Source organism: Myxine glutinosa, chromosome 4 (genome assembly GCF_964187855.1).
Source record: "Myxine glutinosa chromosome 4, kmMyxGlut1.1, whole genome shotgun sequence".
In the NCBI taxonomy this organism is placed as follows: Eukaryota; Metazoa; Chordata; class Myxini; order Myxiniformes; family Myxinidae; genus Myxine; species Myxine glutinosa.
The window spans coordinates 96,691,916-96,836,094 of NC_136264.1; the positions used below are offsets into that span (position 1 = coordinate 96,691,916).

General features: G+C 45.6%; 1 protein-coding gene across 2 annotated transcripts; it reads left to right on the forward strand.

Moving 5' to 3' along the window:
* Positions 1-34,222: 34,222 nt before the first annotated feature.
* SPDL1 (spindle apparatus coiled-coil protein 1) lies at positions 34,223-80,499 on the forward strand. 2 transcript variants are annotated; one of them, XM_068113028.2, is made up of 13 exons: positions 34,227-34,327; positions 37,906-37,976; positions 38,135-38,351; positions 38,525-38,701; positions 54,528-54,719; positions 55,112-55,261; positions 57,604-57,702; positions 59,451-59,561; positions 71,778-71,912; positions 74,219-74,316; positions 79,047-79,234; positions 79,525-79,864; positions 80,153-80,499. In XM_068113028.2, coding segments are annotated over exons 2-13 (1,857 nt in total). In that variant the 5' UTR covers positions 34,227-34,327; positions 37,906-37,974; the 3' UTR covers positions 80,301-80,499. The 2 variants fall into 2 exon arrangements, with proteins under 2 accessions (XP_067969130.2, XP_067969129.2); XM_068113029.2 differs by lacking the exon at positions 37,906-37,976 and having other exon boundaries at positions 34,223-34,327.
* Positions 80,500-144,179: the final 63,680 nt, after the last annotated feature.

The following is a 144,179-nucleotide window of genomic DNA, read 5'->3' on the forward strand; positions in this document are numbered from 1 at the left end:
CGAGGTCCTCAGCATCATCCCATTTCGGCCCTTCAACTTCGATACGGTTAGCTAAGGTGGGCCAGCAGGGGCACATACACATTGTTACGGATTCGTCACTTCGTTGTGGTGGTTTTCATCCACTGTAAATATTTCTGATTCCATGTACTATTATTGTTTTCAAAAGGTTTATTGTTCATGAACTGTTTTCAAAAGGTAAAAAAGTTAATGTTAAAAGAAACAGGAAACCGGATCGGGAACCGGACGATGAAGAGGAAGAAGAGGGAGAAAAGAAGGCGGAGCGAGTGAGTCGGACAAGAAGGAGCCGAGCTACTTGCGGTCTGGAGCGAACGTTGGCGAGCAAGAGTCACGAGTGAACTTGTGGGTTTCCCAGGAAAGGGATTCCTGTGACAGAGTGGTTATCGCTGTGACAGATTAACCTGCGTGTCAGGTTTTGCGATCGATTCAGGAGAGAATCATCGTCGTGCCGTTGCGCCACGAGACCGGGCCGTCGGCCATTTTGACTCGCGCAGGACTTACGCTTCGCTTACGGTTTCGTCTCATTTCGACCATTTTCACCGCCTTCAGACGTCGATCTGGGGTGTGTGTGTGTGTGACGTGGCTTTTGAGTGGAAAGTCTGCGTGTCGCAGACTGTGAGCTGTGGAACGTCCATACCCGAGGGTGTGATCTCTCAGTCGCCTGGAGGGCGCCTTTGGATTTCCCAGTCGCCTTGAGGGCGCCTTTGCCCCGCTCTGGCAGCGGGACTGTTCTTGCCATCTGAGCGGGATTCTGGTCTCAATTGGACATCGTTCTGGCGATCGCTGGAGCTAAGCATCTTTGTCTTGAAGCCGGGAATAAGAGACATTGGGGATGTTCTTGTTTCACTCACTTGGAGCACAGTGAGTTATATATTACAAAACTGATCGTACCATCATAGGACATATTGATTGTACTTTTGAATACTATTATTGTTGTACTGTTATTCTTGTGTGATCTTAATACAATATTTGTTTGTGAGTAACAATTGGGGTGGCTTCTCCATTGATCTTTGACATACAGAATAACACATTTTTCTGCCGTGACTCCTCTCGGGGCTCGTAGGTACACCGTGACCAGGGGGTCGGGGAGGAGCACGTAACAGAAATTGGGGGTCGTCCGAGAAATTGGGAACTCGTCCAAAATTGGCCCAAATTGAGATTGGGGTCCTCGTCCGGGATCAAATTCCCTAACATTCGTCCGGGATAGAATTCCCTAACATTCCCAAAATTCCCAAATTTGGAATTTTCTAACACTCCCAAATTTTTCAAAAAATTGGAAAAAATTTGTGTGAAGGTTAACAGGTGTTAACTGATAGTCACCATGGTGTTTGATGCAGAAAAGTTTGCAGCATCCCCTAATGAGGCACAGTTCCTAGCGTTAAAAAGATCGGAACTCTTGATATTGGCCAAACATTGTAACTTGGAGGTCCGAGCTCATATGAAGAAAGCGGAGATGCAGACATTGGTGGTAGAATCTCTGGTGGGACAGGGAACATGGACAGAGGTAGCCTTGGATTGGTTACCCGAAGGAAAATAAAATGTGGAGCTCTGGAAAATGGAGATGCAACTGCAGAGCCAGGAAAGGTTAAAAGAGTTGGAATGGAAAGCCGAGGTGAGAAGAGCAGAGGAAAGGAGAACTGAAAGGGAACTCGAAGAAAGAAGAGAAAAGGAAAGAGCAGAGGAGAGGAGAGCCGAAAGGGAGTTAAAGGAACATGACATGGAGTATCAGAAGGAAGTTAAACTCAAGGAGCTGGAATTAATGGGAGAACGGAGAAAAGTCGTATGCATGCCGGCTAGTTCGACAACTAGTCAGAACACCTGGGATGTTGGTAGGCATGTGAGGCTGGTTCCACCCTTCAATGAAAAGGAGGTAGCCAAGTTTTTTTTACACTTTGAGAAAGTGGCTCAAATGCTAAAGTGGCCTGTGGGGTCCTGGACTATGTTAGTGCAAAGTGTTTTGGTGGGTAAAGCTCAAGATATCTATTCGGCTTTAGCGATTGACCAATGTGCAGATTATGAGATAGTGAAGAAAACCATTCTCAAAGCCTATGAATTGGTCCCTGAAGCTTACCGGCAAAAATCCGGAATGCCAGGAAGAGGGAGAGTGAGACCCATGTGGAGTTTGCCAGAATGAAGGAAACCATGTTTGATCGGTGGTGTGATTCGAAGGGGATTGGGAAGGACTTCAAACTGTTGCGACAATTGATCTTTGTGGAGGAATTCAAATAATGTGTCCACGCGGACATTAAAGTACATCTGGAGGAAAAGAAGGTACCAGAGTTGTATGAGGCAGCACCTGTGGCAGATGACTATGCCTTGACACACAGGATGGGGTTCCACAAACCTAACTTCCCACCTAGAGTTAGCCAGGGGAGTTATGGTAAATCAGGTGCGGAGAACAAATATTCATGGAGGCGGCCATAGATGACTATGAGGACAAATCTGATACCGCGACTTTTAGGGATCAGAAGACTACAGTTCCAAGACAGACTTATCTTCCGGGGGGCCCGAGGCAGACCTCGAGTTTTTCCTCTGGGCCTACTTGCACTTTTTGCAAGAAACCTGGACATTTGATGTCCCAATGTTATGCCCTGAAAAGGAAAAATCATGAGCGGAGTCAGACTAGTACAACTCCGAATGCATTGGCAAATCCCAGAAATCGTCCTTGGAGGACAGTGCCTTGTGAAGGTTCCCATGCGAAAGTTACGGCATCACAGAACGACCTTGTTCAAGAGGGTTACAAACCTTTTATTTCAGAGGGGTTTGTGTCACTGGATGGAGACTTGACTAACCAGAGACCTGTTAGGGTATTGAGGGACACAGGAGCACATCAATCTTTGATGCTTGAGGGCATTTTGCCATTGTCAGAGAAGACGGCAACTGGTGTTAGTGTTCTTTTACAGGGAGTTGGTGGCTATGTTAAAGCTCCACTTCATGTCATCCATTTAAAGTCGGATTTGGTGTCAGGACCGGGCACCGTAGCTTTACAAGCCACTCTACCTGTAGAGGGAATATCTTTTGTTATCGGGAATGACTTGGCCGGTGGTCAAGTTTCTGGTAACCCGATGTTTGTTGAAAAGCCTAGTATGGAAAATAACACTGCACAATTAGAGCAGGAGATTCCGGGTATCTTTCCATTGTCAAGGATATTTTCCTGCAGTAGTATGTCATAGATGAACCAAAAATTCAATGTCCATAAACTTGTCAGAAGAGAGTCACAAATTTTAATTCCCAAGGAGGACAACACTTTCTGTCTACAAGGAAATACACAGCAAGAAAACAATAACCTTCATTAACCAAGAAGAGCATGTTAAAATTCACAAAAGCACATTGCAAGATTCACAGAAGGTCCCAAGTGAAATCCTGGTACAGTAGAGATGTACATCAAAGGAAACATCATAGAGATACAGTAGCATGCCCAGTATACAGTCAACATACAGTGTAACCATACAGAATCATAAGGATACAGTAGCATGCACAGTATACAGTCAACATACAGTGTAACCATACAGAATCAACCAGACAAGTAAAACATCCTAAGTACAGCATTACAAACCTAGTGAAACCTAAAGTACAACATTACAACATCTTACAACTCCGGTGCTAATCCTGCTAACTGGACATCCGTTCTGATTCCTATACAATTTCAAGTGGGAGGAGCAAGTGGAGGGGGGAGGAGCGAAGAGAGGGGAGGAGAGCAGTAGGATTGGTTGGGCAAAGTTTGGGTGGGAGGGAGCAAGGATCGGGGGATACAATGTGATTGGTCGAGTGAAATCTTGAGATGGGAGTGCTCCCCGCTGGGAGCAGATCTGCATTTACAAATCCTTTAATGAGAAGAATGTGTTTGGTCGAGACTTCTCGGCACCAAGACCCTATCAATAATAACGTTGCGTTAACGTTATTCTAACTTTGCAGCAACGTTTTATAATGCCATTGCAGGGACATTTATGATTTAATATTTAGAAAATATACAAACAGGCATACAATAAGAAAGTCCATATTTAATCAAAAAGGTCACTCAGTAGCTATGACAATCACATCCTTTTCCAATCTGCAAACTCATCTTTTCCTCACAAGTAAGAGGTATGAACCCACATCAGAGAGCCAGAGAGAGCTAGCCTACATGGATTTTTTATAGTTACCCAGATGGAGTAAACCTACATGCAATTGTATGAATTACAGGTATATTATCTCTGAACCGTTGTTCAGTTTAGTTTTATTTTAAAACTCAATACTGCACGCAATTTTTTATACAGTAGTTCCATACACAATTTTTCTCAAAGCCTAGTTGCAACATTAAAATTGATGATGGATACGTGAATTACCATCCCCCGAAGTCACGTAGGCAAAAGTGGGAGGGGACACACCTTACAAATATTTACATCTAATTTATTAAAACAATGGTAGTTTTATTCACTAGTTTAGAATCACAATGGGATTTGTAAAGCAATTCAGTGGATGCCAATTATTCCAGGCAGCTGGTCAGACATTGTTGCGTCAGTTATATTATTTAATTATTTACCAAGAAAACAATATCTTTCTCCAATTTGCTTATATAACTCCATAAGACATACTCGATCTAACATTACATTATTTCCAAAAACATCCCATCTGTATTACATATTACCCTCAGTCATAAATGATTTTGCCATGACAATATGCAATCTACCATTGCCTCTACTAAGAGTTTTACTTTTCTCGAGCAAACGAACTTGGTCAGAGTGTCACTTGGTCAGAGTGTCGGAGATAATTCGCCTACTGTAGGAGATCCCAAATTCTGCATGGAAACCACAAAAAAACTTTCAGACTAGGAAAGCAGATTGTGGCTCATATAAATGACTTGCTTCATAAATTTACACTTCCACACCATCCTGTACCGCGACTCGTGCTATGGGTAGGAAGCGCTCTGAAGAAAGAGGAAGGTACGGATGTCACACTTTGCACAGACACTTCTTGTCAAGTACCCTGAAGCTAAGTGTCAGCACACACAAGTCAGGGATGGAGGCAATGTTGGCAAGCTCTTTGTAGGTGGACTGAACTTCAACACAAGGGAAGAGGTTCTGGACACTATCTTTGGCAAGTATGGACCACTCTTGGAAGTGCTGTTGATAAAAGACAGGGAGACGCAAAAGTCGAGAGGGTTTGGCTTTGTCACGTTTGAAAACACAAAGGACGCCAAAGCTGCAAAAAAGGATTTGAATGGCAAGGATTTGGATGGTCGGACCATAACAATAGCGAACGCAGGCCATGGGCGTCGAGGGGGCTACAGAGGAGGAAAACGTGGAGGTAGTTTCAGGGGTGGCTATGGCTCCCAGGGTAGGAGTAGTAGTGTTGGTGGCGGCCGCAGTCGAGATTACTATGGAGGCTCCAGGAGTTACGGCAGCTCCCGAAGGGATGATTATCAGGGTAGTGGCCGAGAAGGAGACCGTTATTCACGTGACTACGGCGACAAGCACTCCAACCGTGATTATTATGAATGTTAGGAAGAGTTTGAAGCACTGAATGCTGTGGAGCAGCCGAGCCAAGATTCCTACACGGATTAACCGTGAACTCCACGTTCCTAAAGGCGTCCATGTAGTGAATACTTCCAGGCCTCACCACCCAACCACCATGAAACCTGGCTCTCAGCTCGGCCTCCTTCAAAAAGTGCTATAGATTTGTTTTGCTTTGGATTTTTGATCACAATCCCTTTAACCTTCATTGAAAAAATGAAAAATAAAATCAGAGGTTGATGAGATGGAGTTTGGCTTTGCAGGAGTTCAACTTGGAAATTGAGCATGTAAAGGGCAGGGACAATGTCGTTGCCGATGCTTTGTCCAGAGTGAACTAACTTTGGAAAATTCTGTAGGTTGTTTGGAAGTTTTGTTGCTTTATTTTTGGGAAATATTCATTATTGTTGGTCACGTGAATTGATGATTTGGGTGTGAGTTTTACTTTTGTTTGTTAAAAGAGTTTTTGCCTGCAAAGAAAGTTTTCACTATGTTCAAACTTTCTTTCTTGAGGGGGGGAAGTGTTACGGATTCGTCACTTCTGTTGTGGTGGTTGTCATCCACTGTAAATATTTCTGATTCCATGTACTATTATTGTTTTCAAAAGGTTTATTGTTCATGAACTGTTTTCAAAAGGTAAAAAAAGTTAATGTTAAAAGAAACAGGAAACCGGATCGGGAACCGGACGACGAAGAGGAAGAAGAGGGAGAAAAGAAAGTGGAGTGAGTGAGTCGGACAAGAAGGAGCCGAGCTACTTGCGGTCTGGAGCGAACGTTGGTGAGCAAGAGTCACGAGCGAACTTTTGGGTTTCCCAGGAAAGGGATTCCTGCGACAGAGTGGTTATCGCTGTGACAGATTAACCTGCGTGTCAGGTTTTGTGACCGATTCAGGAGAGAATCATCGTCGTGCCGTTGCGCCACGAGACCGGGCCGTCGGCTATTTTGACTCACGCAGGACTTGCGCTTCGCTCACGGTTTCGTCTCGTTTTGACCATTTGCACCGCCTTCAGACGTCGATCTGGGGTGTGTGTGTGCGACGTGGCTTTTGAGTGGAAAGTCTGCGTGTCGCCGACTGTGAGCTATGGAACGTCCATACCCGAGGGTGTGATCTCTCAGTCGCCTGGAGGGCGCCTTTGGATTTCCCAGTCGCCTTGAGGGCGCCTTTGCCCCGCTCTGGCAGCGGGACTGTTCTTGCCATCCGAGCGGGATTCTGGTCTCGATTGGACATCGTTCTGGCGATCGCTGGAGCGAAACAACTTTGTCTTGAAGCCGGGAATAAGAGACATTGGGGATGTTCTTGTTTCACTCACTTGGAGCACAGTGAGTTCTATATTACAAAACTGATGGTACCATCCTAGGACATATTGATTGTACTTTTGAATGCTATTATTGTTGTACTGTTATTCTTGTGTGATCTTAATACAATATTTGTTTGTGAGTAACAATTGGGGTGGCTTCTCCATTGATCTTTGACATACAGAATAACACATTTTTCTGCCGTGACTCCTCTCGGGGCTCGGAGGTACACCGTGACCAGGGGGTCGGGGAGGAGCACGTAACAACATCCACATGCAGCAACTACACCTGGATGCATACATTCCCCCACCCCCAGCCAGTGCGGACGCAGACTACAACAACGACAACACCTCCGCATCTAGAATCCACAGCACCAAACAAACATGGTGGAACACTCAAACACCCACCTTTATACCCTTCACCACTCACCAACAAAACACACCAGATCATTCTTACACACACATACACACCCATACACACACATACACAACACCAACCAACCAACCACCTACCCTTACAACATACACCACTCAACATACAAAAGCACACACTCATGCAAAAATTAATTCATGCAAAAACACACACCCTCACCCACTCACTCATATACACAAAATAAGAAATAATAATAGTTAAAAAAAACAAAAAAAACAAAAAAAACAACACACACAACCAACCGACACCGTTTGACATGCCTCCATAAACTTCCTCCATATCCAAAATGAGCCTTTCAAGGCACCCTGGGCCACCTTGTCACACATCCTCCTTCTTTCTGTCCCACACACTGTCAGCCGAGCAAGAAATGCAGAAAAGGAATTGCCAATATACCCTCTACACCCCACCTAAAATGGCTGACATGAAACTCGCCAACCCTTCTCCCGGCACTATGCCTCCAGCTCACTGTACTTTCCTCTCTTCCTCTCGTGCACCTCCTCCATGTTCTCTTCCCAAGGTACCGTCAATTCCCCGAAGATGACCTGTTCTGTTGCACCTGACCAAATGACAATGTCAGGCCGCAACCTTGTCACACAGATCTCCTCTGGGAATACCAATTGTGGCTTTATATATATATATATATATATATATATATATATATATATATATATATATATATATACATTGTTGCGCGGACCCTTCGGTTAACACCAGGGACCGCGGAAGACCAGAACGGCTTTAATGGAGGCGACGACCGAACACGGATTTGACTATAAAATGCGGGAGGAAGAAGGAAAGTGGGAAGCTGCGGTAAAAGCGCTAAACTTGTGGGACCGACGCAGCTCTGGTCCTGTAAGGAATTAACTCAAGCGAACGACACAAGATTTTGAGTGGAAGGGAAAATGATCCAATGGTTTATTTACAAGGAATTTTTACAAGGAAAGGACAGGGAAATACGCGCCGGTAATAAAGTGTCCTAAATCGGGATCCCGCACACCAGACTTCAGAAACGTGACGATGGAAGAATTAATAAAAGAACACGTTCGTCGTGTAATTGGGAAATGTGGGGTGTGGGTGCAGCCTTATCTCGTCCGAGGTCTTGCGTGTAACACGGCCCCGTTCGGCCCCGTCCGCATGCCACCAGGCCCCGCTCCAAGCCTCTCGCCGCTCATGAGGTCCGTGCACCAAGCACCATGCATCCAACGCACCAAAAGCACCATGCGTCAAACGCAGGCCAGCGAGCTCCACACGAGGTCGATCTCCACTCACGATCGGTCTGCCAAGACGAAGAGAGCGGGCTGCGCAACACGAAGCGCCGGATGTCCAACAGCGCAAGAGAGTGAACTCGATGTGCAAGACGAATAACTGGATCTCCAAGAGGAAGCTCTGCGCAAACAAGAACCGGATGTGCTCTTCCTAAAATGTCGTTCGGCACACGCTGATATAACCTTGCCGGTGACGTCAGCCTTGGCACGCTACCAACCAGCGACTTCCACCGAACCTTCCAGCTTCGCGCCTCTCACACTCGTTGGCTGGAAGTTCGCACCTAGTGCGCTGACCAATCACAGGACCGTAGCGTGGTGATAGCTCATGCTACTCGATGTTCCTAGGCCTGCCGGAGGTGTAGTTAGCGGCAGCCATCATCGGCGGTGTCGTGGCCTGGTTTCCTTTTGCCTGTTCTCTTCCGAAGTCCTTGTCAGGGAAGGGAATTATTTAATGTTGCGCTAAGGGCCTGTCTAAATGTCTATGTTGGTGTGCATTGCCAGAAGGGACAAAGGTTTGACTGCCAGGTTTGACGCACAGGGGTTTATCGTTAATCCCTAACTATTTAACACTCGAACATCCTGGTATGTTCACAAGCAGACATCTTAACCCGCCAAACCGGACTACACAGAACTTATTACAAGGTAGATTCCCTATCACGACAGTCGGATACCTACCTACACAGATCCATCTGGCTCCAGATATTGCGATTCCTGACCGACATAACAAAGCCCACCCCCTGGAACCGTAGCTCCTGCAAGGTTCACTGCAGGCGCTACAATTCCAGTCTTAACACTTACTGTCTCACACTTAATTAACCTATGAACTAAATCAGGAGGGCTGTGGGAAGTGAGTCGGACTTCCTACCTATACTCCTTAATATGCTAATCCCCTTAACAATCATGCAATCAAATATGTACATTTCATTCGTTGTTCCTGCGGAGGGAGGAAACAAGCAACACTCAAAAACTACTTAACCACAAAACTTACCAAGCTTACAAAAATTCAAAACTCCCAAAACTCTAAACATTTGTACATACCCCGGTATACAGACCGCGTCCCCCAGTGGATGCCACAAGACACAACCTTACCTGCGGGGCCATCCCCAAAGCACCCCTAAATTTCCGCAGGCCCTGTCCAGGTGTTATAGGTGAGTGACATGGCTCGGTGGATTTCGCCCACATTCATTCAACACAAACCCTTTATCCACGCATACTTATTCCAAAACTCCTTACACACAAAATCATAACCAAGCACGTATTTCACCCCCCTGCAGGACCATGGCATTGATGTCGTATACATGTGTGCATTCCTCAACTAGGCAGCGGGGATCGGTACCGCACAAGTAAGATGGTGGGGGCGCTTCAGGCTGTGGTGCCCGCAGTCCCAAAACAAGTCAACCGACTTACAACTTCATTGCCCCCCCCCCCCTTTACCTCTTGGCCCTGTGACAGCCCAACAGCCCTTTCCGCAGTTACCCCGCCTGTGAGGGTCTCCACACACCAGGCTCCGTTGCCTCCTGCTGCCACGCAGTTCCACGGGTCGCCGGGAGTCTCCCTTACCTCAGGGCGCCCAACCAGACCCTCCACCGTCGAGCTCCAATTTCCAGATACCACTGGCTGCCAGGGGTAATTGCCGCAGAGGGGGGCCGCAAGCATCGCTCCTCAGAGCCTGATCTGTACCTGCGGACACACACACCTTCCCCACCCACAAGATCCCAAAAACACATTTACTCCCCCGCTACCATTCAATTCTCAACACCTTTCCATCGATGGTACACAAGATGTTACAAAACGTTGCCATGGCCTGCTACACGTGAAATCCCATTCACAGTTAACCAATACATTTCCAATAATCACCACTCATTCTCCATTATCTTTTCAACCTCACGACCACATGAAAACACATCACCTCTACACATAAACAAACGCCACCTGCAAGACACTGTGGCACACATTCCATCCCCTCACCGGCCATGTCATCACTCTCACCCGCCTCCCAACTCCAAATTACATGTCCCAAAATTTAAATAGCAAGTCCTGGAGCCTGGGACAGTAAACATCAAGGCCTTATCTCTACCTTGATGTACAGGTAACTATGGTTGGTCAGGTCCAAAGTGCCATCCACCCATCACAATCCCAAAATTTATCATTGGGCCCATCAAATTTCACCAAATTTTTATTTTGTCCCCACTGCACTGGCAGGTATGTGGGTCCGCATCCAACGGTGATTATCACTACACAACTACCTGTGGCCACGACAGCTCCGCACCTCTACCGTGCAAGGGTCATCGGGACAAGCCGAGCAGTCGAAACGCCAACATGGCCCATGAGCGTCCATAAGGGTGCGACCCACCATCCATCCTTCGGCCCCCCTGCGAGGAACACAGCTGCACCAGCCCCAGCTGGCCAATATGGTGAGCACCTGCTGCCACAAACACCACCGCACGCCCAACCTCGGCCCTGGGGGAGACGGTCGCAGTGCGTGGCATTCCCCTCACGTCACCTACGCCGCCCTCATCCCCCAGTCCACAGAATCGCAGCCCCCCAGTGCCCATCCACACTTGACCACACCAAGGTCCAGTCGACAGCCATGCTCCACCAGGACACCCACCCAGAAGACATGGTCCACACACCTCGGACACCCATAGCACCACGTTGACCCTCAGACCCCCAACAACATCCCCATGATCCCGCGTCCCAAATATCAGCACAGTCGCCCCCGCAACCAGTTGAAGGCTGTGTCTTGCTAACCTGTCAATTTTATCACAGCCAACAACACTTTGGTCGAAACACCTGGATCAATAATGGTGTCACAAAACAGTGTCCACCATTTCTCTTCATAAAATTCACCCTTAAATTTACATCTAACCTTCAAATTACCCATGCCAAACATTTTTCACATTCACTCATTTCATCAAAGAAAGATGCTTTGCCATACACATGCCAGCCGAGCATGGCCCATATGCTCGGCACTTTACACATTCCCAATTCAACACTCCCATGACTCTCTTCCCAAACCGAGAGTCCATAAATCATAACGGAACATCTGTGGAAGGTCACTCTCACACCATCTCATTCCACAGATGCCCCAATGGTTGTCCAGTAGGCTATAACATTCCTGTCCATTCGGTTCGACCTGCGTTCGTAGACCAGCACGGCATGGCAGGTCACCACATGCTGGCTGTCCCAGAGTCTAAGGAGGAGGGTGTCAGGCCGCATGCCCGGGTGGTCACCACATCAGGCCCAAGCTGGCCGTCCGCAGTGCCACCACAACACCTCCCCCTAGTGGTCCTCAATATCTGCCATCCCAGGCTTGAGAAACCACCTCGGACCCCCTGGAGGTCTTAACCCCCACCAGGGTCCGGTGACCCTGTCGGCCCGAGCCACCAGCTTGGGCTGCGCCCCGATGGACAAGGGACGCCACACTCCACCAGACCCCCATGGGGCCCAGGTCGTACCATGACACCCATGGCTGGACCCCATGTCCAAATCTCGCCAGCACAGCCCCCCAGCTGGCTGGCATCCCCAAATTTCGAAAGGGGCAAATTTTCCCCGAGGCCATCACCATCGACCTCTCCATGTCCAAATTCCACAGCCCGGGGACCAACTCCAACGAAGACTGCTCCACATCAAATTCCCATTTCAATATAAATTTATTTCTCCTTTTATAAATTTTCATTCCCACCTGTACCAAGCCACAGCTGCAGGTAACAACTCCCTCAGGTTGTTCTGCCCCTCCCTGCAGCTGTTCCAAATTCCCTACGGGGACCAAATCTTCAGAGGCTCTATCTCCCGATCCCTCTCTGTCCGAATCCAGCCTGGAGACAACACACTCCCCCAACTGGTTATGCAATTTCGGAGCCTCCATTGCCAAATTGCAGTGTATTGTGAGGGTCCCCTCGGGCACCACAACCTCCTCCTCGGACCGACTCACCTCATTCCCCAAACTCCTATGGGTCTGGTCAACCTTGTCCTCCATGGGACTCTCCCAGGTCCCCAGCCGCTGGGTCACATCATGTACATCATCATCCCCATTACAAACCATTTGCGGCCCCGACAGGTCTTCCCCAATAAATACCCGCTCTTGCTCTGAACCACCGCCCTGCTGCTGCAAGAATTCTAATCCATTCCCCGGTTGGGGTGTTGTGACATCCACCCGGCCCCGATAAACCTCCAGGCCACCATGTGGGAAACATTCCCTATTACCAATTTCACATTCCCCATTCACCTCTTGGCACTCCACATCTACCTGTACATTTGCAGTCTCCCCATCTACCTGTAAATTTGCAGTTTCCCGTTTCAATTCGCTTGCCATTACAATTCCCTGCTCCTGAGCCCCATGTGTATCATGCCCTCGTTCTTTCCTTATCTCATTCGTTTGCTCACATGGGGTTTTCGTTTCTTTAGTCTGCATATCCAATCCTTCACCACATCCCCTTATTATCCCCCTCATTTCTTCCATTTGCTTACTGAATCCATCCATTTTGTTATTCAATTGCTCACTCCAATCGTTTATTAATTCCTTCATAAATTTCAATATGGCCTGGTTGTCTATGGAGGCCGTCTCTTCGGCGGGGGAAGTTCCACCACTACTCTCTACCCCCACTACTTCCGACTCACTCCCAATGCTTCCCGCATCTTCCATCCCTTCTTCCATATAGCTTACCTCTTCCATCCGTGGAGAAGAGCTAGCTTCCCCGCGCGGCTTTCACAACAGGAATCAAATTAATTTTACCAACGCGCTGTTTGCGTCCCGCGCACCGATCGACGATGCCAATTTATCGCCTCCGACTAAAAAATGTTGCGTTCAAATGGCGGGCGCGATGTACGCCCGACCGTGTCGATGTCTCGCCGCGGACAAAAAAAAATTGTCCGACGGGCCCAAATCCTACTCCTGACACCAGTTGTCGCGCGGACCCTTCGATTAACACCAGGGACTGCGGAAGACCAGAATGGCTTTAATGGAGGCGACGACCGAACACGGATTTGACTATAAAACGCGGGAGGAAGAAGGAAAGTGGGAAGCTGCAGTAAAAAGTGCTTACCTTGTGGGACCGACGCAGCTCCGGTCCTGTAAGGAAATAACTCAAGCGAACGACACAAGATTTTGAGTGGAAGGGGAAATAATGCAAGGGTTTATTTACAAGGAATCACGGGACAGGGAAATACGCGCCGGTAATAAAATGTCCTAAATCGGGATCCCGCACACCAGACTTCAGAAACGAGACGAGGGAAGAATTTTAAAAAGAACACGTTCGTCGTGTAATTGGGAAATGTGGGGTGTGGGTGCAGCCTTATCTCGTCCGTAGTCTTGCATGTAACACAGCCCCGTTCGGCTCCGCGCATGTGCCACCAGGCCCCACTCCAAGCCTCTCGCCGTTCACGAGGTCCGTGCACCAAGCACCACGCGTCCAATGCACCAAAAGCACCACGCGTCCAATGCAGGCCAGCGAGCTCCACACGAGGTCGATCTCCACTCACGATCGGTCTGCCAAGACGAAGAGAGCGTGCTGCACAAGACGAAACGCCAGATGTCCAACAGCGCAAGAGAGCGAACTCGATGTGCAAGACGAAGAGCTGGATCTCCAAGAGGAAGGGCTGCGCAAACAAGAACCAGATGTGCTCTCCCTAAAATGTCATCCGGCGCGCGCTGATATAACCTTGCCGGCGACGTCAGCCTTGGCGCGCTACCAACCAGCGACTTCCACCGAACCTTCCAGCTTCGCGCCTCTCGCACTCGTTGGCTGGAGGTTCACGCCTAGCATGCTGACCAATCACAGGACCGTTGCGTGGTGATAGCTCGTGCTACTCGATGTTCCTAGGCCTGCCTAGGATGTTCCTAGGCCGCTGTAGATGGCAGCGGCCATCATCGGCAGTGTCCTGGCCTGGTTTCCTTTTGCCTGTTCTCTTCTGAAGTCCTTGTCAGGGAAGGGAATTATTTAATGTTGCGCTAAGGGCCTGTCTAAATGTCTATGTTGGTGTGCATTGACAGAAGGGACAAAGGTTTGACTACCAGGTTTGACGCACAGGGGTTTATCTTTAATCCCTAACTATTTAACACTCAAACATCCAGGTATTTTCACAAGCAGACATCTTAACCCACCAAACCGGACTACACAGAACTTATTACAAGGTAGATTCCCTATCACGACAGTCGGATACCTACCTACACAGATCTATCTGGCTCTACATATTGCGCTACCCTACCGACATAACAATATATATGTATATATTGTTACATATCTATGTGAATGTATGTGAATTACTATTCAGGTCTTTGCTTATCAATGTGGACTCGATTAAAGGTTGTTGTGATTAAAGGGTCAGGAGCCCTTCTGGGAAAAAGGAGACCGGAAACGGAAGAAGAAAAGACACGAGGTCCTGGAGAAGCGATGATTCTTCTTCTTCCTCGCCGAGCTCAGACGTGAGCGGTATCGATTGAGCAACGTAACAGAATCGGCGTTTAAAAGCCCGTCTGGCGAGAGGAGTTACCGGGACGTGTAACTACCCTTTGACACGTCAAGTTGCCGTGGGTTCGTGCACGGAACCAAGCAGCTGGCACAGTTCGCCTCACCATCTACAAGGCCGCGTACGGGTCGCACCTTGGGCCGCGCGCGCTGGGCAAGCCGCGTGTTGCTTTGCCTGCTTTGCTGTACCCGCTTTGCTTGGCCAGGAGGTGCGCGCTGCAGCCGTTGTTCCCGGTACGGGACGTGCCCGGTGAAAGAACGTCAGGAAGGGTCCGTTCAACCGCCCACGTGCGGAGATCGAACTACCGGAGTACGGAGACATTGAGAGAGACATTGACCATGGAGGGAGTCGGGAGTGGGGCTCACGTGAGGAATGTATCAGATGGTCATCTTAGAGTTATTATAGATGAGTTTACATCTTTGTACTATTGATTGCTGATTGTGGATGGTTGTTGATTGCTCGGGGAATATATCATTGATTATTCCGGATCCTTGGTGTGGGGTTTCTTATTGGTTGGAATTCAGATTTATGCGTTACGAAAGAGCATAAATAATAGATCTTTCTGGCGGAGTTCCTCTCACGGTCCGGGGGTCACCGAGACCAGGTAGTCACCGGGAGGACCACGTAACAGAATTGGGGGCTCGTCCGGGATCTAAAATTGTATAAAATAATAAAATAATATTTTTATTAATTAAAATTTATTAATTAAGTATTAATTGGTAAATTTTTGGGGAAATTGGGGTAAAGTCTTGGGTGAAGGTTAACAGGTGTTAACGATAGGCACCATGGCATTTGTGGCACAGAACTTTGCGGTAACCCCGAGTGAGGCACAGTTCCGAGCGTTACTAAAGTCGGACCTCTTGAAATTGGCCAAACATTTTAACTTGGAGGTCCGAACTAATTTGAGGAAGGCAGAGTTGCAGACCACGGTGATACAGTCTATGGTGGGATTAGGAACATGGGACGAGTTAGCCTGGCAGTGGCTACCCGAAGAACCAGAAGACGTTGAGCTCCGGAAACTGGAGTTGCAATTACGGAGCCAGGAACGGATCAAAGAAGAAGAAAGGAAAGCAGAAAAGGAAAGAGCAGAAGAAGAAAGGAAAGCAGAAGAGAGGAGAGAAGAGAAACAAGCAGAGGAAAGGAGAGTGGAACGAGAACTCCAGGAAAGGTTAAAAGAAGAGGAAAGGAAAGCAGAAGAGAGGAGAGAAGAGAAACAAGCAGAGGAAAGGAGAGTGGAACGAGAACTCCAGGAAAGGTTAGCAGAAGAAGAAAGGAAAGCAGAAAAGGAAAGAGCAGAAGAAGAAAGGAAAGCAGAAAAGGAAAGAGCAGAAGAAGAAAGGAAAGCAGAAGAGAGGAGAGAAGAGAAACAAGCAGAGGAAAGGAGAGTGGAACGAGAACTCCAGGAAAGGTTAGAAGGAAGAAAAGCAGAGGAGAGGAGAGCTGCAAGGGACCTCGAAGCAGAGGAGAGAAAAGCGGAAAGGGAATTAAAGGAACGTGACATGGAGCTTCAGCAAGAAATTAAATTCAAGGAGCTGGAGTTAATGAGAGAACGGGGAGAGGGACCACCCTTGCTGACGGGGTCGACACCTAGCCAGAACACCTGGGATGTGGGCAGACATGTGAGGCTGGTTCCACCCTTCAGTGAAAAGGAAGTCGCGAAATTTTTTCCACACTTTGAGAAAGTGGCTCGACAGTTAAACTGGCCGGAGGAGGCCTGGACCATACTAGTGCAAAGTGTGCTGGTGGGAAAAGCTCAAGAGATTTATTCGGCGCTACCAATGGACCAATGTGCAGATTATGAGGTATTGAAGAAGCACATCCTGAAAGCCTATGAGTTGGTTCCGGAAGCTTACCGGCAAAAATTCAGGAATGCCAGGAAGAGGGAGAGTGAGACCCATGTGGAGTTTGCCAGAGTGAAAGAAAATATGTTTGATCGGTGGTGTGAGTCAAAAGGAGTCGGGAACGACTTCGAAGCATTTTTTGACCTGATGCTGGTGGAGGAATTTCAACAGTGTGTCCACGAGGACATCAAAGTGTACCTGCAGGAAAAGAAAGTACCGAAGTTGTGGGACGCAGCCACCCTGGCAGATGATTATGCCTTAACACACCGGATAGGGGTCCACGAACCTAACTCCTCGCCTAGATCTCCGCAGGGGAGGTGGGGAACAGCAGGTGCGGAGAACGACAATACATGGCGGGGGCCTCGAGAGGATTATGGGGACAACACGGATTCCCCCCCTGTTCGAAATCAGAGGGCTGCGGGCCCAAGACAAACTTATTTTTCGGGGGGCCGGAGGCAGACCACGAGTTTTTCCTCCGGGCCTACTTGCGCTTTTTGCAAGAAACCTGGACACTTGATGTCCAGTTGTTACCTCATGAAAAGGGAAGACCCAGAGCGGAGTCCGACTAGTACAACTCCGAATGCGATGGCAAACGTAAGAAATCGCCCACAGAAGAGTTACCAACCATTTATTTATGAGGGGTTGGTCTCACTCAAGGGAGACTTGACTAACCCAAGACCGGTTAGGGTTTTGAGGGACACAGGAGCCCATCAATCCTTAATGCTTGAAGGCATTTTACCATTGTCAAAGAGTACCGCAACTGGTGATAGTGTTCGGTTACAAGGGATCTGTGGCTGTGTTAGTGCCCCACTTCATGTCATCCATTTGGAATCCAATTTGGTGTCAGGACCGGTCACCGTCGGTTTACAAGCCACGCTTCCTGTAGAGGGAGTATCTGTGATTATCGGAAATGATTTGGCCGGGGGGCAAATTAATGGTAAGCCGAGGGTTGGTAAAGAGCACAGCAGGGAAAATAACACCCCACCAGCTCGGGATGGCGACAAAAGTTCCAAGTTATTTGTAGGGGGACTCAACTTCAACACAGAGGAAGAAGTTCTGACCTCTGTCTTCAACAGATATGGGCCGCTGGTGGAAGTGCGGGTGGTAAAAGACTGGGAAACGCAACGGTCAAGAGGGTTCGGGTTTGTCACGTTTGCAAGCACAAGAGACGCCAGAGAGGCAGAGAAGAATTGGAATGGTAAGGATTTGGAGGGTCGGACCATAACAGTAGGGAAGGCATTTCGTAGGCGTCGACAGGTCTACAGAAGAGGACCACTTGGCAGGAGTTTTGGGGTTGGCAGCAGCCGATATTACTATGGAGGCTCCCAGAGTTACGGCACCTCCCGAAAGAATGAATGTCAGAGCACTGGCCGAGAAGGAGACCGCCAGTCAGGTAACGGCTGGGACAAGGGGTCCCACCGTAACTGTTAGGAGTCTGGAGAAGTTGAAGCACTATATACGGGGGAGCCGCCGAGCCGAGGCTCCTACACGGATTAACCGTGAACGCCACGTTTTTAAAGGCGTCCAGGTAGTGAACTTTCCTGCACGGACTAACCGTGAACTCCACGTTCTTAAAGGCGTCCATGTAATGAACTTTCCTCCCCGGACTAACCGTGAACTCCACATTCCTTAAGGCGTCCATGTAGGAATACTCCGCTGGGCCTCCTGAAAAAGTGCTATAGAGAGGTTTAAATTTGGGGGCTTTGGGTCACCACCTCTTAACCGTCATTCAAGAGAAACTAGAAGTGGTTGACGCTTGGTCCAGAGGGAATTAATCTAGGGGATTGTGTGAAATTTTGTTGCTTTATTTTTAAGTGATGACTGTGCCCGGGGGGAACTGATGAGTTGGGGGGGGGGGGGTGAGTTAGCTGGTTTGTTTATCCAAGTTGGCCGGCAAAGAAAGTTTTCGCTGGGTTCAAACTTTCTTTCTTGAAGGGGGGGAGTGTTACATATTTATGTGAATGTATGTGAATTACTATTCAGGTCTTTGCTTATCAATGTGGACTCGATTAAAGGTTGTTGTGATTAAAGGGTCAGGAGCCCTTCTGGGAAAAAGGAGACCGGAAACGGAAGAAGAAAAGACACGAGGTCCTGGAGAAGCGACGGTTCTTCTTCTTCCTCGCCGAGCTCGGATGCGAGTGGTATCGATTGAGCAACGTAACAGAATCAGCGTTTAAAAGCCCGTCTGGCGAGAGGAGTTACCGGGACGTGTAACTACCCTTTGACACGTCAAGTCGCCGTGGGTTCGTGCACGGAACCAAGCAGCTGGCACAGTTCGCCTCACCGTCTACAAGGCCGCATACGGGTCGCACCTTGGGCCGCGCGTGCTGGGCAAGCCGCGTGTTGCTTTGCCTGCTTTGCTGTACCCGCTTTGCTTGGCCAGGAGGTGCGTGCTGCAGCCGTTGTTCCCGGTACGGGACGTGCCCGGTGAAAGAACGTCAGGAAGGGTCCATTCAACCGCCCACGTGCGGAGATCGAACTACCGGAGTACGGAGACATTGAGAGAGACATTGACCATGTAGGGAGTCGGGAGTGGGGCTCACGTGAGGAATGTATAAGATGGCCATCTTAGAGTTATTATAGATGAGTTTACATCTTTGTACTATTGATTGCTGATTGTGGATGGTTGTTGATTGCTCGGGGATATATCATTGATTATTCCGGATCCTTGGTGTGGGGTTTCTTATTGGTTGGAATTCAGATTTATGCGTTACGAAAGAGCATAAATAATAGATCTTTCTGGCGGAGTTCCTCTCACGGTCCGGGGGTCACCGAGACCAGGTAGTCACCGGGAGGACCACGTAACAATATATACATATATATATATATATATATATATATATATATATATATATATATATATATATTGTTGCGGATATGAGGACTGTATTTTTTTTTGATTGTGTGCTTTATTATTATTCTTATTGTTATTCTGCGCCCCCTGCCTCCGGAGCTGTGTAAAGGTCAAAGGGCGTCCCATAATTAGTCCACAAGCATATACGTCAGCCAATCATAGAATACCCCTGCTCGATAGTTATATCTTATTCTGTGTTTTAGGGTAAGGCTGTGTCTCCCATTAATAGAAGTACTCCATTGCACCAAGTGAAAGAGATAGATTCCCTTCATTCCCATTCCCAAAACCTCCATTCCTCCTTTTCGTCAATTGCCAACTGCATTTTGGGCGGTTTTCCCTTCATCCGCCATTGACCACGAGGCAGGGTTGGGGAAGAAAGGCGGGTCCCCACCTCGTCATAGAGGGGAGGAGTGAACCAGCCCTTGCCGACCAACCCAGAACGAGGGGTTGGCTTTAGAGGGCGGAGAGAGAACGTTTTGGGGAGGTTCGCAAAGGGTCAAGGGTGGGGCTTATATAACCCGAGGCAGAGGCCCCCGGAGAGAGTCGAGGAGGGAGGAGATCAGAAGACAGAAAGGCCTTGAGTTGGACTAAGCAAGAGAGGAAGTTGTTGGACTGGGTGGGACTAAGAAAGAGAGAGAAAGAGTCCTGAAGCTTGTGAGGGAAGGGGAGAGAACCCGTCACACCAACCCCCCACCAGCCGTGTTGGCTCCACCAAGCGTTCACCTCCACCAAGGCTCCACCAAGCTCCGCGTTGGCTCCACCAAGCATTCACCTCCACCAAGGCTCCACCAAGCTCCGCGTTGGCTCCACCAAGCATTCACCTCCACCAAGCGTTCACCTCCACCAAAGCTCCACCAAGCTCCGCGTTGGCTCCATCAAGCGTTCACCTCCAGCCATCCACCTCCTGCGATTCCTGTCATTATTCCCCGCGTGAGTCTGTCTTTTGTTTGTTCTGTCCTGGGTTAATTAAGACTGTAGGTAAGCTAGTATTTTCACTGTGTCACCTGCGTCTTATGTGCTGTAAATAAACGTGACTGCTTTCTTTTTGCTTATGTGTGTAAATAGTAAATAAATTTAGTAGTATTTCCAAACCTTTCTTTGCCTTCGTCTTCCTCTTTGCATTCGTCGTTTTAGTCTTTTCCCTCATTGAGCAGCCGCGGTGCGATCCGGCCAACGTTTGGGTGGAATCGGGTTCTAATCGGGGAATAACTGTTCGGTCGCGGCAATACCAACCGCTCGGTAAAATAACATCTTTAACCGCGTCCGCAACAATTGGTGCCGGGGAGTGGGATACGAGGCCCGAAGCGCGCTTGACGCGCTCAAAATTACAAAGTGCTGGAAATTTGTGTTGTTGTAAAGGAAAACCCGAATTTTGAAATCGCGCCATGGCTGGTCAAGGCGATCGGATGCCGGTGGGTGAGCTAGAGGAGGGGTTAGGAGTAACCCAGGATCAAATGGAAGGGAGCAATGAGGAGGCGGTTAAGGGAGTATCAGACGCACAAAATGGCGTCCTCACGCACGTGGTTGTAGCGGCACCAAATTTTGCCGCGCCCGTGACCGTAGCAGCATCAAATTGCGCTGCGCACGTGGTCGCGGCAGCCGAGCCAGAGATGCCAGAGTACATGCGAGTCTTTATGATTCAAATGATGGCAAAAATGGATGCTCAGGGTGAGCGAATGGGACAAATGGGGAACCGGATGGATGCTCAGAGTGAGAAAATGAGGGCTCAGAGTGAGCAATTGGGGGTAATGGGGGGGGCGAAATGGGGGGCAAAATGGGAGAAATGGGGGGCAAAATGGGAGAAATGGGGGAACGGCTAGAATCTAAATTTGAGGGGTTAGACAACGGGATAAAAGAGGTAAAGAATGGGTTAACGGGGGTGGAAAATAGAATGGCTGCCCAGGAGAATCAGTTAGAGGGGGTGAAAAATGGGTTAATGGGGTTAGAAAATAGGATGGAAGACAAATTGCGGGAAATAGGGGAGCAATCCGCCCGGGAAATCGAACAGATGGGGAACCAGATAGAGGAGGTGAAAATCGGGTTAGAAAGTAAATTGGATGCTCAGAGGGATGAATTGGGACAGATGAGGGTAGCATCTACAAAAGAGAGGGAGGAGATGAAAGAGGAGATACGACGAGGTGTAAGTGAGGAGGTCTCGGGGGTACGCGAGGAGGTAAAGTGAGGTGAAAAGCGTATAGAGAAAGAGGTGAGGAATAATACGGCTAGGTTACAAGGGGGAATAGAAGATCTGACTGAGGAGGTGGAACAGCTGACAGAGGGACAAACGGAGTTAGTGGAGCAGGTTCAAAGGAACACTGCGGTACTAGGAGGGTTAAAGGCGACACAAAAAGAAATTAAAAATGACTTAATAGCGACACAGAAGCATGTCAGATGGTACGTGAGGGACTGACAATGAGGTTGAATGAGGTGACAGAGGTAATGGAGACAAAGGACCGGCAGGTGAGGATGCACATAGAGACGGTCACGGTAGCCTTAGAGGACGAACTTGAGGAGACGCACCAGGAAATAAAAGAGGTAAAGCAAAAGTTAAAGGAGGTGTTAGAGGGGGTGAGCGAAATTAAGAAGAGACGGACAGAAACTAAAAGAGAAATCCAGGAGGAGGTGATGGAATTGGTACAAGGTCGGTGCTCAACTCATGATGTGCTGCTCACTAACCAAATAAAGAGTGTGCAGGTGGCAGAAGAGGTGCGATGAAGAGGTGCCAAGGTGAGTGGCGATATAATCGGAAATGTACATGATGTGAGGGGAGCTTCAGTCGGCTTGGGGGTTGTTGTGGACCCGGGTGTTCGTGAGAGGCCGTTGGTGAAGTGTGCGACAGGTCTGGTGTGCGAAAAAAGAGGTGTGCGAGAATGTCCGACCATGGGGTGTATGAGGAAAAAGTGCACGCCGAGGAGTGAGTGTGCTGTCGAGAGTGAGTCGGTCGTAGCGCGTGTGCGAGGGAGCACATGGAAGCGCGTAGTGAGGAGTGTTACAGAGGATGTAACAGAAGCATGCACGCATGTGGTGAGTGTTACGGGGGAAGTAACGGGAGAGTGTGCGCAAGAGTGTGCGCGAGAAAGGTGTGTAACGGACAGGTGCATGAGGAAAGAGTGCGCTGTCGAGAGTAAGGGGGAGTGCGCTGTCAAGAGTGGTGGTGAAAGTAGTGAGAGTGACACGGAGCGTGAGTTGGTTGTGACAGGTGAGCGAGGATGTACACCTGGAATGGAAGGATGCACACCTGGAATGGTAGAGCGTGTGTGGGAATGCACACTTGAGTTGGTCGTGAGGCACGTGGTTGGGTGTGCGAGTGAGAGCACACCTGTGATTGTCACAGAGGAAGTGACCAAGAAAGGGGCGCGAAGAGGTGTGTTGGTGAGGTGTGCGAACAACGAATGTGTGCCAAGGTGTGAGGTGGTCAGGTGTGTGACCAAGTCTGTGAGTGGAATGAGTGTACCTGGGTGTGTAAGAGAAGGTGCAATGACCAAGAGCAGGGAAACGGCTGGATGTATGAGCAAGAAAGGGGTAGCGTATGCGTGTAAGCATGCAGGTGAGGCATCGACGGTAACCGGGTTAGTGGTTAGAGCGACTTATAGCCGAATCGGGCCCTCGGTGCGCGTCGGGCAGCTTCGCATGCCGCGAGAACCAGCAGGGATCCGAGCCAGGGCGGGTTCGAAAGGACCGCCGTACGTGATCCACGCTGGGCCGCGTTTCGAACGGCCGCGTCCGTGCTCCGCTAGGCGGAACGGGCAGCCCGATAGGAAGGGTCGTCATGGCGACCACTTTTTGTTGAGACGTGCCGGCAGGTCGAGATCGGGACATTGGATGGCTCCACGCCGAGGTGGTGCGTGGGATCTCGGCCCGGGTAAGCCCCCGTCCCTGCCCCGAATGCGGGATGTATCCAGCCGCTGGCACAAAATAACCCGCATTCATTGCTCGGTTTTACGAAGCCGGGCTTTGGAAGGGAATTGGCGCACCGAGAGGATCTAATAAGTAGACGGGTGATGAGGTTAGTGTTTTGGACCCAAAATTAGAAAAAGGCAAAATTTGATGATTGGTAATGGTACAGTGATTGGCAAATTTTTGATTTGTTGGATTTGGTGTGCAAAATTGATAGTGGGAACGTCCCCCATGTGGAGGGATGGCAACTCTGTCATCCCTCACAACGGGGGGCAAAGGAGCACTAGATTTATGGGGTTGATGGCAGTGAAAACTAGCCCGGGTGGGTTAGGATATTGTGTGTAGGGCCCTAGAAGTTGACATTAGGTAACGTTAAGATTAGTTAGTGACTGATACCTGTAGTGGGGACGCAGGTAGTTTAGTGTGGATGATAATGACGTGGGAGCGCAATAGTTTAAAGGGGCGACTGGGAAGCACAAGTTTCAGAGGGGAGTAGTTAGCTGAGATGATGCCGTGTGTGTGAGGATTGAACAGGTGTGATTGAACAGGTGTGATTGCACAGGTGTGCAACTGAACAGGTGTGTGGAGCAGTGTTTGAGTGATGGTGATGGTGATGTGTATTGTGATGACCAAATGGTCCAGGAAGAGGAGGAGGGTGCAGGTGGCACCAGGTGTGATTGCACAGGCGTGCAACAACAGGTGAATGGAGAATGGTTGTGTGGAATAAATGGTAGTGTGGAATATCTGGAGTATTGGAATGGATGGTCGTGGAGTGAGTATGGTGGAAACAATGGAGTGGAGTGGATGGTGCGAAGGGGTGAATGGGGGAAGAGTGGACCCCCATCACGGATACCCGGGGCGGGTAGTGTAAGTGTTAGGTAGAGGGTATAGGTAAATTGTGATTGGATATTGGCATCTGTGGTGCGAGTGGAAGAATGATGTTTGGATGGGTGCATTAGTGTGGTGGAAATGGCTGGGCATGTAGCCTGTTAGTGTGTGTAGTTGGTTTGGGCACTCCACCACTGTGAGGATGTCGGCCAGGTGAGGCCGCAGGTGGGCTCTGGGAGCCGGTAGTTGTGGATGGGGCCCGAGGATCTGGAGGACGGACCCGGGTAGCCCAGTGCCAGAGGGCACCAAGGGGTGACAGAGGCAGGAGGGGCCTTCCCCAGTTAGATAGGTTAGGGTGAGGAGCAGGTAAGCTCGGGAGGCAACTGCAGTGGTGGAGGTGTGCAGGTGGGTAGACCTGCTGGGAGAGCTACACGTCACAGCCCAGAAATTGTGCAAGGGCACCGGGAGATGAATCGGGGGAGTGAGACCCCAAATTGAGAAGCACCACAGTTTGGTCAATGGGAATTTGGTTTTTAGAACCCATAGTGTAAGTTGGCCAATGGATTGGCAAGGAGAGACCCCGGGTAGTGTAAAGTGTGTTAATGTAATTTAGAGGATAGTTAGGATTAGGAAGTCTCCTCGCACCATCTGCATCCACTCACCTGAGGTGACAGGTACTCCACACCATGCCATGTTTTGATTATTTTTTACTGTGCAAATGTTTGGAATGTGAGACGCATCATGACGTGGGTGTGACATTGTGCTTGATGTTCCATCTCTTCCTCCTTATGAGGATTGATGATGAATTGGGTGATGGCAAATTTTGAAGTAGAGGGATTGGAGACGAATTTGGTGTAGAAGGGAAAGATGGGGAAGACAAGACGTAGTGACGAATTTGTAAAGGTGTAAATTGTTGTAAATATAGGGTAAGGGCAAGGGTAGTGTAGGTGACGGGGGGGGGGGGGTGACGTACGGTAGGGACGAGTTTTTCTCACTTCGCTCTCCTTACGCACTTCACCCTGCATTGCCTTTATTGACGTGTACCCTTGTGACCTTACCCCTCGCTCATTTGTCTTCCCCCCTTTTGTCTCCACCTTGAGGACCTGTGCGCCATTGGGCGCCGAGGGGAGCGTGCGTGAGTCCTCCATTGTGTGCCCGGAATTCCCAGAACCAGCTGTCTGCATCGATCCACCACATTATGGACCACATGTCGGTGGCCGAGCACCACTTATGGACCCCATGGGTTGGGGCATGGCCCCTCTGCTGGAACCGGCCATGAGGGCCCGAAATCTTGCTGGCGGACCTGGGCCACAGGGCACCGATGCCCCACAGGTGAACCACACGTAGTCGGCCCTGTGGGCCATAAATAAAATAAAATAAAAAGGACACATTGGGTGCAAGTTTTAATACAAATAGGCCGCCAGTAAGAAAATGAAAGAATGACAACAACTGGAAGACAATAATAATAACCAGCAGAGGGAGCCGAAGAGCAAGAGATCACCTGCAGGGTTAGGGGTTGTTGGTTTTATTTTCTTGAACAATGGTGACTGCACCAATTGGTGCTTGGGTGTGTATTGGTGCGTTTTTGGGTGCTTTAATGGTGCATTGATGCAGAGCAGACTGTCTCCCCCCCAGAAAGAACAATTACAGGTCCTGGGTTAGTCTTGTAAATAAAGGCAGAGTCATTGTAAATAATGCTCCCCACCGTCAATGTATAGTTTGAAGACCAATTCCGCAATTCGGTTAACTGTGGGCGTAAGTCTGTTAGGCAGGGTGCAATGGAGCAGCGGGACACATTTATTTATGTTTTAAAAACTGTCGCACTCAGGGTCAGGTTAAAAGTAGAGGGAACTACACCTACGTGTCACACTAAATAAAAGTTGAAGGCCCGGGACGTGCCTAAGAGGAGGAGGGTGCAGTGTTGCGGATTTGAGGACTGTATTTTTTTTTGATTGTGTGCTTTATTATTATTCTTATTGTTATTCTGCGCCCCCTGCCTCCGGAGCTGTGTAAAGGTCAAAGGGCGTCCCATAATTAGTCTACAAGCATACACGTCAGCCAATCATAGAATACCCCTGCTCGATAGTTATATCTTATTCTGTGTTTTAGGGTAAGGCTGTGTCTCCCATTAATAGAAGTACTCCATTGCACCAAGTGAAAGAGATAGATTCCCTTCATTCCCATTCCCAAAACCTCCATTCCCCCTTTTCGTCAATTGCCAACTGCATTTTGGGTGGTTTTCCCTTCATCCGCCATTGACCACGAGGCAGGGTTGGGGAAGAAAGGCGGGTCCCCACCTCGTCATAGAGGGGAGGAGTGAACCAGCCCTTGCCGACCAACCCAGAACGAGGGGTTGGCTTTAGAGGGCGGAGAGAGAACGTTTTGGGGAGGTTCGCAAAGGGTCAAGGGTGGGGCTTATATAACCCGAGGCAGAGGCCCCCGGAGAGAGTCGAGGAGGGAGGAGATCAGAAGACAGAAAGGCCTTGAGTTGGACTAAGCAAGAGAGGAAGTTGTTGGACTGGGTGGGACTAAGAAAGAGAGAGAAAGAGTCCTGAAGCTTGTGAGGGAAGGGGAGAGAACCCGTCACACCAACCCCCCACCAGCCGCGTTGGCTCCACCAAGCGTTCACCTCCACCAAGGCTCCACCAAGCTCCGTGTTGGCTCCACCAAGCGTTCACCTCCACCAAGGCTCCACCAAGCTCCGCGTTGGCTCCACCAAGCGTTCACCTCCACCAAGCGTTCACCTCCACCAAAGCTCCACCAAGCTCCGCGTTGGCTCCACCAAGCGTTCACCTCCAGCCATCCACCTCCTGCGATTCCTGTCATCATTCCCCGCGTGAGTCTGTCTTTTGTTTGTTCTGTCCTGGGTTAATTAAGACTGTAGGTAAGCTAGTATTTTCACTGTGTCACCTGCGTCTTATGTGCTGTAAATAAACGTGACTGCTTTCTTTTTGCTTATGTGTGTAAATAGTAAATAAATTTAGTAGTATTTCCAAACCTTTCTTTGCCTTCGTCTTCCTCTTTGCATTCGTCGTTTTAGTCTTTTCCCTCATTGAGCAGCCGCGGTGCGATCCGGCCAACGTTTGGGTGGAATCGGGTTCTAATCGGGGAATAACTGTTCGGTCGCGGCAATACCAACCGCTCGGTAAAATAACATCTTTAACCGCGTCCGCAACAATATATATATATATATATATATATATATATATTACTGAAGGAACAAACAAAACAATAGGTGTTGCTTGTCCATAAAAACGCACAATAAAAGTCACAGCCAAGAGATTGATACCTCACGAAATGTAAGTGAACCTGCTGCAGACTGTAGATTATGGAACTCCGTGTCCTCCCGTTGTGCTGCTGCCAGTGCATTACAATTGATGGCCAGTGTGCTGTTGAAGACAAAACTCCAATAGCTCGATGCATGACAAAGAATCGGCCGCATAGTTCAGGATTCCTTTGATGTGCCGGATGTTGGTGGTGAATTGCGAGATATAACTGAGGTGGCGAAGTGTGCGAGGAGAGCGAGCGTCTGAACGGGTGGACAGAGCGAAAGTTAAATGTTTGTGGTCAGTCAGGCCAGAGAATTGTCTGGCTTCTAAGAAGTGACAGAAATGCTTGATGGAGAGATATAAGATCGAGTAATTCCTTGGTCAAAGGCAAACTTGTGCTCTAGTGGCTTCAAAGTTTTCGATAAAAAGGCGAATGGACGCCAGTCAGCATCAATGAACTGAACTTGTTTAAGGGTCACGCTCACTGCAACCTCAGACACGTCTACCACCATCGGGCATTTTAGTACTTCTGCCTTTGGATGAATCAAGAGTGAGGCATTGGCCAATGCATCTGATGGTGTGAAAGGCTATCAAGTTGGGCTCCGATCATCGGAGCACTTCAGGGTGCTTGCCAGCGATCACTCCTTCAGCGGCTGCAATGTTGTGGCTGCATTTGGAATAAATCGGTGGTAAAAGTTGATGAGGCCCAAAAACTCTCACAGTTTGTAATCCATGGAGCACCTGATCAATAAAGCATTGAAATGTTTGTGCGGCATTGTGTAGTCGAATGGCGTCCGAAGGAAGTCAAACAGGCCGAAAGGCATGGTGATTGCTGTCTTTGGGATATCTTCTGGATCCATGGGAATCTGATGGGACACACAAACGAGAATGTCCTTGGAGAATATTGTCGCCCCATGGAGTGTAGCGGTAAAATTCTGAATATGTGGAATGGGGTAACGGTCTTGAACAGTCGCAGTGTATGCATATCCACAAGGATGTGAAAACCGGCTATAATTATGATCCACGAGGAAAAGAAGGTGACTGACGTAGTGACGTATGCCCCAGGTGAACTCGTTGCCATTAGTTTTGGACCTCGTCGTTTCCCTGTAGCTGGTACGAGCACGGTGCTGTCGTCTACACTAACGAGCATTAGCATCGAAGGTCACGTGGAACCAACACCAAGCTGTTTTGTTCACAGAAGGTGATGGCAAACAGGAGCTTGAGGTACGGTATTTCTCACTTCTCCCACCAGGGACACCCGAAGATGCACCCGACTGGTGCTGCACAGCATGGAGCTCCAGGCCGAGCTTCTTAATGTCTGCCATTTCTGATTGTAGCTGTGTGACGTGCTGCGGTTGTGGTGCCACATTAGGTTGGGGTGTCATCGCTGCGGGTAGTGCCAACTCTGCGTTAGCTGCGAGTATCATGTGGATGTGGGGTGGTAAAACAACTCATGAAGGAACGACTAGTCGAAGGTGATGCAGTAGTTACCGGTACGTGTGGGTCTTCAATCTCCTAAATCCTCGATCGCGGCCTTCAAAATCGTGTACAGGTTGTTCGTCGGAGGTTGCATCGAAATGTCCATCATCTCCGTCACATTATCTGGTGACAAGGATCCAACAATGTAATTGAACGCGTCAACTCGGTAGTAATGCTCCAGGTGCTGAATTGGGCTTCGACCTGTGTTAACCACAGGTACAGGTCGTCAGGCCAAAATGGCGGCAGTTTCAACAAACCTGGCATGGATGAAGCTGGTAGAGCGACCGGGAAAAGCGTGGTTGCCTGGCTGTTCTCAGCGAATGTTTGGTCATTTGTACCTCTTTGTCCATCCATTGTATCACGTCGGGGTCGCCAAATGGAAATTTACCATACAAGGAAAAGATGTTTAATATCTTAGAAATCCGTGACAACCCATTTATTCAACAGTCAACACACTGTGAACTGAACTTAAATAAAAGGTAAAACTGAGGTAAAAAAAAAAAAAAAAAGGAAATTGTAATACCCTCTAACCTCAGTGTTGCCCAGGTAAAAAATGAAATTGTAATACCCTCTAACTTCAGTGTTGCACAGGTAAAAAAGAAAATTATAATACCCTCTAACCTCAGTGTTGCCCAGGTAAAAAAGGAAATTGTAATACCCTCTAACTTCAGTGTTGCACAGGTAAAAAAGGAAATTGTAATACCCTCTAACCTCAGTGTTGCCCAGGTAAAAAAGGAAATTGTAATACCCTCTAACCTCAATGCTGCCCAGGTAAAAAAAAAGGATATTGTAATACCCTCTGCCACCATCGCCAGGTGGCGCTACACGGTACACATTTACAAAGAGAATTTACGCCCCTCTCCCGGTCCCCCACATCCTTGAATGAGGCCGCGGCCACATAGCCTATGTTACCCCCCAGACAAAGTTGTATTTGTATTTGTACCCCGAGTAAAGTACATAAGCATTTATAGCTGGAGTACCCGGCATTGCTCAAGAGAAAAAGAAACATAAACACATTTGAAATGATGGCAAATATAATGTAAAAGCAATTCCATCCAAATCAGAATCCATCTCAAATGTCAAATCATCATTTCACCTTTTTGTTGAATATATGCTGGTGAATGGCCGTTCATCACGTTTCTGAGTTAATTAAGATGACGTTCAGGAAGAAGAAGAAGCCGTCCAACGAACTTCATACTCTTCCGGGATTGTTTGATTTACTTGTGTTCAACTGTTTGTGAATTGTTTTGTATTTATTTATGGGAATGTGTACTTGTATATAATTATAACTGTCATTAATCAAAAAGCCTAAGGCATGAAAAAGCGATAAAAAAACCCACCTTTTTTCTCAAAAAAAAAAAAAATTGTGCCTAAAACACTCCCAGGCACTCAATAATGAAGCTCTGAAAGTTTGACGAAGATCCGTTAAGCCATCTCTGAGAAAAATTAACAGATAGACAGACAGACCAACGGCTCTCTTATAAAGTAGTTTTATACAGTAGATGCTTAGCCTCATCCTGGTGGCGGGGTTGCTATCTTTATCAAAAACTCTCTTCCTCACTCTCCTTGCACTGCCCTCTCTCCACCTCACCCCCAGGATTACCTCTGGCTACGGCTTCCTCTCCGCTACCACCTTTTGTTCATATGTGTTCTGTACCGTCCTCCAAACAGTGATGACTCCATTTACATCTCCCTGTCTGACAACATGGACCAACTTCTATCCACTCATCCCAACTCTCCCTTCCTCATATGGGGTGAATTCAACTGTCATCATGCCAGCTGGCTGGGTGTGGTTTCCTCTCTCACCAGCCATGGCACCTCAGCAAAGGACTTCTGCAACTCACTGGGACTGCACACAATCTGTCGATTTCCCGACCCAGATCTCAGTCAATGGAGTATCTTCTCTTCTAGACTTGTTTATGACTAACTTCCCTGCAAATGTCTGCTGCTCTTCTTCTGCTCCAATCGGTTCTTCTGATCATTTCCTTGTTAAAGTGGACATCTCTCTGGCCATTCTCAGAGAGCCTCCTCAGCGCCGACGAGTCTGGCATTTCACTCAGGCTGACTGGCACGGTCTTCAAGCTGCCATCAATCATCTGGACTGGTCTCCCATCTCTACAGCCTCTCACATCAACTCTTCCTGGGAATTTTTCCAAAGTAAACTTCTCTCTCATGCACAGATTTATCCCATGTCGTCTTCAGTTGTCGTACCCTTCCTCCCCCTCCCCCCCCCCCCCATGGTACACTGAAGCTTGTGGTGAGGCAGTTGCCATGAAGCAATTTGCCTTCACCTCATGGAAGGCTAATCCAACTGAAGGTAATCTCAGTTCCTTTCACAAAGCTCGGAACAAGTGTGTGTCTACCATAAGGAGAGCCAGGAAACAATATCTCTCTGCCCTCAAGACTGAACCCTCAAACCTCTCACCCTCCTCCAAATCCTGGTGGCGTCTGGTCAAATCTGTTTCTGGTGTGTGTTCCCCTTCCATCCCCTGAATTACCTCAAACGGCTACACAGCTGACACCGCACCTGAAAAAGCCGAATGTCTCAACTCTGTTTGCCTCAAAATATTGTGTCCCGAACCCATCTCTCTCTGTACCCACCTTTCCCAGTCGAATCCAGCTGCTCCTAGACTCTGTGTCTTTCTCTCCTGACAAGGTGGAGAAGTTTTTGTCAAACCTCGACTCTGATTCTGCAACTGCACCAGACGGCATCAGCCCACGTGTCCGAAAATCCTGCTCTGCCGCTCTATCTCACCCTCTCTCAAATCTCTTCACCCTCTCTTTTGCTCAAGGTCATCTGCCATCAGCTTGGAAATCAGCCAACATTACAGCTTTACACAAAAAGGTGCAAAAAAAGATCCTTGCAACTACAGACCAATCAGCTTACTCCCAATAATCAGCAAGGTCATTGAATCAATCATCGCTTCTGACATCAAATCCTTCCTCTTCTCCAATGGCTTGATCTTGGATCATCAATTTGGATTCAGACTAGGTCATTCTACTCTGGACATGCTGCTTCTGCTGTCTCAACAATGGATGGAGGTCTTTAATGCCAAACAGGAAATCAGAGCTGTCTCTCTTGACATATCACATGCCTTCGATACGGTCTGGCTCTGCTCACCAAACTCTCCTCCTATGGTATCAATGGAAATATCCATGCATGGCTTGCGGACTTCCTCTCTGGTCGTAGTCAACGTGTGGCCCTGAATGGGTTTCTCTCATCTCCCCTTCTGTTCAGGCTGGAGATCCCCAAGGCAGCAGTGTTCTGGGCCCTGTGCTATTTCTGGTCTTCATCAATGATCTCTCTGACTCTCTGGAAAATCCTCTCTATCTCTTTGCTGATGACTCCACTCTCTGCCGCTCCATACCTCATCCCTCAGATCGGCAGTCTGCAGCCTCCTCATTCCCTGCAGACCTGGACAAAATCACAGACTGGTCAAACAAGAGAAACATGTCTTTCAATCATGACAAATCTCACACTCTCACTTTGTCTCTTCGAAAAAACCGTCTAGAAAACCCTCCCATCTACTTTCTGAACAATCCTCCCGAAGAAGTTCTGTCACTCAAGCTTTTGGGTCTCACTATCTGCCATGATCTTTCTTGGGAAAACCACATTTCAAATCTGGCCTCCAAAGCCAGTCGCCGAGTGGGCATCCTCTGTCGTGCAAAGTTTTTCCTTGGCACACCTGAGCTCCTCACCACATACAAGGCTTTCATCCGCAGCTCAATAGAATACTGTTCTCCCCTCTGGGCCGGTGCTTCTGCCTCACACCTAGTTCGCTGTTGAAACCAAAGCTTTCAGAATCATTGGAATCTCCTGCAATGAAGCTAACTCCGAGGGCCTTTCACTCACTCACCGCAGGCAGGTTGGTGGTCTTTCTGTCTTTTACCGACTCCTCTGTGGCCTAGCTCCCCCAGCTCTGTCTGTGCTCTGTCCCCCAAATATTCCTCTTGTCCAACTTCTTCGAGTTCTGTCTGCAACCCTCTTATGGTTAAACTGCCAAAATCAAGACTCTTTATTCACCTTCACTCTTTCATTCATCTTTTCTCCCGCCTCTGAAACAAACTCCCTCACTCTCTTCAATCCCACTCCTCCCTCCAGGTCTTTAAAACAGCTGTTCACCACCATCTCTTATCTTCCCCCATCCAAAACGTTATTTCCTACCCCCGTTAATTCATCACAGATCCACTTTTTTGAAATACCGACTTCTTTCCTGGAAGTCCTAGCAGTGTCCACGTGTTTTTTTTTTGTTTTTTTTTTTACCTCTTCCACTTCCCCCCCACTCCCCCCCCCCCCCCCCCCTTCCCATGCCTCCTCCCCCCAAGCCCTCTCCCAAGCCCTATCCCTCCCACAGATCTCCCGATGTCCATGCTCTCCATCTTGTCTCCCACTCCCTTTATGATATGTTTTATGTGTCAGTTTGTCTTTTTGTGATCAAATGTTAGCTCTTACACGAGCCTCGATCTTGAATTAAAAAAAAATACTCACTAAAGGCAAAATTATGCCGCTACATCTATACATTTCACAAGTTGTGACGTAACATTGGGGAAGAGTCTGGGGGCTGTCACATGCGCATGGACTATGGAGCTGTTACCTCTCGCTGAGAGTCTTATACGCAAGTTATGACCTGTATGCTTTGTACTGTACGGTAATAAAACAGTTAAACCTTCGCTGTTGTTGAATCCTTTAAAACACCCAACACGACGGGTAGGACTCAGACGGGCATTCAGAGCAGACGATCTAATCATTAGCATTACGCCATCGAGTCACAGAGTGTGCTGTAATTTGAAAAAAAAAGACGACTTGAGTTGGCACAATGCTTAGCCTCTCCCCCTGAAGATGCACACTTTGGGGAAGATGTCCCTCTCCATCAGAATTTGGACATAGAGGACTGAACAGACCTGCGTCCAGAAGGATAGCTTCCAAATAATCAATCAAGGCGGTGTAATCGGCGGCAAAAGGAAAAGAAATTATTTTAAACTGATCAAATCAAGATTTGGAATAACTATTAAGTGTAACTGGAGAAACAGAATTAAACATGTCATAGTTAAAAAAAAGAAGAAAGAACATGAAGATAAATCCCCCCAAACATAGAGGAAGAAAACGGAAGTGGAAACACAGCGGTTTCTTTTGATTGGCTTCGAGTACGTTGATGCTGTTTGAATTTTGTGAGGATTTCTTCACTGCTTCAGTGAGTGATTTAAAAAAAATGTTTATCATTAATTTATTTACATTTCGCTTTTTAGTTTTGAGGATGCCTCTTTCTATTCAGTTTTGTGTTGTTTCCAAGAGTTATTCGTCTTCGTCGTTGGCGTGCGTACGTCTCTGTTCGAGTGTCCCAAATCAGTTAGTACTGTTTATCTCAAATATAATGCGATTGCATCATACTATATACCGTATTATATATATATATATATATAATATAATTCGAGGCTAGGAAAATGGCCTAGATCTGTGGAGGTTCGAATATAAACTCCCATCCTGGTCTTAGGGTCGCGCCGTTTAAATAACACCAGGTCTCTCAGGTGGGCTGAGTCGACTTGTCATCCTTCCGAGGTCGGCAAAATGAGTACCAACTGACAGGTAACAGGGGACACTGCATCAGCGGCACTGCATCAGCGGCACTGCTGCGCCTCCAGAAAATGATGCAGACAGCAGCCACAGGCTGCACACGAAGCAACGACACCTATTATTATTAAATCATAATGGCCTGCAGAGAACCCTGGGTGAATCCTTGTGCTGCTGTTGCCTAAATTCTAATTTGGTTTTGAGATTGCGATGTTGAGCCGCATTTGGGCACAAATTACCATAAGAGCAATACAGTAGTTTGCTGGTTTGGATCTTTGTTGAACAGCAAGCTCACAATGGGATGCCTGCCATTTTTGTGAATCTTCTTCTTTTTGCGTTAAGGATCATAGAGTAGGGCAGTGGGGGACTCTGACACGAAGCAATGTTATGAATGACGAAAACCACATCCTGCATTGGAGTCATCAGAAGGAACCAAATAAAAAATAAAAGTACAGAGCAAATATGGAGTCATCAGGAGGAACCTGAACCTAAAACCGACTGGGCAAACAAGTGGAACATGTCTTTCAATCCTGACAAATCTCACACTCTTACGATGTCTCTCCGAAAAGACCGACTGGACAACCCTCCCATCCAATTTCTGAATAATCCTCTCCAAGAAGTTCTGTCACTCAAGCTTTTGGGTCTCACTATCTGCCATGATCTTTCCTGGAAAAACCACATTTCAAATCTGGCCTCCAAAGCCAGTCGCCGACTGGGCATCCTCCGTCGTGCGAAGTCCTTCCTTGGCACACCTGAGCTCCTCACCACATACAAGGCTTTCATCCGCAGCTCAATGGAATACTGCTCTCCCCTCTGGGCTGGTGCTCCTGCCTCACACCTAGCTCGTCTTCACGCTGTTGAAACCAAAGCATTCAGAATCATTGGAATCTCCCGCGATGAAGCTAACTCCAAGGGCCTCTCACTCACTCACCGCAGGCAGGTTGGTGGTCTTTCCGTCTTCTACCGACTCCTCTCTGGCCTTGCCCCCCCCCCAGCTCTCTCTGGGTTCTGTCCCCCAAATATTCCTACAGGTCGCACAAGATCTGCCTGCAACCCTCTTTTGGTTAAACTGCCAAAATCAAGACTCTCTGCTCACCTTCACTCCTTCATTCCTCTTTTCTCCCACCTCTGGAACAAACTCCCTCACTCTCTTCAATCCCACTCCACCCTCCAAGTCTTTAAAACAGCTGTTCACCACCATCTCTTATCTTCCCCCATCCAAAACCTTGATCTTTTCTACCCCCGCTAATTTCACCCCAATTCCACTTTTTGAAATACCAACTTTTGTCCTGGAAGTCCTTGGTGTCCTTGTGCTTTATACTTCTCCCTCCCCCCCCCCCTTCCCACGCCTCCTCCGCCCGGGCCCTCTCCCTTCCACACATCTCCCTGCTCTCGGATGTGTGTGTGTGTGTGCTTCCCCTTTTCTCCCCATCTTGTCTACCGCTCCCTCTTTTTGTGTATTTTGTTTGTCTGGTCGATTTGTTTGTGAAGTAAATGTTAGCTCTTTCACGAGCCTCGATTCAGTATTAGTGGGGCGGCTTAGCCCAAATATTCAAAAGAATTGTGCATTTTGTGAAACAAGCACCAAATTTGGCACAAATGTACATTAATATGTTGCGAACATTTTCAGATATTGGGCCACTTGAAATTCCGTAATTTGTTTTTTCAAATTTTTTCAAATTTCGTAATTTCAAATTTTTCGGGTGACACCGTCACAATTTCGGTCTTCGAGGCCGGCCGATAGGCAAAGTGTGACCGGAAGGGATGAGGTTCTCCTGACCACGTGGCCCTCGATCTGGGAAGCGAGAGGCGTTCCATTAGTGGACGCGCCCCTCACGCCCGACTTTTGGGCGGCCCCGGCAGGCCGTTTGTTTTGATGTTCCGTGACAGGCCCCGCACCCCCACCTCTGGGCCGACCGGAAGCTTGTGCTGAGTACATCATACCTGAACAACTCAGTGAGGCAGAACACAGCAGTGCACACCAGGGTGACCCCTTCAGTGCATAAACCAATTAACCTGTCCACTGCAGGGCATATAGAAATGAAGTTATTTTCTGCATATAATAATAATATAAGTTCAGTTCTATATAACAATTTCTGTTATCACCACTACCACTACAACTACCACTACTACAAGCTTTGTCTGGAATTTTGTGGACTAACAGACAAACAGACATACAGACAAGCTGGGATCAAAACATTACCTCCTTCCACCATTGAGTGTAGAGGTAAACATCATGGAAATTATATCATGCCCTAGATTTAATTCATGCTTACCCGTGTATTTGCTTCACTGGTTCACAAGGTCTTTTGCATACATGTAATTCAGACTCTCGTCTTCATTGCTGACCACACAATGTTCGCAACATATTAATGTACATTTGTGCCAAATTTGGTGCTTGTATCACAAAATGCACAATTCTTTTGAATATTTGGGCTAAGCCGCCCCACTATATCGGCCGGCCTCGAAGACCGAAATTGTGACGGTGTCACCCGAAAAATTTGAAATTACGAAATTTGAAAAAATTTGAAAAAAAAAATTACGGAATTTCAAGTGGCCCAATATCTGAAAATGTTCGCAACATATTAATGTACATTTGTGCCAAATTTGGTGCTTGTATCACAAAATGCACAACAGGTTTGCTATGCTGCTACACTAACAGAGGATGGGAAGGGGGAGAGTTGGGGGTATGAAATGGCTTACCATTTGCTTGAAGTCCTGGATGGAAGAGTTGGATAGTTAGTTCAACATTTGCAAGAAGTGAGAAACAAAAGAATTGTGAGCACTCAGCTTGGATTTTCGACGTTTTAACTGAAGGAGGTGGATGATGTTAAATGCTGCCTTGATAAATTCCAAGTTCTGTAGATATTTTTTTGACTTTGACACTGAACCTTTAATTAACTCCTCCACTCGGGAAATAATTTGTGGGTTGGTCACATGTGCAGACTCTCCTGACTTGTGGATGTCTCTAATGGACTTCCGTCCAATCTAAAGTCAGCCACCCATTTGACTACTGTAAAATGAGGGCGCACCTTTAAGCCATGTGCGGCCACTGTTTGTTGATGGATTTCTTAAAACCGTCACTTAATTGTGCAAAAATTTGATGACACCTCGATGCTCAATTACAGTGAGATCAATAATTGTGATGAACTTATGGATATTTGTGATCATCAACATAACGGCACTCATTTTCAACCCCAGGTTCAATCTAGAGATGGGGTTCATGGTGGATCCGGATGCATTGCCGCCCAGCCAAGAGACGTTTAAGCCATGTGCGGCCACTGTTTGTTGATGGATTTCTTAAAACCGTCACTTAATTGTGCAAAAATTTGATGGCACCTCGATGCTCAATTACAGTGAGATCAATAATTTTGATGAACTTATGGATATTTGTGATCATCAACATAACAGCACTCATTTTCAACCCCAGGTTCAATCGAGAGATGGGGTCCATGGTGGATCCGGATGCATTGCCGCCCAGCCAAGAGACATGTCATGCTGAGCTACAAAGGCTGAAAGACGAGCTCTCTCATTCTGAGACCGAGCGACGTCAGGCAGCAGAGTATGGCCTTAAACTGCTTGAGATCCAAAACGAAATGCAACATACATTTTATAAGGAACAGCAGGAAATTGCCAACAAGCTTGAGGTTTGGGTTGTTTGCTATTCACTCCAATTTTGCATATGTGAGGAGGAAAAGGAGGTCGCTTCATGTGGGCTTCTTTAAATGGCAAATCATTTACCTTCCCCCATATTGTGATGCACTTGTGTGTTTAGAGTACCGAGTTCTTAAGTCATGTGGATCCTGCCCTCTGCTTCCAGGTGTTGGAGCAGAAGCGTTTTGCAGCTTCACAAGAAGCCACTTTAAAGTCCAGCTTGCTCGCCAGTCTCACGGCTGAATATGAGGCATGCAAAACTGAGAACAACAATAAGATGCAGGATCTTGAAGCCAGACTTGAACGTAGTGCTGCCAAGCGCATCCAGCAACTCCAGGCTGCAGTACGGTTACGCTCTTGCATGCACATGTGTCCCTGCAATGTTGTACACCATGGCTCTTGTTGCTCCTTTTGAGACAGTATTAAGTAATTTTTGAATATACACCAATAAACAGTAGAAAGATAAATTAATCTTTATCTCTGGTATTTTTACAAGATTGTAAAAAAATTCTGGACAATTTTGATCATCTCGTCTCGATTCTCGAAGAGATTAACTTATAAAATGGGTCATATATATATATACTGTATATATATATATATATATATATATATATATATATATATATATATATATATATATCTATCTATATATACTATATATACTATATATATACTATATATACTATATATACTATATATATACTATATATATATACTATATATATACTATATATATACTATATATATACTATATATATACTATATATATACTATATATACTATATATACTATATATATACTATATATACTATATATATACTATATATACTATATATATACTATATATATACTATATACAGTGGGGAGAACACGTATTTGATACACTGCCGATTTTGCAGGTTTTCCCACTTACAAAGCACGTAAAGGTCTGTAATTTTTATCATAGGTACACTTCAACTGTGGAAGACGGAATCTAAAACAAAAATCCTGAAAATCACATTGTATGATTTTAAAGTAATTAATTTGCATTTTATTGCATGAAATAAGTATTTGATCACCTACCAACCAGTAAGAATTCCGGCTCTCACAGACCTGTTAGTTTTTTCTTTAAGAAGCCCTCCCATTCTCCACTCATTACCTGTATTAACTGCACCTGTTTGAACTCGTTATCTGCATAAAAGACGTCTCCAGACCGTCTCCGACCACAAAGACCGCAAAGACAGACCGCAAAGCCGTCTCCAGACCTGTCCACACTCAATCAGACTCCAACCTCTCCACAATGGGCAAGACCAGAGAGCTGTCTAAGGACATCAGGGACAAATTTGTAGACTTGCACAAGGCTGGGATGGGCTACAGGACAATAGGCAAGCAGCTTGGTGAGAAGGCAACAACTGTTGGCGCAATTATTAGAAAATGGAAGAAGTTCAAGATGACAGTCAATCTCCCTCGGTCTGGGGCTCCATGCAAGATCTCACCTCGTGGAGCCTCAATGATCATGAGAAAGGTGAGGGATCAGCCCAGAACTACACGGCAGGACCTGGTCAATGACCTGAAGAGAGCTGGGACCACAGTATCAAAGAAAACCATAAGTAACACACTACGCCGTCATGGATTAAAATCCTGCAGCGCACGCAAGGTCCCTCTGCTCAAGCCAGCGCATGTCCAGGCCCGTCTGAAGTTTGCCAATGACCATCTGGATGATCCAGAGGAGGAATGGGAGAAGGTCATGTGGTCTGATGAGACCAAAATAGAGCTTTTTGGTTTAAACTCCACTCGCCGTGTTTGGAGGAAGAAGAAGGATGAGTACAACCCCAAGAACACCATCCCAACCGTGAAGCATGGAGGTGGAAACATCATTCTTTGGGGATGCTTTTCTGCAAAGGGGACAGGACGACTGCACCGTATTGAGGGGAGGATGGATGGGGCCATGTATCGCGAGATCTTGGCCAACAATCTCCTTCCCTCAATAAGAGCATTGAAGATGGGGCGTGGCTGGGTCTTCCAGCATGACAACGACCCGAAACACACAGCCAGGGCAACTAAGGAGTGGCTCCGTACGAAGCATCTCAAGGTCCTGGAGTGGCCTAGCCAGTCTCCAGACCTGAACCCAATAGAAAATCTTTGGAGGGAGCTGAAAGTCTGTGTTGCGCAGCGACAGCCCCGAAACCTGAAGGATCTGGTGAAGATCTGTATGGAGGAGTGGGCCAAAATCCCTGCTGCAGTGTGTGCAAACCTGGTTAAGAACTACAGGAAACGTCTGATCTCTGTAATTGCAAACAAAGGTTTCTGTACCAAATATTAAGTTCTGTTTTTCTGATGTATCAAATACTTATTTCATGCAATAAAATGCAAATTAATTACTTAAAAATCATACAATGTGATTTTCAGGATTTTTGTTTTAGATTCCGTCTTCCACAGTTGAAGTGTACCTATGATAAAAATTACAGACCTTGTCGTGCTTTGTAAGTGGGAAAACCTGCAAAATCGGCAGTGTATCAAATACTTGTTCTCCCCACTGTATATACTATATATATATATATATATATATATATATATATATATATATATATATATATATATATATATATATTTTTTTATTGTTACGGTTCTCCGCCGCCCTTCTTCCACTTACCAAGGGGGGATTAATCCCCTTGTCCTTTCTGGGCTTGATGGAACTGAGAGACTTGAAACGCCTCTTCCGGGCAAAACACAAGGTAGGGTTTCGGGACCAAGTCTCGCCCGTACCTAAATCCCTGCGCCGCCACGGAAGCGAGGAAGCAAGCCTCGCACGAGCCACGTGTGATTTGGGTACGCCGAGCGGATTGAGTACCACGTGGTCCGTGCAGTCTTTGTAGTGGAACCCGATTCGAGCGGTTTTATTCGTACCACGCTTAGTCAATGAGGAAATCACGAGGACGATCGAATGGAAAAGAAGAACTTGGGTTTAATTATTATTCCCACACGTATGTACAATGATCGGGACACAGAGACACAGAGCAGCACTTAGTCAGTCTTATCTTACCCCCCAGACTCGGGCCCGTCACACTCACACAGGGAATTGCAGATGGGTTGATGTTCCAGCCAAACGCGTCGACGTGGTTGTCCAGGAACGGCCCCGTCCGGCTCTCCACGGTCCCAGCACGTCCCGCGAAGATGGCAAACAGGCGGTGGAAGGAACCTCGTAGCGTGTCTCCCGAACAAAGGCAGCCGATGAGGTGGAACGGAAAATGCACGTCTCTCAGCCCGGCTGGCGATTCCACAGCCGTTATCACTCGCGTGACTTAATGCACTGTACGCAGCTCAGCCTCCAGCTCAACTGAGCGTCACTTTATAATCGCGCGTAATCCGGTTCATGCGCGTCTTTCTTCACCCGCGTATCTCTCAATTTCTTTGACGCTCTCAACTCCTGCTCGTCAACGATTCCTCCTGGTTGGTCAGTGCACGCGAGTCCTCCTGGGGCAGTCCTCTCGGGGGCTTTGTGCGACGCTTATATAGATACGCCCCGAACCTTCTTGAACCCTCTCGAACCTTCCAGCCATGCCCTGTGACGCAGTGCTGCTGCCACAACCTCTGAGCCCTGATTCGCGGCTCGTGCTTACCGTCAGCTCCTCTGCCGCCCTCATTCGGCTCCGCCCCGACCCTCCTAGGCCTGCCTCGTATTAATTCGCCCAAAATGAACCAAAGTCAGCGCAAAGGGGCATGAGGCGAGGGAGGCTGGATAGTCAATGGAAGTAGGATCTATTCTCCTTACTCTACTCAACGCAGAACTAACATAGGAAAAGGACTAAGCTCACAAATACTAAGAGATAACTACACTATCACGAGGCTACATGTTGCTTGTGTGACTAACTATGAGGGGGAAATTTTAACCTTTATTATACTGACTCTACAAAACTCAAAACCGCAACTATATATATATATATATATATATATATATATATATATATATATATATCTATCTATCTATCTATCTATCTATCTATCTATCTATCTATCTATCTATATATATATATATATATATATATATATATATATATATACACACACACACACACACACACACACACACACACACACACACACACACACACACACACACACACACACACACACACACACATACATACATATCAGTCACTTTTCGATTTCATACCATCAGTGGTGAACCGCCATTAAGGTATCCCATCCAGCAATGCTGTACCTTAATGGGAGCGATAAGTGCCATCTGCCACATGGCACATTACCTCTGGTATCCACTCATTATATGGAATCCCCTGGATGCAGCCGGGAGCAAACCAATCCAAATATATGTGCAGTTCTCCAGCTTTCAATGAGCGCAAGTAATGACGTCACTGTCATGTACATACACTCTGCCTGTCAAGCTCTCAAGAGAACCCTCTGACAGAGCAGAATTTTGATCTTAGTTCAGATATATATATTGTTACGTGGTCCTCCCGGTGACTACCTGGTCTCGGTGACCCCCGGACCGTGAGAGGAACTCCGCCAGAAAGATCTATGATTTATACGCTTTCGTAACGCAATCAATATGAATTCCAGTCAATAAGAAACCCCACACCAAGGATCCGGAGTAATCAATAATATATTCCCCAAGCAATCAACAACCATCAACAATCAATCACCAATATTACTAAGATGGCCATCTTATATAGTGTTGTGGATATGAGAATGTTTTTTAAATTTTTATTGTATAGTAAATTGTTGTAAATATCACCCTCTGTAAAATGTAATGATTCCTTGTAAATAACTCCGTAGTGTAAAGGTCAAAGGGCGTCTCGGTAGTTATTCCATAAACACCACATTGCAGGACCCGATAAAACCCTTGTTCAGTAGCTTATATCTTATTATGTGTTTTAGGGTAAGGCTGTGTCTCCCATTAATTTAAATACTCCATTGCACCAAGTGAAATAAGAATAGGTCCCCTTTCATTTCATTTCAATGGCCAACTGCATTTTGGGCGGTTTTCTTCAACCACCATTGGCCACGAGGCAGGGTTGGGGAAGAAAGGCATGTCTCCACCTCGTCATAGAGGGGAGGAGTGAGCCAGCCCCGAACAACCAACCGAGCACGAGGGGTTTGGTTTGAGAGGGCGGAGGAAGAGCGTTTGGGGGAGGTTCGCAAAGGTTGAGGGGCGGGGCCTATATAACCCGCCGCGGGGGCGTTCCCCGGGGAGATGAGCTTTTACAGAGGAGAGACGAGTACAAAGGAAAGAGCTGGGTCGTCGGAGCAAGAGCGCGTAGAGAGGTCCATGACAAGAGCTGAGTTGGTCGTCAGGGGTGGTCGGTGGTTGCGTTGAGTGGTTGCGTTGGATGCGTTGAGTTGTCGGTGGAGAAAGAGTGGTTGGACCAAGAAAGAGAGAGGAGAGAACCCGTCACGCCAGACCCCCCACCAGCGCGTCGGCTCCGACCGTGATCCGACCCGTGATCCGACCCGTGATCCGACCCGTGATCCCGCGCACACGACAGGATCGGTGGCACCAGCGGCCGTCGAGGTCCAGCCCGACGTCCCGTGCGGGATCAAGCTCCAGCCAGCTCCGTGCCGTCCTCCCCCCCCAGCCACACACCTCCTTCCAGCCAATCCACTCTGCAATTCCCCGTGTGAGTCGTCTTTGTTTGTTCTGTCCTGGGTAGTAACTAAGTCTGTATAAGCTAGTATTTTCCCTGTGTCTCTAAAAGCTTCTGTATATTATTTTATTATCTTTCCTTCTCCTTGGTTACTTTGAGCCTGTAAATAGTAATAAATAGTAATTGTATTTCAAACCTTTCTTTGCCTTCGTCTTCCTTTTCTTCACATCCGTGTCGTCTTAGTCTTTTCCCGATTGAATAGCGGTGGCGCGATACGGCCAACGTTTGGGTAAATCGGGTTTTAGCCAGGGAACAACTGTTCGGCCGCGGAACACCACCGCTCGGTAAAAATAACATCTAATCCGCGGACCGTAACAATATGTGCCCCCCTTTCCCCACTCACGACCCCTTTTGGTCACTGTCCCTCACAATGTCTCTGGGCCCCTCCAGACCAAGGTGAAGGTCGGCTTCTCCGCACACGGGCGGTTGAACGAACCCCTGGCTGATGTGCTCCCAAACGTGCACGTCACGTACCGGGAACAACGGCTGCAGCGCACACCTCCTTGCCAAGCAAAGCGGGCAAAGCAACGCGCGAGGCCCAAGGTGCGACCCGTACGCGTCCTTGTAGACGGTGAGGCGAACTGTGCCGGATGCTTGGTTCCGTGCACGAACCCACGGCAACTTGACGTGTAAATGGGTAATTACCCCGCGCAGGTAACTCCTTTCGCCAGACGGGCTTTCAAATGCAGCGTCCCCCACGCTGCTCAATATCGATACCGCTCGCGTCAGAGCTCGGCGAGGAAGAGGAAGATCGCCGCCTCTCCCGGACTTCGTGTCTTTTCTCCTTCCGTTTCCGGTCTCCTTTTCCCCAGAAGGGCTCCGGACCCTTTAATCACAACAACCTTTAATCGACTACACATTAATAAGCAAAGACCTGAATAGTAATTCACATAAATCCGTAACACTCCCCCCCTTCAAGAAAGAAAGTTTGAACCCAGCGAAAACTTTCTTTGCCGGCCAACTTGGATAAACAAATCAGATAACTCACACCCCCAAATCATCAGTTCCCCCCGGGCACAGTTATCACTTAAAAATAAAGCAACAAAATTTCACACAATCCCCTAGATTAATTCCCTCTGGACCAAGCGTCAACCACTTCTAGTTTCTCTTGAATGACGGTTAAGAGGTGGTGACCAAAGCCCCCAAATTTAAACCTCTCGATAGCACTTTTTCGGGAGGCCCAGCTGAGTATTCCCTACATGGACGCCTTAAGGAATGTGGAGTTGACGGTTAGTCCGGGGAGGAAAGTTCATTACATGGACGCCTTTAAGAACGTGGAGTTCACGGTTAGTCCGTGCAGGAAAGTTCACTACCTGGACGCCTTTAAGAACATGGCGTTCACGGTTAGTCCGTGTAGGAGCCCCGGCTCGGCGGCTCCCCCGTATATAGTGCTTCAACTTATCCAGACTCCTAACAGTTACGGTGGGACCCCTTGTCCCAGCCGTTACCTGACTGGTGGTCTCCTTCTCGGCCAGTGCTCTGACATTCATTCTTTTGGGAGGTGCCGTAACTCTGGGAGCCTCCATAGTAATATCGGCTGCTGCCAACCCCAAAACTACTGCCAAGTGGTCCTCTTCTGTAGACCCCTCGACGCCTACGAAATGCCTTCCCTACTGTTATGGTCCGACCCTCCAAATCCTTACCATTCCAATTCTTCTCTGCCTCTCTGGCGTCTCTTGTGCTTGCTGTTACGTGGTCCCCTCGGTGACTACCTGGTCTCGGTGACCCCCGGACCGTGAGAGGAACTTCGCCAGAAAGTGGTATTATATATGCGCTTTCGCAACGCAATCCCTATGAATTCCACCCAAGAGAAAACTGATTTTCAATGATATATTTCAAGGGTAATGATACCATACAATTTCAATGATACAATCAAGGATATATTCCCCGAGCAATCCACCATCCACAATTCACACTCAACAATCAATCCCCTAGATGATTAAGATGGCCATCTTACATACGTGTGTCCCCTTTTGTACTCACGACCCCCTTTGGTCTCTGTCCCTCACAATGTCTCTGGGCCCCTCCTGACCAAGATGCTGGTCGGCTTCGCCGCACTCGGGCGGTTGAACGAACCCCGGGTGGACGTTTTTCCACCGGGCAGGTATCGTACCGGGCACCACGGCTGCAGCCCCCTCCTGGCCACGCGAAGCGGGTACTGTAAAGCCGGCAAAAGCCACACGCCGCTTGCAACGCGTGTTAGGCCCCAACGTGCGACCCGTACGCGTCTTTGTAGACGGTGCCGCGAACGGTGCCAGACGCTGGGTCGGTGCACGGCCCCACGGCAGCTTGACGTGTCCACCGGGTAGGTACCCGTCCCGGTAACTCCTCTCGCCAGACGGGCTTGGGAACGCCGCTTTTCCACACGGCTCAATATCGATCCCACCTCTCGTCGGAGCGGGGCGAGGAAGAAGAATCCTCGTCGCTTCTCTCGACCTCGTGTCTTTCTACTTCCGTTTCCGGTCTCTTTTTCCAGAAGGGCTCCTGACCCTCCAACCACAACAACCCTTAATCGACTACACATTGATAAGCAAAGACCTGAATAGTAATTCACATACATTCCCATAAATATGTAACACTTGCAAACGTGACAAAGCCGAACCCTCTTGACCGTTGCGTTTCCCTGTCTTTTACCACCCGCACTTCCACCAGCGGCCCATATCTGTTGAAGACAGAGGTCAGAACTTCTTCCTCTGTGTTGAAGTTCAGTCCCCCTACAAATAACTTGGAACTTTTGTCGCCATTCCGAGCGGGGGTGGTGTTATTTCCCCTGCGGGGCTCTTTACCCACCCTCGGGTTACCATAAATTTGCCCCCCGGCCAAATCATTCCCGATAATCACAGATTCTCCCTCTACAGGAAGCGTGGCTTGTAAACCGACGGTGACCGGTCCTGACACCAAATCGGATTCCAAATGGATGACATGAAGTGGGGCACTAACACAGCCACCGATCCCTTGTAACCGAACACTATCACCAGTTGCGGTACTCTTTGACAATGGCAAAATGCCTTCAAGCATTAAGGATTGATGGGCTCCTGTGTCCCTCAAAACCCTAACCGGTCTTGGGTTAGTCAAGTCTCCCTTGAGTGAGACCAACCCCTCATAAATAAATGGTTGGTAACTCTTCTGTGGGCGATTTCTTACGCTTGCCATCGCATGCGGAGTGGTAATAGTCGGACTCCGCTCTGGGTTTTCCCTTTTCATGAGGTAACAACTGGACATCAAGTGTCCAGGTTTCTTGCAAAAAGCGCAAGTAGGCCCGGAGGAAAAACTCGTGGTCTGCCTCGGGCCCCCCGAAAAATAAGTTTGTCTTGGGCCCGTAGCCCTCTGATTTCGAACAGGTGGGGTATCCGCGTTGTCCCCATAATCCTCTCGAGGCCGCCGCCATGTATTGTTGTTCTCCGCACCGGGTGTTCCATAACTCCCCTGCTGAAGTCTAGGCGAGGAGCTAGGTGTGTGGACCCCTATCCGGTGTGTTAAGGCATAATCATCTGCCATGGTGGCTGCGTCCCACAACTTTGGTACTTTCTTTTCCTGCAGGTACACTTTGATGTCCTCGTGGACACACTGTTGAAATTCCTCCACCAGGATCAAGTCGCGCAATGTTTCGAAGTCTTTCCCGACTCCTTTTGACTCACACCACCGATCAAACATGTTTTCTTTCACTCTGGCAAACTCCACATGGGTTTCACTCTCCCTCTTCCTGGCATTCCTGAATTTTTGCCGGTAAGCTTCCGGAACCAACTCATAGGCTATGAGGATGTGCTTCTTCAATACCTCATAATCTGCACATTGGTCCATTGGTAACGCCGAATAAATCTCTTGAGCTTTACCCACCAGCACACTTTGCACTAGTATGGTCCAGGCCTCCTTCGGCCAGTTTAACTGTCGAGCCACTTTCTCAAAGTGTGGAAAAAATTTAGCGACTTCCTTTTCACTGAAGGGTGGAACCAGCCTCACATGTCTGCCCACATCCCAGGTGTTCTGGCTAGGTGTCGACCCCGTCAGCAAGGGTGGTACCTCTCCCCGTTCTCTCATTAAATCCAGCTCCTTGAATTTAATCTCTTGCTGAAGCGCCAGATCACGTTCCTTCAACTCCCTTTCGGCTTTTCTCTCCTCTGCTTCGAGTTCCCTGGCAGCTCTCCTCTCCTCTGCTTTTCTCCCTTCTAACCTTTCCTGGAGTTCTCGTTCCACTCTCCTTTCCTCTGCTGGTTTCTCTTCTCTCCTCTCTTCTGCTTTCCTTTCTTCTTCTGCTCTTTCCTTTTCTGCTTTCCTTTCTTCTTCTGCTAACCTTTCCTGGAGTTCTCGTTCCACTCTCCTTTCCTCTGCTTGTTTCTCTTCTCTCCTCTCTTCTGCTTTCCTTTCTTCTTCTTTTAACCTTTCCTGGAGTTCTCGTTCCACTCTCCTTTCCTCTGCTTGTTTCTCTTCTCTCCTCTCTTCTGCTTTCCTTTCCTCTTCTTTGATCCGTTCCTGGCTCCGTAATTGCAACTCCAGTTTCCGGAGCTCAACGTCTTCTGGTTCTTCGGGTAGCCACTGCCAGGCTAACTCGTCCCATGTTCCTAATCCCACCATAGATTGTATCACCGTGGTCTGCAACTCTGCCTTCCTCAAATTAGTTCGGACCTCCAAGTTAAAATGTTTGGCCAATTTCAAGAGGTCCGCTTTTAGTAACGCTCGGAACTGTGCCTCACTAGGGGTTACCGCAAAGTTCTGTGCCACAAACGCCATGGTGCATGGTGACTTCTGGTAACACCTGTTAACCTTCACCCCAGAAATTTCCAACAAAGAAAAGCAACAGTATTACTATTATTGCTATTGTTGTTCTCTTTTTTTTTTTCTTTTTTTTTTTGTTTTGTCGATAGAGCAAAACAATTTTAGGAACGTTGGAAAAGTTCCCACTCTTGGGAATTCTTTCCCGGACTAAAATTTAGAAAATTTTATAGATCCCGGACGTAGACCCAATTGCGAATCCGGAAATTGTAATCCCGGACGAGCCCCCAATTTCTGTTATGTGGTCCTCCCGGTGACTACCTGGTCTCGGTGACCCCCGGACCGTGAGAGGAACTCCTCCAGAAAGATCTATGATTTATACGCTTTCGTAACGCAATCAATATGAATTCCAGTCAATAAGAAACCCCACATCAAGGATCCGGAGTAATCAATAATATATTCCCCAAGCAATCAACAACCATCAACAATCAATCACCAATATTACTAAGATAGCCATCTTATATATGTTCCCCCCTTTCTCCACTCACGACCCCTTTTGGTCACTGTCCCTCACAATGTCTCTGGGCCCCTCCAGACCAAGGTGAAGGTTGGCTTCTCCGCACACGGGCGGTTGAACGAACCCCTGGCTGACGTGCTCCCAAACGTGCACGTCACGTACCGGGAACAACGGCTGCAGCGCACACCTCCTTGCCAAGCAAAGCGGGCAAAGCAACGCGCGGCTTGCCCAGCGCGCGAGGCCCAAGGTGCGACCCGTACGCGTCCTTGTAGACGGTGAGGCGAACTGTACCGGACGCTTGGTCCGTGCACGAACCCACGGCAACTTGACGTGTAAATGGGTAATTACCCCGTGCAGGTAACTCCTTTCGCCAGACGGGCTTTCAAACGCACCGTCCCCCACGCTGCTCAATATCGATACCGCTCGCGTCGGAGCTCGGCGAGGAAGAGGAAGATCGCCGCCTCTCCCGGACCTCGTGTCTTTTCTCCTTCCGTTTCCGGTCTCCTTTTCCCCAGAAGGGCTCCGGACCCTTTAATCACAACAACCTTTAATCAACTACACATTAATAAGCAAAGACCTGAATAGTAATTCACATAAATTCACATAAATCCGTAACAATATATATTGTTGCGGAAATGAGGATTATGTTTTTTTGATTGTGTAATATTGCTTGAATATGGCCCCTCCTGCCTCCAGTGTTGTGTAAAGGTCAAAAGGGCGTCCCGGTAGTTAATTCCATCAAGCATACATTGAAGGACACTATAATATCCCTGTTCAGTAGCTTATATCTTTATTATGTGTTTTAGGGTAAGGCCTTGTCTTCCATTAAAATGACACTCCATTGCACCAAGTGAAATAGATAGATTCCCTTCATTCCCATTCCCAAAAACCTCCATTTCCCCTTTTGTCATGGCCAAGCCTCAATTTGGCAATTACATCCCCTCCAAAGCCGCCATTGAACATGTGCTCGGGTTGGGGAAGATAGGCGTGCCCGCCCGTCGTCATCAAGGGCGGAGCCAGAGGGTCGCGCGACCAACCATGGCCGAGGTGAGCACACCGATGGGCGTGTCCTGAAGGCCGGCGGCTTAATCGCCGGAGGCGTTATAAAAGCGCGGGCGCAAGAGTGATATAGGGGAGTCGTCAGAGCAAAGCTGAGTGGAGAGGTCGATGACACGGAGGTCCATGAAAAGAGCTGAGTCGTCAGAGCTGAGTTGTGTGGTTTTGGTCAGAGTTGGTCGTCAGTGGTGGTCAGTGGTTGCGTTGAGTGGTTGCGTTGGTTGCGTTGAGTTGTCGGTGGTGAAGAGTGGTTGGACCAAGAAGGAGAGAGGAGAGAACCCGTCACGCCAAACCCCCCACCAGCGCGTCGGCTCCACCAAGCAGCTCCGACCCGTGATCCGCGCACACGACAGGATCGGTGGCATCAGCGGCCGTCGAGGTCCAGCCCGACGTCCCGTGCGGGATCAAGCTCCAGCCACACACCTCCTTCCAGCCAACCCTGCCTGCAATTTCCCCATTCGTGTACGTGAGTTTGTTCTGTTTGTTTTGTCCCTGGGAATAAATTAAGACTGCATAGGATAAGGATAAGCTAGTAATTTTCACTGTGTCTCTAATACCTTCTGTATATTATTTTCTTATCTTTCCTTCTCCTTGGTTATTTTGAGCCTGTAAATAGTAATAAATAGTAATCGTATTTCAAACCTGTTTTTGCCTTCGTCCTCCTTCTTCACATCCGTGTCGTCTTTGTCTTTTCCCTCATTGAATAGCTGTGGCGCGATCTGGCCAACGTTTGGGAATCGGGTTTAGTCGGGGAAAAACTGTTCGGCCGCGGTGCCTCCGCTCGGTAAACAACATCTTATCCGCGGACCGTAACAATATATATATATATATATATATATATATATATATATATATATATATATATATATATATATATTGTTGTGGATATGAGGCCTGTATTTTTTTTGATTGTGTTGTATTGTGGTAAATTGGTGATGATTATTGTTTATTCTGCGCCCCCCTGCCTCCGGAGCTGTGTAAAGGTGAAAGGGCATCCCATAATTAGTCCACAAGCATACACGTCAGCCAAATAATAGAATACCCCTGTTTGATAGTTATATCTTATTCTGTGTTTTAGAGTAAGGCTGTGTCTCCCATTAATTGAAGTACTCCATTGCACCAGTGAAAGAGAATAGATCCCCTTTCATTCCCATCCCCAAAATCCCCATTTCCTTCACATCCCCTTTCGTCATTGCCGAGCCTCGATTGCCAATTACCTCCCCTCCAAAACCACCATTGGCCACGAGGCTCGGGTCGGGGAAGAAAGGCGTGCCCGCCCATCGTCATCAAGGGCGGAGCTAGAGGGCCGTGCCGACCAATCAGGGCCGAGGTGAGCACACCGATGGGCGTGTCCTGAAGGCCGGCGGCTTGATCGCTGGAGGCGCTATAAAGGCGCGCGTGCAAGAAGCGTTAAAAGAGAGAGAGAGTGAGTCGTGAGTTGGTCGTCAGAGGAGGGTCAGGGGTTGCGTTGGTTGCGGTGGTGAGAAGTGGTGGCGTCGAGTGGTCAGTGGTTGCGTTGGTTGACGTTGAGTTGTCGATGGTGAGGAGACACCAGGGCCAAGAGAGAGAAGGTTCCAGGTCAATTACCAGCAGTTGCGCCAGAGACGGCAGACGCGCCCTGAGGTGAGCCAGAGAAGCAGCTTTGGCGCCACAAGCAGCGTTGACTCCACCAGGCAGCTTCAACCCGTTACCCCGCGGGGACCAGATAGCGGTGGCATCGGTGGCCGTCGAGGTCCAGCCGACGTCCCGTGCGGGATCAAGCCCGAACCATCTGCCCCAGCTGAACCTTCCCATTCCTCCTTCCAGCATTCATTCCTTTCCTCCACCCTTCTTGTGTACGTGAGTTTGTTCTGTGTGTCTTGTCCCTGGGTATTAATTAAGCTTGTATAAGTTAATAATTGCACTGTGTCTCTGATTCTTCTGTATATTATTTTATTATCTTTCCTTCTCCTTGGTTACTTTGAGCATGTAAATAGTAGGAATAAATTTAGTAGTATTTCCAACCTTTTTGTCTTCTTCTTCTTCTTCTTCACATCCGTGTCGCCTTTGTCTTTTCCCTATTGAATAGCTGCGGTGCGATCCGGCCAACGTTTGGGTGGAATCGGGTTCTAATCGGGGAATAACTGTTCGGTCGCGGAGCCTTCGCTCGGGAAAGTAACATCTAAACCGCGATCAGTAACAATATATATATATATATATATATATATATATATATATATATATATATATATATATATATATATATATATATATATATATATATATATATAATAAAAATAATACATTGTGTTTCAAAAAAGTGGACTATTTGAGCAGCCTGTTAGTCTGTTGTTTCTCATGCTATACCTTTCTCTCTTGCAGGATATGGTGGTGGTGGTATGCCATTTCTAACAAGTAGTCATTAGGATGCTTTGTCAATTATGGTATTCACAGTGGAACAAAAAGTGAAAATCGTTACTTTGTGGTTTTAGACAAAATCTTACGTGCAGGTGCGCCGGTGATACTGTTAGTATAACAATGTTGACACCTGTAATGGACCTTCCAATGGGAGCATTCAGCGGTTTGTGGAGCACTTCCAAGCACATGGGAGCATTAAAAGTCAAAATAAAGGCAACAATGGCCGCCCACCAAGTGTTACCTTGAGGGAACATTGATCTTGTGAGAGATTCTGCTATGGGAAGTCCTAAAATCCCATCGTCGCTGTTCCCGAGAACTGGCGATCTCATCCTCATCTGTGTGGTGCATTCCCACTTCTGAACTCAAGCTCTACCCCTATATCATATATGTAAGGCATAATCTAACTCTGGCATGGAAAGATGAATAACAATGTGTTCAGTGTTTGGTTCAGTGACCGAATGGAAAGGTACCCAAATTGGATCAATTCCTTGTGGTTCAGTGAAGAACTGAACACTTCCACACTTTGAATGGGGCTATCAACAATCACAACAACATCTTCTGGGGTGCCGAGCCTCCTGAGGAGGTGTCTGAGATGTCTCTTAAGGGTTCCAATCCACTAAACTGTTTTCGTTATTTTGAGCATATGGAAGAAGACAAAGATGTCTGAATACAAATGGACGCAGAGGGCTTTTCATTTTCAGATGCTTTCTAGTTTTGTTTTGGAGTGCTGCCAAAGGTCAAGTTTACACCAACAAACCTCGAACCCTGGCTGTCCTGAAGCAGGAGGTGGAGGACTACCATCAGGCTACCACTCCAGCCACTTGCAGATGAGTTGTGAAGAATTCAGGATCAAAGCCTGTTTGAACAGAGGCAGATCACCCATTGAAAATGTCAATTACAAGCAATATAACGGGTAATTTGAAAAATGGCATGGTGTATGCTCTCCATCAATGCATCACGAATCAAAAAAAAATAAAAACTTGCACTGAACACTTTGGACACACTTTGTACATTTTGTACACTGAACTAGCTTTCTTTTGTAATTTTTCTACAATTAAACGTTCAAATAGTCGACTTTTTTTTGAAACACCCTGTATATGTACACACATCTTCAATAAGTTATACTTTCTATAATTATAAACCTCCAAACACAAATCGATTCTTTATTGTAATTTAAGTGCTGTGAATTTTAAATTTTTGTTGGCCGAGACCTTTTAAAAATATATATTTTACTTTTCATGAAAAATCAACTGGAAGAGTGTTCACCTGTGAGCTGTCCTGAATTTTTTCTTGATGGTCTGTTTCTGCAGAAACTGATGTATAATGTAGCACACCTTCAAACAACTTGAAAGCACCAAATAGTTTGCTGTTGTGGTGTGAGAAAGTCGGACTGACAAAATAAAGTCAACGATGTGAACAAATTCTTGTAAAATGGTTAAAGCTTTTTGTATTGGAAAATTCACATCATAAGATGGAAATGCCATTTGCCGAGTCAAACGAGGGATAATCTTTCTTGACCTCACTGCTTGAGTGTTGAGTGGGTGATCATCAGCTTCCAAGTCCAACTTTGCAGTTAGAAAATAGAAGCAGTTGTGAAATAAATAAATATATTGGTACCATATCTTGCATATATCCACTGCGGTCCGATTAGTAATTACCAAGATACAATTTAAAGTAAAAATGATGTAAAGCCAATTGATCGACGATCGTTCGACAACTTTCTAAGCATTGTGCTCCAAAACCTCTCGAGCATCATTGATTTTGTAGCTAATTGAAGAAGATGAGTACATCTTGGCACAGTTCACACAAGTCTACAATTCTGGTGATTCTTATGTGCTGTCTTACAGTTGGTGCGACAACAGAGTGAAACCGAGGAGGTGCAGCTTGCATTTCGTCAGTGCCAGGAAAGGGTGGGCCAAATGGGGACTGAACTAGCAACATACAAAGGCAACATGCAGGCCTGGGCCAAGGTAGAAAATAAGGGGGCAACTGAGGATGAGTATTATGCTGCAACCATTGCCAGTCTGCAACAAGAGAAGGTACCAACTGTTGAGATTTTCATTTTGGCTTTTGACCTAGTCAGGATATCGATTTTGATATTTTGTTTATGACTTTAAAGACTGTTTATGACTGGAATGTGTTTTTGAACCGAATTTCACCAACTTCATTGCATGATGATCTCCTTTTGGATTGCAAGGTGTGAATTCGGGCAATGTTATTGGAAGTATAATGTGGTGGAATGCGTTTACATTTTTATACGGTAATTTTATTTGTGAATGATGAAGTAGGGCATTGAATCGTACGTTCCTGTTCGTAAATTTTTGGACTGTGACTTTGTGGAGAATATCACAATTCCTCGTTTTTTGAAGTTTTTTTTATTTTTTATTATTATTTTCATTCAAAGGCCTTTTGTACATGCATGTTGTGCCAGGTGTTGTTGACCGAAAAGTGCGAACACCTGCAGTTGCGAGTGGAACAGGCCGATACAACTGCGGCCATGTTGTGCCACCAACTCGAGAGGCTGCAATGTGAGCATGAAGAAGTCTCAGCTGAGGCTGTCTCTTACTTCAATGCTCTGGAGGTGCTTTCTACATTGTTACTGACGATTTTTTTTTTTAAAACACAAACTTTTTTTTTCATTTTAAAGGATTTATAACTATTACTGGATTCATGTGGGGGAAAAAAAAGTTCTCAATTACCACTATTTTCACTCGAATAACATGCCGGCTATACATTAAGTTGGTTTTAAAAATTCCAACTGCAGGGTATACTCGTGTGCGGTTTATACGGTATTTCATCATACAGCACATGACATAACCACAGACGGGGCCGAGTAAAATTATCAAGGAGATACTGACAATGCCAGACAAATTGTGGCAAGGGGTTGAAGACATTGTAAAAGAAGATGCCAAAAACAACATCCCAAAAGCAAGCTGAAAGAAGGCTTCATATATAAAACAGGAAATATCTCGCAGAAGGAACACAGGTGAAAAAGATGGAAGGCCGATACTGAAACTCTATACAAACTGGATAGCAATATGATGGCAAACTTTGAAGAAAGAGAATATGAGCAAGAACCAATTGTGATAGAATGTGAGGTATGTGTCGAGCCTTGAAAGCTGGAAAATGGAAAAGCATGAGGTGCCAATGAAATCCCAATCAAACTCTTCAAGGTAGATGGGGAGGAGGCAATTAAAATTTTAACAGCTTTAAAAATGTTTTAAACAATTTTAACACAGATCTGAAGCAAGATTATATTGCTCAAAATGTGGAAGCAGCCATTCTGCATGCCATTGTCAATGGAAGGTGATGCAAGAGAATGTTCAAACAGTCGAACCATTGCATTGATGTCACATGCCAACGAGATGTTAGTAAAGATCATTCAACACAGAATAGAAGAATTCCTTAAGCGAGATATGCCAGTTGACCAAGCAGTTTTCAAAAGAGGAAGAGGTACTTGAGATCAAATTGCAAACCTACAGTGGATCATGCAAAATGCAAGGGGATATCAACAGGAGGTGTATCCTCTGGTTTATAGATTACAAGTTGGGTCACCCAATCAAGATCTGATTATATAGACTTTAGTGAACCATCAACGTTATTGTTTAAAAGCTGTAGCAAAAATTAACCTGGGAGTGCACCATGGCAATGATGGGACAACTGCCCTCATTTCCTTGTTTGAGACCATTGTCTTGATTTTTGAGACATACAAACGCATACATACAGAGAATTGCTTTTGGTTGCTGGGAAGGTCGGGTGCCCATGACCTCACCCTGGGTACCCCCAGCACATACGCAAGATTTGGATATTTGTATAGAAATCGATGAACAGGCCACATATACACTCATACACACATAAACGCATGCACACACATTTATTAGCTAATTAGTTATTCCTTCCAGTCGTAGGTGAGAGATGTGATTGGGTCATGTTTTTCATGTGTGTTGACTGCTTTTGGCATTTGCATGTGGTACGTGCTTGGGAACTTCGATGGTGCGCGTTTCTGTCTGCGCTGTTGCTGATTATTTGCTAATAAGCAATGAAACTGATCCTGTGGCTGAGGGGCTGTGTACTCTGTAGGATTGGGATTCTCATGTATGTACTACTTGTGAATGTCTTTCCAACTGTGGAGGAATTCTGGGAAGGGTTCGAAACGGCAAAGGGCTAACCTTGTGTAGCTTTTCATGGTTGTTTTGTGCATCTTTATTTGGCTAGAAAGGTATGGTAGGAGGCCATGTATGGGAAATCCTTTGATTATGTTGATCATGCATCAATGTGGACTGCATTCTTTTCCAACATGCATTGATTTCCATTTGTTGAAGAACTCCAGATTCTTCTTTATTTTGCAAATAAGTTTTAATTATGCCAGCTAAGTGTTTTGGATCATTATCTTGCTGTGAGATGAACTTTGGACTTGGGAGCAGTAAGTCTTGCACCACTGGGGATAGCATGGAGGATTCACTGGGAGACTCGACTTGGGTTGATCAACCTGATCAACTTTATAACGGGTATGGTATCAAACTGCATTCGGAGTCATGAGGCAGTACAAACCACTCTGCATTCACTTTGTTAATTTGGTCATTTACTAAGTTCCTGCTTGGACAGTTGCAACACCACACCTGACTGCGGCAATGAGTTGTTGTGGCATGGGATCATTAAACGTGACTACATATAGACTTTTGTCGAAGCCCCTGCCCACTATATGTTCTGTGTATGAATTACAGTCTATGCATTGTTCTAACCTATGTCCCCATTTTTTTCAACAGAATTTGCATTTTTATATGATCATTCTAACCCTTGACTGCTATCACATTTTCAGATTTCATATATCTGTAAAGGACATGTTTTTCATCTTGCACACAAAGATAAACCTTTACCATTTTTCAAACATTTATCAAATGGTCTTTATCTCTTTTGTTCCAGAAAGCCAGAGAGTCCCAACAGGAGCTCCAGGTCCAGCTAGATCAAGCCAGGCAGCAAGCTCAGGATCCAAACAGCAGGGGTAACTCATTGTTTGCTGAGGTTTGTATGATTCCTTCCATGCTATGCCTTCGGTTTATCATTGGAATTTAACTGTCTGTTACGTTAGCTGTTTGCTTAAAGAAAACTGTTAGGGTTGTGAGTATGCAATAATTTTAGCTGAAGGCAATCTCGGGTCATTCCACAGAGCACACGAGTGTGTCCACTCGGAAGAGCCAGAAAACATCTGTCCAACTTCAAGATTGAACTTTCAAACTTGTCTCCCTCCTCTAAAACCTGATGGTACCTTGTTAAGTCTGTCTGGTGTATTTTCCCCTCCATCCTTTCCCTCTCTTCAAATGGTATCATAATCGCCTTTGCTCATGAGAAGACTGAATGCCTCCATTCGGTTTGCTTCCAAACTTTGTGTCTCGAACCCCTCACTCTCTATACTCACTCTACCCAGTCTTACTCAACTGCTCCTGGACTCTGTATTCTGCACTTGAAAAGGTGGAGAATATTCTGGCAAACCTCAACTCTGGTTCTGTAACTGGACCAGTCGGCATCAGCACACATGTCCTCAAAACCTGGTCTGCTGCTCTTGCACATCCTCTTCCTGTGCTTTTCACCCTATCATTTGCTGTAGGTCTTCTTCCATCTGCTTGTGAATCCACCAACATCACTGCATTGCATAAAAAGTTGCAAAAACGGATTCCCTTAACTACAGACCTATCAGCTTACTTCCAATCATCAGCAATGTCATTGAATTCATCATCACATTTGACATTAATCCTTCCTTTTCTCCAACAGCCTCATCTCGGATCACAAATTCAGATTCAGACAAGGTCTTGATGACCTCAACCTATCTTGGACATGCTGATTTTACTTTCCCAACAATGGATGGAGGCCTTCAGACATGAGATTGGTCACTATCGAAAGCTCAAGATATATCTAGAAGACAGTTTGGCATCTCACTTCTCTCCAAACTTTTTGCTTATGGCATCCAAAGCCAACTCCATACATGGCTTTACTTCCTCTACTCTCGGAGCCAATGTCAATTTTCTCGGAGCCAATTTTTTTTTGTGGCTCTCGATGGAATTATTTCGTCTCCTCTCGTTGTTTAGGCTGGAGTTCCCCAAGGCAGTGTTTTGGGCCCAATCTTATTCCTAATTTTCATCAACAGTCTCTCTGACTCTGGAAATCTCCTTTATCTATTTGCTGGTGACTCCACCCTCTGCCATGACATCCCTCATCCTTCATAAAGGCAGGCAGCCACCTGTGTATTTCAATGGGCAGATGTCTTTCAATCCTGACAAATCTCGCTCCCACTCTTTCTCCGAAATGACCGTATGGCAAATCTTCTCATCTACTTTCTTAACCCCCTGTTAATGAGTTGGGGTTTTGGACAAGATTAGTAACAAGGAAAATGGGTTTGAGATACCTCACCACACTAACGGAGGGTTAATGATCCTCTCGGGGAAATTCTGTCATTTAAACTCCTAAGTGCCACTATCAGCCTTGATCTTTCTTGTGCAATCCACATTTCTAAGTTGGCCTCCAAAGATAAATCACTGATTGGGCATCTTCTGTCATACAAAGTCCTACCTTGGCACACCTGAACTCGTATCCATCTACATGGCCTTCATCTGCAGCTGCCCACCTTATCTCATGTTCCTTTTGTTGTAGTTTCTATGTTCAGCTCTTCCATGAGCCTCGACCTAGTGGACGAAAAAAAAAACCTGTAGATATCTGTTATGCTGATTTAAGTGGTTAGTGCTGCATACCTAAGCTTGTGTGGTGTTACCAACCAGGTGGAAGATCGTCGTGCAAAGACAGAGCGAGAGCTGGTGGGTCTGCGTATGCGTCACACAACGCTGAAAGATCAGTATAAATTTACCAAGGAAATGCTGCACAGAACAAAGGTGAGACTACGAGGTGATACGCATTGCACACTTGGCCATTTCCAGCAATGTGGATGGTGTATACGGGGAAATTATGCATGATTAAAACGTGTTCTGAATGCTTATAATAACCAGGGTACCTGATACAGTGGTGCAACTGTACATGTAAACATCATGCAATCCTTTAAAATACGTATTGGCATCGATTCTATTGGCCTGAGGAAGCCTGCCATGAAGTGGGTGAAACGTTGCCTGAGACCGGGTCTGCTCTTGCTTATGTGCTCAAATTTGCGGAGTTGATCTAGTTTTTTTCCTTTCTGGTTGGAAGCACCTTTTCTTTAAAAAAAAAAAAAAAAAAATTGTGTGTGTGTGTGTGTGTGTGTGGGTGTGTGTGTGTGTGTGTGTGTGTGTGTGTGGGTGTGTGTGTGGGTGTGTGGGTGGTGTGTGTGGGTGGTGTGTGTGGGTGGTGTGTGTGGTGTGTGTTTATATCGATACTTTTGTGAAATTCGTTGTCTTGTCGGCCGTGGCTGCAAGCTTCGGCAAACTGTGGAGTCGTGTCTGGCACTCATATGGCATTAATTTGCAAACATAATTATCTATCGTGTCGCTTTATCTACTCTTACCTATGAACTTGAAACTTTCCCCCTGTATACCAACCAAATTAAATGACTCGATGCACTTCAGCAACATCACTTGGTCAAATTCTGATCATAAATTGATCTGACTGCATGTTACCGAGAAGTTGAGCGCATTTCGCATTTCAAACCGATGTTCGCACATCTGGCCAGAGCAAGACTGTGTTGGTTCGGCCATGTCATATGGATGACAACCGATTGCCAAAATATATTTTATTTTCTGAAATTGATGCTGGCCAGTGTGATCGTGGTGGTCAATACCTATGATACAAAGACGATCCCAAAATAATTTTGAAAAAATGTGAAGCTTACGCTTCCATGTGGGAGTAATTATATCATCGCCATAACAATTGGAAAGAGTTGTGTGAAAATGGCATTGCGAAAATGATTGTCAAGCAACATTATATTCTCGATCAATGCAGTCGTGATAGAAATTGCTTTTATAACCCTAATCCAGTGATTCCCAAACTTTTTTGGCCACAACTCAAAATTCGAAATCATGTGAACCAAATGGTACTGGTACTTACTTGTGGTACCAGTACCTACGATATAAAAATTCTCAGAGAAAACGCTTTTGACATGAATCTTAACCCCCCCCCCCCCCCCCCCCGGCTGTACCCGGAATAGGGTTTTTTTCAATTTCGGGCCGTGACCCTGGATTTGAGAACCCCTGTCCTCATCAATAATTGGTTACTTATTCTGCTTAATTCCATCTACTCTTTGGAACTATTTGTTGTAACTTAACGATTTTATGAACTGACCTTATCCTGTCATAGTATGGTGAATGATTATATTGAAGCGCGGTGCGACGCGCGCGACTTGCTACCAAGGAGGAAGCGGACAACGCGGTTAAAACAAAAGTGTCTTTATTGACAAGAGGTCACTGTAGCACTGGCGCGCTCCGGGCTGCGCGCCCGGTGTATATCCTGAGGCCACGTCTACCCCTTGGGCGTGGCCGCCGCCCACTTGGTGCGTGGAATGATGTCACCACGCCAGTGGGCTTTCGTGTCCGCCACACGCGCCCCCCCCCCCCAGAATTCCCGCGCACCTGGAGGGCCAGTTTGCGGGGCAAACGGATGACCCGGCCGAAGCGCCCTCTGGCGACCGGCGGCGTCCGGGGTGCAGGTATGCCAGCTGGGATGCCCCCGGCTGTACCCGGGATGGGTGCCGGACCGGGGAGCGGTGTGCCGGCGGTGTGCCGGCGGTGCTGGGCGGTGCCGGGGGTCTGCCCGCCGGGGGGCGGCCCCGACGCGGGGGCCGAGCCACCGGCGGTGGGTGGTCCACGTCGAGGTGGGCCGGCTTGAGTCGATCCACCGAGACGCGGTCGGGAGTACCGCCGATGTCCAAGGTGAAGTATTTCACCCCGGTCTCCAGCACACGGAAAGGCCCCGTCGTACGGGGGCCGCAGTGGTGTCCGGTGGGCGTCGTGCCGGACGAAGACATACTCCGCGGTGCGAAGCTCCGGGGCGACGTGGGTGGGTGCCCGACTGCCCGTGGTGCGCCGTGGGCGAAGGGCGAACCTCCGGGCGGTCTCCTGCAGCGCGGAGCGCTCCTGCGCCACGGACCAAGGTGCCGTGGGGTCGGGGAGGAACTCGCCCGGCACCCGCAGCGGTTGTCCAAAGACCAACTCCGCCGCGGATGCGCGCAGGTCCTCCTTGGGCGCCGTCCGGAGGCCCAGCAGGACCCAGGGGAGCCTGTCGACCCAGCCGCCGTCGCGGAGGGTGGCCCGGAGCGCGGCCTTCAACGAGCGGTGGAACCGCTTGCACAGGCCGTTGGCCTGGGGGTGGTAGGCCGTGGTTCGGTGCAGCTGGACCCCGAGCCCCCGTGCGACCGCGGCCCAGAGCTCCGAGGTGAACTGGGGGCCGCGGTCGGACGAGATGTCCGAGGGGGTGCCGAACCGGGCGACCCAGGTGGCGATGAACGCCTGCGCGACGTATGCCACCGCCGCCAAAGGCACGGCCTCCGGCCACCGGGTGGTGCGGTCCACCATGGTAAGGACATGGGTGAAACCCCGCGAGGGGGGCAGAGGTCCCACCAGGTCCACGTGCACGTGGTCGAACCTACGTGCCGGCACCGTAAACGGGGCCAATGGGGCCTGGGTATGCCGGTGCACCTTCGCGCGCTGGCACGCGAGGCACGTCCTGGTCCAGCCGCGGACGGCCTTCCGGAGGCCATGCCAGACAAACTTGTCGGCGACCAACCTCTGGGAGGCTTTCGTGCCCGGGTGGGACAGGCCGTGGATGGCGTCAAAAACCTGGCGCTGCCAGCCCACGGGCACGATGGGGCCGAGGCCTCCCGAGGGAGACGTCACACAAGAGGGCCGTGCCCGCGCCGTCGAACGGCACCCCGGTGACGTGGAGGCCCGTGACGGCGGTCCGCAAGGCCTGGGGTCGGTGGCCTGGTCCGCCGCCATCCGGGCATAGTCGATGCCAAGGTGGACCGCGTGGGCGACGGACCGGGAAAGGCAATCCTCCACCGGGTTGTCCTTTCCCGCGACGTGCCGGATGTCCGTCGTGTATTCGGACACGGCCGAGAGGTGACGCTGCTGCCGGGCCGACCACGGCTCGGCGACCTTGCCCATCGCGGAGACCAGCGGCTTGTGGTCGACGAAGGCCGTGAACACACGGCCCTCGAGCAGATGGCGGAAGTGCCTGACTGCCAGGTGAAGCCTGAGCAACTCGCGTTCGAAGGTACTATAGCGGCGTTCGGGCGGGCGAAGCTGCCGGCTGAAGAACGCCAGCGGTTGCCAAGCACCACACACCCATTGCTCGTGCACCGCGCCCACCGCGTAGTCCGAGGCGTCGGTGGTGAGGGCGATCGGTGCATCGGGCACCGGGTGCGCGAGCATGGTGGCGTTAGCCAAGGCGAGCTTCGCGCCCGCGAACGCCGTGTCCATCTGCTCGGTCCAGGTAACGTCACCTTTGCCCGGCTTCCCTCGGAGGGCCTCGTGGAGGGGCCGCAGGAGCTGAGCAATGCGGGGCAGGAACCGATGGTAAAAGTTCACCATGCCCAGGAACTCCTGGAGCCCCTTAATCGTGCGGGGGCGCGGAAACCCCCTCACCGCCTCCACCTTGGCCGGTAGGGGGACAGCCCCGTGCCTCGTGACACGGTGCCCCAAAAGGTCGATGTCAGCGATGCCGAACCGGCACTTAGCGGGGTTCACCATGAGGCCATGCTGGCCCAGACGTTCGAAGAGCGTGCGGAGATGGTGAAGGTGCTCTTCGCGGGACGCGCTGGCGACGAGGATGTTGTCCAGGTAGACGTATATAAAATCCAAGTCGCGCAAGATGCTGTCCATAAGTCGCTGGAACGCCTGAGCCCCATTTTTCAACCCGAAGGGCATCCGAAGAAATTCGAACAGTCCGAATGGCGTGATGACCGCCGTCTTTGGGATGTCCTCCGGCCTGACGGGGACCTGATGGTAGCCGCGTATGAGGTCCACCTTTGAAAAGAAGGACATGCCCGCCAACCGGGCGGAGAAGTCCTGTATGTGGGGGACGGGGTAGCGGTCGGGGGTGGTGGCGTCGTTGAGGCGTCTGTAGTCCCCGCACGGTCGCCATCCCCCGCCGGGCTTGGGCACGATGTGGAGCGGCGACGCCCAGGCACTCTCGGAGCGCCGCACGATGCCGAGTCGCTCCAGCGTAGCGAACTCAGCTTTAGCTACGGCGAGCTTCGTCGGCTCGAGGCGGCGTGCCCGGGCATAGACCGGTGGCCCGGAGGTGGGGATGTGGTGTTCCACCCCGTGTTTAACGGCCCCCGCCGAGAAGGTGGGCCGCGTGAGGGCCGGGAAACCGGCGAGGAGGCAGGTGAATTCGTCCGCTGCCGGAAGCGTACAGATGAACCTGGCCGGAACGGAACCGCTCAGCAAGCCGCTCGGCGAGCCGCTCAATGAGCCGCTCTGTGAGCTGCTCAACGAGCGGGGCAGCGCGCAAGCGAGCGAGCTGAACGTCTCCGCCAGGACAAGCCTTCTGTGCTTGACGTCGACCAATAGTCCATGAGCACATAAGAAGTCCGTGCCGAGTAATGCCATGGGCACGTCGGCTGTGACGAACGACCACCGGAAAACCTGCCCTGCGAACCGCAGAGAGAGACAGCGTTTTCCGTACGTGCGTATAGACGTACCGTTGGCAGCAAGCAGCGCGGGGCCACGGCCCGCGGTTTGCTTGCCGGACGTACCGGCAGGAACGACACTCACCTGCGCTCCCGTGTCGCACAGGTAACAGCGCCCGGACAAGGTGTCCGTTATATACAGTAGGCTGTTGGAACCGCCGACGCTCAAAGCCGCCACCGAGCGTCGGCTTGCCCGTTTCCCGACCTGCCGAATGAGCACGGCGGGCGACACTGCCGAGCCTTGTGGCCGAACTTGGCGTGGAAGAAACACCAGGTGGGCGGCTGCGGCGGCGGAGGCCGCGGGTTTCTTCGCGGCGGCGGTGGTGGTGGGCAGGACGTGGCGGCGGACACGAGGTGTGGTGCATCAGCAGCAGCCCCGAGAGCCGCGACGGCCGCGGCAAGACTCGCTTGCGTGTCCAAAGCTGCGAAGAACCTGTCGGCCTCGGCAGCGAGGGCCCGGGGTTCCGTTGTCGTAGAACCTGCCAACGCGAGGCGGACTCGTGCCGGCAGCTGGCGATGAAATAACGCCCGGAACAGAGCGGTCGGGGTTTCGTCGCCCATCAGCGACAACATATTGTCCATGCGGACCGATGGTCGCGTGTCACCGAGCTCGGGGAGGTCTAAGAGGCGGTCGGCTCGTGCGTCCACCGTGAGGCCGAACGTGGCGAGGAGGAGGCGCTTGATCGCCTCGTACCTGCCGTCGGCCGGTGGATTCCTCAGGACCGACACGACGCGGGCGGCCGCGCCGGGCCCGAGGGAGGCGACCACGTGGCAGTACATGGTCTCGTCGACCGTGATGCCTCGAAGTTGGAACTGGGCTTCTGCCTGCAGGAACCAAACTTCAGCTTGTGCCTCCCAGAACTCGGGGAGCTTGACGAGACCGCGTTGGTTGCCATGGCTGTGGCGGGTTCGGGTGGTCAGCGGCGGCTGACCAGAATGTCGAAGGTCACCAATGAAGTGCGGTGCTACGCGCGCGACTTGCTACCAAGGAGGAAGCGGACAACGCGGTTAAAACAAAAGTGTCTTTATTGACAAGAGGTCACTGTAGCACTGGCGCGCTCCGGGCTGCGCGCCCGGTGTATATCCTGAGGCCACGTCTACCCCTCGGGCGTGGCCGTCGCCCACTTGGTGCGCGGAATGATGTCACCACGTGGGCTTTCGTGTCCGCCACAATATATATATTACTGAAGTGGTGTAATCCCACTCTGCCCTCTGGGGATTCATGATGGTAGTTACACCATCATGTCATGTCATCCTCCATCTCTACCTGTGATTTCATTTTTCTACTGACATTAACCCTATCTTAGGCCGAGATCGATTTTGACCCTGCGCGTGAACAATTTTTTTTTATTTATTTCCAACGGTACCGACAACAGCGTGCGCCGTCTATATTTAAATATAGAGCACATCATAAATTATAGAGCACATTAAACATAAACAATGCCGCGCCGCCTGAAGTATTCGCGTATACTTGAGGCGTCGCCGAGACGAGATAATTGCAATTAAGTGAGCCGTGACGTCACGTTCTCGCCGAAAACGCGATTTCGAGCGTGAGGAGCCATACAATGTATGCTTGTTGCCGGGCCGGCGCGTTATCTCGGGAAATACGTGTCTGAGGGTCGCCATTGGTATGGACGTTCGCGCACGGTTCTCCCCTACGAAACTACGTTTAGTTTGTCCAAATCCAACCAGCCGTTCCAAAGAGAAAAGTAGTTTTGTGTGCCGTGCCATCATGAATCCAATCGGCTGGATATTGTCATTTATTGAAACGAAGACGTTCTTTGTCGGGTTTGTGTAAAGCAACCAGAAGGCCTAGAGTGCTGCGGGCTACACGATGACGTTTATAGCGTCAAAATCGATTCAGCGGTTCGGCAGATAAATGAATACATGTGAGCCGCTTACGCCTTGACGTCACCACGTGATTCTGAAATATGTGTCCTGCGTAAATACGAATCCATTTTTTTGAAAATAAACATCGTCTCGCGGTTCGTCCAGGATATCCCTACAACCACAAGGCCCACAAAGTCAGGGGTGGTCTTAAAATTTGTGCATTTATTCACACTACACGAAGACCTTCACGGCGTCAAAATCCGACTGGTGGTTCGGGAGATAAATTAAGAAATGTGATCTGTTTACGTTATGACGTCACCACGTGCATGCATCGTGTTATCCCGTGCACGAACAGCTTTCCAGCGGGTGTAGTCATTTGCGCATGCGCGGTTTTTTCAGCGTATAAATCATTCAGACCACTTGCGCATGCGCAGTGTTGACGCGATCGACGCATTAGAATGTTTGACGGTACGGCGAGGCGATCTCGAGAACGAAATGGCAGTCTATAATATGCTTGAAGAACTTAATGATTTTTAGAATAAATACATTTTAAAATAACTTAAGCTTGTGTTCATTATTTACAAAAAGGCCTACCTGTCCCATTGGCTGTCTTTAATTTCTCTCTGGATGGTGCCACGGCATATGAGGAGGACCGCAAAGCATGAGGACACAAAAAACAACACCTTTATATGTGCAATCGATGCTTTTCAAAAAATAACAAGAAAAAAAAAAACCGCATCGCCGCATCAATTCTGGAACTTTGGTCTGACCAGAGACCAGCAATATTTTTTTTTTGTCCCCCGTCGCACAGCGGAGCGAAAGGGGGACTATGGTTTTCCCCTCTGTCCGTGTGTCCATCCGTCCGTCCGTGTGTGCGTGTTTGCGTGCGGGCGTTCGTGCGTGCGGGCGTGCGTGCATGCGTAAGCGAAGGACCGCATTCGAATTTGGTGTGTGGGTGCAACCCACGTCAAAATCCAAGATGGCCGCCGCCATGTATGTCTGATGCCATGTATGTCTGAACCTTGTGAGATGAATATCTTGAAAAATAAGCGAAGTACCAACTTCTAATTTGGTGTGTGGGTGTATCTCGGCATAAGGAAGAACGCTATTGAAAATTGGGGCGCCACGTCAAAATCCAAGATGGCCGCCATCATATATATGTCTGAACCTTGTGAGCGAAATATCTTGAAAAATAAGCGAAGTACCAACTTCTAATCTGGTGTGTGGGTTAGGGTGCATCAAACGCCCAACTATTTTTAAAAAGATGTTGGATTGATCTGTCCCAAATTTTATTTTGTTGCAATCATAAAATAAAGTTGCTATGCAAAATTTGGTAAGGTTTGGACATCATCTTCTGGGTCCACCTCACCATTTCATATTTTGAGTCGGTGATATCAGAGTTGGAAATTTGACACGCAGCTGTTTTGAGGCCCATAAATAAAAATGAAAGGATTGACTGATTGCTACATATAATAACTCTTTGTAAAGGTATTATTGTGCTCTGTAGCAATATATCATCATCATAGGGATAGGGATACAATTCATTTATATACAAATAGTCAAAATAATGATTTTTTTCAAAATATGGATATAAAGCTAAATGAAGAGTATTTTTAAAATATAATATATAAATTAAAGAATATCCTGAATGTTGTAGTCATCTTGTCTTTACAGAGATCTTTTAACTAGACAAGATGATTAAAACAATTATTAGGCTATACTCTAATAACATTGGATAATTGATTTATTTGTTGTACATAATTATGAAATGACATTATTGTTACTAATACTACCTTTTTCTTTCAGATAAAACAATGGATGGCACAGTAAAGAAAGCATCTGTTGCAACAAGAGAGTCCACCAAGGTGTTTGGTCTTGGAAGTGCCATAACTGAACAAGATTCCCAGATCAATGGCACCAGACTTCCAACTTACGGAAGATGGCAAACTTGAACGACGCTCTCGGTGGGAATCAGCAAAGCTTGTACTGCAGAAAGTGACACCATTTTATGGCAAGGCTAATATTCCTATCATCTCTGAACGCAAGGCTATTGAGAAAATTATCAAACTTGCAGATGATAATTCCAAGCTTAGATCAATCCCTATCAACCGAAGAACAACTCCAGCAAGCATCACAAAGGTGAATCAAATGGAGATGAAATTTATGGAGACATTTCCCTTGTGGCCCAATGATGCTAGTTCTCACATCAAGAATCCTGAAGACTTAGCATTCCTGGAATCTATGAAGACAGATCGCTGTGCAACATTTGGCTGCCAAGATAAACTGTTGGCAGATAAGATGCAGCGTAAAGTGAACCGCGAGGAAAAGGAATCAGAGAGGTGAGCAAGTATGGAGCTGGAGTTCAACATAAATACTACAACCACTGTGTATAATATTAGTGACAGTGATGAAGAAGTAACTCTTGGACCTTCAACAAGCACACCAACAACCTCAAGAAGTCATCATCGTTTAGATAGACCTGACACATCAGTTTTCATTCCACATGACATCCTGAAGAGGCCCAGTCTTGTTTCACTGGCAACAAGGATGAAGATGACACCAACCCAACAGGCTGCTTTCACAGAAGCTCTTATTGAAGAAACAGGAGGGGATGTAGCGAAGGTGTCAACATCATATGCTACAGCAGATAAATCAAGACGCAAAATTGGACAGCATATTGCTACTACCTGTAAGGACAAATGGATACCTCTGAAGCTTGCTACGTTGCACTGGGACTCAAAGCTGCTTCCATGCTTAACTAACCAAAACACTTTTGAAGAACGCCTGGCTGTGCTTTTGGGTTCTCAAACTGATATGAAGCTGCTGGGTGTTCCATCCTACAAGCCTGGAACAGACCGTAAATCTGGAGATATAATTGCTCAGCTGACTAATAACCTACTTGAATCATGGAACTGCCAAGAGAATGTTGTCAACTTGACATTTGACACAACTGCATCTAACACCGGCCACATCAGTGCAGCTTGTGTAACAATTCAACAACGGCTTAACAAAGCTCTTCTGTGGTCAGGCTGCAGACACCACATTGGTGAAGTCATTCTTACGCACATTTTTACTGATCTTAAAGTTGAAGCATCTAAGTCACCAGATATCTTCCTCTTCTCAAGGTTTCACAAGAACTTTGAAATGTTTCCACACACATTCAATGAACCACTTTCACGATTTGATCCATCTCAACTAAATGAAGCAGCAACAAGTTTGACAAGTGACTGGCAAAATAATGTTCTCAGACTCTGTCACACCGAGCAATCTCTAAGACGTGATGATTATTTGGAATTTGTTGATCTGTGTACTGTATTCCTTGATGGTGAAGTAGCTGAACATCAAATAACCTTCAAGCGTCCTGGTGCACTGCATAAAGCCAGATGGATGGCGAAGCTCCTCTACTCAATCAAATTATGTCTCTTCGAAAAACAAATCGCTGATCTTCCAGCAGGTACAATTACCACAGAAAAACAAGTGCCAAAGATCAGAGAATTTGTCACGTTTGTCACTCTAGTATACAGCTCCTGGTGGATGACATGTACCTCTGTCACCGATGCCCCATGGAATGACCTGCAGCTCATCTCCAAACTGAAACAGTATGAAGCTGTCAATGCTGGAATCTCAAGAAGTGCCCTGAAAGCCTTCAAACGACATCTCTGGTACCTCACAGAAGAGATGGTTCCACTTGCCCTCTTCAGCTCAGTTGTTCCTCATGACCATCGCCGTGCTCTGGCAGACAGACTTCTGGAGGTTCAGCCAGATTTTCCAGTAACCAACCCACAAGGACGGTTTGGTACTGGGTTTGGAAAGCCCAGATTTCCTGATGACTTGACTGAGAAGACCACTCTGGCTGATTTTGTTGGACCAGATTCATGGTACCTATTTCATCATCTGAAGCTTAACTGGGCATTTCTAGTTACCGATGTTCAAGAATGGACTAACTCTGCAGCCTACCAGACATCATGGACTAATGTTGAAGCCTTGAATGTGGTGAATGACTCTGCAGAAAGGGGAGTTAAGCTTAGCTCTGACTTCCTTTCAGCAGCCAGAAGTGAAGACCACTACCAAAATGTGCTACAAGTTGTTGAGCACAACCGCAAGGAGAAACCGAATCTTCGAAAGCGAGCAGCTCAAGACTAAACTGTCAGAAATATCCATGAAAACTACAGTATCTTTGTTTTGTTTCTATTTTCATGTTCATCCATAGTCAGATGTACTCGTATTAAGATGATAAATGCTAAGATTGTGTATATATGATTCTACTGTAATAAAAATTATATCATTCTGGTATCTATAATACATATGATTATACCAATAAAATCATGATTTGACTATTTCTGTATAAGTGAATTATATCCCTATCCCTATGATGATTATATATTGCTACAGAGCACAATAATACCTTTCCAAAGAGCTATTGTATGTAGCAATCGGTCAATCCTTTCATTTTTATTTATGGGCCTCAAAACAGCTGCGTGTCAAATTTCTGACTGATACTACCGACTCAAAATCTAATTTGCTGAGGTGGACCCAGAAGATGATATCAAAACCTTACCAAATTTTGCATAGGAACTTTATTTTATGACTGGAACAAAATAAAATTGGGGACAGATTGTTTTCCTTGACATAGGGGCGTTTGATGCACCCTAGTGTGGGTGTATCGAGGCACAAGCAAGAACGCTATTGAAAATTGGGTCGCCACGTCAAAATCCAAGATGGCCGCCGCCATGTATGTCTGAACCTTGTGAGCGGAATATCTTGAAAAATAAGCGAAGTACCAACTTCTAATCTGGTGTTTGGGTGTATCTAGGCACAAGGAAGAACGCTATTGAAAATTGGGTCGCCACGTCAAAATCCAAGATGGCCGCCGCCATGTATGTCTGAACCTTGTGAGCGGAATATCTTGAAAAATAAGCGAAGTACCAACTTCTAATCTGGTGTTTGGGTGTATCTAGGCACAAGGAAGAACGCTATTGAAAATTGGGTCGCCACGTCAAAATCCAAGATGGCCGCCTCCATGTATGTCTGAACCTTGTGAGCGAAATACCATATCATAGCATGTTTTCTGCGTCTTCCACTTTGTCAACTCACATCACTTCACCGACGGGGGACCTAGGCGTAACGCTTGTTGGCCTTATCTAAGCTCTTAGCTTTTCCATTTTTCTCTCCTTTCTTCATCCAATCGTACATCCATTCCCTTGCTTTGTTACATTCACATGGTGTCCCACTGTCTGCACATAGCCCATCTTCGCTTCATCACAATAACTTGCTCTTCCATGAGCCTAAACTTTATACACAACAAAATTGATTCAGAAATTGTGATGCAAATGTGTTTGAGCATGATGTTGCTGTGATGCAATTGCACAAAATACCAGTCGTGCTTTCCATTTCATAAGGCATGTGTCATATTGGTGATATTTTTCAGGTTAATATTTTAAGGAATTTGTTTTTCTTTCAAAAAAGTAGTGAAAGCTCACATCAAACTTCCAGTAATATAATTCCAAAGAATACAAATGATCTGATCGTTTTTGTTTTTCCTTGCATTCTTTCTGTTTCTTTTTGATGAAATGTGCTGGATGAAGAAATGAGACACTGATGTCATTGGGTCTTCAGGGTCTCTTTTGCGAGTCTCCATAGCGATGTATTTTGCCATTTGCAGATGCAGTTTGGCACATTGCTTCAGATGCGTAGTGATCAAGAGAGCAGCGTGATGCAACGGATACGCTCAGAGTATTTGTCCTGCAATCGTGAATTGGCAGAAATTATCCAGAACAATCAGCAATTGCAAGAACAGGTGAAATGAGGCTGCAAAAGCAAGTGGAGCCCTCAACCTTGTAGAAACCACTACTTTAATCATTTTGATCAAAAGTTGTTTATTTGTGTGGTTCTTAGAATATGCAGTCTCCACATCAAGTATTTTAACCTAAGTCGTCTTGATGGTGGTGTTGGGGAACCTTAAAAATGATTTGGTGAACCTGGATTTATTGGCGTACAAGTTCATACTTTCTTTTTTCCTGGAAGTCCGGGCCTCGACTTGTACTCAATCAACTTGTCTATTGTTTAAGACATTGAATTCCATAAATTAAAAAAATATATGCAAAGTGTGGTAATTGGGCCACAGCCTTTCATTTGCTCTTATCTGATAATGCTGGTAACATATTGCTACGGGTCTGGGTTTCGGTGTCAATCACAAAGGGGACTTCTCGGGCTCCTCCCAACTACCGGTCCTGAGGCCACCGGTCGTGGATAACTCCGCAGTCCGGTAGGTTGCTAATTATCAACCACAGACGCCAATCAGCCGACCAAATCTCCCAGGGTACTCCATCTGACACCGTTTACCTGGGGGTGATGTGGCCAACCTAACTGGGGATCGTTCCCCCGGTTTGTACTCGCCTTATCTTGTATAATTGGAGGTAGCCGAGCGAACTGCTGATTACGGTGCCAATTGATTGGGAAAGAACGTCTTGAACTAACACTATTGCACCTCAGCCGAATCAATGGAAAATAGGTGAAATGGACAGGTTGGAAACTGCTGTTTTTAACCAAAGAAACCAGATGTATTTACAAGTAATTACCAAAAACAAGACATTTACAATGGTCAAAAAGAAAGCATTTACAAGCACAAGTCACAATAAAATAAATCAGTCAATAATCACAACCCGAAAAGCTTAATCGCACTTAATGCTTGTCGCATCTCTAGTCTTACTTGATTATCTACACAGATAACATGAGCCCAGCAGAATCACGTTCCGAGGGAAAGTAGAGAGGAAGAAATCGAGGAGGCGGAGAATGAGTTCAGGGATTAGGGTTGGCCCTTGTCTTATTTGGGCGTAGACGGACAGGTCCAGATCCTGATACAGGTAGGATTGTGGGGTTGGCCAGTATGATAGTGTGGTGCTGTGTAGTGTAGTGTAGTACAACCTTGTCCTCCACCAGAGATCTCTGTTTGGCCTGCCTGACTTTAAACATTTGCAAAGTGCTTCCTGCCTAGCGCAGACGTGTCGCTCTCCTCGGGGCAACGAGTTCCCCTCGGGACAATGGAACATGAAAATGGATGCCACTCAATTGCTGCTGTGGAATGGGCTCCGACACGATAAAGAATAAAGTTACAAAATTTAAGAGTCAGTTCAGTCAATTCTTACCCCCAAAGTAATGGAACTTGCAGAACTACCTCTGCCTGCTCCAGTTGTAAATGCATAGTTGTTGTATGGAGCTCGAACAAGTCTACAGAATCGCATGAGTAAAAGGACCTGGTCCATTTGCATGTTGTTTATCAACAGGCCAGGACTGAGACTGTTGTGGAAATATAAAATCTGTTTTTTGTACTCTTATGTGATGTTTATTGCCTCACACATGGGAAGCGAAAAGCGTGATTAAGCAATTGGTTCATGTCTGTCTGTCCGTCTCTAACCTTTAGTACATGATTGAGGACCAATTTGATTTTCCTTGAATGTTGTATTTTGAACACGAATCTCAACATTAATTGGAAAACGAACCTGTAGATTAACAGCACTTTGGCTTTGAATTCATCCCGACCGCACATGCACAGAGAGGAATGGGATAATTTCTTCACCTGGCAGTCAAACAAAATTGAAAATTATTCCAAACAGGAAACTCACTGTTTTTAAGGAAGTCAAAAAGGACACAAACAACATGCAATAATAACTAATATAATGTTAGTTAGGTTGGTGTAATCGATGCTGCACCAAAGGTGGTAAATTCTGGAATTTATTTAGTTATGCAACATTTACAATCTTTATTTTATTTAAATTGAATTGTATATTGTACTTGAACACCTTATTGTCACTTCCAAAACCTATTAAATGGGGTGGTGTATAAGCAATTGGTTTTTCCTCTGCACAAGACAATAAGGTGGGTATATATATATATATATATATATATATATATATATATATATATCTGGTATATATTTATGGCATATATGACTACTACAATAGCGCTAAACTTCTAGATGTTGTTTTTTTAAAACTATCTTTAAAATTATTATTTTATTCAAATTTAAGTATACACTTGAAGACTGTGCAAGGTAACATGCTCTATGAACCCTCTAGTTTCAGATCTGTGTTTGACTTTCAACAGCTAAACAAAGCTGACAAGCATGAAACCCCCATCAGAGGTGATGCTGGTGATGGAAAGTACTACGTGAAACTGCTGAAGCTGAAGGTGAATGAGGTCAAGTAAGTAAAAAAAATTTTTTTCCCCTATGTACATTTTCACACCTTTTTATTACTTCTGCCACCAAAGGTGGATGGAGGTTATGTTTTCACCCATCTGTGTCTGTCTGTTTGTCTGTCCGTTTGTGAACAAAATATCTCAAGAAGTTGTTGATGGATTGAGACGAAATTTGGCGGAGATGTAGCATGTATGTGACAAGGACGAAATGATTGGATTTTCGTGAAGATCCGGATTTGGATCCGGCTACTAGAATTTTTTACGTGATTCTTCACCATTGGGAGATAGGGACAAAAACGATACATAGCAGGATATCTCAAAAAGTTATGGATGGATTTGGACGAAACTTGTTGGACAGGTTGTGTGTGTGACGAGGAAGAATCTATTCAATTTTGATGAAGATCCCAGATCCAGCTAGTATAATTTTAAAAGTGATTCTTCACCATTGAGTGATATGGCCAACCAGGTGGAGGTGTGTTTTCTACTGAGTGCTGTTCTAGTTTGGAGATAAAAACACTTCCACAGCAACATTGTTTGGTTTTGTGCACAGTTTCAATGTTTTAAGGGTAAAGAAAATGAAAAATGCTTGGTTGAATGTCAAAACAAGATGTTTGTTATTCTAAACACATGTATAACTCGATGGTATTCATGGAATACTTACCCTGCAGTCAACTTGGTACAAGCCGCCAACTCTTCTGTTTATGAAAGATTTTTTTTTGCTGATCCATTATGGCTGCCAGACCACGTGAACAATGACATCATAACTTTATATTCTCTAATATAATTGTTGCGTAGATCACGCTCAATAAATTTCAAACTGATCAGACTAAGTGTTGTCCCTGTCAAATTATGACATCATAATTATGGCACCAATGACGTCATCGTTAACGGCACATTCCCCTTGTGGAGTTCTTTTAGGCTATGAGCCAAGGGGGTTGGTCGGTACCATACAGATGGAGTAAGGCTCATTGTGATTTTTAGCAAGATATATGTCCCTAGATATGAAAAAAAAGTGATAGCAGTGTATAACTCTCGGCCATCTCTGTGTTATCACCCGAAATATTATTATACGCCTGCTTCGCTTCGCCAAAAAATGTGATATTTGCTAAAATTGGAATAAATATGTTTTTAAGGACCACAGAGTGCCAATAATTTGCATACTGGATGCCAACTAATATAGTAATAGAAATATAGAACATTTGTGGGGGTTATTTATCAAAATATTGATATAATGACAAAAAATATGTTAAATTTAGTGAAAAAGTGGTCGAAATCGCTTCGAGTTCAGAATTCACATTGTACATTTTTGTCAATATTTCAAAAATGAAAACTCCCAGAGTAACATTTGACCCCTCAAAATCTTCGCAAGGAACCACTGCATTGGAATATATCATTACTTTGTAATATGGTGGTTGTTTGGGGCACATATTTTAGCAAAGTTCAAAATATGTTCAACCATACCCCCTAATTTTGATATTTTGGAACGAAACATAGCTTTTGAACATTTTAGGTTTATTCGTCTTCTACTTTTGGTATCTCAGTGTAATTTTTGGTATTAGCTGGTATCCTAAAGTAGGTTTGTAACATCAGCTACATTATATTTCACAATGCATGCAAACTTGCTCCACACTCTTGGTTTATCATGATCTCTCGAACAAATACGCCTTGTTATTATACAGTATTATTACCAATCAATTTTTAACACAATTGACACAGATTACAGGCATTTAAAACACATACTAAATAATGCTTATAAATTGAACCTATCCTTTTATGCATCGGGCTACTTTAAATTACAATGAACGTCATACATATTATATGAATAGCGAAGATTTTGAGGGGTCAAATGTTACTCTGGGAGTTTTCATTTTTGAAATATTGACAAAAATGTACAATGTGAATTCTGAACTCGACGCGATTTCGACCACTTTTTCACTAAATTTAACATATTTTTTGTCATTATATCAAAAATTTGATAAATAACCCCCACAAATGTTCTATTTTTCTATTACTATATTAGTTGGCATCCAGTATGCAAATTATTGGCACTCTGTGGTCCTTAAAAACATATTTATTCCAATTTTAGCAAATATCACATTTTTTGGCGAAGCGAAGCGGGCGTATAATAATATTTCGGGTGATAACACAGAGATGGCCGAGAGTTATACACTGCTATCACTTTTTTTCCATATCTAGGGACATATATCTTGCTAAAAATCACAATGAGCCTTACTCCATCTGTATGGTACCGACTGGTCAATTTGGGGGGTCTGGCTCATAGCCTATTTACAATGAGCCACGTTTCCATTTTTTCCATGGAGCGGTTTCGGAGATATAGAGGTGCAACGTTTCTCAGTTTTGCCAAGATGCCACCTGCACCATGTGACATATGACGTCATAATTATCATTAAATATTCTACAGGAGGGACGTGCTCCTATGGTGAACATTTTGTGTCCATCAGACCAACAGTTGCAGAGGAAAAAAGGGGATGAAGCATTATACTTGTCTAATTATGACGTCATAATGAAGGCACCAATGACATCCTTATATATAACCACCTTTAGAGGCCATTTTTCCCCGCAAAGCAGGGGTTGGCAATTTTCGGGAACCATGGTTGTTGTTGTTTTTTGGTCTCCTTTTTGAAGCAATGTTTTACGGCTGGATGCCCTTCCTGACGCCAACCCTTTTTGCCGCCTTTAACGACAAACAGGGAATTACCAGTGAACTGGTACTCAATTAGCCGACCTCGGAAGGATGACAGGCTGAGTCAACCCCCCTGGCGTTAATTCAGCGATTGACCGGGATTCGAACCCAGGATCCTAGGATCCTAAGCCGGCACCCTAGCCGCTAGCCCAACATCATTAACATATCTTATTCCACATGGGGAGTAATTACAATGAGCCATGTTTCAATTTTCTCCATTCAGTGTTTTTGGAGATATGGAGTTTTTTTTTTTTTTTTTTTTTTTTTTTTGGTGGACAAGATCGAGGCTCGTGTAAGAGCTAACATTAATCACAAAAAGACAAACTGACACATAAAACATAAGTTAAAGGGAGCGGGAGACAAAAAAAGATCAAGGTTCTGGATGGGGGGAAGACGAGAGATGGTGGTGAACAGCTGTTTTAAAGACCTGGAGGGAGGAGTGGGATTGAATAGAGTGAGGGAGTTTGTTCCAGAGGCGGGAGAAAAGAGGAATGAAAGAGTGAAGGTGAATAGAGAGTCTTGATTTTGGCAGTTTAACCATAAGAGGGTTGCAGGCAGATCTTGTGCGAAGACTGTCTGTCTTTGTCTGTCTGACTGGCTTTCCCTCGCGGTCCCCCTGTACTGTCTTTCCCTCGCGGTCCCCCTGTGCTGTCTTTCCCTCGCGGTTCCCCTGTACTGTCTTTCCCTCGCGGTCCCCCTGTACTGTCTTTCCCTCGCGGTCCCCCTGTACTGTGTTCCTGGATGTTCTTTTGTTGAATGTGTTTTAATGAATGTCTCCCCCTGTACTGTCTTTCCCTCGCGGCCCCCCTGTACTGTCTTTCCCTCGCGGTCCCCCATGTGCTGTGTTCCTGGATGTTCTTTTGTTGAATGTGTTTGTTTTAATGAATGTTTCCCCCTGTACTGTCTTTCCCTCGCGGCCCCCCTGTACTGTCTTTCCCTCGCGGTCCCCCTGTACTGTCTTTCCCTCGCGGTTCCCCTGTACTGTCTTTCCCTCGCGGTCCCCCTGTACTGTGTTCCTGGATGTCTTTTTGTTGAATGTTTTAATGAATGTTTCCCCCCTGTGCTGTGTTCCTGGATGTCTTTTTGTTGAATGTGTTTTAATGAATGTTTCCCCCTGTGCTGTCTTTCCCTCGTGGTCCCCCTGTACTGTCTTTCCCTCGCGGTCCCCCTGTACTGTCTTTCCCTCGTGGTCCCCCTGTACTGTCTTTCCCTCGTGGTCCCCCTGTACTGTCTTTCCCTCACGGTCCCCCTGTACTGTCTTTCCCTCGTGGTCCCCCTGTACTGTGTTCCTGGATGTCTTTTTGTTGAATGTGTTTTAATGAATGTTTCCCCCTGTACTGTCTTTCCCTCGTGGTCCCCCTGTGCTGTCTTTCCCTCGTGGTTGTCAGCTCTTTCACGAGCCTCGATTCAGTATTTAAAAATAAAAAATAAAAATAAAAAGTAACATCTAGCATTGTTACACAATTACACATCCTGATAAAAGAAGTGGCCCCACAAACAAAAGTCATGGGACACCTTTTTATCTTCAAATTTTGACCATTTAAAAAACATTACAATGGACGCTATAGGATTGTATGATTTCGGGAACCATTATTTATTTATATACACTTCATCATCTCTACTACCAACACACAACATTGGATTATTGGGATTTATTTATTTATATGCACTTTACCATCACTGAGACCAACATACCACCTTGAATTAATTATTAATTTATACACTTTTTGCCATTCTACTACTGATAATACTGTACAACCTTGAAATGATTTTTCTGCCTTTTACCATTCCACTCAACATTCCACCTTTAATTTATTTATTTTTATACACTTTACCATCTCCACTTTCTACATATTCATCTAAATATTTTTTGCTGAATGTAAAATCTACATGTTCTATTTTAAGGTGTGGTTGGGGCTGGGTTTCGATGAGGACTTGCATCCATGTTTTTGTTAACCATCCACTCACCCACATCCCACAGTATTGCCGTTTATGCATATTATTTCATCTTCGCTTGTGGTCTTCTACCAGGCAAGAAGCAGCCGACCTGAGGGATGAGGTGAGCGTACATCGGTTAAAAGCACTTTCAGAGTCTCACCGCAGTGTCGAGCTGGAACGACGTTGTTTGTTGGCTGAACGAAGCCAGCAGTCTGCACAAGGCCATAACTTTGCACTACAGCAGCAAATCCACCAGCTCAGACAAAAATATGAGCCTCAAGGTAACTTTGTTTATTTATTTATTTATTTATTTATTGGAAGACGGGTAAACGCTGAGTGCATGGTCCTTAGCTGAAGTAATTAAGTAACATCTCATACACCCGATATACTTTATGGTTCCCCGAACACCACTGTTTCTTGGGGTTTCTGTGCATGTGCACTTGGGTGGATTACATAATTTTGAAAGTCGTGCATTATCAGTAAATTCTTAAACCTTGTATTAAAAAAAGATTAAATAAAAGAAGAAAATATTTTTTTCTGCTGACCAACTACCCTTTGTTTTTATTTTCAGAATTGGATAAAGCCATGGTCAGAGGAAGTCGCAAAGAGTGCTTGCCATTTCAACCGGAAGGAAATTCTGCTACTGATAACTTGCAGGCCTCTGCTCCCACACTGCCCCAAACTGGAGTTTTAAAAGACAATATATATCTTGCAGCTGTCAATGCCAATAGTGTGCTGAGGCATCCTCAGACAACCGAGTCGAAGTGGAGCAAAATTGGGGCCGTCGCTGTTGCAGAAGAAGAGCTCAACACCAAAGACCGGTCACAAAACCTGAACCAAAACATTGAAAAGGTGGATGAGAAATTGTGCTCTTACTCAGAGTCCACCACAACTCCAGCCAAGCGACTCAGGTTGATGCAAATCTCCATCTACAGTAGTACTGTAAAGTTGTGGGAGGGGTGGGTAGATGGGGGTGGTTATGCAATGGTGAGAACCTTTTCCAATTGTTGGTTCTTATGGTCATTTCAGCTTCTCAAGTACCAAATAATGTAGTTTTGCATATGCAGGTCCTTAGGTAGAGACCGATTTCATTATCCAAATCACCAGTTGGTCATGAGTGTTGTGATTGATAGTGATTTCATTTATGTATAAACGTGCTCTGCATAACACAGCCATGTCAATGTGTGTTTATTTTGCAGGAAATTTGAGGAAAAGCCAGAACAACCTGCAAACCTTTTGGCAGCTGGCAAGAGGCCATCGGCTAAGAAGCCCAAGGATAAGGCGCACAATGTTATCCGTGTGGGTTCTCAGCCAACTGTAGCAGATCGGCAATGTACACAGCAGTGAGGGCTGTGAGCAAACCTTGGCCTTGTGCACAGATTACATTTTGTGGTTCCAGTATAACAAACTGAGCCAAGCGAGCCAAAATTTGTTTTTAAAATATGGATCGTTGAGTTTAGTACTTCAAGGATGCTTTAAACCTGCAATGTGTTGTTCTTCATTGGTAAACTACTCGTATAAATAAACCTAACACTAGTTGACTGTTCGTTGTCTTACAATTTCTTTTTTATTCATACATGCAAATCGTCATTGTCCACAAATATTCTTACGCATTTCCTTGAGCCTTTTTTATCGTCTGTCTTTGGAGTTTTATTAAAGATTTACGTTTATTGCAAAGTTTTTCTATTCGACACCTCTCTCTCCACACTCTGCATCTCCAACTTGGATGTAGCCTTTTAGGACTTTTGAAATGAGGGTATTTCCCATTTTCTATTTCATAGTGGGGTTTGGAATTGAAGAATTTGCCTGGAATTGAAGAAGCCATCTCATAAGGTTGTTACTGGTGTACAGTTTTCCACTTCTAAATCTCAGGCTTTAATAGTATTAATGATGATCATTTGCTACGATAATTCATATAATAGTTCACTTATATCGTTATACGTACATTGCTGCAATAATCACCAACCTGATTGGAATTGCCTGTTCAAGCATCCTTCTGGCTCACCTCTGTTCCCCCCTCACCCTCTACCCCTGACCTACCTCTTTAATGTCAAAGGTTTTCCCTCAATCTGGAGTAACTGTCAGAGTTTTGGGTGAAATATAAATCCTAGGATTGCAAAGCACATAGCGAAAGAGAGGTGTGACGTGATGGGGGTGAGTTGCTTGAAGGATGAAGTGGGACAAATCGTTGTCGACCCAGATGGAATTAAAGGAAGATGGAAAAGATATATGGAAATGCTGTTGAATACAGAGAATGAATGGGATGGCAACATAGAGAGTAACCCAGTTTTAGGACCGGCAGAGAAGATAACTGAGAAGGAAGTTGAGGAAGCGATAACAGCAATGAAGAGTGGAAAAGCGGGAGGGCCGACGGGAGTTGTGGGAGATATGTTGAAGGCAGCAGGAAGTTGGGGTGTGAAGAGAATGACAGAGATCTGTAATCTGGTGGTGAAAGAAGGCCGCATTCCAGTGGATTGGGAACTGAGTACCCTCGTTCCTCTATACAAGGGGAAAGGTGACCCTCTGGAGTGTGGCTCGTACCGAGCGATAAAGTTATTGGAGCATGGAATGAAGGTATTGGAAAGGGTGTTGGAGAGGAGGATAAGGAAGAAAGTGAAGATCGACGAAATGCAGTTTGGATTTATGCCAGGAAGAGGAACGACAGATGCGCTTTTCATTGTGAGGCAGTTGCAGGAGAAGTACATGGAGAAGAGGAAGAAGTTGTTTTTTGGGTTTGTTGATCTGGAGAAAGCATTCGATAGGGTTCCACGCAAAGTATTGACATGGGCATTGAGGAAGTTAGGAGTGGAGGAATGGTTGATCAGAGTAGTGATGGCAATGTACAAAAGAGCGCGCACAGCTGTAAGGACGAAGGACGGGAACAGTGGTGAGTTTGAGGTGAAGGTGGGAGTGCATCAGGGGTCGGTACTAAGTCCACTACTATTTGTAGCTGTGATGGAGGTGCTGGCTCAGAACGTAAAGGAGGGTTTACCGTGGGAGTTGTTGTATGCAGATGATCTGGTGTTGATTGCGGAAAGTATGGATGGACTGAAGGAAAAGATGAACAAGTGGAAGGAATGTATGGAGACAAAAGGTCTGAAGGTGAATATCGGAAAGACGAAGGTGATGGCAAGTGGTAAAGCATGTGGTGAGGTGGAAAGAACTGGGAAGTGGCCGTGTGCTGTGTGCAGGAAGGGTGTCGGAGTGAACTCCATTCAATGTACAATGTGCGCTGAGTGGGTTCATCAAAAATGTAGTGGTCTGAGAGGGTCATTTACCAGTGTGGCAGCTACATTCAAATGTAAGGTGTGCACAGAGGGAGCTGCAGATGGAGGAAATGTTGAGTTGGATCTTGGAGACGGCGTGAAGCTGGAAGGTGTGAAAACATTTTGCTACCTCGGAGACATGCTGAATGGAGAAGGTGGATCAGACTCGGCAACGGTTGCTCGAGTGAGATGTGCATGGAAGAAGTTTCGGGAACTGAGTGGCGTGCTGATGAGGAGGAGAGTGTCGCTGAAGCTGAAGGGAAAGGTGTATGCTGCATGTGTGAGAAGTGTTATGATTTATGGGAGCGAGACATGGGTAATGAACGTAGAGCAGCAACGAAGGCTGGAAAGGGTGGAAATGCGAATGGTTCGATGGATGTGCGGAGTATCGTTGAGAGAGAGGAAGACAAATGATGAATTGCGAAAGATGATGGGAATATTGCCTGTGATTGATGCTGTGAAGAGGAACAGGCTGAGATGGTTTGGTCATGTGTTGAGGAAGGATGAAAGTGACTGGTTGAGAAGAGTGATGGAAATTGATGTAGAAGGAAGTAGAGGACGGGGAAGACCGAGAAAGACTTGGCTAAAGATGGTGGAAGAAGAAATGCGGGCAAGGGGGTTAACAAGGAGAGATGCAGAAAATAGGGCAAAATGGAGAAGATTGTCATGGGGACCGCAAGGCTAACCCCCGCTCTAGCAGGGAAAATGGCCTTAAAATGCATGTTGTTGTTGTTGTATAGTGGGGTAGCACCCAGGAATAGGTTTTTTTTTTTTTTTCCCTTTTTTCTTTCGATAAGACAATGTTAACCTGCTAACAAATGCGTGATTTGGAAAATGTGGGGACAAATCTGGTGTTTTTAATTTTCAAAATAGTTGAGCTAAAAACGACTATCCAATGACATGAGGAAACCTGGTTTGGAAAGTGACACTGGCTGGAAGATGCATAGAAAATAAATAACAAATGTGCAAAGTTTCATTTAATGGGGAGGGGAGGTTTTTGTCCTTACCTCTTGATGTAGTGAGAAATAAACAATGTTGATGGGAATCTTGATTGTGAGTCGTAATGGGATATGGTGTTGATAGACCAGATGAAAGCAGGGTTGGCCAAACATGGAAGGGGTTGTACGGGACTTTAAAAATGATGTAATCTGCTCCAGATTGCTCGGTGCGCCTGCGAAGATACCCCAAGTAACGAGGTCAATTGGGGTGGCCTGGACGTGTATCATACATCACTGTTGGTTTTCAACATCATTGCTGGACATCATTGACATCAGAGATTGGAGGGAGGTTCTCAAGGCATATATTGCAAACAACAAAATTGTGGCGAAACGTTTACGAGACATTAAGCACATAGGCAATAAGTCTCCGTTCCAAAACATTCAATTTAAAAAAGAAAAGGTTAGATGGCCAATATTGACCACGATATGTATCGCACATAAAGTTCACATGCATAAGTGTTCATGTCTGTTGGCAGACACTTGGGTACAGATGTAGATGGTGCAACATGACTTCACCACATTGTCTATTGCCAGGATGGATAACAAAAAAACACAATTCCGTGTAGTGATACTTTTTTATCTTCAATGTTCCTCTGTAGTGTGTATCAACACTTGTTATGAATCGCAGTGCATGATTGTTGTGAAATCAAGTTGAGACATCGTTTCCCAGATATGAGGCTTCATTGAAATCTATCTCCACATACCCTATACGGCATACGCACAGAACAAAGAATAATGTTATGTCGGTGGGGTAAAGGAATATCTAGAGTCAGGTAGATTTGTATAGGTAGGTATTCGACTGTCGCGATAGGGAATCTACCCTGTAATAAATTATATGTGTAGTCCGGTTTGTCGGGATAAGCTGTATTGATGTCCCCGCTACGAGGGAGCAGGGCATGCTAAATAGTCCAGGGATTATGGATAAGATTCCTTTGTTCGTCGTCCCCCCTGTCGCCAAACCATTGTTCCTTATGGCAACACCCTCCTATAAACACTTAGATAGGCCCTTTAGTGCACACAGTAATTAAATTCCCTTCCTTTACAAAGACTGTGGAAGACAAACAGGCAGAAAGCCAGGACGGGGCGCCGCCGATAGGGCCGCAGCCAGCCGCACCATCGGCTGGCCTGGCGGCCGGCCTCGTGGCAGGGCTGGGGGCCACGCCCAGGAGGACTGTTGACTGGGCAGGGAGAGGGATGAGCAATACCACCAGTGGGAGGGACTCGGCCAATGGGGGGGGGGGGGGGGGCGCCGAGACCGACGTCACAGGCCAGGCCATAAAAGGGCGCGCTGCATGACATTTCAGAGCTCCCCTTGCTAGCAGCTCTGGGTTCTTCGCTGGTCTCTTGCGCTGCACGTCTCTCTTGCTCTCTCTCCCTTTTTGCCGTTCTTCTTCGCTGGTCTCTTGACGCTACACGACATCTGTTGGTCTCTGCGCTTCTCTGCTTCGTGCTGACGGTTCACTCGTGGTGCTTGGAGCGGTGCTCGGTGCTTCTGGAGCTTGGAGTGGCGCACGGACCTCGTGGGCGGTCGATGAGGAGCCTGGAGTGGGGCGCTGGCTTGGGCCTAGCGAAGCGGACGAAGGGTTTCTCCGCGCCGGAGTTTGGAGCCGCGTTGAACGGACACTGCACTACGGACAGATAAGACGCACCACCTCACCATTACACAACGATTTCCTTTATTTATTCATTCCTGTGTGCGTATTCAAAGTGAGGTGTGTGGGATCCCAATATAGAACCATAATTTGATTACCGTCGCGTTTCATTGTTTCGGGTTCCATTGAATAAACCTGTTCTTTTTGTACATTTTACCCTGCATTTTCGTTCCTAAGTTAATTCCCTACATGATCGGAGCTGCCATCGGTTCGCTCAAGGTAAGCGCTTTTGCCGCATCTTCCTCTTCCCTTCTTCTTCCCTCGTTTTATAGCCGAATCCGAGTTGGTCGTCGCCTCCGTTAAATCCGTTTGGTCCATCCGCGGTCCCTGGTATTAACTGGAGGGATTCGCATGACAATAATATCAGAACTGCAGCAAAGATTATACTAGCATTTCATTGTCCATAAGCAAGGAAATAATTCCTTTCCTGTCATACCTTTCTCGAGCGTCCGCTCACAAAAGACAGATACGAAACCAAATCTCATCCTTTCTTATACAACCCGTTATATTCCCTTCTCAAGGCTATTCCATTCAAATCCTCTTCTTCATATTTCATCACATTCACCTTCCGTTAAAATACAAGCTAGCGAACAAACAAATAAGCAACACAACAGAAGCAAAGCTCTACCAACCAAAACGAGTTGGCAGTTGGCACAATCTTCCAGTATGAGTTTGATAAATCCCTTCAATTCCAGGGTCCCTGGATTCACAAAGAGAATCTTCCTCATCAGTCTGCTCCTTTTGAGATCTCCCTGACTCCAACGGGATCTCTGTTACCTTGACATTATCAAGCATTACTTTATCCCTGGCCGATCCCTGCTGCAGGTCCGCTTTGACGGGGGAACCCGAGATTCTGTTTCCCGAGTCAGCAACGTGCTCGTTTCCCTCGCCGCCAGGCGCGAGATGGCGAACAGATACAGTAGTCTCACGTCCATTCTGCAGTCTAACATGAGCATACTCTGGATTTGCCTCTAGAATTTATATGCGATCCGCCAACGTCTCATATTTACGTTGTTGCACCGCTCTTCTCAAAAGAGGGCAACGGCCAACCAAGAGGGCAATGCCCGCCCGCTAGCACTGTCGCTGAAAGTGAAACATTCTTTCGTGTGGAGTTTCATTAGTAGCGGTACACAATAATGACCGGATTGCGTGCAGTGCGTCAGGCAGCACACGTTCCCACTGCTGCGAAGGTAAACTGCACGACTTCAAGCTCAGACACGGCTCTCCAGATAATCACGTTATAACGTCCCACCAAGCCATTGCCTTGAGGATTGTACGCCGTGGTATGGCTAGTAGCGACACCTCAATCCTGGAGAAACTGTTTAATCTTTTGAGACAGAAAAGCCGTACCCCCTGTCGGAGTGAAAGAACGCAGGATATCCGAACATTAAGAGCAATTGCCGCAAACAGAACAATCACCGTTGCAGAAGACATGTCAGCGCACGGAAAAGCAAACGGAAATCTGGAGTACTCGGCGACAACAGTAAGAATGTATCGGCACCCCACGGCTGCTGGCAATGGACCCTTGAAATCAATGTTCAAACACTCCCACAGCCGGCCGGCATGAATCAGTGTCCCCATAGACGGTTTATAAAAACTCGGTTTTACTTCGGCGCACACGGAACATGTCTTGCAAAGACGACTGACGTCATCTATAGAAAAAGGCAAATTTCTGCTTCGCATGAAATGAGCCAATCGAGTCACCCCGGGGTGACATAGCGAATCATGAATATCCCGTAAATCGCCGGTGGTCATTGCCGAGCAGACAGGTCGAGACAGAGCGTCGGCTGCCAGATTATCTCGTCCCGGCCTGTAAATGATGTCGAAAATGAAGTCGGCTAATTCTACGTGCCAGTGAGCGATTTTCTCATTTTTAATCTTCTGCGTATGGCTTCTGTCATACATGAACACGACGGACTGCTAGTCTGTGATTAACTGGAAATGTTTCCCTATAAGGAAATGGCGCCACCATCTGACGGCTTCCACGATCACGTAAGCTTCCTTCTCGATAGCGGAATGACGTTTTTCACTATCGGAGTGTGCGAGAGAAAAAGGTGACTGGCCTTCCCGCTTGATTGAGGGTAGCGTCTGTCTCGATCATAAAAGGAATAGTCTCGTCGATCGAGGTCACAACAGCATTAGCTATGTCTGTTTTCAATAGCTGAAAAGCGGCCTTCACGGCTATGTTCATTGGAAATATTTGGCATTCCACCAAAGGCCTTATTTTCTCTGAGAACCCGGGTATCCACTTGGAATAATGCGCTAACACTCCCAGTACTCTGCGCAAGGCTCCACGGTCGGTGGGAGGGGACATTTCGAGAAAACGGTTGTAGCCGAGTGGCGTCAGGTCGTATCTCCCCTCCGGTTACAGTGTACCCCAAAAAATCCACTGTTTGGACAGAGTAATTGCACTTCTCTTCTTTGAAGGTCAGTCTGTATTTCTTCGTGACATCCAAAAACCGCCGTAAATTTGAGTCATGTTCTACCCGATTGCGGCCACATACGGTGACATTATCGACGTACACAAAAACATCTCTCAGTTGTTCCCTGGTTAAAATGTCATCCATTACCTGTTGGAAATGCCCGACCCCGTTCGTGACTCAGAAAGGAATTCTACGAAACTGATACATCCTTTGACCAGATTCGAAAGCGGTGTAAGGTCGATCATTCTCCCTGATAGGTATCTGATGGTACGCGCTTCGGTTGTCCAAGGTGCTGAATACCCGATAGGTAGATACCTTTCTGACCATGTCATCCATCTTGGGTAGTGGGTAGGAATCAAGTTGGGTAAAGCGAATGATCGTCTGAGAATAGTCAATGACCATACGCTTCCGGTGATTAGGGTTATTGACAACGAGCACTTGAGCCCTCCAGGGCGAGCTACTAGGCTCGATTATACCCTAGTTTAGAAGCCGCTTGGTCTCGTGTGCGATAAATTGTGCATATGGACGCAAATATCGCCAAGACTTCACAGTTATAGGGTGACAATTAGGGGTTAGGCATGGGAACAGTGGGGGTGGTTCAATTGATATCTCCGTTAAGCTACATAAAGAGAAGACTTTAAAGGGTTGTGCACTATCGAAGTGCATCTCCAAACGCCCGTGCCTATTCAAAAAATCATGTCCCAGGAGAACGTCAGAGCACAGATTCGGCAATAGCATCATTTTAACATCTGAGTACAGTATCTCGTTAGCTACCAAGTTCACCACACAGAATCCTTTGGAGCTTTGTCATAGGGCCGCTGATGCCATGTACACGCGCTGAGTGGCTGGTACAGTGGACCAGCTGTGTCTGCGAAGAAGATCCTGGCTGACATAACTTTCACTGCTCCCAGTGTCGATCAAAGCGTCTGCAGCTTCGCCGTTAATCACCACAGGAATCATAGCCCTCGTCAGGCCACGAGGCGCAACCCCCAGAGCTGTCCTCGAGGTACGCGCGCCCGCGAGTGTCGTTCGTCTGGTCTTAGCTGATCAACAAACTTTGGAAAAATGTCATTTATTCCCACAACTATTACACAGCGCCTCTCTAGCAGGACATAAGCTCCTAGGATGTCTGCGATTCCCACAAAAGAAACATTTGCCTGTCATCACAGCAGGGGTAGTGGCCGCCGTGGTAACCAAACCGCTCTCCTCGGCATCTATAATCTCGGTGAGAATATCCAGGCAAGCGGCATGCGACGGACAACTTGACCCTGCAGCTGACACTGGGTCCGAGCGTTTCTCGGCGGTAGCCGTGTTCGCTGTCAGATAAGGTCGTCCGTAGGTCTCCGATCAAGTCTGGGCCAGCTGCAAAACTCGGACCCGTGAGTATGCATCCTGAAAGGTCATTGTATCAGTCTCGAGCAACCGCTGACGGATGGCTGGAGAAGGGAGACCAGTAATGAAAGCATCTCACATTAAATCATCGAGGGCCGTCTGATCCAGCACTCCACAGTCCTTGCCGAGTTGTCGTAATTCCTGCGAATACTGATCCAAAGTCTCAGTAGCCTCTTGCCTGCGTGTAGCGAGCAAATGTCGAGCGTAGACAGTAAATAGTGCTTCGTGGTTTTACATAAAGAGCTCACAGGGCCGCTACAGAATCTGCATGGGTTTCACAGTGGGAGAACTAGTCATAGACCTCGCTGGACACGTTGCAGGTGAAAACCTCTATCTTCTGTTGGTCCGCGGCTTCGGGCAAGGCTCGCATGTAGAGCTCCAGTGATCTGAGCCAGTGGGTCTAGCATCGTCCAGCATTGCTGGCATTGGCATTGCCGTCGAACCTCTCGGGTTTGAGAAACTTGTCCATGGCACTCGAGAGGTGAGATGGATTTCAATAAATTGTTATGAAATCAAGTCGAGACGTCGTTTCCCAGATATGAGGCTTTATTGAAATCTATCTCCACATATCCAATACGCACAGAACAAAGAATAATAGCAGAACTACAGCAAAGATTATACTAGCATTTATTTCATTGTCCATAAGCAAGCAAATAATTAATTCCCTGTCATACCTTTATTGAGCGTCCACTCACAAAAGACAGATACGAAACCAAAACTCCGCCTTTCATCGTACAACCCGTTATATTCCCTTATCAAGGCTATTCCATTCGAATCCTCTTCTTATTTCATCACAATGTTACACGTATCAAGAGGCCTATTCTTATAACTGCAATCAGAATGCAATATGTATGTTTTGATAGTGAATAAAACTCACCGGTAAAGGTGGTCTTTCATGATTTGTGTGTGATTAGTTCCTGTCTGTCGTACCACAAGTCATCTGCTCTATATAATCTGTCACGCCACAAGTGCTGCAAGTGCAACCTGCCACGCCACAAGTGCTGCCCTGCTCTATGATACACCTCATAAGTGATATTTTCAGGGCACTCCTCCCACACACCAAAACGATCTGTCCTTTCCCTTCTACTCCTCCCTCTTCTATGGCAGCGTTCATCCTCCATCAAACCCAATTACTCCAGCCAATTGTAACAGCATTGGGGGAACACTCCTCTCAGGTCCTTATCTCAATACACACCAGTGTTGTGGGGGATGAGTACGGTAAGGGTTTGTATCATCCCACCCCTGACACCTATTGTTATGGGTGATGGGGATGTGGACCATTGTCCCAAACGTCACTCCTGACTGCACATGTTACAGGGTGATTGGCAGTGACCATAGGTCCTATTCCCAACCTGCAGCACGAAGGTCCGCAAGCTGGCCAAGCGATTTTTTAAAGCTTGAACTTATGGTTGAGCGCAAAGAAGAGAGGCTCTAGACTGCCACGCTGGCAACTCAGGGGGCTTGCAACTCGGGGCCTTCACCCAAACCTGATTGATCTCTCCATGCAGGTTGCTTCTGACGGACCAGACATAATCTGCTTAACAGAAACTTTCCTCCTTCAAGATGTCTTTGATTCCTCAATACCTCTTCCTGGTTACTCCCTCCTCCGTTATGATAGACCTGAGCCTCGTCCTGGTGGTGGGGTTGCTATCTTTATCAAAAACTCTCTTCCTCAATCTCCTTGCGCTTCCCTCTCTCCATCCCACCGCCAGGAGTTCCTCTGGCTATGGATTCCTCTCCACTCCCACCTTTTGTTCATATGTGTTTTGTACCATCCTCCAAACAGTGATGACTCCATCTACATCTCGCTGTCTGACAACATGGACTAACCTCTATCCACTCATCCCAACTCTCTCTTCCTCATATGTAGTGACTTCAACTGTCATCATGCCAGCTGACTGGATGTGGGTAACTCTCTCACCAGCCATGGCACCTTAGCAAAGGACATCTGCGACTCATTGGGACTGACACAATCTGTCAATTTCCTGACCCGCTTCTCAGTCAACGGAGTATCTTCTCTTCTAGACTTGGTTAAGACAAACTTCCCTCCAAATGTCTGCTGCTCTTCTTCTGCTCAAATCCTTCAAACTTCTGATCATGTGCTTGTTAAAGTGGATATCTCTCTGGCCATTCTCAGAGAGCCTCCTCAGTGTCGACGAGTCTGGCGTTTCATTCAGGGTCTTCAAGCAGCCATCAATCATCTGGACTGGTCTCCCACATCTACTGCCTCTGACATCAACTCTTCCTGGGAATTGTTCCAAAGTAAACTGCTCTCTCTCATGCACAGACTTATCCCATCTCGTCTTCAGTTGTCATACCCTTCCTCCTGTCCATGGCACACTGAATCTTGTGGTGAGGCAGTTGCCCTGAAACAACTTGCCTTTGCCTCTTTGAAGGCAAATCCAACTGAAGGCAATCTCAGTTCCTTCCACCAAGCTCGGAACAAGTGTGTGTCTACCCTCAGGAGTGCCAGGAAGCACTATCTCTCCACACTCAAGAATGAACTCAAACCTGTCTCCTTCCTCCAAATCCTGGTGGCGTCTGGTCAAATCTGTTTCTGGTATTTGTTCCCCCTCCATCCCCTCCCTTACCTCAAATGGCTACACAGTTGACACCGCACGTGACAAAGCTGAATGCCTCAATTCTGTGTTTGCCTCAGAATCTTGTGTCCCAAACCCATCTCTCTCTGTACCCACCTTACCCAGTCGAACCCAGTTGCTCTTGGACTCTGTGTCCTTTCTCCTGACAAGGTGGAGAAGTTTCTCTCAAACCTCGACTCTGATTCTGCAACTGAACAAGACGGCATCAGCCCATGGGTCCTACAATCCTGCTCTGCCGCTCTTTCACACCCTCTCTCTATTCTCTTCACGCTCTCTTTTGCTCAAGGTCAACTGCCATCAGTTTGGAAATCAGCAAACGTTACCGCTTTCCACAAAAAATGTGCAAAAACAGGTCCTTGCAACTGCAGACCAATCAGCCTGCTCCCAATTATCAGCAAAGTCATGGAATCCATCATTGCTTCGGATATCAAATCCTTCCTCTTCTCCAATGGCTTGATCTCTGATCATCAATTTGGTTTCAGACCAGGTCAATCTACTCTGGACATGCTGCTTCTGCTGTCTCAACAATGGATGGAGGTCCTCAATGCCAAACAGGAAACCAGAGCTGTCTCCCTTGACATATCACATGCCTTCGATACGGTCTGGCACCCCGCTCTACTCACCAAACTCTCCTCCTATGGTATCCATGGAAATCTCCACGCATGGGTTGTGGACTTCCTCTTAGTACAGCGGATAAGCTCTCATATTTTAACAAATTGTGCATTTTTTGAGAAAAGCATGAAATTTCTAGCATAGTTAGTATATACCATAAGGTTTATTTTCAGATGTGGAGGGAAGTCAGAATTGACTTCTGAGGACCGTGAGAGGTCAAATCCAAAATGGCCGCCAGTCCACCGGGTCTAATGTTCAAACGCGCTTATAGGTGTCATTTCCAACTAAATTGGGGGTGCCCATTCATTTGGTGATACTTTTGAGATCGCCAGAACTCAAGGACATGCATGTAGGTCACGGTCAAGGTCAAATTACCTTAAATATCTATTTTTATGATACTGCAGTTGGAACTGCTATTGGAAAAAGTTCATTTGAACTTTTAAAACTTTATTTTTGCAGGTACAGGGATAGGTACAGAACACCCAAAGACCAGAAATGATGAAAAAAAGTGTTTACACTGCAAGGAATGATGCAATAACCTCTGAAAAAATAACTGTTGTTAACCAAGTATGTCCACCAAAGCTTTCATTAAATCAAGTGCAATGATGAAAATTGGTAATGATCTAAATCTAACAGTCTCCAGAACAGAAGCACAGTGCAGTGCACTTGAATTCAGCTTTGGCACACTTGCAGCGTCCAGTGCACCCTTTCTTGCAGCCACAGTCGATCAATTCATGGCACGATTTTGATGCTTCAGGAAGAGTTGTCCAAAGAGGCTGCCACCCAGTTTGCTCCAGTCAGGTGGGTCTGGCATGTCTGGATCCATGACCAATGCCTGTGCCTGGTTACAACAGTTGGCCTGGTAGCAAGTGTGCTTGATGTGCTGCTTGAGTGTTGCCTGGGTTGGAGGAATGCTCTCTAGAGTTCTACACTTCTGTGTGAAGAGCTGTTTCCTGGCATCATTCACTTCCGTGCTCTCACTGGTTCTATCATACATCAGCACCACAAATCGCTCGAGCAGTAACATTGAGCCTTCACTGACCTCACTTGGCATGCCGAGGAGTTCATTGAAAGCATCATTCACCTCTGGGCATCCCCAATTTAGTTGGAAATAACACCTATAATGTTTTTCTACACTATTTGGTTCCAAAATTAAGCGCGTTTGTACATTGGACTCGGTGGATTGGCGGCCATTTTGGATTTGACCTCTCACGGTTCTCAGAGGTCAAATCTGACTTCCCTCCACATCTGAAAATAAACCTTATGGTATGCACTAACGATGTTAAAAATTTCATGCTTTTCTCATAAAATGCACAATTTTTGTGTTTATCTGCTGCACTATCTCTGGTCGTAATCAACGTGTGGCCCTGAATGGATTTCTCTCATCTCCCCTTCCTGTTCAGGCTGGAGTTCCCCAAGGCAGTGTTCTGGTCCCTGTGCTTTTTTGGTCGTCATCAATGATCTCTCTGACTCTCTGGTAAATCCTCTCTATCTCTTTGCTGATGACTCCACTCTCTGTGGAGGTCCGCAAGAATGTATCTCTGCCACTCCATTTCCTCATCCCTCAGATCGGCAGTCTGCAGCCTCCTCACTCTCTCTGCAGACTCTCTGCAGAAAATCAGACTAGTCAAACAAGTGGAACATGTCTTTCAATCCTGACAAATCTCATGTGGGCAACTATGTCTCTCCAAAAAGACCGACTGGACAACCCTCAAATCTACATTCTCAACAATACTCTCCGAGAAGTTCTGTCACTCAAGCTTTTGGGTCTCACTATCTGCCATGATCTTTCCTGGGAAAACCACATTTCCAAGCTGGCCTCCAAAGCCAGTCGCCGACTGGGCATCCTCTGTCGTGCGAAATCCTTCCTTGGCACACCTAAGCTCCTCAACACATACAAGGCTTTCATCCGCAGCTCAATGGAATACTGCTCTCCCCCTCTGGGCTGGTGCTCCTGCCTAACACCTCGCTCGGCTTCACGCTGTTGAAACCAAAGCTTTCAGAATCATTGGAATCTCCAGTGAGGAAGCTACCTCCGAGGGCCTTTCACTTACTCACCGCAGGCAGGTTGGTGGTCTTTCTGTCTTCTACCGACTCCTCTCCGGCCTTGCTCCTCCAGCTCTCTCTGGGCTCTGTCCCCCAAATATTCCTACAGGTTGCACAAGATCTGCCTGCAACCCTCTTATGGTTAAACTGCCAAAATCAAGAGCCTCTGCTCACCTTCACTCTTTCATTCCTCTTTACTCCCGCCTCTGGAACAATCTCCCTCGCTCTCTTCAATCCCACTCCCCCCTCCAGGTCTTGAAAAACAGCTGTTCACCACCATCTCTTATCATCCCCCATCCAAAACCTTGATCTTTTCTACCCCCGTTAATTCACCCAGATCCAACCAACTTTTTTATGGATGTCCTCGAAGTGTCCATGTGTTTTATACCCCTCCCACCCCCTCCCCCTTCCCATGCATACTCCCCCTCCCCCTTCCCATGCATACTCCCCCCAAGCCCTCTCCCTCTGACAGATCTCCCGATATCCCTGTTCTCAACTGTTGTACTTGTGTGCTTCCCTCTCTCTCCCCATCTTGTCTGCCGCTCCCTTTATTGTATGTTTTGTGTGTCCATTTTTTTGTGATAAATGTTAGCTCTTCCACGAGCCTCGATCTTGTATCCAAAAAAAAAAAGAAAAAAAGAATTTTGATCTGAAATATGTCAACGTCTGTTGAAATGAAATACAATAAATTTAGTTCACAGACGGCAAAACAAAAGAATAAGCAAATCGTATCGGTATGACAGAATCAATTAATTAAATAATGACAGGCACAATTAATAAATAACACAGGCTACATAGAACCGATACGAAAGGCTGACAACCTCACACACACGGACCCTCTATCTAACCCAGGGTAAGGAAAGGGAAGCAAAGCAAAAAAAACAACATTTACAGGGAATTGAAATAAAATGGGAGACAAGGATGGGAATGGGGTTTAGGCTAGTTTGAATGGCAGTTTCATCGTCGTCAGAGCAGGGCTTGACGGGAACAAGCGTGAACGGACCAGTCATCATGCTCTGCAATTCCTTTCTCCTTTGATCCTTTTCCTTTCCTCCACCACCTTCATGCAACACAACAAATCCTTCATGAAGTTCATAGAGGAGGTTCATTCCTTCATATAACACACACCAAAACCGTTCCCAGCTGAAAGCACAGATCGTCCCCACAGAGACCCAAAGGAGTGCCTTTTTCCTCAGAACATGTTCTTTTCCTTTTCTCCACCTCCTTCCTGCACATTGAGTCCCTGTCATGTAGTTCACATGATTGACTCCCTCACACCAACACGCTGAAACTGCCTACGCAATGAGCATGGATAATCTTTTTTACCACCAAGCCAAAAGACGCTCTTCCTCTTCTTCTTCTTCTTCTTTATCATTTCCACCCTCTCTTGCTTGAAAGAAAAAGGGTTGAATCCTTTCCAAAGCTGTTTTTGTGCTCCACTACCATCAGTAAAAATCCTGTGAAGTGTAAAGGGAGTGAATATGGGGTAAACTTTAAGAAAAAGGAAAAATAAATACGAAAAGGTCATCTATCTATAATTCCAGTAATCTCTGTGTGTATGTTTGTATGTTTGTATGTATGTATGTATGTTTGTCTGTGACCGCTGTTTCTCGACAACTACCGGTCCGATATACTTTAAACTTGCCAGGTATATTGCTGGGGACCCGAGGATGTGCCTTTTCAAGGTTTCATATTAATCGGAGAAGTAGTTACTGAGCTATGTCCAAAAAACGATTCAACCAATCAGAGAGCAGCGAGCTATCACGTGTGCCGAACGTGGCGAACAGACTCTGCCTCGGACGGCACATTTGAGAGCGTATTCATTTATTTCACGTTGGAAAACTATGTTGCCGTTAAACTATGTTTTAAAACGAATTAAAACTAATTTGCGATTCATCGTAACTGCGATTTGCGACCTTCCGGACAGTGAAGACTTCACTTCCGGCAGCCAATCACAGAACGCTTTGTTGCGTAGGCGTGGCCGATGTGAGAGCGAGCCGAGCCGAGCGCGTGCGCCATTACGGTTCGTAATTCGATTTCTTCCGGAGAAAATAATAATTTCTCGATTTCTTATGCGCATTATTTCTCCCAATTCAGTCAGAGCGAAGGGCGGAAGCGAAGAGCGTTGTTTTTTTTGTTTACGGGCGTACAGGCGTACGGGCGGGGTAGAGCGTACGGGTAGCGTTTTTTTTTTTTTTTGGCAAGGAACGGGCACCCACGTACGGGCATGCCCTAGTATTTCTAATTCCACAACTGACCCGGCATTTCTTTCGGAACACATCTTCAACAACATGAATCGTCATGCGTGATTTGTAAACACTTGACACCTCCACATACTCTACAACTGTAACAATATACAGACTTGGCATTTAATATGGAATATATTTTTTTTCTTGACTTGGGTTTACTTTCTTAACTCAGTATATCAATCTGGTGAGTTTCTTTTACACTTTGGTGATTTATTTGTTAAAAGAACCATGTCACTGATTGTCTGTCACAGCAAGAAGTCAACAACAGGATTATATCACAGTTGGCGTGGCAAAATGTATGGACAGGTGCATTTGATGATTGGCTTCACAGTCGGGTATACAAGGGTTGTTGCGTTCTGTATTAGTGGAAAACAACTGCTGCACGTCTCCAAAAGTTATTGCCGCTTCCTCTGGAGATGGTCCGTCAACTCGACAATGCTGTTTGTCATGGAGTGGTGGCTTTACGAAATTACGGCATGAAACAGCGTGCTATTGCTCGGCAGTATGGCATCACTCAAGGTCAGGTGTCAAAGATCCTGAAACGAAATGCTCAGAGGGGTGTCCCTACTCCAATTCCGAGGCCAGGACGTCCACGCAGAACCACAAGGAGGGATGATCGCCAGCTGCACCGGTTAGTCCGCAATGGCCGTACCAAGTCAGCTAATCGGCTTAGGGCTGAGTGGCAGCAACTGACAAATGTGCCTGTATCCAGAAAGCTAGTCAACCAACGACTGGGTCAAGCAGGCTATCGTGTCGGGCGTCCCCTGAGAAAGCCACGCCTGACCAGACAACACCGCCAGCGCCAATTGCAGTGGGCCAGAGAGCACCGTCAATGGCATCCAGGACACTGGAATCACGTGATCTTCAGTGACGAGTCTAGATTTCTGGTCTATCGTCAAGATGGCCATGTCCGAGTGCGCAGACAAGTGCATGAAGCCTACAACAAAGATTGTATAGTGCCAAGAGTCCAAGCTGGAGGTGGTGGGGTAACCGTTTGGGCTGCTTTTCATGCAGGGGGCAAAACTGACCTGGTTGTTCTGAATGGAAACCTGAACCAGTTCAAGTACAGGGCCATTCTGGAAGAAACATTGCTTCCATTTGCTCGTGCAGCCTTTCAAGGAAACTTTGTCTTCCAAGATGACAATGCACAGCCTCATCGTGCTCGCATGATCCACCACTTTCTTGCTGACCGTGGTGTAGAGCATATGGAGTGGCCTGCCATGTCCCCGGATATGAATCAGATAGAGAACTTGTGGGCAGAATTAACGCGTCAAATCGACCACTTGGACCAGCAGCCGACCTCTGTGCGTGAATTGCAGCAGGCTATTGTCACTGCATGGCAAGCGATTCCTGTCCAAACCTTGGCAAATCTCGTGAACAGCATGCCTTAACGTGTACGTGCTCTCCTGAATGCTCGTGGGGGTTACACGAAGTACTGAACTGTAATTTTACTGTCCGTAATCCCAGTCGTAATTTAACTTTTGTTTTTGTTTAAAATTTTTTTGGCTAATGTGCAAAATAAAGAGATACTTCTGGAAAACGTACAGAAGTTTAACACAGTACTGTCCATGAATTGAGTTCGATATCAGTTTACATCACTTTCAAGGATCAATTTATTTGTTTCGAAATGTCAAATGTGGTTTTTGTTTCTTTTAAAGGTCACATGAACAAAATCTCGAATAATTTCAACATAATTCCAATGAACTTTTGGTTCTAAGACATCTTGAAAAGTAAGTTCACCCCCACAAAAAAAATATTTCATATTAAATGCCAAGTCTGTATATACAGTGCATTCAGAAAGTATTCAGACCCCTTCACTTTTTCACATTTTGTTATGTTGCAGCCTTATGCTGAAATCGTTCAAATTCATTTTTTCCCTCATCAATCTACACTCAATACCCCATAATGACAAAGAGAAAACAGGATTTTAGAAAGTTTTGCAAATTTATTAAAAAGAAAAAATTGAAATATCACATTGATATAAGTATTCAGACCCTTTGTTATGACACTTGAAATTTAGCTCAGGTACCTCCCATTTCTCTTGATCATCTTTGAGATGTTTCTACACCTTGATTGGAGTCCACCTGTGGTAAATTCAATTGATTGGACATGATTTGGAAAGGCACACACCTGTCTATACAAGGTCTCACAGCTGACAATGCATATCAGAGCAAAAACCAATCCATGAGGTCGAGGAACTGCCTGCAGAGCTCAGAGACAGGATTGTGTCGAGGCACAGATTTGGGGAAGCCTACAAAAAGTTCTGCTGCATTGAAGGTTCCCAAGAGCACAGTGGCCTCCATAATTCTTAAATGGAAGAAGTTTGGAACAACCAGGACTCTTCCTAGAGCTGGCCGCCCGGCCAAACTGAGCAATCAGGGGAGAAGGGCCTTGGTAAGAGAGGTGACCAAGACCCGATGGTCACTCTGGCTGAGCTCCAGAGATCCTGTGTGGAGATGGGAGAAACTTCCAGAAGGACAACCATCACTGCAACACTCCACCGATCTGGGCTTTATGGCAGAGTGGCCAGACGGAAGCTTCCCCTCAGTGAGACACATGAAAGCCCACAGAATCTTGTTTCCCACAGTCTGAGAGTCGTTTCGGTGCTTTTTTTGCAAACTCCACGCGGGCTTTCGTGTGTCTTTCACTGAGGAGAGGCTTCCGTCTTGCCACCCCTGCATGGTCTCCATGCAGGGGTGGCGTTAATCTACCCCTGCATGGTCTCCCACCTGGCTAAATCCCTGGGCAAACACCCATTCCACCACCCCTTAATCCATCATTGCTACAGACAGCTTAGTTATTTATTTTCCAAATAAAGGGAGTGTTATCAAAAGGTTGCTCCGTGCCAGAGGCAGTATAGAAGAAAGATAAGGTACTGGAGGCAAAGAGTGACAAGAAAAAGATCGTGTGTGTGTGGTTCGAATCCCACTTGAGTCATACCGCAGCTCGTCAGTTGGACTTCAAAAATGGTACGTGCTGCTTCCTTGCTTGTACACTCAGCATCAGAAAGGCTGGAGCATGGATGGACAACCATAGGTAGGTAATAATAACGGAGGCCTTTAATGGGTCTAATAGTGGTGGGCATTGACAGACTCAACAATACTGGACCTTCCCATGCAAAAATGATAACATGTGTGCACTGTGAATAACTTTTTGTTAACTAAATGTAATCAGTTTCAATATCAGTAATTGAAAGCAGTGTGTACTCACCATTGTGGGACCGTCGTTGTAGATGTGGGACCCTTTATTTATCAACTTTTTTGCTGAACGGCTGGCTCGGAGAGGTGTTTGCAAAGCGGTTCATCCTGGTTTCGAAAGCTGGGTGGGGGCTCACACAAAAAACCGTTCATATTGAGATACAAGCATGAAAGTTGGCAGTGATGTTCTCACCTGGATAGGGGCGCCTACTCTGTACATTTTTAGATGTTTTAGATATAGACGTTCGTTAAAATTTAATTTTCAATTTATCTTAATTAGGCAAATTGAAAATTGTAACTATTTCTTATAGATCATATGTAGTTCTGTGATTTTGTATTGATACTTGTACATCCTAAATTCAAAACTGTATAAAAAGGTTTATGGCACATTTTAGCAATTTTGGCGGCCATTTTGATATTTTTAAATGGCCGCCATGTTGCATTTTCTAAGTTGGCTAATCGACTTTCTTTAACGAGTACCTATCAAAGAGCATAAATGCCAAATTCCATGCCGGTATCACAATGTGAACGATTGATCCTAATAATGGGTGTTCGCTGCCTAGCTTCATGATGCTACCTGGTGTTGGCCTAATGGTTAGCGTGGCGGGATTGGGATCTTAAGGTCCTGAGTTCGAATCCTGTTGTAATTAACGCCAGGTGGGGTTGACTCAGCCTGTCATCCCTCCGAGGTGGCAAAATGAGTACCAGATAACTGGTTATAGAGAGGCATTGCATCAGCGGCAGACAAGCCCACCGAAAATGATGCAACCAGCACCTTATTGCAATTTGCACTTCGGTCTTGGGTCCTATTCGAACCAGTGCTAGAATATATCAAACACGAGTGTGTATACATCTAAGTTATCCTGCTAGTATCCTAATGGGATCCCTGTGTGATCCTAACAGGATCCCTGCGAGTATCCTAATGGGATCCCTGTGTGATCCTAACAGGATCCCTGCGAGTATCCTAATGGGATCCCTGTGTGATCCTAACAGGATCCCTGCGAGTATCCTAATGGGATCCCTGTGTGATCCTAACAGGATCCCTGCGAGTATCCTAATGGGATCCCTGTGTGATCCTAACAGAATCCCTGCTAGTATCCTAATGGGATCCCTGTGTGATCCTAACAGGATCCCTGCTAGTATCCTAATGGGATCCCTGTGTGATCCTAACAGGATCCCTGCTAGTATCCTAATGGGATCCCTGTGTGATCCTAACAGGATCCCTGCTAGTATCCTAATGGGATCCCTGTGTGATCCTAACAGGATCCCTGCTAGTATCCTAATGGGATCCCTGTGTGATCCTAACAGGATCCCTGCTAGTATCCTAATGGGATCCCTGTGTGATCCTAACAGGATCCCTGCGAGTATCCTAATGGGATCCCTGTGTGATCCTAACAGGATCCTTGCGAGTATCCTAATGGGATCCCTATGTGATCCTAACAGGATCCCTGCTAGTATCCTAATGGGATCCCTGTGTGATCCTAACATGATCCCTGCGAGTAGCCTAATGGGATCCCTGTGTGATCCTAACAGGATCCCTGCGAGTATCCTAATGGGATCCCTGTGTGATCCTAACAGGATCCCTGCGAGTAGCCTAATGGGATCCCTGTGTGATCCTAACAGGATCCCTGCGAGTAGCCTAATGGGATCCCTGTGTGATCCTAACAGGATCCCTGCTAGTATCCTAATGGGATCCCTGTGTGATCCTAACAGGATCCCTGCGAGTATCCTAATGGGATCCCTGTGTGATCCTAACAGGATCCCTGCGAGTATCCTAATGGGATCCCTGTGTGATCCTAACAGGATCCCTGCGAGTATCCTAATGGGATCCCTGTGTGATCCTAACATGATCCCTGCGAGTAGCCTAATGGGATCCCTGTGTGATCCTAACAGGATCCCTGCGAGTATCCTAATGGGATCCCTGTGTGATCCTAACAGGATCCCTGCGAGTATCCTAATGGGATCCCTATGTGATCCTAACAGGATCCCTGCTAGTATCCTAATGGGATCCCTGTGTGATCCTAACATGATCCCTGCGAGTAGCCTAATGGGATCCCTGTGTGATCCTAACAGGATCCCTGCGAGTATCCTAATGGGATCCCTGTGTGATCCTAACAGGGTCCCTGCGAGTATCCTAATGGGATCCCTGTGTGATCCTAACAGGATCCCTGCGAGTATCCTAATGGGATCCCTGTGTGATCCTAACAGGATCCCTGCGAGTATCCTAATGGGATCCCTGTGTGATCCTAACAGGATCCCTGCTAGTATCCTAATGGGATCCCTGTGTGATCCTAACAGGATCCCTGCGAGTATCCTAATGGGATCCCTGTGTGATCCTAACAGGATCCCTGCTAGTATCCTAATGGGATCCCTGTGTGATCCTAACAGGATCCCTGCGAGTATCCCTGTGCGATTAATTGTTGGAAAACCAAGTTTTTCTTGAGGAAAGGAAAAATGAAGTTTTGAATCGTCTTCAATGCAGGTGGGGGTCTCTTCTCCCACCTTTAACTGCTCCCATTTTATTTTGATTCCTATAGGATATAAAGAAGCATGTTGCTCAAGGCACTGGTTTGTGTTTTGATGAGAAAATGGAGCTTCCCTTTTGCGTATGGGATCGTACGTACGTTTATTTATTTATTTACGCAGGAATGTTCAGATGTATTGGTCAATGAAGTTGTATTTGAGTCATCGTTACTAATTAACATCGACAAGTAATTGATATAATGCAGCTGCACAATTCAACTCTATGAACAAATGTTTGTGGACATTTTCTTTCACTATGTAGAAAGGCCAAATAACTGCATGAGGCTCATTTGATGTTATTTTGTAGTTTGTTGTAACAATTAAGATATTGCATGTGATTGTTTGCAACAATCCAGCAGGAGTTTGAAAAAGTAGCGATCATCTGTTTTGTTGTTTGCTACACAAACTTTCTGCAATGGAAAGGTGCTGACGTCAGCTGTTTAGTTGATGTGGCATTTGGCGAATTGATGTCACCGACATAATATCTGATGGACCAGCTCATGCCAAACTATCGTCACGATTGCTAAGCAGTTATGCCTCCTTAACAACATCAACCACCAAAATTAGTTGACCATGGTTTACACGGGTAAAGCAATCAGATTTTTCAACGTTTTTAAATATTGTGCTATATATATCGTTTTTGGCCCCATCACTTGATGGTGAAGAATCGCTTCAAAAATTATAGGATCGAGAAGTTCACCAAAATCTAATCAGTTCGGTCTTTTCACACAACCAACCCGTCCACCAAGTTTCACCCGAATCTGCCCATAACTTTTTGAGATTTCCTGCTCACAAACAAACAAAGAAGAAAGGACATCAGGCAATAGATAGCCTGACAGATATGACGAAAATAAAGACAATCAATAATTGATTCATTAATTGTGTAATTAAAATAAATAAATGAATGAATGAATGAATGAATGATCGTTTTAAGGCCATTTTCCCCACTAGAGTGGGGGTTAGCCCTGCGGGCCCCATGACAATCATGGTTCCCTTTTTGAGGCAATGTTTTTATGGCCGGATGCCCTTCCTGACGCCAACCCTTAGTCGCCTCTTACGATGCGCAGAGAAACGGTGTACCAATTCTAAACCGGGGTACACACCGGGATAATAATTAAAATAAATTAAAATAAATAATATATTATTATAATTACAATTATTAAATTAAATTATATTAATTAAATAATAATATTTATAAAATAAATAATAATAAATAATTAAAATAAATAAATAATAACCGTAAAATAATTAATTTCTTAATCAATTGACTAATGGCATACCTAAACCACCACTTTCATCTGAAGCTGTAACCTTTTGAAAATTACGTAGTTAATTGAAAATTAAACAATTAATCGATTAATTGATCAATTGACTAATCAATAAATCAAACATACCCTTTACAGCCAAATCACTTGGTCACTGTGTGTCCAAGTATCAGCTTCCTAACTCAAAAGGTGCCTGAGATATTGCCTAGATGAGAGAAAATAAATAAGTACTTAATAAATGGATAATAATTAAGTAATTAAACAATTAATTGATTAATCAAAACATAAAATACCGTTTTTGCCAAAGCACGTGCTCACTATTGTGTCCAAATTTCAACTTCCAAACCCAAAAGGTGCCTGAGATATTGCCTAGACGAGAGAGAAAATAAATAAATACTTAATAAATGAATAATAATGAAATAATTAAACAATTAATTGATTAATCAAAACATAAAATACCGTTTTTGCCCAAGCACGTGCTCATTATTGTGTCCAAATTTCAACTTCCTAGCTCAAAAGGTGCCTGAGATATTGCCTAGATGAGAGAGAACATAAATAAGTACTTAATAAATAAATAATAATTAAGTAATTAAACAATTAATTGATTAATCAAAACATAAAATACCGTTTTTGCCCAAGCACGTGCTCACTATTGTGCCCAAATTTCAACTTCCTAGCTCAAAGGATGGTTGAGACATCGCCCAGACAAATGAGAGAACCTTGACCTTTGACCTATATAGTCAAACAACATTCGCAGCCTCACTTTTCTCCTTTGGAATCAACTGGTAAACTGGTTTGACGATGACAGCTGAAAGCGTTCTCAAGTTATTGTGCTCACAGACAAACAAACAAGTAAGAAGTCGTCATGCAGAGCACTGTACAAACAATCCACCCCTCCGCAAAATAAATCGTTTCCATGGATACATCAAATTGTCCATTTCATTAAGATTAAAATTGACGATCTTAATCAAAGCTTGGGTCAATCGGATTAAAATTGATGATTTTTCAGATGAAAATCGATGATTTTATAAGTTTGAACTCGAGTTGACCTTTGACATTTTGATTTTAAAATAGTTGGTTTCCCAATTCAGTGAGGCACTGTGCAATTGCTGTTTAATTTTCAATTCAATCAGATGAAAATAGATATTTCAGATGAAAATGGATGATTTTGAAGTTTGACCTTAAGTTGACCTTTGACCTTTTGACCTCAAAAATAGTTGTTTTCCCAATTTTGTGACTCAATATACAAATGCTGTTCAATTTTCAAGTCCATCAGATGAAAAATGACGATTCTAGAAATCTGACCTCAAGGTGACCTTTGACCTCAATCTTCTTCCTTATGACCAACTCTACCATCTGGTGATGTTTCGTGAAGATCGGTTTGAAATTGTGACCTGTAGGCGATTGACAGACAGACAAAGACAGACGGACAGACAAACAAACAGACAGAATAACACACAAGACCAACCAATATACTTGTAAAATCTTCGATTTTTCAAGTAAGCTTTGTAACTTGGGCCGATTATAAGAAAATAATGGCCTACTCTTTTGAGAGGTACTGTGGGATGTTCAAGGTCGCATCCTAAATGTAAATGCGCCAAGCAGCGTCACTCATCTCAAGGTGTTCTTACATGTGAGGTACTGAACTTTCTTCCAGTATTTAATATCGGTAAATCAGAATGGTGGTTCGTATTCAAATTCGAGTCTGTTGAGGATTGCCGTCACTAACGTCACTTCCCGGGATACTCTGGGTACTGTAGTGGAAGTGGTGGGGTGAGACTCAAGACGCCAATGGTCGGAAACAGGTTTTACAAAAGGTCTGGTTTATTAACTGGTTATTCACTTCATTCCATTACCAAATAATACTGTTTAACTCAATGGACCAGGTTAACTCTATTCGCATGGTCCTTCTCGTTCGGCTGCAGCGCCGAACTCGTGGTACGCGTTCATTCCGTCGTGCAGGGCTTCTGAGGATGAGTGCTCTCTCTCAGCGCTGTTCACAGGGTTCCGTTCCGTTCCGTAGGTCAGAGCTTCTGGTGACAAGTCTCCTGACTCATAGTTTGCTCTGGTTTTTATGGGCCTTGTCGTGCTAATCCCTTCTCCGCTAATGCCCCGAGGTCATGCATGCACCGAGTCCTGGCACCAGCTCGCTCCCCTCCTGCTGCGAGTTCCCTTTACCAAACGATAGGGGGGTGCTCCAGCCTGGGGCTGTGACCAGGTGGACAAGAGATTACCATGTTCGTGCACATTCTTGGCATTCATTTACGAAATCATCTATCTGCTTCGTTACCAGTCTTAATCAATGAGTTACCAGTGCCAATCAATAAGTTACACTGAGTTACACTTCCACAATTCCCTCATCTTTTTGTTTTTGTTTATATTAACCATTAATCTAAACATCAATATAAGTAAACAATCAATCACTACAAGTAAACATCATTACAAGTATAAGTAAATAATCATAACTTTGGTAATCAAATTCCCTTAGGCATACACCGTCATCCTGCAAGAATCACAAAACATTTCGTTGGTCATTGACTCCTTCCATATTGTTCAATCTATTGCATTTGCATCACAAATATATTTTCAAAACAACACTTCACCATCACCAAGATACAACAATTTCACTTCATTTTCAAGTTTTGTAAAGCATCTGCACCATCTGGCAAAAACGTTTGCCTCCACACAAATGTTGACTTTGTTTGAAAGGAAGGGCTGATCACTTGTGTTTGAATCCAGGTATGAAACATTTTCTCCTAATGTCTTCATAGCTCCTGCACTACTTCGTGTAGGATTTCGCTGTTGTGGTAACATTGCGGAGTCATAGACTGACCCTGCTCTCCTTGTAGCATTCTTGCCACTTTTTGCTGTAAACCATAGTAATTCCTGAACAAGGCCTTCACCCAGTTGTAGTCGACTTGCCTCCTCCCTCATTGTGAGTGGGCAGCAAGTATTGGTGTGACGTTGATTGGCCAGCAAGATGTGGAACAGGGATGCCGGATGCATCCACAATGATGTTGGGACCATGGTGTTCAGGTCATCCATGGTCCATACCAGGAGTGGCCCGCAGAATCGCGCACAGCTGTTGTGAAAAGGCACAGCCATTGGTTTGCAGCTCCATGCTGGCTCCCCGGAAGTTGGTGAAGTAATAACATATGTCCCCGCATTTCACAGAGGTTGCAGGTAAAATGTCGTTGTCCTGCAACTTCTGATGTGATGAATGTTCGAAGCCTTCGAACAAGAGTAAGTGATCGCCTTTCTTTCATATGTTGCAGTGTGATCCAGGCAAATGGTCACATAAATTTCCTTGGTGAAGGTAAGCATCCATCTCCAAGTTACACGGGAGAATGTCTTCATCATTCTTTTAGAAAGAGGGTGTATGCCACGTTTAACTTCATTTTTTAGCCACAAATTTTCTTTCTCGAACTTCTTCCCAATTCCGTTAGCACCCCTTTCAAATGTGATCTCGTCTTATCCTTATGCTCAGTCACATCTGAATCTGCTTTCCACACACACTGAATCAGATAGGGTACATCTTACCATGAAATCAGCATAATCATGTATATCTTCCGACAGTTTCACATTCAACAATTTGTTGTTTTCCCTTACAACATTCAAAAAGTTATATTCATTTATATGCGTCACACAAATAATATTCAATCAGGTATGTATTTTATTACTAAACTAAGAATAGCATCCACAATTGCTTTCAGGTTAATATAGTTCAAAAATTAACTTGTGCAGGTATTTTAGCACTACTCTAAGAAAATAAATTGTATATGATTACAATCACAAACGGGAATACCTAATTCCCAACAACAATTTTCCAAACCAACAAATTAAGCATAATGTATTATTACCATAATTCCTCTCCACTTTTTCTTTTCCCTCTTTTTTTTTCTTTTTCTAACAGTGTGTCACTCGTGGTGATATGAGTTCACTGATATTGTAATTGACCAACTCATAACATTGTCGTTATGCCATTATCTTAATTCTACTGTATTCATTTGCAACATCACTTGATTTAATCTTTTAATCTCAGTAATTATGTCGCCATAAAAGTCTTCCTTTTCTGGTTCCACATTTCTTTCCTCATTTGTCACTTCATGCGTTATCATCGTGTTGTTGGTTACCTTATTCAAACACACCGTCACTAAGGCTTTCAACCAAGCCACCACTAAAACAATTGCCAATATAACTACTAAACCAACAAACAAGTCTGCTACTCCTTGTATATATTCATACCTATGACATAATTATATGTTGATGACATTCAACATTATATACCAAACTAACAAGCTTCCTAAAAGGTAAATAAAGAAAATCCCTTAATATGTAACATAAATCAGATTATTTGTCTTACCCTGATCCCCCTATCTCCCGGGGTTGAACTCAATCCCCTGATCATGAGTGTAGTTGTGATACATTTTTCACTCATGTTGTATTAATATCAGCAGGTAATTGTATGTCATGTAGGCAAATAAATGTCACTATCCCAAGTAGGAATATCACATGTTGAAAATGTAATGTTTATCAATGCAAGGGGTGTTAAAATGTAATTCAAATGACTGTAAATCACGACTATCATTTATCTGCCACTGAATGTTCTGCTGGGCTGCTAGGTGCAGCCTCATTTTCTGTGGGATCGTCCACCTTAGCCCCATGTGCTTGTTTGCAATGAGGGGCATGAATCCAACTTTCTATTTTGGGTCCATATTTTTTCCTATTCTTATCAATCTCCTATGGTTTGTCATTTCGTTCCAAGATACTGCAACCAAAGGTTTTAACCAAAGCTCTACCAAACTATTTCCAATTTGAACAAAAAAAAAAAAATAGTTGGTGAATTGTTGGTGAACAATGTGAACATTGAGTTGGTGAGTGAGTGAGTTGGTGAAGTTGGTGAACACAACTTGGTGAGTTGGTGAACACACAAAAAAAAAATTTTTTTTTTTTTTTTTTTTTTTTTTATACCGCAACCAAAGGTTTTAACCAAAGCTCTACCAAACTATTTCCAATTTGAACAAAAAATGCCAGTGAAACAATGATTCGAAGAATTAACTTCAAGGGGTCAATAAATTTATTCTATAGCCAGATCTAATTTCTAATTCTATAGCCTTATAGCTTCGGCACCATAACGGTCGTACATATGATGTGTACAAGTACCTTTTTGTGGAATCCCTGGTTGTCCTTGTGTATTCTTGCAGGCTCCATTTCCCATTCTGCCTTTTATCAAAGTAGCGTTGGATGTGTTGTAGTTTGTTCCTCTAAAGCTTCACTCGTACCTCCAGGAAGGATCTCTCCACCTGTTCAAACGGTGATTTCCAGAGAATCTCCCTCACCTGTGGCTTTTGCACAATCCAATCTCACAGATCAGTATTTGCAGATGAGCCAGAGGGTCAGTATGAAATGGGTGAATCCTCAGGTGTCCGCTCTGTTGACGGGGAAATCACACAATGGTAACCGCACATATATATCTGTATATAAACTCACCACCTTGCTCAATTTTCCAAGGTTGTCTTCACATTGATAATATCTCACAAAGATATCAAAGCTTCTTTCTTGAGACCGCATTTTCATCAATCAAACAATCAATATATTCAATTCAATTTATTCAGTTCAATTTATTCAGTTAAATTTATTCAATTAAATTCAATCAATTAGATTCAATCAATCAACAATTCAATCAATTATTCAATTTCAATTAATTCATCAATATTCATCAATAAATCAAATTAATCATTTTGGATGATTCCTTGCATAAGCCCTTTCCCCAATGATGTCAGGACAGGTCCATCCATTGACTGAGATCGAATCTCATCGGTCGTCACCTCTGGTTCGTACCTCATGTCAATTGATGAATCACCGTCCTGTCCTAGGGTCATATCTGACATATTTCCCCATTTTGCCTGGTCTCCACAAATTTTCTTTGCAACCACTAAAGGCAACTCATCCTTCATTCGTGAGACAGCCAAAATGGATGGCAGATATTAAAGTTCATTGGGAAAAATATCTCATCATTTTTTTCTTTTAATAGTACCCAAAATCTCTTGGCAATATAAATTTCGTAAAACTCCTGAAATAAGACTGTAAAATTCCTTCAATCATGCTAAATTTTGAAACTCCATCACTTGTAACACCCAATTTATCCCATAGGGCTTGAAAGTTCTTTCCCAAGTTCATGCAATCATTCTGCATTTGAACCCTATGATATCATTCATAATAATCATCATGATTTTATAGTCATGGTCATATCATAATCATCTATTTAAAACGAACATTTCCTTTATCACCACAGCTATGTGGTATAATCAACAATAGAATAAAACTGTACATAGCAACAGGCTACCTCATGGCCACTTAGTATACCTATTGACAATAAGTCATAACAATATCGAATAATCATTGAACAATTCAAAAATCGCTTCCACTGCTCCAGCCGCAGCATTCGTCATTTTGTCTGCTCATCCGCGTGACCAAAACGAAATAAATGGAGCTCAACCATTACACAGCGCTTTTAATGGCGCATGCCATAGGAACTCAACGCAATTTCGACTCGGCCAGAAAAACGAGCAAATTTTGCAGGATGTTAACTGGAATTAGTCGTGAAAATATATACAAAATACACAAAAATACACACCCACAAAAATAAACAACAAAACCCAAACAAACCCAAGGTCGACCCTCTTACACAGTAAATTACATCATTTCAGCATCGTATTGATTGCTGAAATATTCCAGGGTTTATACACACCTTAAAAGAGGTATGCGTGGTGTTGCCCCCTCCCACGTTTATTCCAGGGTTTATACACACCTTAAAAGAGGTATGCGTGGTGTTGCCCCCTCCCACTTTTAATTCCTCATTTAATTCCTCATTAAATTACTCATTAAATTACTCATTAAATTACTCATTAAATTACTCATTAAATTACTCATTAAATTACTCATTAAATTACTCATTAAATTACTCATTAAATTACTCATTAAATTACTTATTAAATTACTCATTAAGTTACTCATTAAATTACTCATTAAATTACTTATTAAATTACTCATTAAATTACTCATTAAGTTACTCATTAAATTACTCATTAACTTAACTTACATAGTTTCAGCATTGTATTGATTGCTGAAATATTCCAGGGTTTATACACACCTTAAAAGAGGTATGCGTGGTGTTGCCCCCTCCCACGTTTATTCCAGGGTTTATACACACCTTAAAAGAGGTATGCATGGTGTTGCCCCCTCCCACTTTTAATTACTCATTACATCGTTTCAATTAAAAACATCGCTTCTACTGCTCCAGCCGCAGCATTCGTCACTTTGTCTGCTCATCCGCATGACCAAAACGAAATAAAGGGAGCTCAACCATTACACAGCGCTTTTAATGGCGCATGCCATAGGAACTCAACGCAATTCCGACTCGGCCAGAAAACGAGCAAATTTTGCAGGATGTTAACTGGAATTAGTCGTGAAAATATATCCAAAATACACAAAAAATACACACCCACACAAATAAACAACATTTATTCCGTTCAACAGAACAAACATTTCCTATATCATGACATGCATGTCTTCAAAATTATATGACCAAGAGAAAAAGTAAAACTAATTAAAACTGCGGGCAGTGATGATCCGGGGACCATACCGCTCCATCCTGATTGGACGGGTGCGTGCTAGAGTCGTTAATAACGACAGTCCAGATCCGATTGTTCAAAATTTCAACTCAATCGATCGAAAAATGAACGCAGGGATGCATTTTAAAGGTGCAGTGGCACTAACTGAGTTGCCACGAATATGGCCACGAAATTGCCAATATGGCCATCACAAAATATTTTCCTTAATCAATTGGCTCATAGCATAACCAATCTGCAAGTATCTCATCCGAAGATGTATCTCTGAGGAATTTTAATTAAATAAGTCATTTATAAATCAACGAGTTAATTTATTAAATGATTAATCAATAAATCAGAATTTTCCTTGACAGCCACATCACTTGGTCAGTATCATGTCCAAATATCAGCTTCCTTACTCAAAAGGTGCCTGAGTTAATGTAATGTAATTACTGTAATAAGATTACTGCAATTACTGTAATGATTACTGTAATTACTGTAATTACCGGAACTGTAATTACTGTAATTACCTCAGGTAATTACTGTAATGTAATTACTGTAATTTAATAAGAAATGTAATTAATTAAATAAGTACTTCCTTAATCGCTAATAATTAAATAACTCGTGAATTCTTATCCGATTTACTTAACATTTGAGTGTCCCCAAAACGTTGGAGCAAAACGTTGCAACAACGAAAGTGAAACGTTGTAGCGACGTTGTGGAAACGTCAGCAAAACCCAACATTTGGATGTTCCCAAAACGTTGGAGCAAAACGTTGCAACAACGAAAGTGAAACGTTGTAGCGACGTTGTGGAAACGTTAGCAAAACCCAACATTTGAATGTTCCCAAAACGTTGGAGCAAAACGTTGCAACAACGAAAGTGAAACGTTGTAGCGACGTTGTGGAAATGTCAGCAAAACCCAACATTTGGATGTTCCCAAAACGTTGGAGCAAAACGTTGCAACAACGAAAGTGAAACGTTGTGGCGACGTTGTGGAAACGTTAGCAAAACCCAACATTTGAATGTTCCCAAAACGTTGGAGCAAAACGTTGCAACAACGAAAGTGAAACATTGTAGCGACGTTGTGGAAACGTTAGCAAAACCCAACATTTGAATGTTCCCAAAACGTTGGAGCAAAACGTTGCAACAACGAAAGTGAAACGTTGTGGCGACGTTGTGGAAACGTTAGCAAAACCCAACTTTGAATGTTCTCAAAACGTTCCAACAACAAATGATCACAAGTAATTATCACATTGCAATGACCTCTAAACATTCCTAAACCAATAAGCTAGTCTGGCGATGCCAAATACCTCACACGTCTGTCATCTTAGAAGTCGCTGTTTGCTTTAGACAAATACTTATCAAAGCCTTCAGACAAACTATTAGCAATATTATTCCTAGGATTAAAATTATTAGGATTATTATCAAATATTTATCAAAATATTAGGATTATCATCAAACCAATGAATGACTCAATTTTTTAATGACTACATCCAAACCTAGATATTTTGAGTTCCGTAACTTTAATACTTCAAATTTTCCATTCCTTCCCTTCCTGATCCTTAGATGTAGGGATGGGTTCTTTTTAGGATCATGTTGCATCGAGCATTATTTTCCAAAACAGTGTGAACATTAAACTACACCATTACCTCTGACATCCCACAATTAACATTAGCTTTCCCATGATGTCGCGATATGACCTTATAATCCCATAAAACTCTTCGTTGCTTTAACATCCAATATGAAAATTCTCATTTAATAGCAATTCTAATAATTCCGACCATAATTGAAATAAACAACGTCAGAACATCAACAAAGATATGCAACATCTTGGTTGGTCAACGTCTTTATACTCATTTTGCTTGTCTGTCTACTTTTGTTTCCTGGTAACACCTGAATACTTTTGTTTCCTAGTAACACCTAGTTTCCTTGTTACCTCTACCTATGATTTAATAACACTTTCCACAGTTAGACCCATCAAAATGTTTCTAATAATCCTAAATTATTCACCTTCATCCGTTTTTCAACAAAACTACATGTGAAAAATGGAGATTTCATCAGTACTTGAAGGTGTAAAAATTTGACTTTGAAATTTTAAATCAACAAGCATTCTGATATGTGCCTAAACTATCAACAACTATTCTGTCATATTTTGCCTAAATTATGTCCGTAAGTCTTCAGATATATTTTCCTAGGTAATTAGTATCACACCAACACCGAAAATATAATTTCATCTCATAGCAATTTTATATTAAAATAAATAGTATGTCATTTCTCTTGAAACAATCCAGCCATAAATATTATTTGGAAGTCTTCTGCTGTCAGAACACAATTTCTCTGCCGTCAAAGGTTAAAGTTTGGCCTCGGTGACTCCTCAGCTAATTGTCACTTTTTTTTTTACAAAACAAATATCTTTTATATTTATCCCATTAAAATCCCATTACAATCCCATATCTTGTCACCCTTTGCATTGTTGAAAGCAATTAATTCCATAACTCAATTTTACCTTACATCCTTACATTACATTACACCCTTACATCCTTACACCCACTTTTGTCCAAAATTTGTTTGTTTTTTTTGTTTTTTTTAGAAGTGAAACAAAATTTGTCTGTACTTTGTCTCATAGAATTCACAGTACCAGCATCGCAACCTCCCATCTGTCTACACCTTGTCACAACTCCAATTCATTCCTCAAGGCACAACCCAGAGTGATTTGAGAACTATACCCAGAGTTCTATACACTACCCAGTTTCAGAGAGTAAACAATTATATACTTTTTCATTATTTTTCCATTTAACTTGTTCAAAGAACGTTCATTTCGCAAAATCGAACCAACCACAACCTTCGCCATTAATATCTATTGTAAGCGTGCCGAATCAATAAGTATCACTTTTCCTATGAGCCTCGACCAGAGGGTGGTTGTTACTCACAAACACTCGTCGCTAGCTGTTCCATTGTCTGTTGATTTTCATTCTGCTGCCTATTTCCATTGAGCCATCAGAGTGGAATTTGGAATTTTTATTTCTCTGAGCTCATGAAAGTGGTGACATTGGGTGGTCTGCCATTGCTTTCCCACAAAAGCACTTAATTATTGTCTTTCATTCAACCGTGAAGCATGTCTCAAAGGCTTAGTGATGGACCTGGACAAAATTTGATGCAATTTTCATCCAATCGCCATCTTTCATAATAATTCTGGACCGGTATGAGATGGGGTTGTCTGTCATGAATTTATTTGTTGATCGAACGAGTTTTAGATATGGTGGGAAAACTGAAAAAAAATTATTTATTTAAAACGGGTGTACACGATTGTACACGTGTACGGACCTTACCGAACCTTACCGAACCGGCAAACAAATCGCCTCATGGTGCACTTCATGAGCCGATTTGCCTGCAGACCAGAGTAAGGCTTTTAATACCCAGCGTATAATGTACATATCCTCGCAAGCTCACGAATAATAGAATCATTTAAAATGTTCCATCCTTGGATTACCTATGGACAATCACAAGTCCCACACACCAAATCCTCCATGTATATACACATAACTATTCCCAAGTTCGTAAATCATACTGGACAACAACAAGACACACTCACCTTTAAAGGTCTTGTATGTGTCCAATTGATCTCAGCGGTGCCTCCATATTGTAGTGGAAGTGGTGGGGTGAGACTCAAGACGCCAATGGTCGGAAACAGGTTTTATAAAAGGTCTGGTTTATTAACTGGTTATTCACTTCATTCCATTACCAAATAATACCATTTAACTCAATGGACCAGGTTAACTCTATTCGCATGGTCCTTCTCGTTCGGCTGCAGCGCCGAACTCGTGGTACGCGTTCATTCCGTCGTGCAGGGCTTCTGAGGATGAGTGCTCTCTCTCAGCGCTGTTCACAGGGTTCCGTTCCGTTCCGTAGGTCAGAGCTTCTGGTGACAAGTCTCCTGACTCATAGTTTGCTCTGGTTTTTATGGGCCTTGTCGCGCTAATCCCTTCTCCGCTAATGCCCCGAGGTCATGCATGCACCGAGTCCTGGCACCAGCTCGCTCCCCTCCTGCTGCGAGTTCCCTTTACCAAACGATAGGGGGGTGCTCCAGCCTGGGGCTGTGACCAGGTGGACAAGAGATTACCATGTTCGTGCACATTCTTGGCATTCATTTACGAAATCATCTATCTGCTTCGTTACCAGTCTTAATCAATGAGTTACCAGTGCCAATCAATAAGTTACACTGAGTTACACTTCCACAGTACCAACGACGTCATAACAATGGCACCGCTTTTCTCACCGTACTCAGCGGGGCATTTCCTCAAGAGGAATATCTTCTTCCCCACAGATGCCAACTGATGGGGGATTGTATGTGCTCTACATTTTCAAGCACGGAAGCAGCATGTACCATTTTAAAAGTCTTTGGTATTATCTTCTCCTCACTGGATGGCCGTTGGCTCCCTCCCACCCTTTGCCAGGTGTTGTACTGGTATGGTGTCACAGTCACCCTTCCCACTAGTAAAGCCAGTGAGGGGTGTCGGTTTATTACCGACAATCCGAACATGCGGCATGTAGTATTGGGTTACATGTTACCAGTGGCAGTCCAAAAAAAACTGACCTGACCAAAACAAACCTGACCTGACCAAAAAAAACCTGACCTGACCAAAAAAAAAACCTGACCTGACCAAAAAAAAACCTGACCTGACCAAAACAAACCTGACCTGACCAAAACAAACCTGACCTGACCAAAACAAACCTGACCTGACCAAAAAAAACCTGACTTGACCAAAAAAAACCTGACCTGACCAAAAAAACCCTGACCTGACCAAAAAAACCCTGACATGACCAAAAAATACCTGACCTGATCAAAAAAACCTGACCTGACCAAAAAAACCTGACCTGACCAAAAAATACCTGACCTGATCAAAAAAACCTGACCTGACCAAAAAAACGACCTGACCAAGAAAACCCTGACCTGACCAAAAAAAACCTGACCTGACCAAAAAAACCTGACCTGACCAAAAAAACCTGACCTGACCAAGAAAACCCTGACCTGACCAAAAAAAACCTGACCTGACCAAAAAAACCTGACGACCAAAAAAAACCTGACCTGACCAAAAAAAACCTGACCTGACCAAAAAAACCTGACCTGACCAAAAAATACCTGACCTGATCAAAAAAAACTGACTTGACCAAAAAAACCTGACCTGACCAAGAAAACCCTGACCTGACCAAGAAAAACCTGACCTGACCAAGAAAACCCTGACCTGACAAAGAAAACCCTGACCTGACCAAAAAAAACCTGACCTGACCAAAAAAACCTGACCTGACCAAAAAAAACCTGACCTGACCAAAATAAACCCTGACCTGACCAAAAAAACACCTGACCTGACCAAAAGAAACCTGACTTGACCAAAAAAAACCTGACCTGACCAAAAAAAAAACCTGACCTGACCAAAAGTCCTAAAAAAAACAACGTTCCCTTTCATTTTAAACTATTGCTTCCAGTTGATCATTTCCCGGTGTGTAACCCGGTTTAGAATAGGTACACCGTATCCCTGCGCATCGTAAGAGGCGACTAAGGGTTGGCGCCAGGAAGGGCATCCGGCCATAAAAACATTGCCTCAAACAGGGAACCATGATTGTCATGGGGCCCGCAAGGCTAACCCCCGCTCTAGTGGGGAAAACGGCCTTAAAACGATCATTCATTCATATATTCTTCCAATTGATCATTATTGGGTTTCATTACATGGAAGGTACATCACCCATCGCCCATTGATCTTCATTTGCTTTCAAACAAGTTCAGTTACGGTAAATATCTGTGCCCGAAACCTGTGGCAAATGTCTCCTGATTCAATTAACAGGTGAAGCTTGTTGTAATTGGCCAGGTTATTGTTTCCATAATGCTTCTGGCATGTTATTACAGTGCATAGCCACCATGCTGATTGCATGTCCAGACCAAGAGTGGATTCTCTAGGGCACTTGTATTACTGAGAAATCAACTATAATCATGACTGGTGTGTATTCTCACTACCCCAGGTATGCTGAAAGCCCAATAAGGTTAATATTACCTCTTTGAGCTTTAAGGAATGAAGGATTACTTGAACGTTGCACTTTTGTGCAGGTAAATTGTGTTTTTGAATGTCGAGCATAACAAGAATGGTTTATGTCTAAGAGTTAGTGTTTGAGATATTAATTTTTGTGTTCTATCTCCAGCCCACTGCAGCAAAAGAAAAGGACCTGTTGCTTTGTCACAGGTATGCATTTCTACCTTTCCTCTTCTTTTTTTGTCTCCGATTTGCCAGAAATATGAAGTTACATAGAAAAGGTTACACAGAAACAAACTGATTTCCAGTCTACACAGACAGCAAAGAGCAAATACTTCTTGGAAAAAAAAAAAAGGATTGCCATTAAAAGGAGTACTCGAACCAAGTCTTCACTTAAATTTTAATTTGTCATCAGTCATCACTTCACTTGCCACATTCCTTTGTCATCTCATACCTTTAATTATGTTTTCCACTAGAATCATTCGAGGAAATTCCTGTGAGATTTGATATTCCTTTCACTTCAATGCAATGGTTGACTTGTTGATGTACCTGCTGACTTAGCCCCGAGTACATCGAGCTGGTGAAACGAACAGAGACCCAAACTAATGAAGAGTTAAAGAATCTTTTGAATACATATTCTTCATTCCGCTTTGATTTGTTTGCTCTTATACCTGCCTGATTTGCCTTTTTACAAAAACTTTTATCTTGTACAATATAAGGTAGTTGCTTAACTTCCTATGTACGGATGGCACTGACACTCCGTAGGTTTAACACCAATCCTCAAACAAATCCACCAATACACAAACTTATCAACCTATCAAGCACCTACAGTCGTCTGTGGAGGATTTCCAATAACACTCATTAAACCATAGAAACAACATGGCTGAACTACAAAACCGACTGACCCAAAATAGCCCGACTGTAATTCTTATTCTTCTTCTTTTCAGACCGCCTAAGTCAAAAATGGTTTAAGCTCAGGACTTGGTTTAAACAGGAATCTGCTGCGGTTTATTGTGGAAGCTCCATGACTACTCAAATTTTTCATCACTTGAAAGGATTCCATGAAAAGGAAGCAAAACTGCATACCTACACATCAAAATATGCTGGGAAATGAGGGGTGGGCAGGACCACACCTGTCAATCAGCCTGGTGGGGGCAGAGATGTGTGACACCATTGCTCAAGGGCCAATCACACCTAAATGGGTGTGGTTAACTGTGTAAGATGACACACAGCAGGTGGACATAGAGCTCGACAATAGCGACAACAGAAAACTACTTTTAAAAGCAGGTGTGGTTTATGGTGGAATACGATGTGCAGTCCGACAAACATTGTTGCCAAACATGCTGTCATGTGACTGCTCTCAGTTAAGATCGAGAGTGAGCCACGGATGGAAAACAGCGTTGATGGAGGCGTTCAACTCAAATTGATGGCGGATGAGATGTGAGGAGGAAGAAGAGTACCGACTTACCTGGGCGGCCTCGCTGATGTCTTCACCCTGCGAAAATAACTCGCATGAAAACCCGGGTTTAAAATGTACAGGGAAAAATAATGAAAGGATTTATTTACGGAACCCGATAACAAGGAAAAGCGCGCCGATAAACTAAAACCTAAATGGAGCGCTCCCTCACCAGACGTATAACACAGACACAGGGGAATATAAATGAAAATAAAGGTATGTGGTGTGTCACTTAGCTCCTACTCGATTGGTCGTCCTGCCAGGAACCCCCAAAGACCGTCCAAGGCCTGGGCGTCGTTGCGCAGGAAACGCGCTCGTTGGCACGAAGCAGGCCTCACCGGGTGACTCGCTCACGCCTGGCTCATCACGCTCCAGCGGCAAGCCGTGCTTGTATGCTCGTCGCTCGCATGGAGAACCTAGCTCTACGTCCACGCTCTTCCTCCTTACGTTCAAATGAACAGGGGAACGAAAAGACAATGCCGGCACACAATCGCTTGCACCGATGTCCAGAACGTCAAACAGGCACACGAGCGAGAAGGAGGATCAGAAGACCAGCACGCCAGCGCAAAATATCCGCCAGACTCCCTTTTACATCCTGTGGCCTGACGTCATCGGTCCTCCCCTCCAATGCCCACAGGCCATGCAGCCCAGGTTCAGCTCTCTCCCAATCAGTGAGTCGCACACCTTCATGACGCAATCTGCCTTTCTCTACCAATGCCCGCAGGCCACCAGCACTTGGCCCAGTTCTCCACCAATGGCCGCGTCACTTCTCCCTCATGCCATCGGTCGGTGGCCAATCAGTGCATCACTTCCTTCTCAGTAGCGAGTCCTTCTGGGCGTGGCTCCTGGCCTGCCTGTGCTATGTGTGTTCAACCAGGCGGGGTAATTAGTGGTAGTGCTTGATCTGGGTTTCCGGTTGGGTTTTATTATTATTTGTTAATTAGTGTACTAATGGGCCTGACTCGTGTCTATGTGCAGTGCCATACGTGACAATGGATAAATCACAGAGGTTTGACTAACAAGGTAGTAGTTAACATAATCCCTATAACTAGTTAACATGCCCCATTCCTCGTAATGGGGACGAAGATACACCTTAATCCGAACACACGGTCTACACAGGTCCCTGACTTATGTACATCAAAGTGGTTCTTTCTACCCACGATCATCGGAGCACCTACCTATGCAGTTCTACCTGAATCTATATATCACTCTACCCCACCGACATAACAATACGATAATTATATACTATATATATATATATATATATATATATATATATATATGTGTATATATATGTATATATTGTTACGGACACGACTTTGATGTTATGGTGGGCCGAGCGGAATGGCCGCCGTGTTCGCACAAGTTACCCGATTACACTCAAACGTTGGCCGAATCGCGCTACGCTAGATCAATGAAGGAAAGGACACAACGGCTGGGTTGAATGACACGACACCAGGGGTACAGTTCTCAAGACCTCCGGAGGAGGATATAATATTTGTATGCAGAACGTTTTAGATTACACCGACAAGAGGTACAGCACAGAAAGGTAGGCACTTATACACGGTCTTATCTTATTCCCGACAGACCACAGACAAACGGGACAAGACTGACTCACACAGGGATTGATGGCTGGGAAGGACAGGCAGTCGGTAGCTCAAGGTGCACCTTGGCTCAGGGGCAGAATCGACCCGGTCCGGTCCAAAGAGGCGGGAGGTATCCAGCGCTTGGAGGTGGCGACTTCTCTTTCCAAGCTGGGGGCGCATCTCACGTCACCTCCGGTAAGTGGCTGCGTATATCCAGCGGGGAGTGACACGCCCTCGGCTTGGTAGCTCCGCCCCAGATGGAATCGGTCCGCCGCTTCTTATTGGGTGCGGGGGGGTTACCGAGCTCCGCCCTTGACGAGGAGCTGACAGTCAGCCCCTGTGTGGTAACCCCGTCGGAGCACACGGGCAATGGCGGCTAACCAAGCCGGAGTGAGGACGCACACTCCCCGCGCCGCCCCCCTCGGTTGTTGTAGTTGTTGTTGTTGTTGTAGTTCCATGAGGAAGAGATGCGGGGAGGTATTGGGAGGTCCTAAACTCACTACTGGTGCCATACAATCACATTCTGGTGCAACGAAGAGTCAGAATTAATGGAAACGAGTCCTTAACTGACATAGACTAAGAATAACTAGCAAGATGTCCTATAGTTGTCTACGTGAGATGCGGTGAACCTGGGCACGACATTTAATGGGGGAAAAAGGGGGAAGGTCGGGGCTACAGAGTGTTGTTTACAGACAATGGGACTAGGGAATGGGGGATTGGGGATAGTTGGGGAGTATTGGGGAAATAGGGGAATATTTACAAGCGGATATGGATGGAGGCCAAATCCCATATCCGCAACAATATATATATATATATATATATATATATATATATATATATATATATATATATATATATATATATACTGTATATATATATATATATATATATACTGTATATATAATACAGTGCCTATAGAAAGTTTACAACCCCTTTTAAAATTTTCACCTTTTGTTGCCTTGTAGCCTGGAATTAAATTGCATTAAATCAGACTTTTTCCACCTTTATTTACACATCGTAATCCACAACTTCCAAGTGAAAAACAAATTCTATAAATTTGAGAAAATTAATTAAAAATACAAAACTAGTTTATTAAAGCGCGATGCTGCGCACGCTAATGCTTACGCAAAGAGCAAGCGGACAACGCGGTTCATAAAAGAGTCTTTATTCAAAGTACTCAAACTGCAGCACTAAGCTGCTCAGGGCTGCGCGCTCCGCGTATATCGTGAGGCCACGCCTCTCTCCCTGGCGTGGCCCATCCCCACTTGGTGTGCGGGGTGATGTCACCGCGTCAGTGCTTTCGTGTCCGCCACACGCGCCCCCCCAGAATCCCCGCGCACCTGAAGGGTCAGTTTGCGGGGCAAACGGATGACCCGGCCGAAGCGCCCCCTGGCGACTGGCGGCGTCTGGGATGCAGGGATGCCATCTGGGATGCCTCCGGCAGCAGGACCGGGGGGCGGCGTGGCGGCGGGGCTGGGCGGTGCCGGGGGTCCGCCCGCAGGGGGGCGGCCCCGACGCGGGGGTCGGGCCACTGGCGGTGGACGGGCCACGTCGAGGTGGGCCGGCTTGAGGCGGTCTACAGAAACGCGGTCAGGAGTACCGCCGATGTCCAGGGTGAAGTGCTTCGCCCCGGTCTCCAGCACGCGGAAAGGCCCGTCGTACGGGGGCCGCAGTGGTGTCCGGTGGGCATCGTGGCGGACAAAGACGTACTCCGCCGTGCGAAGCTCCGGGGCGACGTGCGTCGGTGGGTGCCCGTGGCATGCCGTTGGCACCGGGGCGAACCTCTGGGCGGTCTCTTGCAGAGCGGAGCGCTGCTGTGCCGCGGACCATGGTGCCGTGGAGTCGGGGAGGAACTCGCCCGGCACCCGCAGCGGTTGCCCGAAGACCAACTCCGCCGCGGATGCGCGCAGGTCCTCCTTGGGCGCCGACCGGAGGCCCAGCAGGACCCAGGGGAGCCTGTCGACCCAGCCACCGTCACGGAGGGTGGCCCGGAGCGCGGCCTTCAATGAGCGGTGAAATCGCTCACACAGGCCGTTAGCCTGGGGGTGGTATGCCGTGGTTCGGTGCAGCCGGACCCCGAGCCCCTGCGCGACCGCTCCCCAGAGCTCCGAGGTGAACTGGGGGCCGCGGTCGGACGAGATGTCTGAGGGGGCGCCGAACCGGGCGACCCAGGTGGCGATGAAAGCCTGCGCGACATCCGCCGCCGTCGTCAACGCCAAGGGCACGGCCTCCGGCCACCGGGTGGTGCGGTCCACCATGGTGAGGACGTGGGTGAAACCCCGCGAGGGGGGCAGAGGTCCCACCAGATCCACGTGGACGTGGTCAAACCGGCGTTCCGGCACCGTGAACGGGGCCAACAGGGCCTGGGTGTGCCGGTGCACCTTGGCGCGCTGGCACGCGAGGCACGTCCTGGCCCAGCCGCGGACGGCCTTCCGGAGGCCATGCCAGACGAACTTGTCGGCGATCAACCTTTGGGAGGCCCTCGCGCCCGGGTGGGACAGGCCGTGGATGGCGTCAAACACCTGGCGCTGCCAGCCCGCGGGCACGATGGGGCGAGGACGCCCGAGGGAGACGTCGCACAAGAGGGCCGCGCCTGCGCCATCGAACGGCACCTCGGTGACACGGAGGCCCGTGACGGCGGTCCGCAAGGCCTGGACGTCGGGGTCAGCGGCCTGGTCCGCTGCCATCCGGGCATAGTCGATGCCGAGGTGGACTGCGTGGGCGACGGCCCGGGAAAGGCAATCCGCCACCGGGTTGTCCTTCCCCGCGACGTGCCGGATGTCCGTCGTGTACTCGGACACGGCCGAGAGGTGACGCTGCTGCCGGGCCGACCACGGCTCGGTGACCTTGCCCATCGCGAAGATCAGCGGCTTGTGGTCGACGAAGGCCATGAACGCACGGCCCTCGAGCAGATGGCGGAAGTGCCTGACCACCAAGTGAAGCCCGAGCAACTCGCGGTCGAAGGTACTGTAACGGCGTTCGGGCGGGCGAAGCTGCCGGCTAAAGAACGCCAGCGGTTGCCAAGCTCCACGCACCCATTTCTCGTGCACCGCGCCCACCGCGTAGTCCGAGGCGTCGGTGGTGAGGGCGATCGGTGCATCGGGCGCCGGGTGCGCGAGCATGGTGGCGTTAGCCAAGGCGAGCTTCACGCCCGTGAACGCCGTGTCCATCTGCTCGGTCCAGGTAACGTCGCCTTTGCCCGGCTTACCTCGGAGAGCTTTGTGCAGGGGGCGCAGGAGCTGGGCGATACGGGGCAGGAACCGATGGTAAAAGTTCACCATGCCCAGGAACTCCTGCAGCCCTCTGATCGTGCGGGGGCGTGGAAACCCCTTCACCGCCTCCACCTTGGCCGGCAGGGGGACGGCTCCGTGCCTGGTGACACGGTGCCCCAGAAAATCGATTATGGCGGCGCCGAACCGGCACTTTGCGGGGTTCACAATCAGGCCATGCTGGCCCAGGTGTTCGAAGAGCGTGCGTAGGTGGCGTAGGTGCTCTTCGCGGGACGCGCTGGCGACGAGGATATCGTCCAGGTAGACGTAGACAAAATCCAAGTCGCGCAGGATGCTGTCCATCAGTCGCTGGAACGCCTGAGCCGCATTCTTCAGACCGAAGGGCATCCGCAGGAACTCGAAGAGTCCGAATGGCGTGATGACCGCCATCTTCGGGACGTCCTCCGGCCTGACGGGGACCTGATGGTAGCCGCGTATGAGGTCCACCTTCGAGAAGAAGGACATGCCCGCCAAACGGGCGGAAAAGTCCTGAATGTGGGGGACGGGGTAGCGGTCGGGGGTGGTGGCGTCATTGAGACGGCGATAGTCCCCGCACGGTCGCCATCCCCCGCCGGGCTTCGGCACGATGTGCAGCGGCGACGCCTAAGCGCTCTCTGAGCGCCGAACGATGCCGAGTCGCTCCAGGGTAGCGAACGCCGCTTTTGCCACCGCCAGCTTCGTCGGCTCGAGGCGGCGTGCCCGGGCGTAGACCGGTGGCCCGACGGTGGGGATGTGATGGGCCACCCCGTGCTTGACGGCCCCCGCCGAGAAGGTGGGCCGCATGAGGGCCGGGAAGCCGGCGAGGAGGCGGGTGAATGCGTCCGCTGCCGGAAGCGTACAGACCAACGTGGCCGGAACCGAACCGTTCAGCAAACCGCTTGGCAAGCCGCTCGTTGAGCTGCTCGACGAGCTGGGCAGCGCACAAGCGAGCGAGCTGAACGTCTCGGCCTGGACAAGACGTCTGCGCTTTACGTCGACCAGGAGCCCATTAGCGCACAGGAAGTCCGCGCCAAGCAGTGCCATGGGCACGTCGGCGGTGACGAACGTCCATCGGAAAACCTGCCCTCCGAACCGCAGATAGAGGCAGCGTTTTCCGTACGTACGGATGGGCGTCCCGTTCGCGGCAAGCAGCGCGGGGCCCCCGCCCGCGGCGTGCTTGTCTGACGTGCCGGCGGGAACGACACTCACCTGCGCTCCCATGTCGCACAGGTAACGGCGCCCAGATAAGGTGTCCGTTATGAACAGCAGGCTGCTCGAACGGCCGGCGCTCATCGCCACTATTGAGCGCCGGCCCGGGCGTTTCCCGACCTGTTGAAGGAGCATGGCGGATGACATTGCCGAGCCTCGTGGCCAAACTTGGCGTGGAACCAGCACCAGGTGGTGGAGCTGGAGGAGCGGGGCTGGCTCCGCCAGGCCGGTGGAGTTGGCGGGTTTCCCTGCGGTGGCGGTTTTTGCCGCGGCGGTGGGCGGGGCGTGGCGGCAGTCACGAGGTGCGTATCAGCATGCTGCGTATGCTGTATAAGCTGATGCTGTGGAACAGCAGCATCAGCAGCATTAGCAGCATCAGCCACGAGGGCCGTGACGGCCACGCCGACTCTCGCCCGCGTGTCCGAAGCGGCGAAGTACTTGTCCGCCTCGGCCGCCAATGCTCGGCGTTCCGTTAGCCCGGTCCCGGCCAACGCGAGGCGAACCTGCGCTGGTAGTTGGCGACGGAAAAGCGCCCGGAATAGAGAACCGGGGGCTTCGTCGCCCAACAGTGACAGCATATGGTCCATTCTGACCGACGGGCGCGTGTCGCCGAGCTCGGGGAGATCCAGGAGGCGGTCGGCCCGTGCGTCGTCCGTGAGGCCGAACGTGGCTAGGAGTAGCCGCTTGAGTGCCTCGTACTTGTGGCCGTCCGGTGGGTGGCGAAGGACGGACACAACTCGAGCGGCCGTGCCGGGCCCGAGGGAGGCGACGACGTGGCAGTAGCGCATGTCGTCGTTGGTGAGGCGCCGAAGCTGAAATTGGGCTTCGGCTTGAACGAACCAGACTTCGGCCTGGGCCTCCCAAAATTCGGGAACTTTAATCGCCATTGCCTTGTCGTTGGCCATTGCAATGGCGTCGTGTTCGGAAGGATCGCTACGGCAGATCCAACGTCGAGGTCACCATATAAAGCGCGATGCTGCGCACGCTAATGCTTACGCAAAGAGCAAGCGGACAACGCAGTTCATAAAAGAGTCTTTATTCAAAGTACTCAAACTGCAGCACTAAGCTGCTCAGGGCTGCGCGCTCCGCGTATATCGTGAGGCCACGCCTCTCTCCCTGGCGTGGCCCATCCCCACTTGGTGTGCGGGGTGATGTCACCGCGTCAGTGCTTTTGTGTCCGCCACAATATCTTGATTGGATAAATATCCCTCCCCCCCCCCCCTCCCCACCCCATGAGTTAATACTTGGAGGAAGCACCTTTGACAGCAATTATAGCTGTGAGTCTGTTGGGATAAGTCTCTACAACTTTGCACACCTTGATTGGGCAATATTTGCCCATTTTTCTGTGCAAAACTGTTCAACCTCTGTCAAGTTGTTTGGGGAGCATTGATGGACAGAAATCCTCAAGTTATGCCACCGATTTTCGATTGGATCTGGGGTTTGGGCTCTAACTGGGCCACTCAAGGACATTTAACTTTTTGTTCCCTAGCCTCTCCAGTGTTACTATGGTTGTGTGCTTCAGGTCGTTGTCTTGCTGAAAGGTGAACTTCCATCCCAATGTCAGCTTTTTTGCACAGGGCAGCAGGTTTTCCTCTAGGATTTTTCTGTATTTTGCTCCATCCATTTTCCCTTCTATCCCGACAAGTGCCCCAGTCCCTGCTGATGAGAAACATCCCCATAACATGATGCTGCTACCACCGTGCTTCACAGTAGGGACGGTATTCTTTGGGTGATGTGCTGTGATGGGTTTGTGAGAAACGTAATATTTTGCATTTAGGCCAAAAGGTTCCATCTCGTCAGACCACAAAACTTTTTGCCACATGGCTTCAGAATCTCCGAAGTGGTTTTTTGCGCATTGCCATCCAACAGTACAGACCAGACTTGTGGAGTGCTTGGGATATTGTTGTCACATGCACACAGTGACCAGTCATTGCCAAAAAGGCCTGCAGCTCTTTCAATGTTGCCATTGTCCCCTTGGTGGCCTCTCTGATCAGTCTCCTCCTTGTATATGGTGGGGGTCGTACTGAAAGTTCACTGTGGTGCTTGAATACGTGGATGTGCAGCAATTTTAGAAATTGCAGAATTTCATTTTTCCATTTTCGAGCACAAATTATACACTGCACCAGAGACAAATAAATGAACTCTCTTATTAAAGTGTAATAACTTTTGTAATAACTGTCTGCTATTTACCAAGTGTTGTAATAAACCTATAGCCATAAGGGAGCCGCAGCCAGTTTGCTCGCTAACAAGTGTTATATTATTGCCTGTCCAAACATGCATCCATTTACAGTTATAGTGTATGTTGATTGTTTGCATGTATGAAGTTGACCAGTGAAATATTAAACAATTATCACACACACACACACACACACACACACACACACACACACACACACACACACATACATACACACACACACACACACACACACACACACACACACACACACACACACCCACATACATATACACACACACACATATATATACACACACACACACCCACATACATATACACGCACATACACACACACATATATTCTCTCTCTCTTTCTCTTTCTCTTTCTCTTTCTCTTTCTCTTTCTCTCTCACCATTTCAAGCTAACCAAATTGAGGGACATGTATTGTGTCATTTGCAGGCACAACCATTATTCAAAGAAAGATGTACGGATGGTTTCACATGATAATTTATTGTGACCATTCCTACCTTGTTTACATACTTTCAGATGTACAATCCCTACATGTTTTTACATTATTTTTAAATGTTTTTTTTATTACTTGTATCCAATACAGTCCCTTGATGGTGCAGTTGTGACGATTATACTGCTTTATAATGTTTACTCATGGATATACAAATCTATCGCACGAAGGCCGACGTGAATTATATTGGAAAGTCTGTTTTAATCTGTTCCCGATACATTAAACCTGAAACCGCGTAGTTACATATTTTTATGCTTCCACCGAGGAAGTTGCCGTAGGCTTTGTTTTCAGATTGTCCGTCCGGCTGTCCATCCGTGCATCTGTCTGCCCGTGATAGGTTTTCATTACTCGGTAAAATATATAAAATTATTGGGTAAAATTATTGTACTGAGCTAACTTGTGAACCAGTGATGGGATTTTGCCCAAATTTGGTATTAAGTATACATTATGATGTAAAGATGAACTGATTAGATTTCGACATCAAGAGGGCAAAGGTCAGAGTATGTAATAGGTTTTCATTACCGTAATAACCTAATAAAGGCTGAAGAAAACCAAGTCAAACTTGGTGCAAATATGTATAATGATGTAAAGATAAACAGATTAGATCATGGGGTCAAGTTGTCAAAGGTCAGAGGTTACGTTACGAAAAATTCTGTTAGTACACTCATTTGTTAATCAGTGATTGGGTGTTGACCAAACTTGGCATACGTAGATATTGTGATGCTTTTTTATTGTTAAAAAAAATTTTTTTAAAAGAAAGATTGTTTTAAAAGAAATATCATACAATGTGAAATTTCAGTTATGGCACTACTCTATGGTTGCCCTTTGTAGCCGAAGATAGCCATTTATACTAGACATAAGCAACTGTGATTTATTTTAACAGCATAGCCCGTCGTGTAATGCCATCGGGAACAGCGTTTGTCTGTCCGTCCAGTGTATGTCCCTCACAAACGTCCACCAATCAGAGCTGAGGATATGGTCACATGACAGGGGGCCAGCATTTGGTAACCATAACACTTGCTTTTTTCTAAAAGGAAATATAATCACCTTCCTTGGAATGTTTTGGGGTCCCAGCAGGTATCGTAAGGTAGGTAGGAGGTTCCAGAAATTCCTCAATACAAATATGATTTTGAAATGCGATTGACAAGGACTTCGCTCCCGAATGCTGAAGTGAACAGATTATGACTCCAAAACCGACTGACCCAAAATAGCCTGACCGTAATTCTTCTTCTTCTTCTTTTCAGACAGCCTAAGTCAAAAATGGTTTAAGCTCAGGACTTGGTTTAAACACGAATCTGCTGCAGTTTATTGTGGAAGCTCCATGACTACTCAAATTTTTCATCACTTGAAAGGATTCCACGAAAAGGAAGCAAAATTGCATACCTACACATCAAAATATGCTGGGAAATGAGGGGTGGGCAGGACCACACCTGTCAATCAGCCTGGTGGGGGTGGAGATGTGTGACGCCATTGCTCAAGGTTCCAATCACACCTAAATGGGTGTGGTTAACTGTGTAAAATGATGTACAGCTCGACAATAGCGACAACAGAAAACTACTGTTAAAAGCAGGTGTGGTTCATGGTGGAATACGACGTGCAGTCCGACAAACATTGTTGCCAAATGTACGATAATAATATTATATATATATATATGTGTGTATATATATATATATATATATATATATATATATATATATATATATTGTTACGGACCGTGGATTGGATGTTATTTACCGAGCGGAGGTAACCGCGGCCGAACAGTTGTTCCCCGTTTCTTCCCGACTCACCCGATTCACCCAGACGTTGGCCAAATCGCGCTATGCCAAATCAATGATAGAAAGGACACGACGACTGGGAAAGACGAAACGACGCAAGGGGGGTACAGTTCTCAAGACCTCCGGAGGAGGGTATAATTACAGTGGTGGAGAAAAGGGGTAGATTACAAGGCAGAGTGAGGTAAAGACACAGAAGAGATGGGCACTTAAATACAGTCTTATCTATTCCCAGACAGACCACGGACAAACAGACAAGGTAGACTTACACAGGGATTGATGGCAGGAATGGACAGGTAGGTCGATGGCACAAGGTGCACCTTGGCTCGGGGACAGGATAAAGCACGGTTCCAAGATGCAGGGAGGTCTCACAGCGCTCGGAGGTGGTCTTGCTTGCTCCAAGCTCGGCGCGCATCTCTGACGTCACCTCTCTCTCACTGCGCATGCTCAGCGGGGAGTGACACGCCCTCGGCTGGTTGGTTCCGCCCCAACTGGGGCCGGTCCGCCGCTTCCATTGGGTGCGGGGGTTACCGAGCTCCGCCCTTGACGAGGAGCCGACAGGGAGCCCCTGTTTGGTAACCCCGTCGAGCACATGTCCGATGGCGGCTCGTTGGGAAGGCCTGGTGTCCTCCCACCACTCCTACCAAGCCGGAGTGAGGACGCGCACTCCCTGCGCTCGTTGTTGTTGTTGTTGAAGAGAACTGTGAGGAAGAGCTGCGGGGAGGTATTGGGAGGTCCTAAACTTCCTAACGGTGCCATACAATCACATTCTGGTGCAACGAAGGGTCAGAATTAATGGAAACGAATCCTTAACTGACATAGACTAAGAATAACTAGCAAGATGTCCTATCGTTGTCGACATGAGATGCGGTGGACCTGGATGCGACATTTAATGGGGGAAATAGGGGGAGGCCGGGTCTACAGAGTGTTGTTTACAGAAAATGGGACTAGGGAATGGGGGATTGGGGAGAGTTGGGAAGTATTGAGGAAATAGGGGAATATTTACAAGCGGATATGGATGGATGCAAATCCCATATCCGCAACAATATATATATATATATATATATATATATATATATATATATATATAGATATATATATATATATATATATATATATATATATATATATATATATATATATATATGCACATATATACAGTGCATTCAGAAAGTATTCAGAACCCTTCACTTTTTTCACATTTTGTTATGTTGCAGCCTTATGCTGAAATCGTTTAAATTCATTTTTCCCTCATCAATCTACACTCAATACCCCATAATGACAAAGAGAAAACAGGATTTTAGAAAGTTTTGCAAATTTATTTAAAAAAACAACTGAAATATCACATTTACATAAGTATTCAGACCCTTTGCTATGACACTTGAAATTTAGCTCAGGTGCCTCCCATTTCTCTTGATCATCTTTGAGATGTTTCTACACCTTGATTGGAGTCTACCTGTGGCAAATTCAATTGATTGGCCATGAATTGGAAAGGCACACACCTGTCTATATAAGGTCTCACAGCTGACAATGCATATCAGAGCAAAAACTAAGCCATGAGTTCGAAGGAACTGCCTGGAGAGCTCAGAGACAGGATTGTGTCGAGGCACAGATCTGGGGAAGCCTACAAAAAAAATCTCTGCTGCATTGAAGGTTCCCAAGAGCACATTGGTCTCCATAATTATTTGATGGAAGAAGTTTGGAACAACCAGGACTCTTCCTAGAGCTGGCCGCCCGGACAAACTGAGCAATCGGGGGAGAAGGGCCTTGGTAAGAGAGGTGACCAAGAACCCGATGGTCACTCTGGCTGAGCTCCAGAGATCCTGTGTGGAGATGGGAGAAACTTCCAGAAGGACAACCATCACTGCAACACTCCACCGATCTGGGCTTTATGGCACAGTGGTCAGACGGAAGCCTCCCCTCAGTGAATGACACATGAAAGCCCACAGAATCTTGTTTCTCACAGTCTGAGAGTCCTTTAGGTGCTTTTTGCAAACTCCAAGCTTTGACAGTTGTGGATTCCCCATTTGCAGTTTCGACAATAATTTGATATATCAACATTCAGACTGGGTATGTTTTTTGTCCAAGTCCTTCACGAACCTGCTGTCAATGCCTGACGTTCGACTGAAGGTGGCACAGGAATGTGGTATTTATTGAAATTTTTTAAATACCTACATTATTTGCTAACTGGTATCCCCACCAAAGTCATACTATCCTCCTCAACTACAGTATCAAACAAGCCCGGCTGCACCGCTGTTAGACTTTTGGTCTCGTTTTCATGGCAGTGCTTGTGCAGCCAGTATTAAAAACAGCATCTGGAAGCCACGATGGTAGATCTAACCCCCAATTATTTTGCCCAGAATTATTTGACATAAGCATGTCATGTCATTAAAGAATAGGTCAATTCTTTGCTTTTTCATTTCCACTGTTGTACACCGCTCCTTTCTGATGCCATCTCCAGGTGATGCATAACGTCATTGCTGGGCACCGAAGGGGGCTCGGCAATGACGTACGCTGAAAGGGAGTACTCGGTTTTCACTCTGGTTGTTGTACACCGCTCCTTTCCTGTGCCATCTCCAGGTGCTGCACAACGTCATTGCCGGGCACCGAAGGGGGCTCGGCAATGACGCACGCTGAAAGGGAGTACTCAGTTTTCACTCTGGTTGTTTGTTCATTTGCTTTCTTGTTTTCTTTCTTGTTTGTTTGTCCGGGCGATATTTCAGCCATCCTTTGAGCTAGGAAGATGAAATTTGGGCACAATAGTGAGCAAGTATTTTATCAAAAATGATATTTTTTGCTTTTTGATTCATCAATTAATTGATTAGTTATTTAATTATTATCGATTAATTAAGTACTTATATATTTCCTTTCTCTTCTGGGCATTATCTCAGGCACCTTTTTAGTTAGGAAGCTGATATTTGGACATGCCAAAGAGCAAGTGATTTGGCTGTAAAGGCTATTTTTGATTTATTGATTAATCAATGAATTGATCAATTATTTTTTGATTAATTAATTACTTATTTAAAATTTTTATTCATGACTTATTTAATTAAATTTCTAAAAGTTACATCTTCGGATGAAGCACTAGTGGTTTAATTATGCTATTAGCCAATTGATTGAGAAAATATTTTATGACAATCTTTTATTGATTTTAATTATGCAATTAATCAATCAATTATTGTACACCTCTCCCTCCCAATACAGTCTCTATGAGCTGGGGGATATTTAATTATTTGGCATGGGGGCGGTGTACTTTGAATGTATCTGTTCTTGTTTTTTTGTTTTTTTTTTCATCAAATCCCATATGCAGGACTGGAATTGTCTAAATTTCTGCGATTGCTTCTGGCCTCACCATTTCTCCTCATTCAACTATTACATTTTGCAATAAGACCTTATCTTGATATTGGACTGAGAAGTAATTTTTGAGAATGAGTGCGTGTGAAGAAAGGTGGTGTGTGTGTGTGTGTGTGTGTGTGTGTGTGTGTGTGTGTGTGTGTGTGTGTGTGTGTGTGTGTGTGTGTGTGTGTGTGTGTGTGTGTGTGTGTGCGTGCGCGCGTGCGTGCGTGCAGGATTCCTTCAGAGCTGCATGCCTTGCTGTTGGTAGTGTGCTGGAAATTAATTACAGAGCGGGTGATAAAAGGAGAATTGAGAAACGGCTTTGCTCTCATACGTGAGTGGTTTAACCTCTTCATCTCTTTGCCATTTTAGAAATATTACTTATTACCATGAGAACCTTTGCTTCCATCAACGCCGTCTTAAGACGAGCCCAGGCATCATAATCAGACTTCAATTTGGCAACAAGTCACGCGAGTCACGATCAAAGGACTTGGTAGAGTCCAATACCTCTTAATTATACAAGTATTTTCATGGATGTAAAGGTGTGTAAATCAATCCATGCCGGACAACTGGCAGGTGATGGCAGGAGATTAAAGTAGTATTGTGAATCATTGATAACAGATAACCAGGTGAGAGCTTTAAGCCGACCAATTTCAAAATAATATTTTCTTATGTACCCTCCATGAACACTACTTAGGCCTCCAGGACATCATGCTGAGCCTAAAGAGGCGTGCGGTTACTGTTTGTTTAACAATGTGGCAATCGCTGCGACTTATGCTGTCGAAAGACTGCATCTCGACAGGTGAACCAAAGTGCCAATCAAACATTCGTAAACTGTTCTTTCAACTTTACATAAAATATGATTTTTCAGCAACATTTTTAGAATATCATGTTTGTTTTTATTTGTCTCATATGACTCGGTGCATCTTTTCAGAGTTTTAGTCCTTGATGTGGACATTCACCATGGGCAGGGAGTGCAGAGGATGTTTGAGAAAGATCCCAGGTACCCACAAGTAAACTATATAAGGCCTGCAATTCTTATTTCTCTCAATGTATTGTCACGTCTGAAGCTCCCATTAACACAGGAATCTCAGCGCTGAGTTAGACTCGGAAGATGTACCGAACGATCTTTTATTGCATGCACTGCATTAAATTAATTAATTCTAACTTTACTGTTCTCCAAGGACCTTCAATTGGGCCGACATAATGGTGACATGCGCACACGGGACGCAGGTAGCTGAAACAGCTTTTCTTACCTTTTAAAGGGTTTATTTGTCAAGTAAACAGGGAAGAGGGTAACTAGACACTATTAACAAAAAGGGAACAAATCAAGCAAGTCAAATGGACACAGAGGTAAATGGGAATATTCAAACGTATGTATAATGCTTGTAAATAAATCAATTCCTAACCCACTAGGCACCACAGATCACTCTCATGCAACAAAACAATAATTGTAGGTGAGACCTCCCTTATTTGTTGCGCAGGGTGGATGCCAGACTCAAAATAGACCGCTTTGGGGATAAGGTCCGAGATGATAGCGCCCAAGAGCCAAATCAAGCACGATGAAGATGGTGTTTGGTGTGGAATGCCAACGATGATTCACCTCTTCAATCAAGCCTTGTGGACCCCTTTGTCCTTTAACCCTCTGGAGTCTACAAGCCGATTCTATCGGCTTCACGCATGCGCCGAAATGTCTACAAGCCGAATTTATCGGCTCTAACCGCATTCAAATTTACCGCGCAATTACCGCCCAGAGTAGACTCCAGAGGGTTAAGCAAGGCCTGCTGGGGGCACCCTCCGTTCTCTTCCTCCACACTCCACCAACACAGGGTGAACCCACCTTGGTTCAATCCAAGAGACAAAGCCACAATTAGTCCACTCAAAAACTCCATGATCAGTTTGCCTGTCCTCCTTCCACACAAGGCTTTTGTGAAATCCTCTCTGAACAACAAGGCCTCTTCTTCTTTGTCTCCAGGTCTCTCCTGATCCTCCTTCCACCAGCGTGGTCTCTCTCGTTCTTTCCTCCTCCTGGTAGGATTTCTTAGCTCTGGCCATCCCACCCACGGGGGCGGCGCCTATAAAAATAATTGCAGAATGGCACTTCCATCTCCACAGCACACCATGCTGCCATGGCTGACACACTATGGCCAGACAGATGTGTGCCTCACTCATGAAAAGTTCTCGCCTACTAGTTCTGTCTACCACATGAGGTGTTCACGCCCACAAATTAAGGACTACCTTGTCTATAAATTACATATGCTGCCTCCTCAGCATCCTGTGTAACAAAGGACTTAACCTGACAGGTCCCTGTTACATATCAATCTAACTGCTACTCGAAACACACAGACCATACTACACTTACCACGATCTAGCTATGGATCCTCTCTCCCTCCCCCCTCCCCCCACCCCTTACACGTAGCAGTATTTCGAATAGGTCAGACAGACTCCAGATGCCATATACTTATGCATTGTACTAATTACCTTTGCCACCAAAGGTGGATGGAGGTTATGTTTTCATCCCTGTCTGTCTGTCTGTCTGTGAATAGGATGTCTCAAAAAGTTGTGGACGGATTTGAATGAACCTTGGTGGACCGATTAGGTGTGTCACAAGGACGAATGGATTCGATTTTGGTGAATATCTGAATATGGATTCGGATACGAGAATTATTTAATTTTAAGTAATTCTTCACCATTGAGGGATCGGGCGAAAAGCGATATATAACATGATATTTAAAAAAGTTATGGACGAGTTATGACTAAACTTGGTGAATACGGTGGTTAGGTGACAAGAACAAGCCGATTCGATTTTGGTTCAGGTCCAATCCAGATCCGGCCTATCATTGGGATACAAAACATAGACTGTTCAGCCTGGCGGAGGTATGTGCTCTACCGAGTTCCGTTCTAGTTTCATTTCTACATTTGCTCCTCTCTGTTATTGCCAGTGAAGGTTTTTGTGGTTTTAGCACCATTGCATTCACGTTGTCCTTCAACTTTAAATGGTCTTTTGCCACAAGGTAAATTCAGTACTGGTATTAACCATTTTTGTCATCCTGATGAAGCCTTGAGGCTGAAATGATGCTGTCCAAGAGTGGTGTTGAGATTATAACTTTTACTATGAAAACCAGCTCAATAAGCAGGACTTCAATCCAATCACACTACTCTGGAAATAAAAAAAAACACTGTTCGAAAGACAGTCAACACATGACAATGCACCACTCCAGATTAATTCACAAGGATTCATCGGGATTGAGGATTGATTCACAAGGCCTCATCAGGATTGAGGATTGATTCACAAGGCCTCATAAGGATTGAACATTGATTTACAAGAATTCATCAGGATTGAACATTGATTTACAAGAATTCATCAGGATTGAACATTGATTTACAAGAATTCATCAGGATTGAACATTGATTTACAAGAATTCATCAGGATTGAACATTGATTCACAAGGATTCATCAGGATTGAAAATTGATTCACAAGCATTCATCAGGATTGAAAATTGATTCACAAGCATTCATCGGGATTGAGGATTGATTCACAAGGCTTCATCAGGATTGAGGATTGATTCACAAGGATTCTTTAGGATTGAGGATTGATTCACAAGGCTTCATCAGGATTGAACATTGATTCACAAGTATTCATCAGGATTGATGATTTAATCACAAGGATTCATTAGGATTGAACATTGATTCACAAGCATTCATCGGGATTGAGGATTGATTCACAAGGCTTCGTCAGGATTGAGGATTGATTCCCAAGGATTCGTCAGGAATGAGGATTGATTCCCAAGTATTCATCAGGATTGATGATTTAATCACAAGGCTTCAGCAGAATTGAGGATTGATTCACAAGGCTTCGTCAGGATGGAGGATTGATTCACAAGGATTCGTCAGGATTGATGATTTAATCACAAGGATTCGTCAGGATTGAGGATTGATTCCCAAGGATTCGTCAGGAATGAGGATTGATTCACAAGGATTCATCAGGATTGAGGATTGATTCACAAAGCTTCATCAGTATTGAACATTGATTCACAAGTATTCATCAGGATTGATGATTTAATCACAAGGATTCGTCAGGATTGAGGATTGATTCACAAAGCTTCATCAGTATTGATGATTTAATCACAAGGATTCGTCAGGATTGAGGATTGATTCACAAAGGTTCATCAGTATTGAACATTGATTCACAAGGATTCGTCAGGATTGATGATTTAATCACAAGGATTCGTCAGGATTGAGGATTGATTCACAAAGCTTCATCAGTATTGAACATTGATTCACAAGTATTCATCAGGATTGATGATTTAATCACAAGGATTCGTCAGGATTGAGGATTGATTCACAAAGCTTCATCAGTATTGAACATTGATTCACAAGTATTCATCAGGATTGATGATTTAATCACAAGGATTCGTCAGGATTGAGGATTGATTCACAAAGCTTCATCAGTATTGAACATTGATTCACAAGTATTCATCAGGATTGATGATTTAATCACAAGGATTCGTCAGGAATGAGGATTGATTCCCAAGGATTCGTCAGGAATGAGGATTGATTCACAAGGATTCATCAGGATTGAGGATTGATTCACAAAGCTTCATCAGTATTGAACATTGATTCACAAGTATTCATCAGGATTGAGGATTGATTCCCAAGTATTCATCAGGATTGATGATTTAATCACAAGGATTCATTAGGATTGAACATTGATTCACAAGTATTCATCAGGATTGATGATTTAATCACAAGGATTCATTATGATTGAACATTGATTCACAAGTATTCATCAGGATTGATGATTTAATCACAAGGATTCATTAGGATTGAACATTGATTCACAAGGATTCATCAGGATGGAGGATTGATTCACAAGTATTCATCAGGATTGATGATTTAATCACAAGGATTCGTCAGGATTGAGGATTGATTCCCAAGGATTCGTCAGGAATGAGGATTGATTCACAAGGATTCATCAGGATTGAACATTGATTCACAAGTATTCATCAGGATTGATGATTTAATCACAAGGATTCATTAGGATTGAACATTGATTCACAAGTATTCATCAGGATTGATGATTTAATCACAAGGATTCATTAGGATTGAACATTGATTCACAAGTATTCATCAGGATTGATGATTTAATCACAAGGATTCATCAGGATTGAACATTGATTCACAAGTATTCATCAGGATTGATGATTTAATCACAAGGATTCATCAGGATAGAGGATTGATTCACAAGGATTTATTGGGATTGAGGATTGATTTACAAGGATTCGTCAGGAATGAGGATTGATTCACAAGGATTCATCAGGATTGAGGATTGATTCACAAGTATTCATCAGGATAGAGGATTGATTCACAAGGATTTATTGGGATTGAGGATTGATTTACAAGGATTCGTCAGGAATGAGGATTGATTCACAAGGATTCATCAGGATTGAGGATTGATTCACAAGTATTCATCAGGATAGAGGATTGATTCACAAGGATTTATTGGGATTGAGGATTGATTTACAAGGATTCGTCAGGAATGAGGATTGATTCACAAGGATTCATCAGGATTGAGGATTGATTCACAAGTATTCATCAGGATGGAGGATTGATTCACAAGTATTCATCAGGATTGATGATTTAATCACAAGGATTCATTAGGATTGAACATTGATTCACAAGGATTCATCAGGATTGAGGATTGATTCCCAAGTATTCATCAGGATTGATGATTTAATCACAAGGATTCGTCAGGATTGAGGATTGATTCCCAAGGATTCGTCAGGAATGAGGATTGATTCACAAGGATTCATCAGGATTGAGGATTGATTCACAAAGCTTCATCAGGATTGAACATTGATTCACAAGTATTCATCAGGATTGATGATTTAATCACAAGGATTCATTAGGATTGAACATTGATTCACAAGTATTCATCAGGATTGATGATTTAATCACAAGGATTCATTAGGATTGAACATTGATTCACAAGTATTCATCAGGATTGATGATTTAATCACAAGGATTCATTAGGATTGAACATTGATTCACAAGGATTCATCAGGATGGAGGATTGATTCACAAGTATTCATCAGGTTGATGATTTAATCACAAGGATTCATTAGGATTGAACATTGATTCACAAGTATTCATCAGGATTGATGATTTAATCACAAGGATTCATCAGGATGGAGGATTGATTCACAAGGATTTATCGGGATTGAGGATTGATTTACAAGGATTAATTGGGATTGAGGATTGATTCACAAGGCTTCATAAGGATTGAACATTGATTTACAAGTATTAATCAGGATTGAGCATTTATTCACAAAGATTCATCAGGACTGAGGATTGATTCACAAGGCTGGGAGAGGTATGTGAATTATTGCTGAATGGATCTGATGTGCTTCCGTACAAGAGGCAGGGAATCTCAGGATGGTGCTCTTGTGAAACATGCACTCCCGACAGGAGAGTAATAGCTCCTCCCCCTGGCGGGGCTCAGTAAAGCCCTCAATTGGTTTAATGTCCCTCCGAGGGATGCACACGTTGATGTATCGTCCTGCATGTGAAACACTGTTTCTGTTTATAGTTTTCTTTGCTGGGTTGAGGTTCGAATCCAGGTGAGACAGTGCACATACCTCTAGGTTATTATGCGAGATAGCCCTTATCAACAACAACAACAACAACATGCATTTTAAGGCCATTTTCCCTGCTCGAGCCCTTATCATTGCACCATATTGTAGCACAATGTTTCCCATAGGTATTCGTCACAGGGCAGCCATTACCATTGGCACACATATCTATTCAAAGCCGATAACTCGTTAAAACTTTCTCCACCCTATTGCTACATCAACAGATGGGACCACATTACAAAGTGAGGCTACAATTCACTGTATATATTCAAGTCAAGTTATAAAAAAAATAAAAAAAACCACCTATAGAGGCCATTTTTCCCCGCAAGCGGGGGTTGGCCTTTTTTGGGAACCGTGGTTGTTGTTGTTTTTCGGTCCCCTTTTTGAAGCAATGTTTTACGGCCGGATGCCCTTCCTGACGCCAACCCTTTTTGCCGCCTTTAACGACAAACAGGGAATTACCAGTGAACTGGTACTCAATTAGCCGACCTCGGAAGGATGACAGGCTGAGTCAACCCCCCTGGCGTTAATTCAGCGATCGACCGGGATTCGAACCCAGGATCTTAGGATCCTAAGCTGACACCCTCGCCGCTAGCCCAACACCAGGTTATTGACAAAGCATAAAGGCTACATGCCCATAACTACATATACCATGTTGCATAAACAGAGTTACATCACCTACCTTTGACATAGTTACACCATAGTTACATCACCTACCTGAGTTCGAATCCTGACCCAGCTATATAAACTGCCATCCTGGTGTTTCACATGCAGGGTAATTCATCATTGCGTGTGCCGTCCCTCAGAATGCCGTTAGACTGGGTGTCCAATCTCCGAACATTAGTTGGTGACTAGAAGGACCGGCTCTAGTAACCAGAAGGAACTAGAAGTCTAGTAACTAGAAGGACTAAGGGAGCGGCCAGGGGGGTTGTGTTATTATCCTTATTCAAACGCGTAATTCAAAATACCTCTCGCTGTGTAATTAAAAATACCTCTCACTGTGTAATTCAAAATACCTCTCGCTGTGTAATTCAAAATACCTCTCGCTGTGTAATTCAAAATACCTCTCGCTGTGTAATTCAAAATACCTCTCGCTGTGTAATTCAAAACACCTCTCGCTGTGTAATTCAAAACACCTCACTGTAATAGAAATTGTGGGGACAGGAATACTACTGTACTGTAGAGGGTGGAACTATAATACCCTCTCTCACCCAGAGGCGGAGCGACACGATGCACATTTACATAGAGAATTGGTAACACCAATTCTCAAAACACTTGATAACACCTCCCCAAAAATAATTTGTGGTTCAATTCAGTGATCTTATATGCAAATCCTCTTCAAGTTTCAAATCAATCCGATGAAAATTGATAATTATAGAAATTTCGTCTATGTTGACCTCTGGCCTATGTTGACCTTTGGTCTATGTTGACCTTTCACCTATGTTGACCTCAAGAATAATTGGTGGTTGAATTCAGTGGCCTGATTTGCAAATCCTGTTCAAATTTCAAGTCAATCGGATGGAAACTGATGATTTTAGAAATTCGACAAAGTTGGTGACCTTTTGACCTCAAAATCAATAGGCTTCTTGCTTATGACCAACACTACCATTTCCTGAAGTTTCGTGAAGATCCGTTTGGAATTGTGAACTGTAGGCGATTGACAAACAGACAAGCGGACAAAATAACGCACACAACCAACCAGTATACTTGAAAGAACTCCTCATTTTTCGCAAGTACCAAACACCTAACCCACGTGTTTAATTTAATGTATTTTCTGCTCCAGTGAGAGATGCTCTGAACATTTGACACAACTAGTTATGTCGTGTGGTGGGGCTATGGATGGCCAAATGTGTCTTATTTGTTTTTGTTTATTTTTACCACAAATTTATGTTATATATTGGGAATATCAAACACTGCCTTATCCCATGATGGAACGGTATAAAAAATATCCAAAACGATAACATGTTCTCCCTTTGACACGGGACTGCACATACCGTATTTACTTATTTATTTATTATTATTTTTTAATATAATTATTTTTTTCTATTATTTTTATTTATTTTTTATATTTTTTGCATTATATTTTATTATTATGATTTTGTATTATTTTATTATTATTATTATTATTTATTATACTATTATTTTATTATTATTTATATTTTATTATTATGATTTTGTATTATTTTATTATTATTATTATTTATTATACTATTATTTTATTATTATTTATATTTTATTATTTTAACTTGTGATGTCTCTTGGCAAACGGTTGTGTCTTACCAGAATTAACAGAATGATAATAAGAAGGAAATTTAAGAAGTAATACAGTATATACAGAGGGATAAACAAGAAAACGTCATGCGTAGCACGATACTTGCAAAATACGCCCTCCCCCAAAAGTTTTCAATGTGACATGATGGCCTATGGTGACCTCAAAAATACTTGGTGGTTGAATTCAGTGACCAGATATGCAAGTCCTCTTCAAATTTCATGTCAATTGGATGAAAATTGAGGATTTTAGAAATTTGGCCTATGTTGACCTTTTGGCCTATGTTGACCTCAAAGATACTTGGTGGTTGAATTCACTGACCAGATATGCAAGTCCTCTTCAAATTTCAAGTCAATTGGATGAAAATTGAGGATTTTAGAAATTTGGCCTATGTTGACCTTTTGACCTATGTTCACCTAAAATATAATTTGTGGTTGAATTCAGTGACGAGATATGCAAGTCCTTTTCAAATTTCAAGTCAATTGGATGAAAATTGAGGATTTTAGAAATTTGGCCTATGTTGACCATTTGGCCTATGTTGACCTCAAGAATACTTGGTGGTTGAATTCAATGCAAGTCCTCTCCAAATTTCAAGTCAATTGGATGAAAATTGAGGATTTTAGAAATTTGGCCTATGTTGACCATTTGGCCTATGTTGACCTCAAAAATTCTTGGTGGTTGAATTCAATGACCAGATATGCAAGTGGTCTTCAAATTTCAAGTCAATCGGATGAAAATTGAGGATTTTAGAAATTTAGCAAAGTTGGTGACCTTTGGCCTATGTTGACCTTTTGACCAATTGACCCCAAAAACAATAGGCTTCTGGCATTTGACCAACTCTACCACTTGGTGAAGTTTGGTGAAGATCGGTTGAAAATTGTGACCTGTAGGCCGGTGACAAAGAAACAAACAAGCAAACAAACAAACAGACAGACAGACAGAGTCACAAACACAACCGACCAATATACTTGTAAAATCTTCGATTTTGCAAGTAATAACGAGTAACTTATGAGATAATACTAATGCAAGAAATACACTAAGGAAGTTTGAAGAAGAGATGCGTGTACTTAAATCAGCAGATACCTGAAGGAACACCACATAATTGTTTCTCCTTGTAATATCATACATCACCCCCTTAATCTTTTTAGAGTTCTCTGCATTTCCTTGCATCGATATGAGAATGGCCTGTTTTGGCCATGTCTGGAGGAGTCGGAATGCACGACAGTGGGTGTGGGGCCTGGAGAAGGCTTCACTTCGTAGGTAGAGGAACCCATAGCACCACGAGCGTACAATCTCACTTTTGCATACAATGGAGAGCCAGGCAAGGGCTTAAAATATACCGGGGTGGGAGTAGGCTCCAGTAGAGGCAGCACGGGGGGAAACCAGGGGAGCATGGGACACTGGGACAGCTCTCCAGCCAAAGAACGAAAGATGAGATTGCCGCACCTCAATTCCAGAGAGAGAGACAGAGAGAGAGAGAGACAGACAGACAGACAGAGACAGCCCTGACTGGACTCCCGAAACTCCCAAGTCTACCTGGCCCCATTTAAGCTGACCCGACTCGTCTGTGTGCAGCCTTTTCTTACCTTCCCCACGACCACGCCCACAGTGCGCGAGCGTCCCTGAAGGTGAAGACAAATGTGGGCATGCAAGTGTCGCTTGTGGGAGTGCGATGAGCACGAAGCATCACCGAGGGGAAGCCGATGGGCGAAGAATTGATGCTGTGGGGGGGGGGGGGGCAACGGGCATGATGCGTTGTCGTGTGGGGGGGGGGGCATAGGAGAGGGCAATAGGCGCTAAGCATCACCGTAGGGGAAGTGCAATGTGCATTAAGCGTTGCCGTGGGGGATGGTGATGGGTGTGAAGCCAATTCACCTTGTACTCCACATCGACAAAATATGGTACTTTTTTCACAACATGAAACTAGGAAGATTTGTTTTGAATTTCCAAGACACCTTGATATTCCATCAAAATTGGAACCCTCTCATTGTTCAATATCCTAATTACCGCTGCCACCTACGGTTGGTGGAAGATTTGTTTTCACCCTTGCCTGTTTGTCTGTGAACAGGGTATCTCAAAAGGTTGTGGACGGATTCGGACGAAATTTGGTGGATTGGTGGGGTGTTTGACAAGGAGGAATTCATTCGATTTTGGAGATGATCCCCGGATCCAGATACAATATTTTAAGTGATTTTTCACCATTGTGAGATGGGGCCAAAAACGATATATAACATGATATTTAAAAGTTATGGACGAGTTACGCAAAACTTGGTAGATGAGTTGGTTAGACGACAAGAACAAGCCGATTCGATTTTGGTTCATGTCTGAATCCAGATCCGGTCTATCAGTGGGATACAAAACGTAAACTGCTCAACCTGGCGTAGACATGCGCGCTACTGAGTGTCGTTCTAGTTACCCTGCGCTCGCGAAGCGAAAAAGCGGGGTTAAGCATTCAGGTACGTACGTACGTGTGTTGTGGCTGCATTTTAAAAATTCATTTTCTCGGCAACTGTTTGTCCGATTGACATGAAATTTTCACCATAGGAGCGCCTCCTCCTGTAGAATATTATAATGATAATCATGACGTCATAGGTCATGTGTTACAGGCACCATCTTGGAAAAACCGAAAAACGTTGCACCTCTATATCTCCAACACCGCTCCATGGAAAAAATTGAATCATGGCTCATTGTAAATAACTCCATATGGTGAATAGGTGTTGTTAAGGATTACGTCATTGGTGCCATAATTATGACGTCATAATTCGACAGGGACAACGCTTAGTCTGATCAGTTTGAAATTTGTTGAGCATGATCGACGCAACAATTATTCAGATAATATAAATTTATGATGTCATCGCTCACGTGGTCTGGCAGCCATATTGGATCAAAAAAAAAAGAAACGTTCAAAAGCAGAAGAGTTGGCTCACACCAAGTTGACTGTGCAGGGTAAGTATTCTATGAATACCATCTAGTTCATTCTGTCTTCATCATCGAAACTAAGACAAAGCTGTTATTGTATTTTTCTTCTTAAGTTATTTTACATTTTGTTTGCCACTATTGGTTGCACTTATCTCATTATCCCCACCAAGTGTATACTATTCTTCCTTACGAGATTGATTCAATTGTAGTAGATCTTGAACGTCTTATAAATAACCAAGT

Coding starts and splice junctions, on each gene's coding strand:
- SPDL1 (XM_068113028.2), top strand. Junction 59,562..71,777: donor AAATGCTGCACAGAACAAAG/GTGAGACTACGA, acceptor TGCCATTTGCAG/ATGCAGTTTGGCACATTGCT. Junction 71,913..74,218: donor ATCAGCAATTGCAAGAACAG/GTGAAATGAGGC, acceptor GACTTTCAACAG/CTAAACAAAGCTGACAAGCA.